General features: G+C 33.8%; 9 protein-coding genes and 2 long non-coding RNA genes across 26 annotated transcripts in view; 7 read left to right on the top strand and 4 right to left on the bottom strand.

The window, feature by feature from the left end:
• Positions 1–18310, bottom strand: part of LOC128179873 (muscleblind-like protein 2) — a 65479-nt gene extending 47169 nt beyond the window's left edge. For 10 of the 13 annotated variants that reach the window (XR_008243154.1, XM_052847541.1, XM_052847552.1 and 7 more), the window contains exon 1: positions 18154–18310. The gene's annotated coding sequence lies outside the window, so the exon portion shown is untranslated. Of the gene's footprint in view, positions 1–376; positions 401–14710; positions 14853–17218; positions 17533–18153 lie in introns of those variants that run through there. The other 3 variants (XM_052847542.1, XM_052847545.1, XM_052847549.1) reach the window with 3 other exon arrangements.
• Positions 18311–55931: 37621 nt separating this feature from the next.
• On the bottom strand, positions 55932–60398 carry LOC128179882 (uncharacterized). The gene is made up of 4 exons (XR_008243158.1): positions 60324–60398; positions 57479–57632; positions 57016–57079; positions 55932–56679 (listed from the first exon to the last, which is right to left on the bottom strand). It is a non-coding gene; the product is annotated as an uncharacterized LOC128179882 (long non-coding RNA).
• A 1049-nt stretch (positions 60399–61447) lies between these two features.
• LOC128179875 (zinc finger MYM-type protein 3-like) lies at positions 61448–63608 on the bottom strand. Its single transcript, XM_052847562.1, has 2 exons — positions 62504–63608; positions 61448–62233 (listed from the first exon to the last, which is right to left on the bottom strand). The coding sequence occupies exons 1-2, from the start codon at positions 63396–63398 to the stop codon at positions 61710–61712; spliced, it is 1419 nt and encodes a 472-aa protein (XP_052703522.1). The 5' UTR covers positions 63399–63608; the 3' UTR covers positions 61448–61709.
• A 3611-nt stretch (positions 63609–67219) lies between these two features.
• LOC128179877 (serine/threonine-protein kinase PknD-like) lies at positions 67220–69610 on the top strand. Of its 2 annotated transcripts, none has more exons than XM_052847565.1 (2): positions 67220–67336; positions 67574–69610. In XM_052847565.1, exon 2 carries the CDS (start codon positions 67612–67614, stop codon positions 68530–68532), a length of 921 nt encoding a protein of 306 aa, XP_052703525.1. In that variant the 5' UTR covers positions 67220–67336; positions 67574–67611; the 3' UTR covers positions 68533–69610. The 2 variants fall into 2 exon arrangements, with proteins under 2 accessions (XP_052703525.1, XP_052703526.1); XM_052847566.1 differs by having other exon boundaries at positions 67258–67336; positions 67580–69610.
• Positions 69611–74878: 5268 nt separating this feature from the next.
• On the top strand, positions 74879–76781 carry LOC128179874 (uncharacterized). Its single transcript, XM_052847560.1, has one exon. It carries the CDS (start codon positions 74879–74881, stop codon positions 76361–76363), a length of 1485 nt encoding a protein of 494 aa, XP_052703520.1. The 3' UTR covers positions 76364–76781.
• Positions 76782–77428: 647 nt separating this feature from the next.
• Positions 77429–80865, bottom strand: LOC128179880 (uncharacterized). 3 transcript variants are annotated; one of them, XR_008243157.1, is made up of 4 exons: positions 80710–80865; positions 80511–80583; positions 79558–79658; positions 77429–78587 (listed from the first exon to the last, which is right to left on the bottom strand). It is a non-coding gene; the product is annotated as an uncharacterized LOC128179880 (long non-coding RNA). The 3 variants fall into 3 exon arrangements; XR_008243155.1 differs by having other exon boundaries at positions 80511–80865; XR_008243156.1 differs by lacking the exon at positions 80511–80583.
• A 2780-nt stretch (positions 80866–83645) lies between these two features.
• On the top strand, positions 83646–84501 carry LOC128180593 (uncharacterized). The gene is made up of 2 exons (XM_052848715.1): positions 83646–83728; positions 84024–84501. The coding sequence occupies exons 1-2, from the start codon at positions 83646–83648 to the stop codon at positions 84499–84501; spliced, it is 561 nt and encodes a 186-aa protein (XP_052704675.1).
• A 3187-nt stretch (positions 84502–87688) lies between these two features.
• LOC128179879 (complement C1q subcomponent subunit B-like) lies at positions 87689–90255 on the top strand. Its single transcript, XM_052847568.1, has 2 exons — positions 87689–87930; positions 89758–90255. Exons 1-2 carry the CDS (start codon positions 87753–87755, stop codon positions 90165–90167), a joined length of 588 nt encoding a protein of 195 aa, XP_052703528.1. The 5' UTR covers positions 87689–87752; the 3' UTR covers positions 90168–90255.
• A 4236-nt stretch (positions 90256–94491) lies between these two features.
• On the top strand, positions 94492–113341 carry LOC128179878 (complement C1q-like protein 3). Its single transcript, XM_052847567.1, has 2 exons — positions 94492–94707; positions 112883–113341. Exons 1-2 carry the CDS (start codon positions 94524–94526, stop codon positions 113287–113289), a joined length of 591 nt encoding a protein of 196 aa, XP_052703527.1. The 5' UTR covers positions 94492–94523; the 3' UTR covers positions 113290–113341.
• A 10341-nt stretch (positions 113342–123682) lies between these two features.
• On the top strand, positions 123683–128259 carry LOC128179653 (uncharacterized). The gene is made up of 2 exons (XM_052847164.1): positions 123683–123770; positions 124013–128259. The coding sequence occupies exon 2, from the start codon at positions 124051–124053 to the stop codon at positions 125713–125715; it is 1665 nt and encodes a 554-aa protein (XP_052703124.1). The 5' UTR covers positions 123683–123770; positions 124013–124050; the 3' UTR covers positions 125716–128259.
• Positions 128260–134256: 5997 nt separating this feature from the next.
• Positions 134257–134969, top strand: LOC128180592 (keratin-associated protein 5-4-like). Its single transcript, XM_052848714.1, has 2 exons — positions 134257–134268; positions 134628–134969. The coding sequence occupies exons 1-2, from the start codon at positions 134257–134259 to the stop codon at positions 134967–134969; spliced, it is 354 nt and encodes a 117-aa protein (XP_052704674.1).
• The last annotated feature ends 9210 nt before the right edge of the window (positions 134970–144179 follow it).

The raw sequence follows: 144179 nt of genomic DNA, 5'->3' as shown, positions 1-144179 counted from the left end.
AACCCTCGTCAGCTCAAACAGGATGTGGAGAAGTGATTCAGAAAACCATTTCCTAAGTGAGGCAAATATATATTTTGTTTAATTCTAATTTTTACATAACTATAAGACGTCAAATCATCAAAAATCTACAGGGCCAACAAATGATCAGCCACCACCTAGCAAGCTCTAAAATAATTTGTTTCTAATTGAATAAATCTTTTTCACTATTTTTCCTTCAGTGAATAGTTAAATGATAGCTGAATTAAGTGATAAAAATCAACCATAAAAACCTTCAAATAAACAGGAGAATCTCTTTTATACTCATCTCCCCTTTTGACGCTTAACACTGCAAACTTCACCTTCACTCTCCATCTGTCCAAGTTCCCAAACAACCTACCTGAATGTTTCACCTGGCCATTCCTGAGAACACGCTTAACTCCGCTCACCTCAAAATCACAATTAATGGTATCTTAGACAATCAACAAGTCACATGTATAAGATGCATCTAAGATTAACCCACAAGCCAGCCCAAATCAATATTGCTCCACTGCAAAGTAATCAACATTTTAAAAGGGAAACAGTCAGATTGCCAAAGCGACATGGTCCAGGGGACTCACTAAGCTCCACAAAGGAAAACAAATTCCTGACTGATGTAGGGACCTTCATACTGGGTAATATGGATAGGGAAATTTGAGGGGGGGGGGGGGGGGGGCTTGAAATAAATCCAATTTGTAATGGAGATGTTTAGAGATTGGTATGAAAGTCTGATAATACAAGGGTTAAGAAAAGTTGAATTAGAGAGGGAAATGTGACAGTGAGGAATTAGCGAATTTCATACAGATCTTTTAATAGGATGTATTATTTGATATGCCTTAAGACATTGGGGATGGAATACTGTGGATTAAACAAGGGAGGCCACTCTTAATTTTAACAACATGATCAAAATAAAAGTTGAATTATGTTCATTAAATAATACTAACAAATTTTAGTTTCAAAGAGATATAGGATAAACTTAGATGTATTATAAAATTTAAGTCCCTGCAATGTAATTATTGCTTGTCACTACTTATTAATTAGTGGATTTAATTTTGATTTATAAATGAAAGGAAAGTCATTCAACTTCATTTAAGTGATTCAGCAGCCATTATCATTTGAAAATAATAAACAAACAATTCCATGATAATTAGAAAAACAGGGACAAATTCTAAATGAGAAAACAGTATAAAAAGGGTATGTGGCATAATCAATCACAATTTGCTTTATAACTTGATAGTTAATCATTTAAGCCTGACCATTTCAAATGTCATTAAAAACATTATCTAATCACTACACAAAAGTTGGTATAAATTGGGAGTCCTGATAATACTATGTTGGCTTGGACTTACTAGTTTATAAATAAGATATATTATTTAATTTAGCTATTCTATGTCCTAGCTATGAAATAAAATGAAATATACATCAAACTGAAAAACCGAAGTCAATACAAAATAGCAGCTTTCTCAGGGAAATATTCGCGACTATTTTATTTTTGCCCCTTTGTTTCCCCTCACTGTTGGCGGGTAAATTGAAAACTCACAGGGCAATATACATTGTCTCAAATTATCTCTCTTAAACACGTGTGTCTGGGCAAATTCAAGGTGCAAGTGTAGACGCTAAGGCAGGTATTACATAGGGCAAAAATATCTCTGTAATATACACTAAATCATAGCCTGGAATATTTTTTTCAGTGTTTATAGACAAGAATTTCAAAATCCTAACAAAATAATTTATTAAATTTATTAAATGTACAGTTTCCCATCAATAAAACTCCAATTAAGAACACAAACTCGGTAGTGTTGCATGGTATGGCCCCGTTTCTTGACAAGAAAGAATGTGAATCCCAAAAGTATTTCTATACTTTGGGTTTTTTTTTGGTATTTCAAACTTGTCAGATAATAAGCTTTACAACACACACAGAGTAAATTAAATTATGCAAATGAGGAGGAATGAATATTCATTTTTTTATAAACTGAAAGATGTATTATACTGTAGGTTAGTAATATCCGGTCTCCAAAAAACCTTCAATTCAAATTTCCATCCATTTGCATTAAATTGTGTTTTTTTAGACTAAGACATGCATAATGTTACTACTTGTACAATTAAAATCAATTCGCAAGTATACAAAATACTAGACTAATCTAAATCCGAAAAGAAAATACCTTAAAAAATCGGGTTTTTCAGTACAGATTTTTTTAAGACAACATCTGATCAATACATCCATGAATAGCACCAAGGATAGACCAAAAGCAAAACAAAACAAATTCTCTATTTGGTATCAATACATTAGAGAAACTCAACCTGTATCTCTTTGATGCTGGATATGCAAAAGCTACATCAAATGAGAATTTCTTCTTTTGATTTCTATCAGTCTTCTAAGTTTTAATACTGCGCCGGCAAGAACACCTTCTTGGTAATGATATCCCTGTGTCGTCAGGTTAGTCATTTCTGAAGCAGACGACAGCTAGCAGATGTGACGCTTGCCAATCCCCTGTTGCATTAAAATCACTCCATCATTTTTGTATATTGCTTTGAACAATGATTCATCTTTCAAACAATTTCACTGCTCTTTTTCTGCTCTTAAAAAACAATCATTACCCTTCAACTTCATTGACCCCCTGAGAGATGAAAGCAGAGCAAATTCAGATTGAAATTCATCATGCAAGGGAATCCCACAGTAGAGTTTATATTGCTCAAGGGAAAATTTCATCTTCACCATTTCATTTTACAAGAAACCAAAAAAAAATTTCTAATAATAATTTAAATACATTGTTTTAGAAGCACTTAAGCTTAGGATACAAAATGCAATGGCATCAGATTCTCATTAATTTCACAAGAATATACAACTGAACAAGTATTATAGTAATATTCCACGCTATATGTTCTTAGGAAAATTAAATACTCAATTCATCAAAGAGCAAAACAAAAAAACTTACAAATCCCATACTGAACACAAAATTTATGACTTTATCCATGTTTGGCTATATAAATTAACTTTTCAAAGGCAATTTCAATTCATAAGATATATACAATTTAGAAAGTTAATAATGAATAAAAAAGGTAAAATATTTATAACCTTAGAATATAAACATTAAGACCTGGATAGAAGGAGAAAATGGTTGAAAAATTCTCTCAGTTTTTCATAGTCATAGACAAAATAGACATGGCTGGTTAACTGAAGAAAAATATGCTGCTCGATTTCCAAACGAGTGAAAGTGTGACTAATTGACTGAACAACACAAAACCAGAAAAATATCATTTTTACTTCACCAATCACATTGTTTCTGTCTCAACTTTCAAAGACTAAAGGGGACCTGGAAATAGGATTAATTATGGTGAGCTTTTAGCAGGCCATAAACATGGAAACTACAGAGGAAAATCAAAGGCATTGTTCTGGCCCCCAATCAAATGTATGATTGGGTTACATAATCACCCTGCTTCTAACATGACGCAATAATCTTCGCTACTTTCAGTGATGAAATCATTTTACTGCATTGATTTGCCATCATATAATTTCTCCCCCATGAAAAGAAAATGTCAAATGTTCTTTACAATGGCACTTTTATTAAATTCTGACAAAGGAATACAAAGCAATCCCCGATAGGTTGAAAAAATTGATCAAGATCAATCACGGGCTTAATTTTTTCAGATCTGGGTTGATCAAATGCTTTTTCCTCCTCTTAACATGACCTGCAGAAACAAACACCAGACAGACATTGTCTGATCCGAATCACAAATTACCCCAGAATGTATTACCCATACTACAATAATCTCTTGATTTATTCTTTAATTTCAAAAATGAATCAGCATCAGCAATCTCCCGCATAATCCCCTGATTCACAGCCAAATCGTCTGTCCATTATACTAAGGTGCTAAGACTAATTAATTAGCATACCTATGCATAGGATTTGCCTTATCCCAAGAGGGCCTTCTCTGATTTTTTGATCGATACCAAGCTAACACACAACACAAAAGAAAAGCCCCCATAAAATATTGCTATCTTTTTTTTTTTTAAATTAATTGACATCAAACCTTGATTAAACAGGATACCGTCAAGATCTGATCAGAAAAGAGTGAACATCATTTTTACCAATCAAACACACAACTGCAGAGTCTGTGCCTTGTAAATCAAACATGAGACATTCTGGGTAAGTTAATGACTTCCCCATTTAGAAATTGCAGAAAGCAAACAATATGATTAATGGCCAAGATAACCCTACTTTTATTGTATTAATTAAAGTTTAAACTGACTTAAATTAATTTAATCCAATATGGTTGCCTTTGATGTCTGGAGCTAGTCTAAGAGTTATCTCCCCTTTGCTCTGTATTATAATGATGGAGAGAGAGAAGATTGAGAGAGAGAGAGGAACTGAGGTATAAAGTCTTGGAAAGGATACACAGAGAATCAGACAGAGATAGACAGATACTGGTATGTACCCAGTCAAACAGCTGGTTCCTTAAATTAATCAAACTAATAAACCACCCAAAAAACTTGGGAACTTCTTGGGCCCTGAAGTCCTAAGAATTCTCTTTGACCATACGTGTTTTAAGGAAGATTAAAGCAGGGAACACTGGGCACTTGTTGGGGTTCTGCATCAGAAGCGGTCCGCGTCTCATCAATGATTCAACAGGGCTCCCAGCTTCACTTGAATCACGACAGTTGAGTAACAATAGATTGAATCACCTAGACGCTTTAATTTTGCCCCTAAAACATGGTTCCAAGAGGTTAATTACGCGTAATGTATTTCTCTATCAATGCGCCCATCTGACATAAGGCTTGGTAGAGAATCTGTTTACATGGATGTAATTGTGACAGAGAATAGGAAAAAAATTTCAATAATCAGATTGCAAAACTAATTCCTTTTTCCCCCATGTAAGACTTGAAATTTCTCTTTAATTTGAATTGCACTGATTTCTACAAGAGCATTATTAACTCACTTAACAAGGAAGTTAAAATCTATTTCGAAACAAAAATTGTCAAATCCTGTGTGATGCTTTACTAGATATTACTGTAAAATAAAAAGTGTACGCCAAAGTTTTTTAAATAACCTTTCTAATGGAATATGAATAAGGCTGTTCTAGCATGAAAGAGTTCTTTCTGTCATAATCTCCAATTATCAAGAAGAATAAAAATATAAAAAATTAGTACACATTTTCACCTAAGGTTGTCAACACCTTTTGGATATTTATAGCAGGTAAAGTGAGTGATATGTGTCTAAGATTTGCAATAAAAAAGTCATAAAACAAATAAAATGAAAATCCTAGTGCGCAATTTTTCCAAGCAGTCCCAATCAGGATTAATTTATTTTGATGGATAATACATATCCAGCGAACAGACAACAGAATTGAAAATCAACCTGTCGGAATAGATTTCATAGTCGCTCCCTTTGATCTTATAAGACGATCTTTTAATCAGCCTTCTCATCCCAGATCTCACCTACACAGACCCACCAATGTCATGAATGGGCTCCCAGTTTCCATAGAGAAAAATATGGTCATCAATTTTAATATTTCATCAATGGTCATCAATTTTAATATTTCATCAAACACAGCCATAAATGTGATGTTAAATTGTACAAGCCTTACATCTACGAGGGTCAATACTACATAGTAGTACTACGATCTAACGCTGCATTTTATCACACATGTTGTGTACAAGGGACTGCCTTTTATAGTTGATCCATCTGAAATAAGATCACACATTGACTTTGATTTTATTCTACAATCATATTCAATATGAATTAATGAATAACTCCTTATCAACACATGTGCTCTTTTGAGGGATTGTGTTTTATATTATACAAGAGATCCATTCTACAGATATGTACATGTTCAGTATTCAATGATACCGGATAAGTATAATAATGAACCTCAAGCTGTCGCACTGTTCGATAACAATCTGATGATGTGTCCACGTACCGGTAGATAAATTGAGAAAAAAATATGAGACTTTGTACGATTTGTTTTAGTAACCATCAGGGACCTGTAGCAATGTGTGTGTTGTACTTTTATGAATATTTTATCAGATTAGAGAAGTTATTGAACAAGGGCTGCGCCGGATCAGCAAATCAGCATGTAAGGCGAGGTTCTGAGGATCGCAAGAAACACAACGCAAAAATAAAAGTTTAAAAAATCCCAGGGACATTTTGCTGGTGACTCCATTAATGCAGTACCTTATACCCTCGAAATGTATGAATAATTGAATAACGGATCAGGCTTGTAAACACATAGAAGAAACAAGAATATATGTAGAGAGAGCCAGTATGGCCCCGTAATGCTTTAATTCACTGATGGCCACCAAGCAATAAAGAGCCGACTAGCACTGCCCCTACATCACAGAAACGCAAAGGCATCGGCTAAAAATTGTTTATTAACAAAACATATCAGATAATAGAAATCAATAATATCCAGAGGTTTGAACAGAACTGATATGGTATACCATACATCTAATTAGTACAACAACATATGCTACCGAATCCTATGTTTCCCTATCATCAAACAAAAATGCTATTTTCAAGATATTCCAGCCAAGTGGTTGGGGAAATAATTAGCTATATTGAAATTTGAAGCCTATCTGAAACCTTCCGAAATAAAACACATCTGCTGTCTCGATTTTCACAAAATGTATCTAAAATAGATATAAAAAAATTCATGCTCCTTCTAAATTTTTTATTTTTCCTTGACACTCAAAATAAAAAGCCTTTTTCATTTTGTTTACACATTTAATCATGATATTTCATCTCTATGCCAAAACATACAGGGACTTATAAACAAGCCAAGAGAACTGTCGACTCTTTCTCGGAACAAATGCTGCATTCCTGCATTTGGCTGTAGGAATGCTGAACGGTACAATCACTCGCATAGCAAACATTTTGGCAGAGTAAGTAGGAAGAAGACACTGAAATCAAAATACCCTCCGCTTTATCAGTGAAAACCTGACAGCAAGATTCTTACTGCCATCATCAATTTAACTCAGGCAAAAATAATCGCTGTCTTTTGTATCTCTTTTCTCCAACAAGACAGGAATGTTAGAAAACACTGGAAAGTTTTCAGCATTTTTTATCTTCGGAAAACTATTACTGCTTTTTATTTGAAAAAAAAATATTTTGATCAACCATCAAAATCTTTTTCAAAGATAAAAAACTTTTAATAGTTATTCCACCTGCCTAGCTATCAGACAAACAAATACAGCAATGGAAAGTGATTTGACACGAACCTAAAAGTTACTACAGTTTTTAATATATTCCCTCCATTTTCAAAACATTTCACATGTTAAAGGCCCCTTCCGCTTTCTGATGGTCTCTTAACAAAACTACTTAGCTCTCTATGTGCTTCCGAAATATTCTGCATACTTGCTTGTAACCAAAGAGCGAGTGTAGCAGAAAAATGTCCTCAAACCTCATCGTGCCACACCTCTAATGCCAAAGTCAATTTTATGGCACAGTCTTAAGTTGCCACCGAAAAACATGTGACCACAATAAATCAAATAACGGTAACAATTTTCTGTAGCAGATATTTTTTTTTTCATTCTTACACCATACGGAAACCCGACGATGTGTTTCAAATTAGTGAAAAAATACAAAAAAGAGCCATTAACCCACAGGTCATAAAATACAAACTTTACACAAGTATGCACAACACTCTGTTATTTTGTTCCATGGGGAATTTCTCTCTTTCTCTCTTCAAAGTAGTTTTTTTAACTTCCGACAGCGAAGAGCAATTTATGAATATGTCACTGTGACAGTAAACTGAGACAGAGAGCAGACAGGCAGAAGAGGGGAATTAAATTTGCCAACTGAACGGCTACTTTCACCTTCAATGAAGCAGAGCTGCAAGATAATACACAGTTTAGGTAACGTTTCTCTTGTGCGAGCTCTGTCCATTTGCATCACCTAACTAAAAAAACACTGTCGTTACAGATAATGGAGTCATCTAAAAATGTCAAAGAAAATAAAAAAACCTTTTGCACCAAGTCAAGGCTTATCTCAACACATGTACATCAGAACTTCTTTCCTCAATATCAGCATGAAAATTGGAATGTTCGACATTCCGGCAATATTTTCATAAAGAGGTTGTCACTGCAGAGAAGGCATTCCCAGACGGTGACAACAACAATAAAACATCGACAACAACAACCATGCATCTTAAACAAGAGGGTAGCAAGGACATACGGCATCAAATCAATGTATTTACCAGAGCTACAATCTATTTCAAGCCTTGCTTATTTTAATTGTCTTTCCTCCCTGCTTCGTTTTACAATTTCATTTTTTGTCAAATTTCTCCGCAATGTCTCAGCTGAGGGGAAGTGACATGCTGGCAAATGCTTTTCCAAACCTCCAGTGCTAGCTGACAGTGAAATGTCTGCAGACTTATAACTAATGAGACAGAGATATTCCGTGTACCGAGGAAAAAAAAATTCATCATGCAGTCATAACTTACAAGTCAATCAGTTTTATTTTAAGGGATAGGTAAGATGGGTTTTTTTCATTTATAAATAATAATGGGGGACAACTCTCAAGAGTACAAATTATCTCCCTATAAAACAAAGCTATAACCAGGCTTTCATTTTCCAAAAATATCATTCATTTGATAGGTATTAGCTCAAAAGTTTTATAAATGTTGTACTTAAATATTAATAAAAGTTTCAATATTCAAAAAGACATTTTCATGATTACAAGCAGAACAGTGTCTCCAACATATTTCCCCAGAGGAAATCTCTAACTAACTCCAGAAATCAATACCAATTAATTAACATGGGATAATTAGCTATGAACCGTTCAACCACATAGATCTGTCTCCCGTAAAAAAAACTCTATGTGCATCAAAAACAGACCCGTGTTACATAACCTGTGCATGAAATATACACTCCCAGATGCACAAAACTGTTTATTTAAATGACAACAAGATAAAAAATTTTAAAACGAAAAAACTGGTTATAAGGGCAGTGAGGCATCTGTTTATGTCTTCTCTTGACAAAAACAGTTTTATGATAAACAAGCCCAATGATAAATATTTTGCATGCTCGAGCTCAGCTAAAAATTAAGAATTCATTAGCTTCTAAAACCTCCATGCATTTCAATTTGCGTCTAATGTCTACCCCCACTATACACTCTGCCATCTTCGAAATATTCAGTTAATGTATGTATAACAAAACGTTGCCAGAATCGTATTTCTTAAAAATTTAATGCTTTTTTTCTCGAGTGACTAAATGAGGGGCCGCCAAACAAAGGGCCGTTATTCATAGCTGCAGTACGTACACACGACGAAGAACACGCGCATTGTACCAAACTTCTTGAGAAAAAGACATTAAAACTGTTTACTTCTATTTAAAACTTCCTCACACATTTTACACAGTTTTTTAAATGGGTAAACAAAGCCGTTTAGTTCAATATGACACCGACTACTTGAGACATTTTATTGGACGTAAAAAAAATTAATCATATGCAGAAAAACGAATGATAAAACTTTTATGGCCTTCGGTTTCAAATGGGGCCCGAAATTACCCGTGCTAGTTTATCAAAACTCGTCCTGTCAAAAACAAATTTTATGGTCCATGAAAAAAAAAATTACTTGCAGACTAATTTTCCTGTCTGTAACTAAGGATAAAATTGTTAAATTCACAATTTCAAAAATTTGGTAATATAAAAATCTACATATGATAACCAAGTAGCTGATCATTAGTGCAAAAGTTATGGTGCATTTGAATTTTTGTTTAGTGTTTAATATCAAATTAATCATAATCCATTAAAATGATATAACAGAATATGATAATGAATTCAAACTTGACATCCTATTTTGTGCTAATGGCAAATCTATTACCGGCACTTTTTTTTTTCAAATCTTATTACACTTTAAGAATATTCGAATTTTTTTTTAAAGGAATCTAGAATTCATAATTGTAATGAAAAATCTTTTCAAGGTTTTTACAAACATGTCAAATAGGTTTCGAAAAAAAAAATCAAACAAAAACATCTGCATAGAGCAGGTAATAAAAAACCTGAACAAGAATGCCGTATTGAAATGCTTTATTTACTAATGCCGATTTAAAATTGATATTTAAAATGAATCTAATTCACACAGGATTTAAATATAAAGATTTAAAGTTCCAAAGTGTGAATCTTTTTACAAAGCAACAAAGACTCATATCCAACATTATAAGACCCTGTCGCATTGAACACGAAATCATTGGCCATGCTGCACTACCCATTCCGGGCGTCTAGAGGAAGAAGAAATAAAATCATTGTCAGCCTTGAACCTCTAATCTGGATCAGACTCTATCGCCGCTGATCAAGAATATGATTATTGAACATTTAAAACACTTCAGACTTTGGTCCGTGTACACACTGCGCAACACCTAACCATGACCCTGATGGAATAGATTTTTTTTTCCTCAAGTTGCGACCACTTAAGACACTGGTCAAATAGAAATAGGAGACTTCCTTCATTTAGATGGGCCCCTACAACAAACCCGATGTGGACAAATTAACACCGAAACCAAATAAACCTGAAGCAGACAAATCAAGGGAACAAGGTTTTAAATTACGACTTGAAAATGAGATTTAGTGAATAAGAGAAGTTTGGTGGTTAGGATTGAACCCTTGAACCAATGACAAAATATTAATCATTAAGGAGATTTTCATTTCTCGTCCAAGTTAGGAAATAAACCTTATCTCTTCACGGGACTCCATTTTTAGCTGGTCAAGGTTCAAAGGTTATCAACATGCTAACCAGACAAAGCATGTGGGATTATGTCACCATGACCCTTCACCCAACTCTTTAGAGTCAACGCGTCCATTTTCCCTGTGGCAATACACAACATGCAGATTCATAATGAATTTCAATTCCTCCAAACAGACCATTGATTGTTATAACTCTTATATGATATTGCCAAAAACCTCAGACAAAGAAAGGCCTCGGTAAACAATTGTACATTGTAATTGTAGATCATCTCATTGAAAACCAGACTTTAAAAATGACAGTTAGGTTTCCACAAAATAAGGTAAATGCTAGATTGCAAAACAGATAAATCTCCAGAAAACTTTTGATCATTGTTATGAAGTTGTATGAACAAAATGCAACATGTACCTTCTGCTTAAACGTTTAGCAAGAATCCTAAATGGTCGTTCACCATAGCTTTTGTACATCTCCACACAGAGATCTTCAATCTGATGTACATTATTACATACACTTAGAAGTCTTTACTTTTAGTATTTAAAGTTAATGACCTCTCCCCCCTCCCTTTTCAAATCAATATCCCTTTCGATCACCAAAACCATCCATCTGTACGAATCTGCAATCATCCCGATACTGGGGAGTGATAACAGAAGCTCCCATTAATGTCTATCTGTTGTATATGTCGTCCCCAAACCGATCGTCATACAACGGCCTAATGAGGTTTGATGTGTGTCAACTGTGTTGATTGATGAACACAAAACCATTACATGCTGCAAATTAGCATTTGATTAATACATATAAATTTGCTCAGCTCATTCGATTGACTACACAATGCGTGGAGAGGGCCCATGTCTAGACTCAACATCAACAATATCCCCAACCAAAGTTATCGGGGCAATAAATCTTAATTATGTTTTTACAAACAATATAATATCTCTCCCTCTCTTTCTCTTTCCTGCGGAATAGATGCATCACATGGAGTGGAGGGTGCATGAATCTCATTCTGGTTTTGGGTGCAGACGATATTATCATCCAATTTCCTCATTTCTCATCTGCTCAAAAACCGTATTTCATACTTTTAGGGACGTCCTGGACATATTATCTTTATTCCTGTAGCATAATTATACTATAATTAACACAGGTTGATTATCTATACATGTATTAATGGCTGCTTTGATGTATAATATTCCCTTGTCAGCAACTCTGATGTCCACGAACCAGCGTTGCTGGGGATGGGGGGGTCAAAGTTCAACCACTGGTCACCCGTTGGCTACATCTGTTGCTGGAGTGAACTCAACACAATAACAGCAGCAACCAAAAGGGGAAAAAAATCCAACATCTGCCGTCCGGGGTCTGTCCTCAAGTCCATAATAATCTGGCATAATTAATTTCTGCCGATTAATTTTCTCTACTGATCCCTGTCACAAAAGGTGAACGACATGCAAATCGGCTATACACACACTACAATATAGACCAGGAGACCTCATGCAAATCTTGTGCAGGTGCTTTTCTCAATGTACATAATTTATAACTCAGTGACGCAATGCGGTGCAGCATAAATTTTCAATCTCTGGGAACGTCTGAGATAAAACGAAAAAAAAAACCTACACAAACAATTGGACAGGGAGACAGAACAGAAAAAAAACAGAATACAGAGTAGAGGCCTACGTACAGACCAGACGCAAAATCCAAACAAACAATTAGTGCAGAAAAAGCTGCATCCGTTACTATGAAGCTTGATGCACCATTAATGTAGACAGCGGTTGGAAAATGTCTTCAAGAAAAACTCTGCACACACGAAACCTGACAGAGCGCTTCCTGTCGCGTCTCGAGGCTTTTTCTTTCCATACTTGCCCGGCAACCCATCCCGATTTTATGATTTGCTAGACTACAAGGGAATCCTTGGTTACCCTTCCTATGACAGAAAAGCCCAAAATCCAACTTCCGAGGTACACAACCGCATTATTACATAACCATTTTAAATATAAAAAATCCCCGAGTCAGGAAAATAAAAGGTGACTAATGACTTGAAATTGATTAACGATGTCAGGTTAAAAATGGCAGCCATTTATTTATGATTTCCATAAATCTTGACTAGTCGTATTACAAAACATAAACGGCTCAAGCATTTTCTTTTGTACCAACTGCAAAAGGAAATAAATTAGTAGGTGCGTTGGCCTCTTAAGTGTACAACAGAACTTTTCTCAACTGAGGAATATCGTTTTTATTTTTCCTAATGAGAAGATAGAATTTCCCCTTGATGACAGCCTTTAAAAAAGCAAAAAGGAATTCATAATCAACAGTGGCTATAATACAGAGGGCACTTCCATTGAGCGGGCTAGGTTGAATCATGTTACATCACAAGATACTGTGACATGGATCTCTGCATCATAAGTCATTAAAATCAAAATTTATAATGAAGTTTTCTTTCCCTTCAATCCCCTTTTTTCTTAAACTCATCCTGAAGCTAAAATCTTGTAATCTGCAACTGCATATTTAGTCATGGTTATAGCCTCCGCTGAAATTGGCCCTCTTATTTTCAATCTGATTATCTGACGGCAAATCTCGAAATGTCTTTCTCTGTCACTTTATAAAAATCTTCAAAGACGCTTCAAACAACCTCTTGGGGAAGGAAAACTAGCAGTAAAGTTAAATGGAATAAAGAAACTTTCTGGAGATCTATCAACAGTTCAACAGCTAGTGTTTCATTTCCTTGTTCAATTCAAAGACTCTCAATGTCTCAAAAAATTGCCGACAAGCAATCTCTGTGGCCTTAAGGTCGAAAACTGGCAAATACCTGATGTTCTTGATCGTTGCGAACAAAACACACGTCTGTAATAAATTTTAAAATTTCCTTTTTTCTTATTAAGTGCTGTTGTCAGAAAAGACCAGGAAACCTGAGAAAAATGTCCCAGGTGAGAGCCAGTGTTAGCAAGGACTTGGATTAAAAAAAGCTGGTACCAGTTCAACTAAAAAATCTCTGCAAACAGGATTCCCCGACGTCCATTTGTTCTCCATGCCATTGTCACATGATCAGCTCGCTCTGTTGACATAGACTAGTGCAGTCCAAACATCTTCGTCTTGTCTTCAAACACTGGGCCTCCTGTTTCTATCATCACATTGTGCCTAATCAATCGAGATAATTAAATATGACAGGGGATTAGCCAGCAACAAACATGGAGTACCCCTGTCTGGAAGAAAAAACGTTAACCACTGCTAAAGGAGGACAGACCCAGATCAAATCCTTAAAGTACACAATACCATAAAACTAGTTTTAAAAAAGAAGAGCGAAGGATTTTTATTTTTTCAAACTACCACTCCCAACTCCAGATTTAAGAAAATAAGAGAAATTATGGAAAAACCAATTCATTAAAACACTTTTGATAGACTAGTTTTTCATTTGCCATCCCCTCCACACAAATAATACTTAATGTTGTGGAACATCCTAGATAAAAAATTAAAACTCAAAATGCAACTACAACCTTACAGGAATTTCTATACATGTCTTCTTCTATTCAACTTTTGGTGACTTGCTTATGAAATATTCTTTCAACTAATATCTTTAATTCTATTTTGGATTTCTCATTGGAAAACATATTTCACATTTATAGTTAGACTGCCAAATATCAGTTAATATATTCTTGCCAAACAAAAATCACCGAGATTCATAGATTTTCCTTACATTAGACTTACATCTGACTCCATTTGACGCGCAATACTGTGTGTTCTGTAGTCTAATAAACACGCACAATCCCAACCTGACAATACTAGTCCAAAAATCAGTTCTCAACTTTCAACAAAAAATTCTCATAATATTCTATCCGGTTACACACCGTGCAAATTAATTCACCCTAAAAATTCAATTTGGTGAAAATTAATCAAATGGATACACGAAACTTATTTAACAACTATAAAACAGCACTAGCTAGCCCATTTTTCAATCATTTTCATAACTTTCTACAAATCTTTTATCATTTTTCAGAGTTTTTCAAAATTTGAAGTATAAATATTAATTAGTTACCATAGTTAGCTTTCCATAGTTACACAAATTCTCCTTCAAATTGTATCTTTACTTTTCAGCCAAATACCCATAATCCCTTTTCGTCGCAGTAATAGTCAGAGTAGGATCTGGCAAAATCCCCCGTTTTCTCTTAACAAAAATCTGATTTGTTATCTCAGTAAAATAGTCTCTATTCATACTTATGTTAAGTGCCCATTTCATTTCCTTGCCCAGGTCGGAGTGAATTAATAATTTGTGATTTTCATCGCAATACGAGCTATTCAGTTTTCTATGTCAATAGAAACTATTGTATACCACAAATAAATTGCAAGGCACATTTTAGATTTTATAGACCCGATATTAAATGTTTGGTGTATGCAGATCTGTTTTCTATTGACACAAAAAGTAAATATTTTCCTGCTAAACTTGCACAGTAATATCAAACATACATATATTTCCTGAATACCCGGATCTAAGATGTATACTTTGTCCAGATCAAGATTGGTTGGCTAAAACAAGATAAACACAATACCTAAATCTTCAAACACCTGTCTGTTTGTTAAACAGGAATTAAAATGAAATAATTTCCCTCTTCTGTCACTAAATTCTTCCTTCATTAAATTACAAATTCATGATTTAAAAGCAATTTTCACTTCCCAGTAACTGCGAGAGAGACATAGAGAGAGAGAGATAAGAAAAATATGAGACTAATTTATCAACCAATTAAATAAACTTCTCTTTTTCTCATGAAAATGAAACCGCTAGATATCTGATGATAAAAAATGCTGGAATCTAAGCAAGAGCGACCAAAGCTTTCCCCCCAGACAGAACAATTTTTTCGGCAGGGAACTCAAAATGCAGCGCTAGCTAAGTGATTCAATCTCAACTGGTCTCAGCAACTCAATAGAAGAGTTTCATCTGAAACTGATCATCTCAAGAATTTTTCTTCTGTTATAATTGATGCCTGGCAAACATATCTCTTCCAGAGTTTTAGTTGTTCCTTAAGAACTGGGTTTTTTTTTAATTCATTTGGAGTACAAGTATACACTTAAAATTTTTGCCTAATTAAGTGTTGTAGTTTGCTGGATGATAAAATATCAATACGATTGACTCACTAACGCTGCGGTAAATCTATGAGTGTATTTTCCTATGACCCGAGTTTCATACTATTCACTTTATTTCGACTTCCTTTAAAATGTCTTCAGCACCTCACAGCTTGTAAAGTGTCAAACAAAGTCAATATGCTTATCCTAAAAAGAATTTAATGTTTGTAGCTTTAAGTCTAGTGACGAAATATACCCCACAGTAGAAATATCACTGATAACGTTCCCTATCAACCATTAAATAATAACTAAATTCAGATTTATAACATAGATCAATACTCTGTCATAATGAAATGCACAGGTTTCTCAAATTTCTACTTAACATATCATTAATGAGATAGACTTACAATACCTAAGGCTGCACCGATCTCATATATACAACCATTTGAAAATTGTCATTTGAAAAAGTTGAAAAAATGAAAAATGAAAATCCTCGTAAAAACCCATTAACCTTTAAAAATCGATGAAACCTGGTATCAGTTTATCCTGGGGACTTATCAATACTTTTTGAACTGTGTATGTCAACAACTTGAAAAAAACCAAAAACTCAATAAAGCGTCAGGTCTCATTTACAAAATGAGCTTGAGAGAGAGAGGCTCAAATATATCACAGGTGAAAATGACGAGGCTCAGGTCTGAGGTGAATGTTTCTCTTTCGGATGTTTCAGGAGCTAGTATGAATAACAGATCAATGGGTAGGGTATTAGATTTCTGAATGATAGCACGACATCAAGGCTTTTGTTCCCAGAGTTTAAAAAAAGGGAGCTACATTGAAAAATACAGGAAAAAAGTCACAAAATTATTACGCAGGAACGCAAATAGTGCAGCCACAACAAGCAAGGTCTGTGTTACTCGTTGTAGTAAGGAGATTATCACCTAAATCTCTAAGTCTGATTTTTTAAAATGGGATTACCTGTTATATATTTTGGGGGCAAGGACTTTAATTGTGATTGTCCAGGAAATCCTCTTGTACAATTAAATCCAACAAAGAGTAGCATAAATATCCAATAAAGAGTCGTATAAATTATTGTTTTAATGGATTAGCCGATTATACTCCGAGTTTGTGTCACTTTAATTAATTGCTAACATTTCTAAAACTTCTACAGATGAAAAACACATATTAAGCGAATTGCTGCTATACTACCTAATGAAAAAGTTGTAAACCAGAGAGAGAGAGAGATAGAGGGAGAGAGAGGGAGAGAGAGAGAGAGAGAGAGAGAGAGAGAGAGATATTTTCAAATTGACAGTTCATCAATAAGATCAATTCATCTGAACATGAGAAAATTAAAACACAGAGAGTAATCTGACATAAAAGGACACCGGACTCTTGCCCTCCTGGTAGAATACACACATATTAATCAGCTGTTCCCCTGAATAAATATTTCCCTAGGGGCACTGACCCAAAGGATATCAGATGAAAGGCTTACCCGCATACCCGATCACCACATCTTTGTCCGAGCAAAAATACAGAAACCGCCACCACTTTTAAGGTTTTATTTTTCCTCTTCCAAATCCACTTCAGTGAAATGTTTCTGCTCCAGAAAAATCAAGCAGACTATGAAGATGAACAGTTTTTTTTTTTCTAATGTGAAGCGATTTTCTGACACATCTCAGCACTTTTACATAAGTAACGATAATACTTTCAAAATGGTGAATTCTGCCATTAAGCTTACAGCGACAAGGAAAGCATGCGGGATCAAATCATTACAACTCTAGTCAAATGTACGACTGCTTGCAGTGAAATGTTAATGCGCATGTATTCAACTATTTTTTTCTGCCTTTCAGTCACGTGTGCGTTTTACAATGAATTATCTACCTGTGGAAAAATTTTATTCTGATTGACAAAAAAACAACTCGATCTGGTTGACATTACATCCTCAACCTTCAATTTCCAAGAAACATACAAAAGACATCTGTGTCTCAACCACGATTCTCTTTAAAAGATTTGGTGCGTTTTATACCATAACAGAGAATATGACAAACATAAAACCTAGCCCCAAACGAAACCAACCACCGAACCCTTAAAGTACAGTCCCGACGACATGTTTCTTTTGTATTTCTTTTTACCCACAAATCAATGGGAGAGAGAGACACACACATCAGATCAAAACGAGCTTTCATTTTGTTACTGAAACCTGCAGCTGTCTTTCCTTTAATTCCCTCTCTGGTCAGTCGCCAAGTATAATACACCTGACCACAATAGTGAAACTAGGCCTCTCAATGGCTAGCCAATGTCCTCAGGTGACCCCAAATGACCACAAGATTCTCAGTGCTCCCGCCAATGTGTATCTAGGTCACACCTCCCCCAGCCTGCTGCTAGAGACCCCATACAGTCCCCGTCAATAAACATTGAATCTCTTACCTGTTTCTTTCATCGTCTGAAAATCTCAACAGATATCTGAGTCATTGTGGAATAGCACTGAATTATTATCTCTGGCTCACTGTCACTTCACAGACGCATGTCGTTCCTCTATATGTGTCTACCACACTGAAATTAACCTAGACACAACGTCAAGTGCTATAAATAACCCCAGCTTCTGATTGGTTTAAAAGGAAACAATATTTTTTTTTTTAAATGAGGCAGAGCATACAGAGAGAAGGGAAAGAGACTCATCAATCTCACTGGCAGATGTTTTGATGGCCCAATCTCCCCAAAACAGAATCATTGTGCATAGTTTCTTAAATCTAGTATAGATCTCAAATAAAACTTGCATTTCACATGTTCTCACTTTCTGATAAACTAGCCAGGAATAGAATCTCTAGGAGATAGGTACACAGGGAAAAAATCTGTGGCATTGGCTCCCATTAAAATAGTTGGGATGCCATCACATAAAGCCTACTCCTATCTCCGACTCAGCATCCTCTCCCGTATAAATTAGTATACCAAATCCCTCATAACTCACCCAAATTCACATTTTTTTTATAAAAATCAAGACTAAATGGGCAATATCTTTACGGTATAAAAAATTATTGTGTCTACGGCACTGTTTTTCTTTTTTATTCTTACAGCGAATTACTATTATATTTTTTTTTCCAAAAGCTATATAAAAATGCTTTAAATTTCTACTTATACCATTCCTTATAAATACCTTAATTTATATGTAAAATATTTAATAAAATTGTCCATTTTTTGGTCAGTAAATTCTATCCCCCTTGATACGCAACACGGACATTTTCCTATATTAAACAAATGATCTTATTCGTTACAAATTAATCAACTATAGGAGTGTTTGTCTATTTGATACTGAGGAAGAAAAAAGAGAATTTCATATCAGGGAAGAGAAAATCTGTTCTCCTTATTAATAGTCAAGGTTTTCTTTATTCTAGCTTAATAAAAAAAATCAGTAATTTGCAATAAATTAAATGATTACTTAAAAAAAAACAAGCATTTTTACATCTTAACAAGATCCAATCAGAAAGCAGAAATATTAATTGAACGTTGAAAATTAAAAACCTAAAATTACACCAGTGCTGCGGCAATTAAGAATGGCAGATCATTAGATGAGAAGTGAAGGGCTTTTCAGTGCAATATACCAGTATATATTTTATTAACCAGTTCTGTAAATGCACCTCCATCCTAATGAAATTTAATTTGATCTTCCATTCAACACAAACAACTAATCTTTTGAGTGCCAGTCCCTACTGCTCCTTTCTCGTTAATTAATCCTAAAAATTAAGTATTGAGAGGAATATTACAATGCCATTTATTTGTTTTCATTTACTAATACTTTAATGAGCAAACTTTATATTAAACCCAATGTAAAAATCATTCAACTTAATAAGTGTATATACCAATCAAGAATAGTCATTATTTTATCAGGAAATTGATTTGAAAAATTAAACAAAGCTCAACAAAAAAGTTTCAATTAGTAAATTTTCTTTCTACACTCTACATGACAAATATTTTATTTGTAGCAAAATAAAACATCCTAGAATTTTTTTTCATAATTGCAAGTGCATCAAGTTTTCAACAAGCAAAATTTAGCTGCCACTTATAGGACATTCTGCTACAATCATTATTTTTTATATATCAAAAAGATGTGGTGATTTTGTAATATTTATCATAACAATGACCGCTGCAAGCATTAAATATTAAATGTTCACTCTACAGAAAACTGCACTGTTGCATATTTTAATTTACCTTATATCCATTTTTAGTCACTAAATTTGCAAAAATTGGGAAACTGTATAACTTTATTTTTATTTGTCAGTCATTCTTTGCCAATTTATGAATTTTCTTACTACAAACAATACCGGATATAATTTCAGCATATCAAATATTTTGTGATGTAAAAGTGATTGCGAAAAAAGGGAAAATCAGATCATAGTGAAAATTACCAGATATATATATGGTATGATCCAAAAAATGTAAATCTTAATATGATAATTTCTCTACATTTTGGAAATTCTGTCTATGTCATTTCTATATATACCAAGTCACCAAACAAACAATAACTATCTGCATGCGTATCAATTTATTTTGGTTGTGAAAATAATACATATTCTTAATTCCTCTACCACATTTATTCCAATGATTCATATTCTTTCATGTATGCGTTTTCATGTATGCATAAATAATATCTCAATCTGCAGCAGATTTTTAACAAATTGATTAAGAATAGAATCAGTGATCAAGTAGAATCTACTGCGAAACACATGTACAACACAGCTTCGCAAAATCTATATATTTTATTCAATGAAAATGAATTTGTCATGAATAATCTATTGCTCATCAAATGCTCATATCTTCAGGAAATTATCTAATTTTTCACTAAAAATATCTATCGCCAATAGTTTTTCAAAATATTTCTTTGTGATATTTGAATTTTTCCAACAAATTAATTTTAGAATTTGTTACGTACCTTACTGTGTTACAGGGCAAGACAGTGGCTATACAAACACGTAACTGCAAGACATATGCCGTTTTGGAGACTTTTCAAGTCCATATGTCATCTACAAAAAATATATGCAATGAAAAATAAATAATTATTTAAAAAAGACACCCTTACACCAGACAAAACTGTAGAAGAAGGCAGATTTTCATTGTACGGTAAATATTTATACATGCATTGTTGACATGGAGATGTGCAACTTCAGATTTTAAAAACTCAAATTACCAAACTCTATCTAAATTTCAAATACTAAGCAAGACAAGGCCATACAAGAATATGCATGCCAATGGTGAGGCATTCTAAACATACATTCTGATTTATGTATTTCTGTTAAAATGGAAAAGGAAAAAATAAATTATGATGAGACCGCATGTACAACCATTTGTAGACCCATGCTGTATTTTAGAGAGAATGGGATGCTGTCAGATTTTTTTATATCTAAGGGTTACGGTAAATAGTCTATATTTTACAGTTTCTTTATAAATCTAACCCATTGTCTCACAGGTATATCCCAATTAATTAAGTTGATTGTCGCTTAAACCATTGTTCTGTCCAACACCTGTAGACAACAAACTTGTGGAAGATAAAAAAATAATAAATCAGGGTGATTCTATTTCTAATAAAATATATATGAACAAAATAGGTGCCTCATCTCTCTGTACCCTTTTCTAAATTCAATCTATGAACACAGGTTACAAGTTAGGTTACACATTTGATTTCTTGGTCGCTGGATCCGCGTGCACTTGCCTAAGGGCTTTCCAAAAATTAATATTAAAAAAAAAAAATCCCGCATCCGGAAATTTTTGTTCCATTTCTCGCTCAATTATTGGTTCTTATATATTTTTTATAAGTAGTGGTTGCGCTTTTTTATACATTTTTCATACCAAAAATTTCCCGGTAGATTGTCAGCAAGTTAAACAAGTAAATAATGCCTATACATGTGGATAGAATTAGCATTCAGGATGGGTCCGTTACAATGGCGAATACAGTCACCACCGTTTTACTGCTTTTTATTGTATTTCAATGGAAAAAATGACATTTTAAAATAAAATGTAATCGCTCGCCTCTTTTTTTTGGGATGTCGTCTCAAAATCTCAAAATCTTAAAATTTCACATTTTTATTTTAAAATAATTCGTTAGCTCGCCACATTATTTTTTTGCCTAGAATCCGAAGATCAAGCTTCAAATTGGTGTGGCTTTAGGTACAAAACTTAAAACTTATGCATAAAATCTCTCCTTAAAATTACATCCATGATGGGTTTTCATTATTATTAATTAGTACATATGTGTAATGCTAATTACACCAATTTTTTGTTGTAATACACAACTTGACATTTCTTAACTACACGTATTAGCCCCAGGACAAAATTAATTGTTCTCCTTTTGGAACATTATTTTGTTCCTAGTAATTTTTTACTTAAGAGGATGCTAGAAAATAGACGCAGTATTTATAAGACCATCCGAGGGCTGCTATAAAGGCAAAATTCAACATGAATGGAACGGAATCAAAAGGCAGAAAAATATGAGTTTTAATTTTGATTGATCATGAATTGGCATGAAATGATGAACTATACCCCAGTAATCGTATTGTCATGCAGCTGACACCCAATTGCCTCTATTCTCTCGAAAAAGTAAAATTTTGTTTTTTCTCATACATATTCCAATGATATATCATTGATAACGCACAAGAAATGGTTGGTACAGAAGTATTATACGTATCTGTATTCTGTTTTAATTTCGATCTCTCAAACTCTTGGTTTCCAAAAGTTTTATCAGTGTTGTCACCAACAAGGTTTGAGTTGTTGAGGTTCATCTGTTACAGTAAATATTTCAGTAACTGATGCAACAGATAAAGTAATCCAACCCCATGTAACCCCTGAAGTAAGCTCCCTTCTATGGCCAACAATATCTGTATACAATACATTGAGAAAGTTAACAGGGCTCAGTGGCCAGGGTCACTTTTAGACTGTATTGATCTCTTTTAAAAGGAGAGCTCTATATTAAAATTCAGGAAAGTACCCAAATATAAAAAATTAATTATTATCAATTTTTTCTTTACCAAATAATAGTTTACAGAGGAATCATTCATTAGATTTAGTGGAGGCTCAATTTTCGTGGAATTCATGGGTACCTCTCATCCACGAATTAACATCCTCCATGAATTAATAAATCAGGGTAATAGAATCATATTTCCTTTTGTAGGTATACGAAAATACACGAAATTACTTCGATCCCACGAACCTATAAAATTTAAGCAATCCATGAAAATTGGCCCCCACAAATTTTAATGATTCCACAGTATAGCTAACTACCGTTATATATATATCTTAAAGTTTAAGGTAGATCTGATGGTTAATTTCTTGACCATCCAGCCTCCTTAAGGAGGCTCGATGGAGGTGGCCATTTTTATACTATTTTGATCTCCTTAAAAAGAAGATCTCTATATAAAGATACAGGAAAATATTATTAAAGTTCAAAGCTAATATATATGGAAATCTTATTCACCAAATACAAGTTTTTAGCCTATTTAATACTTCATTTCTTAAAATTTTCGATATTTAATTTAAACAATATTTTATTTCAAAATGAAATAGAACCATTTTAACAAGACACTGGACTTTCGGTAGTTGTGTCAAACAACGGTTGGACGTAGCTATCTATTTCTTGCATCAAATCAAGTTAGCAATGACGCGGTTTCAAGCGAACTATGCACCGATTGTGTAGTCTTAGCTCAAAAGCCAGACAAATCTTGTTGATTTCAAAGAGCAATGGCTAAGTGGCCAGTAGTGAAATAGACAGGTCTACGTCACATTGCTGTTTGACACAACTACCCAAAGTCCATGCTCTTGATAAAATGGTTCTAGGATCAGACAGCAGGCACGGCCTATTTTTGTCCTCTCTGACTCCCTAACTTTTTGGTAGATCTGATGGTCAGTGAATTAGTTGATCACCCAGCCTCGTTAATAACAAATACTGATTCAGACCAATTGTGTCATAACAAAAGTGTTGATTGGCATACAAACAACTAACGCAGCTAGTATACCTCAGCATCTTTAAGTTAATTCTTTCTGTTGTCCACTTCATCTATCTAAAATCTGTATCAATTATTAATGGGTTTGGATGATTGTTTTAAACCAAGCATTTAGTTTTATTCCATGAGTAAAAGCATACACCCATTTATAATTTATGTCTTTATAGGCAATACATAAGGACAACACCCATTTAAAAAAAAAAGTTTATCTAAACCTGTTCAACATGGCTTTTATTCAAAATAAGGGCAATACAAAGGTCTTCAATAATTTTTTTAAGATGACGCGTCACATGTTAACTTTTTTTTCCAAATTAACATTGTGATTAGTTTATGTACCGCAGTAATATGGCTACGGTATGTCAAGGCCATTCATTATTGCGCTGTATAATCTTGACAGATTGTTCCCAACTTTACAAAATAAGTAAGTTTTAAGTACAAAATAAGTACGTTTTTAAGAAAAAATAGGTACGTTTAGCATGCTGATTTGATCAATTTGAAATGAGACTCTGAATCTCAGCAACTCTCTCTCTCTCTCTCTGTCTCTCTCTCTCAGATTTTTTTTTTCTACAGATAATATATATTTTTGCAATAAAGAAATTATTTAAAATATTTGTAAACATGATTCTTATTCACCGTAATGAACAGTAAATGCAAGGTCACCATACGAACTCCCGCTACCACCTCAAGGACATGGTTACTAACCCTGCAGTAATGTTCCTCAAGTGTTTTGTATCAATTCAAAAGAGGAAGAAATTAACGTTTATCAGGCCTAGTGGCTTTGTAATCTCGGAACACTCCAGGAATTCACTCCACAGGAAAAGGAAACACTCCATTTCACACCCAGGTCCGGAAACTCCCTACTACTTACTACTGCTTCATCAAATGGACACCTCTGTACAAAAACCAGTGTCTTAACCTTTATATCTGCTGCTTCATCACCCATTATGCATTATATTAATAAGGCTAGAGGTCCTACTTTTCTAAACTAATGTCATTGCTAATTCTATCTTCCGTTTCACACTTTATCAATTTTGAGTTTAAACTTTCTGAATTGAGATATAATAATTTTGCACAGATTAATGTTCAAGTACATCAGCGATCCTTGAAAATAATGGTGTTTTTGGCTGAGGTCATCATTGTTTTATGGAATGGAGAAATACTCCATGTGGACAGGCATTGAAGAAATATAACGGAGCATCATTATGATGTCACAAGTAGATTTTAACCACACCTAAGCAATTTGACATACAGCAAAAGGTCATACAAAGGAGCAGTCATATTTCAACAAATAAATACATATTCTAGACTACATCCTGGGATAAAAATGAGGAACATCCACCCCTCTCCTCCATCTGCTCTCAAATTGTACCCATAAAAACATTGCACAAGCTGTTAATGATTATTTTATAATCCCATTATTACCGGGCCACTTACTTTATTACATATTGATCTAATGTTGTTGTTTTTTTATCTCAAATTTTAATCAAGGCAAAGAATAATTTATTCCTGCTGAGACCTCTTCACCGTATATTAATGGTCTGGACAATAAAGGGAGGTCTGGTTCTCCTATTACGCTGCTTTAGCTGGTACCTCCCAACACTGCACCCCCATCAGAGAATAAACACACACACATACGTGATATATTGATCTACAACCACTCAGCCGCCTCATAATGTTTATTTGTTGTCAGACCACATACTTATCAATAATATTCTTGTTTATTTCTGCATTCCGCGACACAAAGGCAAGCATTGTTTGGGGAAATACAGTAGCTGTTTGTCTTGCCCTCAAGTGGCCGCATCCCCCCTAGCATCCTGTGGGCCTTCTGTAGTGTTGCCAGTTTGCACCAGTCATTGTTTAGAGCTATGCTAACAGCCGCTGACCTGAGAGGTTTATGATTTGAACATAATTACACTAATTGACTGCAGCTGTTCAAAGGTGTGTTTTTTTTCCTGAACAAGTACATGTCAAATCATTGCCTTTAAAATTCTACACTATCAGAAAAACCCTGTTGAAAAAAATTGACTTTTTTAGTAGCTTTTGCCACTTTGGTGTAATTGTGGAATTTAACACAGTCCGACAGTTAACATGAAAAAAGTGAGATTAATTGCACTTTTCACTTGCTCTCTCAAAAGCTCCCATAAAAAAATCAAAGTTATGGGAGGGAGAGAGAAGAAAAACAAGTCTACCTGAGCTTAATCCCTCTGCAAGCTGTCTGACAGGTGAGTGACCTTTGGCGGTGACCTTGGTAGGGGTCAGTGACCCAGGGGCAGTGGGGCGAGGACTTTTGCTGGGCTATTGACTGTGCATCAACAGTCACGGTTGATTACCTCTGTGCGCGTGAGTGACGGATGGTTATTGTGAACAACAATGGTATCAAAAATGTACATCTTGAAATTAATAATGAGAGGTTCTCTTCTCGAAGAATGGAATAATTGATGCAGCGATGGTTCATTAATGTAAATGTTATCCTTTTTATATATATATATCCTATAAATTTTTCATTGATGTACTTGGCTGAATTTCTTTACATTTTTTTTTTTACTTTAGACTCTAGCAAAAAAAAAAAATTAAAAAAAAAATTAATAAAAAATTAATCACAACATTCTTTTTTCTCCATGTTTTGTAAACACTTCAGCAGTTTTTAAGAATATATCTCATGCAATATGAATTTGACTTGGACAAGTAAATCAAGGAGTAAACATTTGTCTAGGGGCACTGAGAAAGTTAATAAACCGTGAGTAACATCAATGAGATAGTATCTTGTTAAGGTGTAAACAGGTCTCAAACACACCAGACGCCGCAATCTCTCTGGAAGATTCTAAGACATGGTCGTATCTAATCTCCCGAAATCAGACAGGAAAATTGACCAAAAATACATTGATTGAAAACTAACATAATTTTTGCATTCTCATCAAAGGAAGGAAAGCAAAATATGCCTTAAAAAAGATATAACAACTTTCACCAACCTTTTCCAAGAAGTAAGTTAATTATAATACATAATCATATCTAAAATTATTTTTTTAAAGCAATTTTTGATTTTATTTAGAAGAAATGGGGAAAAAGTAGATGAATCAACAAGTTTACTGCTTGCAAATGTTAAGTTACATATGTTAATGAGTAATAAATTGTGTGGAGTTCATGCTTCTGCTGTCAAACTAACCCCCTGTAAATGTATGTGCAAATTGTCTATAACAGGAAACTAAGGAGAGCCCTTGACTGACATTCTGAACAAATACTCTCTTTTTTTCGCAGGCAGTTATACACACAATTAAGCCTCAATCTTTGCAGTCATCAGCAGAAATTAAAATCAAGATTTCTTTATCAATGTCATTTACTGTTTTATGTGTTTTAATTTATTCCTCTTATTTCAGATATGGTGGGGGGGGGGGGTAAAGAATGGATACCAGGTTTGGACATTTAGCCTCGACTCACAGGTTACTTACACATGCAGTACAGATAAATGTATATTGAGTTTCGATATCTCGAACACTGATATCTCGAATACTATGGATATGTCAAAGTGATTTGTAAGTCCCAACCAATTTTTTTAAAAAAATTTTACGCTTGAATGTTTTTTTACGCTCAATATCTTGAATTCTCAGATATCTCAAAATTTTTAAACAGTCCATCTAGTTCAAGAAAACAAAGTTTGACTGTACATTTCTGGTATAGGGACAAGTTTACATTTCATATACTGTATGAGAAAACTGTATTAGAAGATGGCAGTATGGTAGCAAATATCACACAGTAACAATACGGTACTTATAGGGCATTGTGATCACAATTAAATATTTGGTAATCTACAACAGATGGGAGTTTATTATACTTTATATATATGCTACATATAGTCACAATTTATCCCTTAGAAGAATGGTCTGTGCCTATTAATGGTATTATATTGGCATACAACATTTAACTTTTACAGTTTTACTTTCAAATCGGTTTCATACATTTTACAGTGTGCCTTGAATGTACATATAATCCATGTTCTGACACCCTCTCTTACAAAATTTACGGAATTTTTACCCCTCTTGTGCTATCCTTAGATACAAGACATTGGTTTAAAAAAATTCACTCAGAAGAACTGAAATTCTTCATTATTCAACAAAAATCAGTAAATGACCGATTTTTTTTTCATAATAGTTGTATAATATCTTAAAACCAAGCCAGCTCCCTTACTCGGAAAACAAGCATGCCAAATGTCTTAGTTTTCTCAAGAAAATTGAGAGAAACATAAAAAATCAACTTTTAATGATGGCTGTCATTGGGCGAGTAATAAAGAAGTTTTAGGATCATATTCACAACAATGGATTCCTGCAACTGTATCCATACATACTCGGGTTTACAGGGGTGTTGCTAAAACGCGGAACGGAAAACGGAACGGAAAGCGGAACGGAAAGGAAAACGGAAAATATCATATCACGCTTATCCCTTTAAAAGGGTATAGACTGGCCAAGAACGATTTACTTTGTATCATTTATTCATACCTAATGAATGATTATCAACATGCTGCTGTCTTATTGATATTCTTATGAATGTCTATCAAATTCATTGTATTCATTTGGCTTTACTTGAGTACGAAACGAAAAAAATCAAATATATACGAATTGTGAAACATTAACATGATTTAACGAGCAAAATAACTACAATTTTTTACTTATTTTTCATATATGGTATTGCTGGCACATCAGCGTAACGTACGCAGTTAGTGAAAGAGTTTAATGAGTATTTTTACATTTATACTTACATATCAATATTGAATTTTCGGTGCTCTATACGATCTTAAATCATACAGACGATACAGTATCATTGAGATGGAAACAAGAGGCCCATGGGGCCACATCGCTCACCTGAGCAACAATGGGCGTTCAAAAGATATTGTGCCATATGGTCCCTCGGTAGAATAACAAAAAATAAATATTGTCAAGTATTCGAATTTTACACTTATTTTTGCATACACGTAATCTTTGACATTGTACCTTCATGAGATACTATTTTTTACCACAATAAGAAAATCCTACACAAGATATAAAACTAAACATTTGGTAGGTGTAGTCTGTTAAGTTGTTAACTTCCAATTCCCTGTATATATTCGTTCTGCCCCCCCCCCCCCCCCCCCCCTTTGTAAAGCGATCAAAATATATGAGAGCATATAGGTACATTTTTTTCATCAACTACTTACTAGTTATTGTATTTTAAAAAAATAAATATAATAGTAATTGTATTTTATTTAAAAAATACTACATGTATAGATGTGAAGAAGGAAATCGTACCTCAATGTGCTCAATTCCTCAAATTTAAAACATTCAAAAATTTAATTTGTCTTCTCCATTATAATTAAATGACTGTTATTTACCTCGCGTACAAACCAGGATAATTTTTTCGCTTTGATATTTTCTTAGGAATAGTGATAATTACTTTATCCCCGCAACAGAAATGTGTCAGAACTATGGAAACTGTTTTAAAGATGTTGTTTTTATTTACTCGTGTTTGAAAAGTATTTAACATACTCTAATTCATATAGAATTTCTAATAATCAACCAAAATTTCAGCGTCAATCGTAGAATTATAAGCAAGATACAGAGCTCACAGTTCGCCTGAGTTTGAGTCATATTTTGTTCACATGAGTTTTTACATTCAGCTTAAGATTTTTAACTTGGTATTTCCTATTCAGCATTTAAAATGGAAAAAAAAGAATGGTCTAAGATTTTCAATTCTTTTATTCACTCAAGACCAGTTCACTGGTATTTGAGGTTCAAAATCAGTTTATACAAATGTACATAAACACAGTCCAGGATCACATGTACAGTAGGAGTAATAATGACGAAAAAATGTTAAGTTTACAATACAATTAGTTGTTAAAGTTGGTTTCTGGAAGAACAGACTATGAAAATTTTCTTAATAAATTTTGACAAACTTTTTACTTTTTTAATCTTTAGTTTTTAAGATCTGTGTACAAACATAGAATTGTGAGCAAATCTCTGTATCTTGCTTATAATTCGAAGCTTAACACTCAAATATGGTTAGTAAATAGAAATTGTAAACAATTAAACACAAGAAACATGCACTATAACAAATAAAGAACACAATTTATTTTTTCGAAATGAATCATATATACACATGTATATACCTACATATTTCCGTCAGCGATATCAAACTCTATTTAAACTGAATAAACTCAAGAAAATGCCGAGCATCTCAACAAAACCTATTGCATTAATCTACTATTACGCAAAATATACTGCCGAATTACCGATAGAATGAATTGTATTTCAGTACTTTTTTTAACCATCAGATTTTGCTTAATTTGCGCAGGTAAACAGTTAACTGTTTGATTTACCGAAGTCTCTGATTTGATACGTAAAAATCACAAAATACAGACGATAGTTCCCAGGTTACAAAGCATAATGAAAACGAAACGAAAATCAGAACAAGCTAACACCAACGTCATGTGTGAAAACTGTCAACGCATTGAAATATTTAGCCTCAATTTACTTGACAAAATCGGCACCAATATATTTTGCTTGTTTCAAAAATTTCCCTTCATACGCAAACTGTTGCATAGCAAGCAAATTCATCATAGTCAGATCGACCCTTTTTCGTATAATGTCATGGCTGCTTTAAACAAAGAACCTCGTTTTAGAAGTATGGAATACGAGTCTTGGTAAAATGGGTATGCAAACCCGGGCCATGGCAAAATAAAAGCCGGGGCAGATCGACAATCGTCAATTCCAAATACGCATTATTTTGCACAATATTTACAGCGAATACAAATATACTGGTCCATCAATTATCCTGACATTTTAATGAGATTCGTAGATTAATAACTGCCAATCTTTTGTTTTGCCCAGACCAAGTCTTGCCTACCCATTTTACCGGATGCCGAACGCTAAGCTGAAACACGCCTTTCCTTTATTATTATTTTCGTTATAACTCAGATTTGAAACAGAATAAGCACTTAATTTTTGCAATTTATATTTTCCTTCCCATAAGGATAATTTAAGCTAAACTACGTTGAATTTGCCTCGGTAGTTCTTGAGAAGAAGATTTTTAAAAATGCACCCCCCTTTTTCTACAGTTTCAAGGTTTTCTCCGCTTTGAATACAGATCAGACTTTTATTTCTGCAATTTATATTCGCCCTCCCATAAGGATGCTTTGTGCCAAATTTGGTTGAAATTGGATCAGCGGTTTTAGAGAAGAAGTTCAAAATGTACAAAGTTTACAGACGGACGGACGGACGGACGGACGGACGGACAGACAGACGGACAGACGGACGACGGACAAAATGTGATCAGAATAGCTCACTTGAGCTTTCAGCTCAGGTGAGCTAAAAAACCCGAACGACTGACGACATTTAAAATACATTAAACATTAAAATACCCGGTACTTAGTGAAACTATTATCTTTAGCAATGTAATTTTGTGTACGTTTGCATTTCTTGGCAGTTGTTTTTTTCCTGCAGCTATATACATATGATCCGAATAGAGAGCTCTAGATGTTGCCTGGTTTGATTTTCCAATTATAAATTGGGACTATAGTCTGTCGATCCCTAAATATTCATGCAGCACATTTGGACGATTAAAAAAAATACACATACCTGTAAAAGATGCAATTGAAATAGATCAAACGGGAAATATCCAACAAAACTTTATTGACACATCATCATTTTTTTAATCGGAAAAAATTCACAGGATCGGAAACAAATTTCTTACGTAGTTTTACATGGTGTATAATGGAAAATGTTGACATGTTTTCTCCATTTGGGAGTTACTCAGAAGACCTTGCGCAATTTTTCAACGTTATCACCCGGGGCCGTTGAAATTCAAAACACCGTAGACTTCTTTATTTTTAGCCGTGTATTGAAATCAGCTGATAAGCTAGAAGAGGACGTTTTTAATCAAGAATAATTGTGAATGCTTCTGAAAGAGAATCGCTTGAACCCCCAACGTATATATGAATATCGAGTGAAATAATTATTCTTGAATAAATTGTTTCTCTTTCAAAAACATTTAAAAATTACATTATGTATATCGTTTTTAGCATGATTAACAAATCTATGAAGTAAATAACATTAGATAAGATTTTCCGTTTTCCGTTCCGTTCCGTTTTCCGTTCCGCGTTTTAGCAACACCCGGTTTACAGAAATGAACCATTGATGAGTACAGCTCAAGTACAGCGAGTTCATACAGTAGAAGGGGAGAAAAACTCAAAGCATAGGTCGGCTAAATTGACAAAGACAACAGATTTATAATACCACAATAATGTGAAAACCCTCAGAGGCAGTTAAAAAAAGACTGAAATTTACATGTCACAGATGGTGAAAAATCAATTCCCGACCTGAACTGTAGTCCCAGGTGTGTTATATACAGACTGTCAGCACTCGCTCTATTCCCAGCCATCAAAACCGAAAAACTGGAAACCAACTTGTTTTTGCATGCAAGAAATATTTGCATTTGTCAATATGCCCTCTACATTTTTTCTCATTTTTTGGGGACTGGAAATGGTCCCCAAATTCCCTCATAACTGGGAACAATAGCAAGAAAACAAGAAAACCTTTTTTTAATTGAATTTACATTAATGGTCATTACCTCTTTCTTTCACAGGTTATTGAAATTGTATTCTGAGCATTTAATACTTCGTCCTTTTTCTCTTCATTTTGCTTGAGGCATTTTAATTAGGAAACATATAAAGCTGAATTTTGACCCCAGAAATCTGGCTCCAAATCAGGTCCTTAGATGACATTGGCATCCGTCAACACAGCTATAGCAGTATACAGTAAATTCCTTATATTATGCGAGTACTTAATTCCGCCATCCCGCTGGTTTGTATCAAATCGCGAGAATATAAAATCGTGAACACCGAACTTTCTCCTTAATTTCTTTTAGTTTTCAACTCTCAGAAAATAATGGCGAGATTTTAAAATCTGCGAAGGATGCCTCTCGCTATTTTATGCGGATATTAATTCCTCGCATTTAATTAGGAATTTATTGTAACAGTAGATGCAAAATGCTGGAATCTAATGTTGGACTTGGTGACAATGGTAGTTCCAGAAATAAGTAGTCATCAAAAACGGTATGTTTACAGCAATGGACTGAATAATTCCAAAGCTGTCAGAACTCCATGTCTTGACCGCCAGACTGTCTTCTCATTACATGAAGATAATTAAGTCGCCAATAGAGTTGTGTTGTGTATCCAATACACTGTAGCCAAAAATGAGTGAAGTATTATTCTTAAAAAGATCGTGAAAATTACTTTTAGACCTGCGGTGCAAACAGATTTTGCGCTAAGAACTTGCAGCTAAAAATGACAGAAATGGTATAAATCACCAAAGTACATGCAGTATTATATATATTATATAACTGGAGGTTACCGCAGACCTAATCAAATCTTACATAGACTATCCATCAAAACTTCAATATACTTGGGGCACATCAGTTTTTATTGTCTTCTACCACTGCATGGGCTTTGTCAAATTTACTGAAATCACTCTTTTTACCATGCATAACTACAGGGAACTGAAACCTCTACTTTTATACACAACGACGCAACCAGAGGGGAATAAGAAATATATCTATATACCGGTATATATAATCCACTCAGGCGAATTAAAATTCCCATACATACAATGGTACAGGCCATTTTGATAACTGAACTAGCAACCATCTGCCACCTTATATTGTACCTAACTTCCTGGAACAGAATCCATGAAAATCCATCACATGCAAAACATACTTCACAAAGATGTACTTTAATAAAAAAAAAAAAATTCCTGCAACCCAAACATTATTCATCAGACAAAACAGCAGCCCATTGTTTGTAGATGCTATCATAGCAAATGATGTGTTTCACAGATAAGTTTGGAATTTCCTTACTTTATAGATTTCTAACTGTGCCATTTCTCACTGACTGAAAACAGTACATGATGTTGGAAGTAAAAAAAGTAGGACATGAATACAGCTTCTTTTTTCCATTTCTTTTAAATACTGGAGTATTCTAAACTCTTTTACAGATTCATCATCAGAAACCTTTAACTGCCAGTCTTACATTGAATTATTGACCAAAATGTGAAATGGTGATTCACAAATCTTTAATTCTTTAAATCTTCTTTACAATAATTCATCTACAGAATCATCTTTCACTTCCTTATTCTACACGATTCTTACTTCTGCCATTCTGCCATTTTGTGTCAAAATTAAGAGAACAAAAATTGTGAGCACCAAATTTTTAAAAATTCATACATATAGTTCACAACTACTAGGGGAAAAAAATCAAGATTTTAAAATCTGCGATTGGTGCTTCTCGATATTCTAATATTTGTCTTTGTCAACAATTCCTCACATCTACTATACAGTAGGGTCATATACTGACAATGGGTCGATCAATTAACTCACTAAACTTTCCTCTTTTTCATGAATAATTCATGCCCTTTTCCTATTGGCTCCTTCACACCTTCATGATGCCTATTCTACCAATCACAAAACACCAACACATTCACATAAATTAGTAGCAGTTTATCTTAACATCCTTGTTTTCGTACCTCTAAAAACTGCAGAGTTTCATCTACAAACTTGTAGTTGTGAAAATAATGAAATTAATTCATTGAACTGATGAAAATTTAGTGTTTTCGCCCCCTGATCAGCATTATATAAGCAAATATTTCACTTAGAAATATGAGACTTCACTAACTGCCCTTAGTTCTTGATAATTCTTGTTTTAAGAGTACATTATTCTATTTCCTCCTTTCTCTGCACGGAGTACAACCCTTCAAACACTTTAGGTCATTTCTTCTTGACAGCAAGTCTGCAATGGTGATTTGGACGATTTTTTTTTTTTTACCTTTAATATATTTACAATTATTGATTTACAAATCACCACTTTAACTGCCATGTATCTGATCCAAACTGCTTAAACACCAAAAAATCCACATCTATACATCTTGAGAAACCTCTAAACACTGACCATCACGTGACCTCTAAGCAATCTCATTGGTTCCTCAGTACAGTTGATTTGGTAAAAACTTTATCCAAACATTGGTCACAAACTAGCTAGAAAAACTGACTCTCACTATTGAATGCTACTTGCAGGAAGTCAATTAGATTCATGCTATAAATAAATAATTTCTTGCAGCCAATATTTCATAAAACTTAGGTACAGCTTCATTATAAATATATGTACAAGCTTTTTTTTATAAACACTAAGATATAGCTGTTAATTCTAGGAACAAAAAAATCCCAATTTATGGGATGTTTAATTAATACTGTGCAATCATTAGAATTCAATGTGGTTCAATTTTCATAGTATTGGTGGGTAAAGCCCTCATGATCACCCACAAATTTACATCCTTGATGATCCCAAATTTAGAAAGAATCATCTTTCTTACTGATATTACAAACCAATGCTTCCACAAAATAACATCCCCATAAATAAACAAAAAACGCACAATCCATGAAAATTGTAACCAAAATGGAAACAGAATCCTTTTACATGAGTACATAACATTCTATGGTGCTCTTTAATTTGTCAGTCATTGAGGAATGTTTGGGCAATAACAGGATATTATGCTATGTATATAATTTTGTAGATGAATTATCGCAGAAAAGAATGATAGAAAACACTTCAACAACTGCACATTTTCTTAGAGCATAAATAACGGAAATTCTCAGAAAGATTGTTTTCTATGCTCCTAGTCATTAGACAATCCATGTATTAGTGTTATTGTTATACATTAGAGGTACACTTTGATTACACAAACAATGTCAGGGCCTGTTTTTGGCTGACATTAATCACCAAAAAGACACCCTGAAAGGATTCGTGCAACACTTCGATTCAGTATATCATATTGCTGAATCCCCAGAGAGTTGAACCTGCATCCCGGCTTGCTTTTTGTATACCACTGCACATGCTAATAGAGAAAATGGAATAAACGTAAATGACTTTGTCTCTGAAAATTTTGTATAGAAATTTGAACCCGCAACATTTGCCTTTCATATAATATATTGTACATGATCAATGCGGAGATTGAAATAAAAGTGTCGATCTAATTGATCTGTTTCCCCAAAGATTTAAACTCACATTACTTGCCTTTTATTTACCGCTGCACAATAAAATGAATCAAATAAATGTGAATGTGTGTCTCTTAGTTATCTCTAGATCTGCATCCTAAAATGGCTCCCTAAGATTTTAACCTGCTACCCAAACCTTTCATAAACTTAGTACAGAATGAAATAAATTCTCCACTAGTCAACCGGAGCCATTTTAATATAAATGAGCATTTAATCAAAGTATAAAATCCAAGTGTTGATTACTTGACATGAAGTGATTTACAGTAGTTCTTCAGTGTAACTTACGATTTACTGCTGGCACTTCTTCAAGCTTCCTTAGGAAACCGTAAAACAATATTCAAAGTCCAAAGTTTAACTAGCTTATTTTTAAAAACTATGCTTTGAAATGCCACTCAAAATTATGTAGAAATGTTAATTATGTCGAAAACTGTGGGACAATATTTCGGAATATTTTTGAAAGAAGAATTTATGAAATGTAATCAATAATTATCATAGACAGTGGATCCAAGCCGTCATAAATTACTGCATTAGGAAAAAAAATTGATAAAAATGTTTGGTGTCACAAAATGTTATTCCTAAGATATAAAAGTTAATTAACTTATTAAATTAGAAGTTTCAACTTTCAAAAAATTGATTAAGGCCTGTATAGAGCACCCCATAACATTCAAACTCGTCTCCCTATTTACCGCAAACTACAGTTGGAAAGCTTGTACAAAAGCATGATTGATGGCCTTTCAAATCTCAAATTGCTTACACTACATGGAAAATAGTTTTTCTATGCGTTTTTATCAGTGAAAAGCCTCCATTTTGTGAGTCACCCTACTTCCTCTTTGTCTTCAGTTCCACGTGAAATTTCTGAAGCCCATGTCGGCAGCGCTTATTGTTTTAGAAAATTATCACAGACATGTTGCATAACTTCAGTTACAAGTTTTCATTAAAGGCGTTCCAAGACAAATATCGAAAAATATCTTTTCTTCAACAAATCACCAAAAAATCAGAACAGGATGTTCGTATTTGTGGAATAATCCCCCGAATGTGTACGATTTTCTTTTATTAGCTCACGACCAGGAAACCATTATCAAAGAACATTTAAATACAAGACGGAAAATTGGAATTGAATTTCTGTCAGGAATTTCAACAACAGACTAATATTGTTCTACAAGAGAAAGAATTCCACACAGTAGTTCCAACTGGGTATCCTACAAATTTGTTGTTATTTTGCATTTTTTGTAGCTATTTATATATATAAAAAATAAATTCGTTCAAAAATAATTTGTCCTAGCTGATATTCATTTAGTTAGTAAAACTATAATGGGGTGAATGATCTATAAGAAATTACAAACAAGACTAAAAAATAGTCAGAGTGTTTTAAAATACCTGTCCTATGATGCTCAGGAATTACAGAAGCAGGTGTCGGGGGGGGCTAGCTAGTCACAGGGAAGGAAATCTCTATTTATTTACCAGAAAAGCTAAGGAACCTGTCGTACAGAAGGTGCACTTACATTTCACACAAATCATTTTTGCATTCCTAATGAATTCATAATATTTGGAAGAAAATTACTTATCAAAGAAATCAGTGGATATTCTTGTAGTAATAATTCTGAAGTAGTAATTTTTGAATTGAACAGAAGATTTGAAATTTCCCCCTGCTAAAATATAACATTGTATAACTTTAATATACTGAGAACTTGACAGAACCATCATTCATTATAATATTCAGTCTTATAATTAAATCAGTAATCTGTAGTCTTATAATTAAATCAGTAATATCCAGACTTATAATTAAATTATACATCATATGGTCTGGCACCAAAAAGAAGTTACTTAAATCAGGCACTTGTAAATATTAGTTAGCACCATTTTTGGAGAGTTCCTCAGATTCTGAAATCCTACATCAGATACGTGTAATTTTGTTAGGCCCATTCTTGGTTTTTTGGCGAGTCCCTACCATATCTAATGCATGAACAGACACCTTAAAAAACCTGTCTGTCTGTTTCCTATGGTGAGTTATAACTGGCTAGACTTCGGCACTACATGTATATATGTATGTAAGGGGTGTAACAAAATTAGTCTCAACATTGGTACTACAATATGACCGAGGGGATTAAGAGTGAAAGCTATGGTGGCTGTCTCGAAGGATCAATATAGTGTAGTACTGTACACCTAACACACAGAGATACACAGATTGCCACATTACATATCATATAAAAATTATCACATTTGAGAGAGAGAGAGAGAGAGAGAGAGAGAGAGAGAGAGAGAGAGAGAGAGAGAGAGAGAGAGAGAGAGAGAGACTGGGGGGGGGACCAATTGATACACAGATTGCCACATTGCATATCATATAAAAATTATCACATTTGAGAGAGAGAGAGAGAGAGCAAATTAAACTTTCATATCACACTGTGAGAGAAATAAAGAAAAGTGACATGGAGCAAAATGGTTTCAAGGACACACACATAGACAGACAGACAGACAGAACAGTATACATAATGTCCGTTAACAATCAATCCAGGGAGTCACCCATCAATGATAAAAACCTCAAAATGTGGTTGTCTGTGTCATCATCATAAAAGGCCGATAATGAAGAACGAGTTCAACCCAAACAAAAGGAAAACAAAGCGCTGACAGGATAAGGCTGTCAGACTGCCGGTGACCGAACGTAAATCACCGGACCCACAATTCATTTCTGTGTACAGTGCAATAAAGATTAATACAGTTTTTCTTAAAATAGAAGTTTGAATGTAAAAGTTAAGGAAGATCTTGCGATAATTATGATTTATTGGTTACAGTTTCAAAGCTTGACTTCAATTTTTTGCTACCATATGACTGTCATCTTTACCAATTTTTCTATCTGAACTGCAGTTGATAAAACATTTAATTAAATCATAAATACATGGTAAAAGGACAGAGAGAGAGTGTGTATTACACATACGTTGACAGTTCTCAAACACTGGAGTGGCCACCTTTCTAGCAACCAACACTGAATAGAAACCTGCAATTTTTTTTGGGGGGTGCAATATCATTAAATGAAAAACTTTATTCGTCTTTACAAATAAAAGACGGATATTGGTTGACACGCCCTTAATACTTGGAAACTTCTTTATTCAGTAACCTGACACTCTGTGAGTCCAGCATAATCCTGTAGCACCCAAACTGAGAAGTGCAAAATACAGTGATTCATCCAACGCTTTATTATCGGCGGAGTAATTTCTCTGCGTAAAATGCCTGCAAGGCTCTTTGAACAAGCGATGCAACAAGTCGAAGCGCTGCAGATCCGCTTGCACACACATACACTTGAAGGCTATAAAGTTATCAAATTAATTTTAAATGAAGCTATTCGGATCTATCAAGGACATGGAGAGAGCGCATCATTAATATGACTCATATCACACGAAAAGAGCAAGTTTTTAGACCCTTAACACCCTAGGATTACATCACAACTTCTCTCTACAATGGCGTGGAATCTCTCCCCCCTGATTTCTCCATTGTTCATTGCCTAACAGTGATAATGGCTCATGTCTCAAACCAAAAAAAAAAAAGATGAACTTCCAAACAAGTCATTAATAATAAATTTCCAATAATAGCTCCTGTAGTAAATTGAAATTCTTCATTTGTTTTGACACTATCTATTAAATCTGTTTTAAATTTCTTCTGTAAAGCTCCCTGTTAGATTGTCTAGACCAACACTGCAGAATAATCAGAGTTGTTCCATGTTATAACAACTATTTAATTTTGCTAACAACATACATACTTTTGATACAACTTTCAATTATACTTGATTTCATTATTTATTTTGGTAGGAAGTATGTCACAATATAAAGGAGTTCCATACCACCTTAACGTAGAAAAGCAAAATTTTCTACACAATAATGAATGTTTAATATCATTTGACAGACAATTCTTTTTCAGATTCAATTATACTTTCCTTAAATGAAACTGTTGAAGTTAAAAAGTGATTTCAGTCAAATTTTGCCTTATTGAGCGTGCATGCATTTTAATTCTAAGAATTAAGATTTCTTTGAAAAATAACTATAAAGTAAAAACATATTTTTTTCTATTTTTAAGATGTATCAATGTATAACCTTGATATTTCTTGCTCTCCTGTGCTCAACATATCAGTTTGTGATAGTAAAATACCATATAACCGTTTTTTTCGTGTCTTACAAAATTTGCGAAAATGGTGAAAATGTGTAGCATTTATAATCTGCGTCAGTCATTTTTTGCAATTTAAAAAGTTTCTTATAGAAAATAATATAGAATATAATATCTGCGTATTCAATAATTTGCGATTTAACAGAGATCGTGAAAAAAGTGAAAATTAGATCATTGCGAAAAATTAGCGGAATTACGGTATTCTAAATTTGTTACCACCACAAGTCTTAGACAGAGTGTTGAAAGAGTGCTGATGTTCTTTGTCTCAGAAAGGACTTATCATTCCATCTCACAAATCTGTTTGGAAAAAGAGGAGGGAGTCTTGTGTACTATTACAGAAGAACATCACCAGAAGACGCTCAGAGCTGGATGGGAGGTGACATTGAAAGTCTTTCGCTTGAAGTTGCCAGATCAGACCCATGTTACTGTCCCATTTCCTTCCAGGGGTGATGCAAAGGTGAGCCAAATATACGGCCAAATCTTCTGTATCCCTGATCGGCCCTCTAGATAAAGTCTTGTTCAGTACGAGTTACACACAGTGAAGTCTGTATTTGACTGGGCCTTCTTTGTCAGACTACTTGTGATGAGCGGCCTGATACCGGTAGTTGATTCCACCAGAAAGTAATGCACTATGTCTAATAACAAGCCCGCAGACAAGTTTTGGTGCATCTACATCCAAGAGTTATGACTTCAGTATCCATCATTGTCTGCTTTTATAACTCAAATTTATGAGAAATTCGGATAAGAATGTCTGAATGTTGCATTTGCATGAGCTCAACTTTATATTCATTTCTTCTATGGACTTTATAAAGAATATATAGTATGGAACTCAATGATTTCCCTATCTATTGTTTCAGCTTGATATTGTGGTATCTTAATATGCTCAGTCTCCATACTTTAAATTCATATCTCATTCAAACTCCTCCATCCCTCCTCTTCATGAAAAGCTAATGCTAATAAGTTTTACATAAAAGGAGATTAGACAGACAGATGGAGGAATGAATGAAAAGATAGATTAGTAAAAAAAGAATTGGTCTTACAAAAAAAATGGCAACACAAGCTTAAAATCATTTGCAAGGCATAAACTACCTGAATACATGTATATACATGTATTACCAATTTCTAAGTCTACGAATGTTAATAACAATTTACATCAAATTAAGCTGTCTCTTGTCACCCCTATATTATTAACTTATAAGGTCTCTTCCAATTGAAGAGTTCCAAAGAGCTCTTGCCTATAGGTGCAGTGGATCAGACAGTTGTGCAAACAACAAACAGGTTTGTTTAGGCAATTTGCATACACTCTAGCAAACTTAGGCAGGTAAAAAGGTAAAACAGGGAAATAAATATTGATGATCCTCAGATGACTCACTTATCTGATCCTCAGTTGGTCGAGATTCATTTAATATCATCTTATTTCGTGTTGAGGAGGTGTCAAAGGCATTAAATGGATTAGTGGACGGTAACACAGACAGACACAGGAGCAAATCTGTCACCGTATTACCAACTTCTCTTACCATCGCATTTAAATTTGTACCTAAAAACACTTCAAAGATACCCCCCCCCCTTGCCAACCCCTTCGAAAACAGAACAGTGCAATTATTCAATGAACAGCATCTGTTATTTAAATTTTTCACAAGCACATTAATTTCTGTGATATTTTTACAGACTATCAATGTTTCTGTAATTTCAAAAACACCACAAAACAACTTACGCAGGATACTGTGTATGAGGTCTTTGATTTTGAAAACTGAGAAAGAGCCCTCGAAGGGGATAGAACTTATGGTACCAGTATATGCATGGATTTATGTCCCTCCCATATTCTATCAAATTTCAGCATAACAGTTCAATCTGTTCAAGATAAAACTTTCAAAATCAATTACCAAGATCAAGTCAACACTGAGCATATCTCTTCTAAAAAAAAGAAAAAAAAATTGAAAAAAGGGGGTGCAAAAAAAGTGAAAGAAACGATATGGCTCCCTCCGGCAAAACGAATTAACTGTGAAAGAGACGAGGGCATATTTTTCAGACTGTTGTACATGACAACTCCATGTATAAACCAGACCAAAAAGCACAGCTAACTATAAAAAACACCGAAACCAAAAACCACCAATATCCAATTTTCTTCTTGATCCAACATACAAGACAAATTTATTGGTGTCTGGTGACTGACAGAATAGAGAGTTATGTAATGCGAAGGCTAATTCTTCCGACTGAAAGCCCAGAGAATTATGGCGGGTGATATATATAATGACATTATTTACTTGGGTCTAACAAACACCATCAAATCAGACAAACCTTTATGTCTGCAGTCGTGAAAGAAAAAACAAATCCTTGTAAAAATAAATGCTGCTAAATTTACAGGCATCATTAGTTTGGTAAAAGGGTCCTTGTATAACTCTTATCAGTCAAATCTCTTAGGGGGGAGGTTCTATATAAAGTCTATTATGATGGAATTAGATGAAAGGTTTTTGCTTTGCCAATCTTATACACATTATAAAATGTAAAGTAATGGTTCAATACTCTCTCTCTCTATCACTTTATCTTTCTGTCTTTCCTCTGTCAGTCTCTCTTTCTCTGTCTATCTCACATCTCTTCTCTCTTTCAGTCTTTTTCTCTCTCTCCCCCTCTACACACTTGTACACTATCAACTTCATAATCAACAGGTTTAAAAGCCTTATAAAATATAAATGTACTGTGATTAAGACTTTGATATAAACTGCATCAAATAAAGGAGTAAGATGTATTCCTGCCTTATTATCACTACAGTACATACTCCTAAATGTTTAGCCTTGGAGTCAAAGGTTAAAGAGATAAGACCTTACAACTGCATGTTGAAAATCTTTTCAATTAGTTTTCAAAAAAGTTTCACATTTACATTCATTATCTTGACTTTTAGTTCAGTGAAAAGGGAGATAACTCTATCATTGTGTTCCCATCAATCTTATGCAATGCAATAGGTCAGTGCAATTGGTTACAAATTGGGTCTCCCTCTCTCCTCTCTGGAGTCGACATGCTGACTGTCTGATCAGTTTTATACCGTCCAATATTCCAATGATTAATGTTTCCTTACCCAGGAAAAAATTGCTAAAAAGTCAAGCGGAGAATAGGAAAGCAGCTGATAATCAGGGTTCAAGTCTATAAATCTGAAATCAACAACATGTCTTGACACATGTAACAAAGATAACCCCGGCCCATTATCCTCATCCTTTACTGGCGACCTCTCTGCTTCCAACTCATTCTCTTATTGATCCCACAATGAAGAGAGAGAGAGAGAGGGAGAGAAAAATAAACAGGTTTTTTTTTTCTCCCTCAAAGAGCACTAGCCTCTCTGTCACATTGATAAAGAAACCTGTTTTCTATATCGCGATGTCATTGTTCCCGTGAAACCAATACAGCATCATCGAGCCATGAGTCGAAGCGCCCTTGTCTCAGGGTTAATGAGCCGAGTGACCATTGTTTTAGCGAGATAAAGCTTGAGTATAGGTATGATTCACCTGCCAGTGAATCTCCACTGTCAATAATGACAAGCAAAAAAATACAGCAAAATTACTCATGACCCTGAGTCATTCTAAAAGACTATCTTTTGCATTAATCAAGATTATGCAACTGATGGAGAATTCTAATACACCAAGACCTGAAGACCTAGCTCTCTTGTCATCTTTTTTCTCCATCCTGTGATGCATTTGTCAGCTATTAATTGAACGGAGATATTTTGGGTCCCTCTTTCTCCCCTCGATCCCCGATTTCTTTCTCTGTGGTGATTACATTTTTTGTGTGATGCAATTTCCTCTGTCAACATGTGTCTGGATGACTGAACCTCAGGTAATAATAGTGATTACTTTGTACGATGACACATTCCATAGCGGTATTAAAACGCGACCTCTCGCATTACTCTCAGCCTCAGCTGATCCATGAAACACGGGGCCATTACCGTAATTAGAAAAAAACAAATCTCGGTCGGCAATTAATCTGAAAGGCCAATCAATTCCAGATTGTTCAAAGTCCAAGACCACATAGCTCCCCAAAACAGAAATTGATTCTATAATGTGTCTTTAACAATTCTAAAACTAAAACAAATTTTGGTTCAAAAAGAGTTTTATTATGAGTCGACCACCACCATTACTGAATGGTAATGTGACCTTTACAAGAGATAGGCATCCTGAATGGTGATCAGTCAGTTAGAAAATCGCTGGTTCAAATCCTATTTGTGCATACACTTTATTTCTGTGACTCGCAACTAAGTTCAATGTGAATTCAATATTTATCAGTCTGGCTGATATCGATGTTTTAAAATCATTTCTTAATTTGGTTTATAACTTAAAACACTACTACATGTATATAAGTTCTGCTGTCTAAAAGATAAAAGTATCAGTTGTTTTACATGAACACTGAAAAAAAAATGCTAATTTGATCGGTTTTGTATGTAAAGCCTAATGGTATACATCGATATTTTGTAAAAAAGTATATATATATCCTAATTTATCAATAATTCTGTGTTTTGCTCTGTGCAGTCAAAGTCTATCATTGCACATTCCTACAGCAAATCAATATCATCTCTGTCAATGAAAATAACAATACACTAAGCATAAAATAGGAAAGTTCAGGTACGTGTGCACTAAAGAATATTCATTTCGAAACCTATTGCATATAACTTATAGAAGATGATTGGTACCCTGTATATCAAAAAGTAAGGTAAAATAATTCTGCAATAAACTTACCAATCCCCAAGTCTGATAAATATTTTCCTTCAAGGATAAAACTTACAGTGCAATCGATATATATTCTTTCTCCTTTAATAAGCAGAATATTCTTTCCCCTTCAAGAAATGGAATTACTTTACCTAATAGATATTCAATTCTAAACTTTTTCTGTCAATTTAAACAATCTTCCATTTGAGGATAGAGTCCCCAAAATAATTTGATTTTAATATTTGAAATAAGTATTTTTTTTCCCCTAACAACAACCAGAGAAATGAGAAACGCTACCCCACAGAAAATTCAAAACAGAAGGCGAGACCGTTCTTAGTTTCCTTTTTTCATAAACAGATCTACAGAGCATGGGAACCACATCACCCTTGCATTGAAATATTTTGTTCGTCTTTTTTTTAAATGACTGTTTGACATGGTTTTAACCACAGCCTCTCTATCAAAGTTTCCTTTTTTAACACTGACATGTTTTAGGAATAAGCTTTCACAATCCACTTAAAATCTCACATAAATGCCCTGATGTCAAGCTTGAATTTCTGATTAGAAACTTAAATGAGGCTTTACATTCAAAGGATATCACTGTTTGTCTCAAAAAGTGGTTAATTTTACAGCCACATGTCAAGGCAGCTAAATCTTATAATGATCTCTCTCTCTCTCTCTCTCTCTCTCTCTCTCTCTCTCAAACATAAATATTCAATCTGATTCTAATAATAATAAATGTACTTCTTAAATTGGTATGTGCATTCAATTTTAATAAAAGTCATCAAAAAGTGATTGAAACAGGAATATGTAATGACCTATTCCATAAATATTATTTTTATGCTACACTTGTAGACACCCCACTTGTAAAGAATCTCCATATTAATCTTGTGAATACTCTACAATTTAAGTTATGTCCCTTATCTACATCAAGTAACTTTTAAAAACAGTTATGTCCCTTATCCACTGTAAAATCCCTTAAAAACACCAACAAACAAATACTCTTGTCTATTTCTTTGTCTCCTGAATACACTGATAACCTTTACTAATCAAAATGCCCATCGAGGGGTATTTACAAGTAGAATTGTATCCCATCTCAACAAAAAAAAAAGAGGAGCTTTATGCATTTCCTAACACAAACATTACCATTAAAGGTCTTTTCCAAATAATTGAGCCCAAATAATTCCAGCAATCTTTGGAGGAATCCCTGACTGAGCTGGCTCTTTATTGCACATTAATGGGACCTTGTGTTAATGTATTCCATATCAAACCCTGTCTGATGCTATCTACAACATGATTTATCGATGCAGCTTCTGAATTAATGAACTTCTCAATTCAATCTCTCCAATTCACATAATATTATTACAATGGTTTGAAAGAAGGGGATCTAGCTAAGCTTTTCTTGCTGCACACTGTTGACAGAGATAGCATCATATTTTGAATAATTTCACTCTCCTGCACAAAGCAATATCAAAATATAAATATGAAATTAATGCCTATTTAAATGTTTCCCACAAATCGTCATTTTGATTATCCATTAATATTTAACAAGTATTTCGGTTAATATTAAGAATATGCAATTTAGTATGCTAGAATTTCCTCATGAAATTGAAACTGAAGTATTTATAACTAGATTTATAAATTCAAAACTTTTTATCAGGCAATATTTGCTCTTGTTCATAAACAAATATGATTCAGAGACTAACAGTAGATCTCATTTAATTATGTTTACTCCAATGATTTTTTCAAATTCATTGATCAAAATAGCAGGTGCACAATTCTCTATATCATGAAATTTCTAGAAAAATCCAAGTCCTTTTTCTAACAATTTTGTAGATGTAAATAACCTGTCACCAAATTAACCATTAAATAATTTCTGGTAATACAGCATTATTTTTGTCTTATGAATTTTTCAACCTCATTCACTTGCAAATGGTGTCGCCCCATTTAATTCACCCTAGCTGACACAGTTGTGTGTAAAGGGAGATAATTCGAGACATTGGAATTTATCAAGTCTAAATTCATTCGCTGACAATAAGGGTGAAAGGGGCAAAAATAAAATGGGCAAATATTTTCTGGTATGGCAGATTCCTAATTAAACGCAGAGAATTAATATCCACGTACAATCGAGAGGAGCAAACCTTCTCAGATTTTATAATCTCGCTTTTTTTTTCAGACAGTTTTAACTATAGGAAATTATAACAAAAATTGCTCTTGCAATTTTATATTCTCGCTATTTCATACAAAACAGCAGAAGCGCAGAATTAAGTACTTGCATAATATAAGGAATTAACAGTGTACAATTTCTCTTTAACATACTTAACTTGATAATCCGTTCTATTACCCACAGCGTAAGCAACACACTAAGCAATGGGTAACACAACGAATTGTTACATGCGCGTAAATCATGCGCGTACGGTTCGCCGTAGAATTCATGTCATTTCTATATAAAAGTTATAAAAAATTCTCTAAAATTAAGACATTCAGTATAATATAATAAATAGTGCCTGTTTGGGAGGATAACAGTTGAAATTGACACCCCTCGAAAACCATTGTCAACCTCCGCTTCGCGTCGGTTGACAATGGTTTCCTCGGGGTGTCAATTTCAACTGTTACCCTCCCAAACAGGCACTATTTATATAATGACAGACTTTTCATTCAAAGTTACTGCCCCCCTTCAATTTATCACTAGTGAACCATAACATACTGCACCCAGCCCCCTCTGAAACAAGACCCTTGTAATTCTTGGTTAATTCAGACAACAGAATCAACAATCTCAATAAATTAGAGCATAAAGTGATCTGTAATATAATCAAACAACCAAATTACTTCCTATTTCTCCTCTGCTTCTGAAGATTATATCTGTAAAATGAGACCGCAGTCAAATCGCCTCATGTAGATTTGGAAACACAAAGAAAAACCGCTCGAACACACCAGACCAAATCTTTTTATGGAAATGCCAAGCATTTAGAAACGACACTCTATCTGGATCCACATCCCAATTCACACACTGTGTGGGGAGAGCTTAATCCATAAAGAGCCTGGCCCTGGTGCCAAGTGGTTCCTGACGGTGATAATTAAGACCGACAGTGGGACTGAGACTAGTCTAGGCAGCAGACCTGCAGTAGGGGATGGAGAGGGCTGTCTCCTTCAATTACACTCGATCACTCCAGCAATGCAGACGGCCATATCTGGCTGATAACTTGTGAACAGTTGGTCTTAAATTCCCTAAAATTCATCAGCTGGATCTGGAGAGGGAATATCAATGGATCAAGTATATTGTTTTTCATTCACAGAATTTGGCATGGGGATTTTTTTTATTCTTTCACTTTGTTACACTCTCTACTTTAAACAATTATTTTTGGAGTCTATTCCATTTTGCTATTCCATATGCCGATGTCATTGATATATAGTCTTTTGCAAAAATTTGCAAATAATCTAGGACTTCAATTGAAATTCTTTTAATAGACTGCCAATAATCTGTCTCAAACAAAAGTTCCGTTCATATGCACTGTGGTTTCATTTACATTGATTATGGACCTCAGTTTTTGTGTTTACAGTAAAAAAAAGAACATGTTTCAATGATAAGAAAATTTGTTGACCATGCATGGTCTTACCCCATAGAATGGTAGTCAAATTCTAATATTTGATTGCAGTTAACATTGTTGTTGGTCATCTGGCTCTTGAATTGGTTTTATTGAAAAATGAAAAACTACAGTATCATATTTTTCCTACACTCCACTTTCTGCTAATTTAAAACAATAAAATTAGAATGCATATCAAATAAATTTACATATAAAGATCACATATCAACTTCTATATTAGAGTCTTGCATTCTCAATTTTTTTGTCAGTGATAAGATTTATATACATCAATCTATTCTCTGGAGTTTACATATTGCATCTGAAGGATAAAATCACGATTACATTCATATTATTCAGAAACACAGCATTTTTTTTCATTAAGTAAAAGACAAATTAATTCTAAATCTAATAGAAACGGTAAGCAAAATGAACGTTCCTTAAGATTTCTAACAGTCAAAGCGGAGCCAAAAGTCGATTCTTTAGCGATTTCTATGATTCTTTCCCGCATTATTTCTCTCTTTACTATGGGCCTTTATGTACATTAATGATATAATACTTAGACTTGGTGTCTGAAATAAGACCAAAATTTTTGCTTGAAATTTGTTAAGATTCCAACTTATTTGGGAGAATCATAGCTATATTAATAGAAGTGCCATAGCTATATTACCACAAACTTAATTACTTAATTAGCCCTAATTATTTTTTTACAGCCCTTTCTGTTCATTTAAGAACATTGCAACTTGTACCATCACACGAGATTAGATTGAAACTGTTATCATTTACATTCGCTATTTTGCAAAGAATTAAAAATTAACAAACCCTAATTTTGAATTGGTTCATATTTTTTTTTAATTAAAGATGTTGGTTTAATTTAAACTTGACCTCGTTATTTTGATATTTATGCACAGCTCATACCTCTCATGGTGTGAGGAAAACGAAACAAGAGGCCCATGGACCACATTGCTCACCTGAACAACAATATATATAGTAAAATCTGAGCATTATGGAGTCATATACAAAATATCTGGACCACTTAGTACAATAGAACCTGTATAAAAAATCAATTTTTGTTCCCTTTGATATTTTTATGTTTATCATTGAACAAACTTGAATTTACCCTTCCTGAGGATGCTTCTACATAAGTTTCAGCTTCTCTGGAAAAACGGTTTCTGAGAAGAAGATTATTCTCTACATATTCCTAAGTAAAAATTTGACCCCCAGTTGTGGCCCCACCCTACCCCTGGGGTTCATGATTTCTACCCTACTTTGAGGATGATTCCCCACAAGTTACACCTTTTCTGCATGATCAGTTTTTAAGAAAAAAGATTTTTTAAAATTTTTCTCTATACATTTGAACCCCCCCCCCCCCCCATTGTGACACCACCCTGAGTTATATTCCATACACTGGGGCTGAGGCCCACAGGGTGTATGGAATACAACCCGCTGTAAATCCTGTACACCCTCGATTGAAGGGGATAACTAATAGCGTTCATACATCTCTGCAACTTTAGCCATATTAGACCATATAAGAATTTTCTTTAGATCATAAAGACCTTGACCCAATTGCCTTGATCCAAGGTTATTTCATATAATAAGGTAATGTGATTTTTTCAAACCTGCCAGTTTGTGTCTCTGCTACAGTACCCATCAGATGCAACCTGTTTGCTTAGATTTACCCATATATGTTTAGACTTCAGGTATATACATAATTTGTCATACTGAATTTGGAAATTGTGCAGAGAGATAAAAATTTAAAGATATAATTGTGTACATATGAGAGTATTATAGCAATAAGTGTCCTTGCATTAAGTTGTGATTTGAAAAAAAATGAAGAAAATTACAGTACAGTGTGTAATTGTACTAGCACTGGGAATGAATTTCGTTATATTTTGCAAATGATAAAAAAATGTTTTGTCTTTATACAGATACTGTGTCAATGAAAATCCAAGTATTAAAAAGTTTAACAAGCTGATGAATATTTCTACAGATGTAGGAAAACATTAAGCATTGTCAAAATTTATTAGGAATAATTTCAAAGTATTTTCTTCCTCAAAAAAACCAAAAAACTATACAACCTACTGTATTTCCACTTTTTTAAAATTCTTTATTACAATCATATACATATACTTCTGATCTTTGCCTGGTTTCCTATGTCTTAATACAGAGCTCTTCACCTAAAGGAGGTAAATGTAGCCTAAAAATGGCCACAACCATCCAGCCGTCTTAATTAATAAAGAAATTTTTTCAAATCTGTCAAACGAATATGAAATACATTGTGCACCAGGAACTCCATTATGCAGAATTTCTCTAAAAACCCTGTGCCTTTGGAATGTGTATTTATGCTGAATTAAACACCAAAATTAGAAGGAGGATGGTAGCCATGGTATAGATAAAACTTTCTTGAGGAAATTCTAAAACCTAAGACATTTGGGAATGCTCCTATCAGATCTTCTAAAAGCTCCATCTAATTGTGATTTAGTCTCAAGCGCTCATCAGATCAAGATAAAAAAAATCCTCCTTAAATAGAACAGGATTTTGCCTGCGAGCTGGGAGGAAACCAATCGGGAGTTTCCTTTCCGACTTGTGTTATTTTGTGCCATACAGTCGCATGTCATTTAAATGAACTCTTCAATCTAGATGACTTTGTCTTTGATGTAGATCTGCATTCAGCCACAAAAAAAATAAAACAAAGAAAAATGCAAATTGCCCAAGATTCTGGAGGATTATGGTACTCTGCCATTTGCGACTTTTATCAATTTTTACCTCACTTTTGCTCACTTCCTGTCATGGGTTTTAATGGCTTAACACAATTTACAAATATGGATATTCTTGACAAAGAGTGCATACAAGTATATAAAATCAAAGGAAACAATTCAAACCTGGATGAATCAAAAATTACTGGCACTCTGCAGGCAATTTAAGCAGCACTCTTTATTTCCTAATCTTTGAATAAGTTTCACTTGAAAGTTTTGACCTTAATGCTACAAGTAGCATGTCCTAACTTATGATATATCTATCAAATTAGCTAATTAATTATTTTTGCCATGTAGAAAAAATTGAAAAAAAAACCCAGTATATATAAATCTGAAACCTAATAATATTCAAAATCAATCCATCCATTTCAAGCTAAGTGAATTCCTTTTAGTTACTGGTCAAATCACTTTTATATAGTCTTTTACTTTCATTATTTAATCCACAAAAACTTATTCTTTATGAAAACAGTCTTTCATTTTTGGAGCTTAGCAATATATTATTGAACAATATTAAACATCAAGGCATCCTTAAAAAAAAGGTTTCATTGATCAGCAAAATGAAAGCTTTCTTATTTTGAAGCTCATTTTCAAAGAAACAAAATTGCTGTTTAGATCAAAAAGTATCAATATCTGGGGCAATATCAAGCAGGAAAAAAATGCCTAGTTAATCAAATTGACCTTTTACATACAGTCTGTCCTTGATGAAATAAATATGCTGCATATTGATCTAAGTCTTATAATCTCCACATTCATTGGGACAACTCTTCCATTCATTCTATTTTTAAATTAGTGATTTTTATAAAATAAGTAGAGTACAGTAAAACAGGCTTATAAAAAAATACCAGGGGCGAAGACTTTCCTCCAATAAGTGTTATTCGTTATATCCATCAGGTTTACAACATGTAATTAAGTCATGACGAATGAAAATCACTTCGCTGTAAGCGTCAATTCATTATTTATAAACGTGTTTGCTATAACTGTGTTTTACTGTAAGTACCTCATTATATAACTAATATAATATTGACCATAATACTGTATGTATGTGCTATAGTATATTACTATAAATGTGTTGAATATAATACTTCCATGTTCTGCAATAATGGTTTTTAATTAAACTGATTTGTGTTGTAATAATTCTATACATTATACGATTAGAATAAAATATTCAATCAATCTTTAGTTTGTAAAACTTCAAAGCCATTCCTCTTCACATAATAGAAAACAGTATCCTCTCCTACACTACAGAAAATTATGAAGGATAAATTAAGGGATAATTTTAGTCTTTCTGATAGCCTAGCCTCAATGAGTTGAAACCAATCAAACTGTTTATCAAATGACCTTGAACTTCACCAGAATTTCCATTTGACCTTGACCTCTGAGAATAAACAAATATGAAAATGTTGTAGGTAAAAAGTATGCAAATTTGAAAAAAGAAGACAGAAAAGCAAAAAGACAGACCATTAAAATCCCTCTAATCATCCCATCAGCTCCCATTATCTTCTATTTCTAAAATGGGGCATAATTAATTTAAAAGTTTTAAAAATGATTCTAAACTGCTTACAACAGTTCAAGCTTTTTTTTATGATGCCACAAATATAAATTTAAGTTCATTTAGTCCTTCAAATAACATTTTAAGACTCGTTCAACCCCCACACAGAGAGACCTATCTGCTCTATACAGGAAACCTTTTTGCATCAGCAGTATCTAGTATAATCACCGTGGGCAACTGAAAAGATTGTCAGCCATCAGATGTGGCTTTGAACGTTTGCATTGAAAGGTCCACGTTCTCAGATGGCACAGTTCTTCTGACAGATTATCATCAGAAAGAGACAGAGAGAGATGGAAATAAAAACTTGTGAAGTTTGGGTTATATCAATGATTAAACAATTTTTTGTTTCACTGCTTACATCATTGTTTCGGTGCCCCAAGTTAAGATTAACAGTACTCATTGGGATATACACATTGTGACACTTTTAACTGACAGATTTAAAGATTATTTTTCTTTAATGGAGAATTTTCAGTTGAGATTTTTATAATAATTTCCTAAGTTCTAATATCATATAGTCTATTTCATCAAACCACAAACTAATTATTCCCAAATTTGCAAATGATTAATTATAATAACATATAAATTTGATAATGCACTTCAAATTGTGAGTTCAATGACTTTTCCAATGTATTTTCATTCAAAATAAATTATCAAAAAGGGCAATGTTTTACTCAAATTAAAAACATAAACAATTACAAAAATTCAGTTGATAAAATATACTAAACTCTGCAGTGTTTCCACCTTGTACATATATTTTACATCAACTAATAAATTCTGTGTACAACTGATACTATCCTCAACTTTTTTACTTCAAAACTCTTTCAGAGGAAGCTAGCTAGCACAAAATTGTATCTATTCAATAGATCATTATTAACTTTATATAGGACTACTTTTTTTTTTATCAATTCAGTATTTCTCAATAAAGATCAATATTATACACTCTATGTATATAAACATAATCTTAGAGACTAAGACCACACCCAAAAATTAACAAAAATCTGAAGAGGGCACCAAAAAGTTACAAGGACTACAAAATTTGTGTCATATTGGTCTAGAAAAATTCTGTCGTGGGTTGTGGGGAAGCCATGAATCTTCTTTACAGAACCATGCAAGTTCATTCCCTTAAAAAGCCAGTATTCAGAGTGGGACTAAAGGTGTTAACTCGTCAACATCAATTCTTATCGCTTAACAGGCACCTTGACTGGTGTGACAGTTCTTTATACTGTCTGTATTATAACCAGAGATCGCGTACAGATCCCCGTTTAAAAGACTTTAATTCTGGCTTACCCTAGTCCACATTCAACTGTCATTTTTCATAATAAACAAATCTGAATTAACAGTGGAAGCGTGTTTAATGTCTGTTTCATTATGGCCAGACAAAAATTAGTCTGAAATGATACCAAATATTAAAAAAGATTTATCAAAATTTATAATTTTAACAACATTTAGCTAGAAATATTTCAATATTACATTTCATTTCTCCAAATAATGGATTCTACTTAATATAAAGTGATATTTTTCTTTAATTAATTTCCCAATTAAGTTAAATTGTGTCCTTTTAATGTTAAATGCCTAGAGAAGTCCCAATGTGCCAGTTGGTTTTGAGTCAAGTTGGAATTATACGTTTTGTTGAGGGATTTGTGAGCAATATAGAGAATTACTCAAACAAAACAGTCACAAACCAACTGTATGAGAAAGTAAAATGGAGATCCATTTTCCATTCAACCAAGCTTCATTAAGTTGTGTTTTTTTTTTTTAATTTTGTTCTATTAATTACAGAAATTCTTGACATTAATTTTTCTCACTTTCTAAAATCATTTTCTTGAGTTCCGAAACACTTTATAGCAAATATAGCCATGAAAAAGTTAGTTTTTCTGTTGTTTTCTGTGTTTATTCTGAGGGGAAAAAAAAAGTTAAAAAAATTCTGGATAATGAATTCTCCAATGAGATAATTTTCTGCCAATATTTCTAATTCCAAATGCTAAATAATCCAGCATGCTGGAACATGTATATGTATATAACTATAATTTTTAATAATACAATAGAATATACTGCTTATATATACAATTATATATACAATTGAACTAGCACTTTACACACTTTGTAAAATACAAGAAATGAAAATATTTGTTCAGAGTCAAAATATTTCATCACATGCAAGCCACTGCATGTTTACCGATACTAACAGTAAATCATACATTAGATGCCCCACCCGTTTCTATATGGTACCCACTGGCAAAATCTATCCCTCTCCTAGTCAAATGAGCTGGCTAAAGATATTGAAGAGATTATAGAGAAGCAGAAAGAAACACATCAAAAGCAATTTTTAGTTTTTTCAAAACACAAACAGTATAAGACTTGATCAGATTTTTTTTCCCATTTTTGTCTAAAATCCAACCTCATTCCCCTTTGTCCGAAAACTGCAAAGAGTAATGCTTATGACACATGATAGCTATTGTTTCGTTTAATTTGTCCTCAGAACAAATCTGAACTCAATCTGTGTGTATGTGGCTTTCATCTTATTACCATCAAGCAATCATACTTCCATTAACTGTCAAGGGAGACCACCGAATAAGTCTGCGAGTACAGCGCAATGGTCTCGGAACAATGCCCTCTCAGTCCATCAGAGGTTGCTAATGGCGCTCTACTCGCCTCTACTACCCTTTGATGTGATTTGTGTAACAGAAATAAAACGGGGAATTCTTTATTTCCGTAGATTTCTATTACACCCTAAACAAAAGGTGTACAGTTATAGTGTAGATTGCTTTCAATGCCAAAATAAATGTAGTATAAGTGCTGATTCAACCCTGTAAGGCTCTTCCTGAGCTTTTTTGTCTATCATATTTGTTAGATTATTCAGCCAAGTTTGGTATTCTGTTAACATTGCTTGCTGTTGTTATTCTGTGGTTATCTGGTATATGTGTACTTTATATAATCTACACATGTCAAACTAGCAACATTTTCCACCCAAATTAACAAAGAACCCTTTCTTTGATAGATAAAAAAACTAAATATATCAAATTGAACCATTTCTTCAATATTTTTTCCAATCCTATCACCTTCCCTAAAACAAATTCTCTTAAAAAGGTAAACTTCTGAGGCTCAGAAATTGATTTTTGAGCTGTACGTAGTTAATAGATGTATATATATAGCTTTTATAACATCTTTCTGTCTGGGGTAATAAAAGGAAGCTGTGTATCAGGGTTAAATTAGCAAATTTAAGTAACCTAAGCCCTGTAAAAAGCATCAGGGAATGGAAAATAGTGCACTGACCTGTACAGTGTGGGCCGGGTACCAGTCAGACCGAATTGTGAGGAACCAGACAGGATGATTCAGTCCATATCTAGGTATCACAGGAAAGCAGGCAATCCTTTAAATAATGAAGTAAAAAACCTTCAAATCAACAGAGAGCAAATAAAACGCGACAGTTCTATTTTTACTCCCAAAGTGACGCAACTGCTCAGAAGACAGTTAATTATGCAAGAAATAGTGAGTCAAAATCGTCAACATTCAATATATGCAGAAGGCGCAGACAGAGCTCGGAGATAATGTGAACGACTGCTGTTAAAATATACTACCTACCCCTTTCAATTTCTCACATAAGGCACAAACATCTTATCCAGAATCAACTTAAATTTTGAAAAAAAAAAAAAAAAAATGGCATTTCGATTCCTTATAAATTCTGCAAAAAAGAGAGCAAAATTGAGGGAAGGGGGATGGGGGCTTCAAGGAATTTTTGCATTTTCTGGATATGATTACTCCAAATGACTCATAATCCCAGACCTTGGGACATTTTTTCCCCTTCACTCAACTGTTATATAATTCATTATGATGTCATCGTGAAGAAAGAAAGAAAAAAGGCAGAAAATAATAAATTACTTTGGTATCAGTTCTATCTTCTTATTTTAAGCCCTGAGTGATCTAAATCAAAGACCTCCAAAAAATGATCTGAGTGCATTATTTATGCAATCCCTGATAATTAATACAGACAGATATGGCGCATTACGTTTTCTTAGGGATTAGATGGGGCTTTTTTTCTACTGCGCGATTAACTGCTTACGAAGGTGAGATTTTCTCATCCATTCTGACATTTATCATTCAAAGATCGTAGAATGAAGCGTAGAATATCTCATAAAATGGCCTTGGTCCCGAGATCAGTAAATAAGAATAGACCTATTAAGTAAAAAATTCATATTCTTTATTTTTTCTTTTCACTTTAAATAACATTAAAACTTTAAACAATTGCCTTCATATATATACATGTATACTTTAAGTATTTACATGCTTTGGGCATACACAGCCACAGTGAAATTTTCATCTAAAATTATTGAAATAATTTCAATTAAAAATCAACTATCCAGTTTATGGTCTTTAATGGGAATCTCTAAACATCCTGGATAAGTAGAAATCACTTCATACATCTCTCTATTTGTTAGAAATATGAAAGTGTAATGGCACAGTATACATTATAATTTCTAATAATCATGCACACACATTGCAATTACCGACCTTGACCTTTACACATGACCTTGGATCATTTTGCTGTAAACCTTTGTCAGACCAAGGAAAATGCCTGAAATAATAATTCAATAAATTAATATAAATGAGATGCTATAAATTTAAGTCACACTATTTTGCCAACTTCAAGATAAATCAGACATATTGTCTTATAGCTAAGAAGGGATTTTAGGCAGAGACAGACCAATATACTATATCTATACTGAGACTCAAATAGTTTGCATTGCATGGGTTTAAATCTATTCAAGTTTTATTTTGCGAAAGAATTTCTTTTATTTAACTTAAAGAGAAAAATGAACATAAATTTCCCAAATTGTTTATCCAAGCATTAATAAAACGATAAGACCGGTACCCAAGTTTTTTTCTTTTATTTGAGCCTATATATATACATTTAATTTCCAAAAGGATCTTTCAGATAATTTTCAAATAAAGTGTGTTTAACAATTCTATGTACCTTGTTTAATTACTGTATTCTACTGAGATTTTTTTTTCCGTTGGTATAAATCCTGACCCACCATCCCACACAACTCTACTGAGATATTTCCTGATTTCTGCAGGTACCAGAACTTTCCACATAGGCGAACCCCATAAAGTTTAGAACACATGTTCTGAAAAATGAAATATTTCATTATATTATACACTTATTCTGTTATCTCATTCAAATAAAGATTGTGTTAAAGTGTTCCACATTTCAGGATATCACAGAATGTTATTCATCATTTCATTTTTTAAATTAATTGCATAATATGACAAGCAGCAGATCTAAAACACGTACATAATTCTAGTTGATCTAGATTTTCTTGATATCAAAGATTTGCATCGTAAATATGATTTCTGCATGAATTCATTCTCAAGAGAAACAGAAGATTATGTTTCATACTGAGGACAAAACTTGTGAACAGCATAACAAGTCCTATAACTCTTATTAGTTCTAGGAAGTAGTTGCTCTCTCTCTCTCTCTTTCTCTCTCTCTCTCTCTCTCTCTCTCACACACACAATACACAAACTTCCTATTGCTACAATTACAAAGCCTGCCATGATGATGACATACCAACAAAGTTCATAAAATTAAAAAAAAAAAACACCATTTTTTACAATATCCTGTTTACTGTTAAAATTACTTAGGAATAACTTCCAAATTTTATCACAAAAACTTGTGTACTATGAATTAGAAAATGAAATCCATTACAAATATATTAATCACTCATACATGTAAATAAATCTTCAAAATAAACTTATATATATAAATCAACAATAATTTGCATGTAACTCATAGCAGCCTGGTTGAGCAATTCTATGACAATAATCACTCCATTCTTTATACCTGCATGGGCTGTGTTTTACAAAAGAACTTATGACAAAGTCGTTTTTTCAGTCTCATGGAACGGTCTTTAATGAACAAAATTTATATCAAACAAATATTTTAATTTACATTATATTATATTTTACAGACATTACAATAAAACATTGATTCGTTTGTGATAAATAAACATTCATTAATTTGGTCATAAGTCGTAAGTTCTTTAAATTTGTAAAACGCAGCCCTGAACTCTAGGTACTGGTACTGGGCAACAAATGGTCCGGGTCCAGAATATTTAATTGTAAATATTTGTATGGACTGGATTTGCCTCTATCAGAGACATAAATAACAGAGATTGGCAACTTTTCGAAATGTCGTGAAATCTCGCGGTCCCTATGGTAAAGTATTTCCACTTTAGATTAGTAAATCTTTCTAATAAACAATTATTTCGAAATATAAACATTATTACCAAAACATTTAAAATATTACATATTTTATGAGTCTATGTCTTATAAACAATATTAAATGATGAGTTTTGGGAGACAGTTGGCTACCCGTCATCCGAGATTTTGTCGATGTTTTATAGCTGTCCAATATACTTTCTATATAATCTTATTTTACATTAATTTTTTTCAAAAACGTCTAAAACCTATGCACATTTTCATAAAAACAATATACTAATAATATTAAGATCATTTTCTCAGTTTACCAATATGTAGTTCTCAAAGTAAGGTTAACTTTGTCCCGTAATAACAAAACTCGCTGGTGGCGGAGTTGCCAATCTCTGTTATTTACATGTATGTCTCTGCTTCTATTGATGACCTTGCATTTTAATCTTCAAGGTAATTTTTTTTAATGTTTACAAGGAATTCATATACAGATGCATTTCAACAAAAAAGAATCTGTGACAACACACTAAATTCACATACTGTGGTTTCATTAATTTTCGTGGATTTTATGAAAACCATAGTTTCAAGGATACGTAATTTAGTGGCCAATGATCCTATCAATACAAAATGTTATTTGAAATTGAACTACAATGAACATTTAATTTCGTGGATCAACTTAACAACGAAATCCACGAAAATTGGTATTCAACGAATATTGATGAAACCACAGTGGTAGGCCCTAAAATGTCTAGTAACAAAAGGAGCCCCCCCCCCTCCCCACCGCAAACAATTACTAACTCCCCCCTGAAAAAAATGGTTGGATCTGTGCATTTATATGTCACCACTTATAGTAAATAGATTCTTGTCATAGAGCATCTTACCAAATCACAGGTTTCTGATCCGTTTCAATTTGTAGAAAAACTAAGTTCACTCGGACTAAAAACCAGTCAACTACAGTGTCAAATGCAGCTCCGAAGGAACTGGCTAAGGAAGTGGACCCAACCCACCCACCCTCCATTTGAATGAAATTTCTGTCCTAGTTTTAAAAAAAAGCCATTGACCGTCCATCATGATCTATACATACATGTACATTGTTGGTTTTTAGATTTTCAGTGAAAAATTAACATTTTTTTGACGGTCAGACCAGTTTGAACACCGGCGCCAGATAGCTCAGTTGGTAGAGCACCTGACTAGAGATTTAGGGGGCCTGGGTTCGGATCCCAGTCTGGTACTTCATTATTTCTCCCATCCCGTTACATTTGGTGCCGTGACCAACCCGGCCTGGAACTGACAGGTTTACACCTGCCAGAGGGAGAGCCTGGTTGATCTTTGAGGGCGAAGATCATTCAGGAAGGGAGGAACGCCGGCGTCAGATATCTCAGTTAGTAGAGCAACTGACTAGAGAATCAGGGGCCCGGATTCGGATCCCGGTCTGGTCCGTCTTTTATTCTCCCATCCCGTTACAATTTAATGACAGCTCGAGCAGAGACAGTGGTGAAAGGGGGTTTGGGAAATTTAAGGGGTTGTGGTCGAAAAATGTTAGCCATTGTATTTTAACTCAGTATAATACTACATGTTATTTTTCCACATCCTGATTAACTGACACTCACAGAAAACGCTCAGACTGCCGTTCCTCGTTCTCTCCGTCATGATCAACTTCTCCGACTCAACCATGTGGTTTTCCCGTGATGCGCATGCGTGAAAAAAAGATGTTTGGACGACCCCCCCCCCCCCCCCCCCGGGATATATTCAGGCACGTAGCATCAGGGGGGGGGCCAGGGGGGGCCTGGCCCCCCCACTTTTTCTCGCAGCAACAATTTTTTTAAAATTTACATATTAAAAAATGAATTATAATGGACTTGGCCCCCCCACTTTTTTGGAAGTTACTAAAAAATTGATATGAAAATTAGTAGTCAAATTGAAGGTACCTACCCCCCCCCCCCCCCCCCCCCGGATTAGGAATTTCATGATTTAGAAGGAAAATTTTGGGAAACTTAAAATTTTTTTTTTCTTTTTCTTTTTTTTTTTTTTTTTGCTTGTCAAGATTTTTTGGATGGGTCTGGCCCCCCCCCCCCCCCACTTTCAAAAACGATGCTACGTGCCTGATATTTGCCTAATTGCTAGCAATGTATCGACACAGCTATTAATAAGTATAAGTACTTCAGAATTGTGTTCAAATTAGGCATCCCTATGCTATAAACCAAGGACTTTCTATAGTAATACTTCCAGTGGCATAGCTAGAACGTACTACAATGAAGAAGGCCAATATATATAGGCACAAAATAACTGAATAAGGCGAGGGGGGTCTTGGGCCGCTGAAGGCCCCCAGTGGGCCCAGTGCAGTGCGCTGATAGGGGGTTCAGGGGGAGGCGAAGCTCTCCGACAGAAAACGGATTTTGTTTTTTTAGAGATCACTCAAGAACAAATTTAAGGGCACTTTTCGTACAATTTTTCATGATAAAAAGCCAAAACACTTCTTAATACAATCCAATTTGTTTTTACCAACACTCTTAAGAGTAATCAAAGCTAGTGACAGAAAAATTATACTAAGGCTATTATCTTTCTCCAAAGTTTAGTTTACTATTTAAGGCATTAATATTAGGCATATTATTAGGACTTTGTTATACTGAATGTAATATAATTTAAAAACATTTTATTATATAGCATCATTGACGTCACGCACATATGCTTCCGCTGGGCATTTGATAAATAAAACGCAATGTACCATAGCTGCGGTAAATTTCTTTTGATCTTAACTGTGGGTATCTGTACATAACCACTGATACCCAGTAGGCGTGGTGAAACTTCACTAATAAAACCATGACGCAACACATCATTTGCATAATTTTTTTCATTGCAAATTGACATCAATTTTATTCAACAAAAAATGACAAAGAAATCTAGTGCGTTTTTCGCCTCTCAGGCTGTATGGGTAAACATAACTAGTTCACACACGGCATTTAACAAATAAAAAATACTCAACACTTAAGACTCTTTCAAAGGTTGAAATATACTTTACAGTTATTGAACATGTTTTTACAATCTCCACACTTCGGATTTTCAATTCCATCCAAGATTTTGGCCTTTTTGCTGACTGGTTCATTTGGCTCCAATGCATTGGAAATATCACGCAGCATCTCTTCACTCGGACGCTTATATTTACGGACACTCTCGATGGATCTATGTCCTGTGCGTTCCATGATTTCCTGTTCCGGAACCCCGGCTTGGTAAAGAGCGGTTGCACAGGTGCGCTTACCCGAATGATTAGAGAAGAATCCGGGAATTCCGGCTTTGTCACACATATTTTTCATAATTGTAGATAATTTGTTGACTCCAATAGGCTGTACACTGAAACGGACTTCGTTGTTTTCTCCGTTTGCCAGTGGTCGCCGGTAAAATCGGTTATTTTCTGAATTAACCACCACCAGATCGAAGTATTCCTTGTAGATATTGAAGACTTTTTCGCCCTGGAAATGATGCCTTATAGATTTTGCGCTCACGTGTCTTTGATACAATCCACCTGTAAAGATAGCAATAACCTTAAATACTCAAATATATATTTTTTTCTAAAACGAATTCTTTTCTTTTTGGGCAATATCACCTTTGTAATTATTATAATTTCCATATAAGCTTTATCAACCGTTGTAGACTAGTAAGAACAAAGCAACCGATAGATGCGCAGATGAACAGTTATTTTGTGTTAGAATAGCCTTGATAAAGATTTACAAAACCATTACACAGCTGTTAAATTATATGTATTAGATTTTAATTATTAGTAAATTTAATTTACCTTTATAGGTCTTGTTTGCCCTTCCTGTAAAATTTATAAACTTGCCCTTCTGGTCTTGACCCAGCTCAAACTGGTCTACGGATAATGTTTTGTGTTCGTCAACAGCTCTCAAACCAAAGAGCTTGCAATTGTAGAAAAACAGGGTGTTTAGCATTGATTCTCCTGTACTGTTACCGAGGAGACCCTTCTCCCACAGAATATTCTCTGCCTCTTCAGAAATTGGCTCGGCCTGCCTAGTAGATGTCCCCACGCCTTGTGCGGTAAGTTCTGCCATCCGCGCGCTTAGAGTTTTCCGGAATTCGTAAAACTGGGAATTCTTCTCATCAAGAAAATTAAAATGCACTCCGTTTTCTCGAAGATGTCTTAAAAGTCCAGTACAAAGCATGTAAAGTGTTTTAGGAGGGTAGGCCTTGCCATCCTTGCGTCGCGTTTCAACAACAAACCTTGATAGCCAAAAATTAAGCTCCTCTGCTGAGAAGGCCAGAATATCCGGGATCTGGTCCCCTGTCATCATCATCCGAGCGGAGCGCCAGTCGTTGAATGTAGTTACCGACCAATTTGTGTTCTTCCGCGTGTTTTTGTTTTCTGTCGAATTGAGCAAATCTTTCAAGTCTTTATCATTTACAAAATGTTCATAGCGACCCACCGGCATGCTAGATCCTCCCTCTTTTTTCGCAAGGAGGTCAAAATCCACAAAGTAGTCCGATTCCTTGTCGGCAGGTCCGGGATTGTACAAGTCGATCGCTTGAGACAACGTTATGTTCTCCAACAAATTTTCGCACTCAATCTCCTTCTCTATCTGCTCACTTGCTTGCGAAAGAGTAATATCGTCAATTGTGGTGTCCCATAGCCCACCCAAATCAAAAAAACCCTCGCATGTGTCGTCTACTTCCATTTCTTTTGATATGTCGTCCTTTCTTGTCGACTTCTAAGCGGGAAATGAAGATCCAAAATTTCTCTTTGCGCGTGCTATATGATTTTTGGTTGCTCTGATACATGTGACTTAAACAATAGGTTTTAATTGGTTATGTAAAGAAGGACGAAGGCGGGTCAAAAATGTCACTCGGACGCTGCGCGTCCTCGTGACATTTTTGCCCCACCTTCGTCCTTCTGTACATAACCAATTAAAACCTATTGTATAACTACTACATACCTAGCATCAATGAAACCTCAAAGAATCAGTCTTGAAAAAGAGAAAGGACAGATATGGTGAAGTTGCCAAAAATAGTGAGTTCTATTTTTGGTAACTTTACCGTGTGAATTTAATAGAAAATTGTTTTTACTTGGAGGGGGGGGGGGGGTCGGGACGTCCCTCCCCCTCTCTGGATCTGCACGAATGAATGCTCCGATGTGCTATATGAATGGATCAAATAAACCTTTGTTATGTTTATTTTTAGTCGCTCCGATGTGCTATATGAATGGATCAAATAAACCTTTGTTATGTTTATTTTAGTTTATACTGTAATTATTGGTTGTAACAACCCACTTGCTAGTTTAAAACATCCACGACAATGCGCTTAATCTTTAATTTTTTTCTACATCTACACATCCATACAACACATATTTGTTTTCTCTACCTGTTTATGCTGATGATGGGATTTGAACCCACTCTTCACTCTCAATAAAATGTGTGCACCATTACACCACACCAGCTTTTATAGAGAAATATAGGAATAGGAGGATCTCAAATCATAATTTCATTTTTTAAACAAAATAAATAACATACATTTTAAGCTGAATAAAATATGTTCACCAATTTCAATTTCAATTTCTTTATTAACCAATTAAGGGCCCTCAAGGGGCAACATGAAGACTGTTGACATACAACATCCAATGAACAAAAAACATTCAATAAACATATACAAGAGGGAAAGAGCTGGATGATTGAAAGAGCTAAGACAGACATGAACAATTAAATAGTATATATGTATATATATATGTATAATTATGGATGTTTCCATACATTCAATATAGTGTCTTCTATATATTTATGTTAAACACCATACATAAATATGTCAAGATACAAATGCACATACAAATTTGAAATAGTTTATCATATGATTGAAAAATAAAAAAACCAATATTTGAATAGGAAATACAAATTAAGGCAATGTCTTTTGTAAAAATTTACCAACAGAGTTTAATATATCTAATTCTTCACAGTTTAGAATCCAAAATAATTTTTGTTTATCTTCTAAACTAGTAAAATGTTTTGCTTTAGATGAAATTAAATCAAATAGTTCCTCTCTTTTTTTTTTTTGTAAATTTGCTGCATTGGATAAGAAAATGTTCTTCAGCTTCAATTTTATTAAGTGTACAATTTTTGCATATTCTTTCTGTTCTAGGTGTGTTATTATATCTGCCCGATTCAATAAAAAGTCTATGCGCTGATATCCGCAGTCTACAGATTGGCTTTCTGTAGTTAGGTCTTAATATAGTTAAATACTTTTCCAGTCTGAAGTTAGTTTTCAAAAATAAATAAGTAACAAGTTTGCCATCTTTAAGTGTTTCATTTGAGTACTGCCAATCCATCAAATATTTTTTAGTCTGAGATTGTTTTAAAGAAGTAACAAAGTCTTTTTTAGAATATGTCATAATGTTTTGAATATTAAGAATGTTTAGTAGCTTTTCAATAGAGGAATACCAAGTTGTATTTTGGGCGAAATGAAGTTCTTTACTACACACAAATGCATCTTTTAATAGAGGAAACTCTGTTGTTAAATTTTCTAATCTGTAGCAATATTTTAGTAATCTATTGACAATATCATAATGTAGAGGAAATCTTCCTAGTTCAGAAAGTGAAGCATGGTTCATACTTTTCTTATTCAACCCCAATATGGTTTTACAAAATTTTAGATGTAAAGTTTCAGCTATTAAGTTGTTATAACATTGTTGTATCAGTATATCATTAGACTGTTTTATTTTTATGTTATTGACGTTAAAGATTCCCAATATTTCAGAGCCATAAAGTAAAATTGGCTTTATAGTGTGGTTAAATACATTTAAGCTAGTCGATATCCCGGGGTTTAGACTCAGGAAGTCTTTTCGTACTTTGAAATAAGCTTTCAGTCCCTTTTTGTGTAATTCCACCTTAGCCAGTGAGAAAGTCCCTGAAGCTGCGAAATGAATGCCTAAGTATTTGTAATTTTGTACACATTCAATATTGAAATTTTTGTAACTAAATTTATGGTTTATTGTTCTCCCAGCTTTATTAAATATAATAATTTTTGTTTTATTGGAATTAACTTGCATACCCCAGTCATCACAATATTTCTCTAAAGCATTTAATTTTTGCTGAAGTCCTTCTGGTGATGATGAAAAGATTACTATGTCATCAGCATACATTAAACAGTCTATGTTTTTTGAGTATAATGATATAGAGTCAATACAGCCCTGTAAATATGATGGCAGGTCATTTATAAACATTTTAAATAATGTGGGGCTCAAATTGTCTCCTTGACGCACCCCTAATTTGATAGGAAATGAGGAGGTAAGAAAATTATCATATTTAACACATCCTTCACTTTTCATATACATATTATTAATGATACAATAAAATTTTGTTCCCACATTATGTTGTAGTAGTTTTAGTTTCAATCCATTGTGAACAACACTATCAAAAGCTTTATGAAAATCTATAAAGCAGGCATATAATCTACCTTCTTTTGTATTACAATATTTATCAATTAAACATTTAACAATAAAACAATGATCAGAGGTTCTGGCATGTTTTGTGAATCCAACCTGACAAGGGTGTATTAGATTATTTTCACTTAGGAAGTTATCTAATCTGGTGTTCAAAATAGTATTGAAAAGTTTGCCAAGATTACTTGTTATAGTTATTCCACGGTAATTGTTTGGGTCACAGGGATCATTTGATTTGAATATAGGAGTGATATATCCCTTAGCCCATTGCTCTGGGTAATAACTAAAGGAAAAGCATAAATTAAATAGTTTCAATAAACAAGGCATGAGAAATGTGTGTCCACTTTTCAACATTTCATTCGATATAAGATCTAACCCTTTTGCTTTTCCACATTTCAAAGAAGAAATTGCAGCAGATATTTCTTTGTTTGTTATTATGTTGTCTAGTTTATTAAATATGTTATGTTTACATTTTTTTTTTGCAAGTAGAAAATTTAATTCTCTAAATCTGTCTTCAAAGTTTTTGTCCACTGATGAATGTAAAGATTTAAAATGGTTTAACCATGCATTAGGTTCTACTGGATAATTAGTTGAATCAGCTTTTTCTGCCCTTAGATCATTTACAAGTTTCCAATATTGTTTTGGGTCATCTATCCGCAAAGAATCTAGCTTGTTAATAATGTCGCTTCTGAATTTTCTATATTTCATCTTCCTTAATTTGTTATATTCCCTGTATAATTTATAGTAGTGCCCTCTGATAATGGGGTCCTTGGGGGATTTACAATATAGTTTACCTTGAGCAACAACTCTTGCTCGCATTTTACCCAAGTCTGCGTCAAACCATTTTTTGTTTTTAACTTTATTTTTATTCTTAAAGTTTGGTTTTTTGAGCGACAGTTCAGCTGATGATAAAATAATATTTTCAAAGTTAGAAATTAATTCAGATATTTTCTCATGTGTACATTTATCTGCTCTGGACAGGAAATTATGTCAATTGTGGTTAATTCTCCCAATAATGAGTGACCTAGATTCTGGACCAACGCAAATCCGAGTACAAGTGTGTACCTGCAGGTATTTAAATCAAACACATGACCTCACACAGGTTGACGACCAGGAACAACAAACACCTGAAGCCCGCCATGTTGGATTGTAAAGATTTGTAGTTTACGTATGGGGTAATAACGTTAGGTAAATTTCATAATCCACTTAATGTCTATTCTTAACAATCAAAAAACAATGTGGACTAATTATTTTTTTATGGATAAATTCATACCTAATTCTAAATTCTGTCAAAATATCATGACCAAAAATGTACAGTTAATTAATGCATGAAATGGAATCCCTGATTCCTACATAAAGTAATGTAAATCAAACCAAAATAATTCTTGCATATGTCATAAATACATACTGACATTGACTTTGCAGGTTTAGTTCCCCCTAAATTTACTAAGGGTTCCCTGACCATGGACTCCAGGAACAGCGCCCAGGATGTTGTACGCTGCACCCTGTGTCAGGACTCTATGACCCTTAGTATGCCACCCCAAGGAGCCGAGTCCTCTCCCCTAGACCGGTCACTGTTGGATGTACCCCAGGTCATCACAGCTATAGACACAGGGCATACATATCTATACCGTGTGTCGTGTCTTAATGATACAGAAGTATGGACGCGTGGTAGTGACAGCAAGATGAAACTCTTCAACCTGCAGGGAGAACTAGTGGAGTCCATCCTTCCCAAGTCAGCCCGGAACAGTCCACGGGACATAGCAGTGACAAGGAGTGGGGATCTAGTTTATACTGATTACATGGATAGAACTGTGGAAATAGTGAAGAATACACAGATACAGACAGTGATCAGACTACAGGGGTGGAAACCTTGCAATGTCTGTAGTACCTCCTCTGGTGACCTCCTGGTTGTCATGGAAAGTGAGGATAATAAACAAACAAAAGTTGTGCGTTACTCTGGCTCTACAGAGAAACAAAGTATTCAGTACGATGACAAAGGACAACCTCTCTATTCATCGGTTGACATTAAATACATCACTGAGAACAGGAACCTAGATATCTGTGTGTCAAACTGTGGAACCCATGCAGTAGTGGTGGTCAATCAGGCCGGGAAACTCCGGTTTACCTACACTGGTCCTCCCTCTACTACCAAGGGATCATTTGATCCACGCGGCATCACAACAGACAGCCAGGGTCGGATCCTGACAGCAGACAATAACAATAGCTGTATTCACATCCTGGATCAGGACGGACAGTTCCTCCGCTACATTGACAACTGTCATTTACAGGCTCCATGGGGTTTATGCGTGGACACCAGAGACAACCTCTTTGTGGCTGAGTGGGACACAGGTATAGTGAAGAAAATACAATATTACATGTAAATCAATTAACTGCATGACTTAGATGTAAACAAAGCGTATGAAGTATATATTTTATATTGAAAGTAAGTATACCATGTAATGAAACTATTAACGTTGTATGTCATCACATGGTGTATATCAGATGTAAACATGTTGTGTGTTGATAATGTTTCACACATTAACTAACTTACCATGTCTATAAGATATTTACAGACTGCTTAACTGTCATAATAGTAAGTGTTTATGTGTTTAATCATTGCAAGGCATCAGTCTTCATTTGTTTCAATACAATAATTTTTATTTTTGTGTGTTAACAAAGTTCTCTCTGATAATATATAAGTAAACAAACATAGACCATGTTTATATATTATATGTAAACAAAGTGGCTGTGTATATGTGTCACATGCATATCAAAAGACTATATATTTACATCTATATTATAAAGAAACTCCTTTTTTTCTATTTACATGTATAAATGTACATTAAGTGACTGTGATTTTAATATGTGTATACGTTTGTGTATGTGTATATGTCTGATTTTTAACAATTACCACTTGTTACATGTGGTTATCACTCTATGTTACATGTAATAATATGACAGTATATCTATAACATGTATTTAAAATGGTCTTTATATGTTTAACTTACATGTGGTTATCTGAACACAATTTATGTTGCATGTTTTAATGACAAAGGTTAATGGACGTGTAGCACTCAATTCTTTACCAAAAAATGGAGCGAGGCCACAAAGGGACTGAGGCCCATTACTTATAAAGAGGAGTGGTACAGGTATATTGACCCAAGTAGAATCATATGACACTGAACTTATAGTTATTACTTACCTTTTAAATCTAAAGAATTGGAGTAGATGTTTGATTATTCGTCAACCCGTTCCTCTGTTCTATGTTTATAATATATTCTGTCCTGTGGTGTTTTTATTTCTATCTTGGATCGAGTTTTTGCAGAACTAACCAAAGGATTCTGAAATATGTAATTAGACAATCAGCATATTTACAGACATGTGTATGTATATATTATTGATACTGCATCTGAATGTGTTATAAGTTATTTTTATCTTTAAATAAATCTTTGAACTAAATATCAATGTATTGTTTTATATCAAAAAGAAACATTTAAAATTTTGGCATGGCCATACAATGGTGTGAGAATTGAAGTAAGAGGCAGCATTTGCAATCCAAATACATCGTTTAAAAAAAGAGAAGATTTTCTATTTAAACAAATGAAGTTACAAAAAAGTGTCCATACAAGCACCATGCATTTTCTCTTCATTGGAGCAGCAAATATAACGTCCATCTGTTGTCAGTAGAGCGGGGAAGTGTGTTAAATCGATTTGTGGTGCATGTACATGTATGGTAGGGTGCTTTTCAGTTTTCTCTGCAATATCTGTAATTCAAGCAAAAATTATCATTGGATATTTGATCTTTAATTTGAGATTCCCTTTTTTAGCTTCAAATCAAGATTGAAACAAATCTAAATCCTTCATCATTATTTCTAACTAGATGAAAGATAACATACTTTAACAAGTAAGCATTGGGCCACATTGTTAACCTTATTAAGCGTTATTGTATCTCTTTATTCAAGTCGTCGTTAATTAACGTCGTTAATTAAGTTAATGTCTGAGTGGTTCTGTGTGGCATGTATAAACAAAAGGTTTGTCATATTTTCAAGCAAATGTGATTTATTTAATAATTGCTGAGAAATCTGTGACGAAAAATTGTTAAAAAATTTAGGCTAAAAAACTAGTCATTATTTAACAGAAAGTTGACGTCCGACTGGTCCAAAAATGAATCGGACAATATGCCTAAACAAAGAGTGTAATAAAATATCAAGCAAATGCGGTTAATCGTTGCATAGAAAAAAAAATGTTAAAAAATTTAAGCTTAAAATGAAAAAAAGAAGTATTTTATCAGGATGTTGACGTCTGATTTGTACAAAAATAAATTCTATCATGTGTCATACCAAAACAAAGAGTGTTTTAAATTTCAAGCATCTGCCATTAATAGTTGCAGAGAAATCTTTAACGAGAATCTGTTACGGACAGACAGACAAACACAGAGACAAATGTGTAAAACACTAAACCTCTCTCATTTGGAGCTGGGTTATAAAATATATCGTTGAAATCTTCTTTTAGGACATCATATTTTAAGTTCTAAAATGCAACAACTGACTATAAGTATAATTTTCCTAGGCCAAAACATAACAAAGATAACAAAAATGGAAAATGAATGATGACTTAAAGCAAAAAGCAGGTTGTGATATACACCAACTAACAAAGTCTGATGACCATATGCTACAAAATATGAAAGATTTGATAAAAAAAATTGTTATTCAATATTGATAAATATCAAAAGTAGGTCACCGTGACCTTGGTGTGAGGATATGAAGATATGGGGATGCTTGCATATTAATATCACAAAATGTAGCATTGTAGTTCTTAAGAAGATATTTGAACATTTTTCCTTACACATGTATATGTCTCTATGTTTAATTTTGAACTTCTACTGAGGCCAAGTATCTGCCCGGGAGTCACGGTTTGCACAATGAAAAATATTCACTATCTAAGAGTGATTGCATAGTAATATAAAAAATTGTACCATTGTAGTTCTTGAGAAGAATTTTTTTAACTTTCCCTTCTCCATAGTTCTTTATTTAAAATTTAAACACCTAATGGGCCCCAGTATTTCTACAAGAAACTGGACTCTGATCCTACTGAAGAGTTTTAGCTCTCATCACTGACACCCTGGACAAAATGTATGAAAATGATGAAATTGGTGTTAATGTTTATGAAACGCTTCGCCCAACCAACTGTAGACCGGGTCAATTTTATCTGCTTCCAAAAATCCACAAGAAAGGAATGCCTAGGCACCCTATAGTTAATGCCATCGGACACCCCACGGAGAAAATATCTGAATTTATAGATTTACATCTCCGTCCACATGTAGAAGATTTGCCATCATACCTCAAGGACACTACAGATTACCTGAATAAAACACCTTCCTCTGGCCTGCCAGACCATAATCTTCTCGTTACAATGGACGTCACGTCCTTGTACACGAATATTCCTCACGAGGAAGGTATCGAAGCCTGCAGGGAGGTATGGGACAGTAGAACGATTCAGCAGCCGTCAACCGAATCTCTACTCAAGCTCCTTGAACATGTTCTCAAGCTGTACAATTTCATGTTTAATGGCGAACATTACATACAAATAAGTGGTACAGCTATGGGCACCAAAATGGCTCCCTCTTACGCCAATATATTTATGGGGAGGTTGGAACGCAACCTGCTTCTCAGAGCTCCTTTCAAACCTCTGAGCTGGTTGCGGTTCATTGATGATATTGAGATGAAATGGGTCGAAAACCGAGACTGCCTTAATGACTTCATTACCTTCGCCAACTCCTTCCACAATTCGATCAAATTCACAGTGGACATATCTAGTTACAAAAATATTTTTTTGGATACTACATCCACCTTGGAAGATAGTGAAATAAAATTCAGTCTCCATACCAAACCCACTGATTCTCACCTCTACCTCAAGCCTTCGAGTTGCCACCCTCCCCATACTTTTAGAGGAATTCCCAAAGGATTAACAACCAGAATCAGACGATTCTGTTCTTCTAATGAAATCTTTGAAGAACAGAGCAGGATATTAAAATCCCATCTGTGTAATCGAGGCTATAAAGCCCACACAGTTCAATCTGCAATTGATGAGATTATTACAAAAGACAGGAAAACCCTTTTACAATACAAAGAGAAAACAGACAAAAGCAGGGTTCCACTTGTCACTTCATATCACCCCGCCCTTAAGAACCTCAACAGCATCCTTAGAAATAATTTGCCCATTCTTTACACTAACGAAAGAATGGCTGATCTTTTCAAGGATCCACCAATGGCTGCGTTTAAACGCCCGAGGAACTTTAAGAACATGGTAGTAAGGGCAAGATTAGACAACCCGTTGCCAAATGGTGGTTTTAAAACATGTTCCGATGCCAGATGCCTTTTGTGCAAACACAGCACCAACGCGAACAGTTTAAAAAAGCCCCATCACGGGTCGCACCTACAAGATATTTCGCAACACTTCTTGCCGCCGGACAACTGCATCTATCTCATCAGTTGCAAAGTCTGCTCTAAGCAATACGTTGGTGAAACGGGTGACCTCCGCAGAAGGATCAACAACCACCGCTCTACCATAAAGACCAAAAAAGTCAAGAAGCCCGTCGGAGAACATTTTAATACAAGTGGCCACAAATGGGAAGACATGACAGTATTGGTTATTGACCATAATCCTAATTGGACAGACGCGGAGAGGAAAAGCAAGGAAAAGTTCTGGATGCACAGACTCAAATTATTCAGACCTGATGGCATGGACAAACAAATGGAATTCACTAAAATGAACGTCTCATAGCCATACATCACCTGGCACCCACATAGTAATTTCATCAAATCTGTCAAATGCGCCTCTTTCATTTATTAGTTCCTTTACTACCTTTTATTTGTAAATCATTTTTTTCTTAATTTTATTTATTTATTTATTTTCTTTTTAATTGTATCTCTCTCTAATCAAAAATTCGAGTCTATATCATAAGTACCGTACGAGTTAACAACGGGATTCAAATTTTCATTTATTAACTCGGACATCAATTTTAATTAGCTAATTAACTTAATCAGGCGTGAAGTTGGCAGTCGATTGATTACTTTAGAGCAATGGGCGACAGTATCAACACCTTCTTTACGAATGTGAACAAATGATGTGTATAATGTAGCTGTTCTTTTTTTTTTTTATAGTTTCTTAAGTAGTTAAGTAGTAGCTTTAGATTTTGTTTTCTTTAGTTTTTACTTATGTAATTTATTTTTTGGTCCTGAAGAAGGGACGGGTTGTCCCGAAAATTTGACAGTTTCTATTGTTCATGTCGTTAGCCATTTTTAGTGCTTTATATATTCAGTTTACTGGCTTAGTATCTATATATTAGATCCGACACTTTAAAGATGCCTAGTGTTGTTGATTCTATTCAGTGCTTTATATATATATATATATATATATATATATATATATATATATATATATATATATATATATATATATATATATATATATATATATATATATATATTTACCGGTTTATCCGCATACAGTTTGTTTAATATCTTCGATTATTAAAACTATAGCTTAAATGCGAAAGATACTGAATAGCGTTTTCCTCCACAGATATCAGCGAATACTTGATTTATTAAATAGCAATTTAACGAGGCCGAGTACAGTACGAGTACGCACGCTTTCGCGCAGCGTTTCATTTGTATTGTGACGTCATCTTTTTTGCTGTGTTGACGCCATGGCGTAATAGTTTCAACTGCAGATATTCAGCGAAATTTGTTGAAAATAGCTCGTTTGATGCGTAAAATTGATATCATATTGTGGAATAAACATAAATGTCTCGAAGTATAAGCTATATTTAGGCTCGGGTCGAAAACGTGAAGAGGGTTCAGCAAGCCTAGCCCTCTGTCACGTTTTCTTAACCCGCCTAAATATCGCTTAATTCATTTATTTCAAGACATTAACCATGTATTTTATATTTAATGACCCTTAATATGTGATGTTATATTTTTATTTATTACTTAAATATGTCTGAATGTTTTACTAATACAATAAAGATCACAATTTCCGTCTCTGACGAATAAAAAATACTCATTTATCTGACAAACTGGGAAATTGGGCATACATAAAATAACTGTGATAAGACCCCTAGAACAAACCAGGAGGTAAAAGGTTTTTTTTTATTTGACCATTTGATGCCTTTTAGCAATAACTTTAATATGTAGAACAAAAAAAGAAATCCCTAGGGCAGAAGTTTAAAAAATCTGCAAAATTGGTACATTTCAAGCAAAATCCCATAGGGTCCTATGTTAAAAATTAACAAACTTTGAGATGGCCCCTTAAAAAACGGTGTGGTAAATGTCTTATTTTTTTTTTATCTTAAAATAATAATTATATCAGTAGAAATTCTTGTCAAAAATTCATTAAAAAATCTAGGGCAGAAAAAATTAGACCCGGCCTCGTTAAATCATCTTACTGATGAATGATATTTCCTTTTTACAATTTATAGACACCATATAATGCTGATGACGACGACTGACTGCTGGTGCTTATGCTGATGTTTTGTACATTGCATAACTACACGAAATGCGATATCAATTCAAATACCCAAACTGATTGTACATGTACGATTAGTCGATCAAATCTTTAGTCTAAAGGATTGGTCTAAGTTACCAAGGCATGCAAGCCTGTAGCACGTCTTTTAAATCTACCTGGAATATTTTTTTTTTTAAATCAAATTTAGGTCAAAACAGAAACATGGCGGCCATATCTTCCATATACCCGCTCGGATCTCCTCAAGAACACATCCCAAAGTGTGAGAAACACGATTTGATAATAGACTTGACATGTGAGGACTGTGATGAATTTATTTGTTCACAGTGTGCCAGAACAGACCACAAGGAACACGACTGGAAAACTATATCCACAGCAGGAAGTCTAAGGAGACGAGAGCTAAAGAAGACTCTGGTAAAGGTTAAGGAGGGAGATATGACAGAGATAGATGAGAATATAACAATGGCATCAAAACAAATGGAAGACAACAAAAAATGTTGTGATTCTGAGGTCTTTAAGCTTCAGAAACATTATGATGCGATTGTGTCAAAACTTGATGTAATCAAGGAGAATTTGGAGACTAAACTGAAAGAAAATCTAGAAAGAAAAAATGCTGAAGTGAGTAAGAAAAAAATAGAATTAGAAAAGAAAAGAGAACAAATCAATGATCTTGTGAAATTTCTTGAAGACAAACACGGTACCATGTCTGACTTAAGTTTGATAGACAACCTCAGAGACTTAACTATCTTCGTGTATAACACAGACAATTATATAGAGAATGGGGGTCATTCTGTGAGGTACAGAAGAGGGGACATTAGAGAGGCATTATTAGAGTCCATGATGGGGCAAACTTTTGATTTGGATGATATCAGTGTTACAGAGACAGATTCATTTCAATATGGAGATAAAGTTTTAAGTGTGTTGGAGGCAATCGATAAAAATACATGTTTTGTGAATGATATTGAATCAGAATATTTCCAACGAATTAATATAAAAAATAAGAAAAAAGAAAAATTCAATGTAGATGTGAATGATGTATGTGTAACAGACAATGGTGATGTGTATGTCTCTGATAGTGCGAACGACTTCATTGTCCGTCTGTCCCCGTCAGGCTCAATCTCTACAGTATTCAGTACAGCTCCACTGGAACCAGAGGGAATCTGTCAATCCACACAAGGAGGACTGCTGGTCACTTTGAGAGATACTGAGTCAGAACTTTATCAACCGGACTCACACAGCAGACGTCTGGTCAGACACGTGACATTGACTGGTGACGTCATCCGTGAGTACGAGTACCAGGAGGACGGTCAGACCAGGCTGTTTACTGAACCATACATAGTCAGACAGAATGGTAACACTGATATATGTGTGGTGAACTGTACAAGTGAATATACTGGTGAACTGGTGATTCTATCTTTAACTGGATCTCTAAAGTTAGTTTACAGTGGAAAGAAACTGACAAGCCCATTCAATCCAACTGATGTAGTATGTGACTCTCACAACAACATCATTGTGAATGACATGTCTAACAGCCAGATACATCTCCTGAGTCCTGATGGGGAGTTTAAGAAGTTCCTACTGACAGAAACTGATATAAAAAACCCATATTCTATATCTCTTTATAAATCCACATTGTGGGTAGGTGACTACCACGGACTCATCAAAGTGTTTCAGTTGAAAAACATTTAAAATCACGATGTACTTGATTTTATGTTGATCTCATATTTGTACACTTTATATTACGAACTCAGAGATATAGATCAAGCATATTATAAATAATGTGTAAATACTGTAAAACAATTAGTGTAGCTTTAAGGTTGTCACTGAAAGGAGAGTATCAACAGAAATTATGTTTGATTTGGATTACTAGCTCTAACAGTCTTGGTTGGCAATGCTTAACTTCAAAGGGGGTTATAAGGTTAATTTTAAGGTTATGAGGTTTTTTTATGTTACTAAATTTTACAAAGAAGCATGACCAAACGACAATAAACAGCCATGTTTCAGAAAACGAGCTACTCGATCCATGTTTGAGTTGATGTTAAAGTTTTTTGGGACAACATTTGTTTTAGATCGTTATATTTACATCTACCGAGTATGATTCACTTTATTTCTTACGGAAACACACCTCACAGCCTACTCAATATTCAGGGTCATGAACCCTGGGGAGCATTCATTATTGTCCCCAAGAGAGACAACTCTTGAAAACATGCATTAACTATAGTCCGTTTCTTAAAGGGGCATGGTCACGATTTTGGTCAAAAATTATTTTGTCGATTTTCATGTTTACAATGCTTCAGTAAGGCATTTTTAATAGGCAACCAAAATTTGAGTGTCATTTAATGAGTTATAAGCGAGTTACAAAGCTTACAATTCTTCGCTATGTAAACAAAGCGTTTGTTTACATTTTGAATGTTGAAGTAAAAATTCCAGTTTTAGACCCAAAATAAAGGTATTAATCGTTAGGGACTGTTTATTTATGCTTTAAATGAATAATAAGATAGACAAACCAGCTTTAAAAAGATTTTTTACTGGTATATTGAATCTAGGTAAACAAAAACAGGGCACGATCCTTGTTTACATGGCGAAGAATTGCGAGTTCTGTATCTTGCTTAAAGCTCAATGACTGGCACCCAAATTTATTTGGTAATTAGAAATGCATTCCTAAAGCATTGCAAATAATAAAAACAGAAAAATAAAATTTGACCAAAATCGTGACCATGCCCATTTAATCTTATTAAAATAAATAAATTGATAAAAGTTTTCAAAGTATTTTAATTATAAATAAATTAATACATATAACAATGAGTAAAAGGCATGAAAAAGGCATGAAAGAAGTACATTTATTCATCAAATATAGTAGGCGGTACATGTACCTGGTGAATATTAAATGTATATTGCTTGTAGGTACATGTACATAAATCTTCACAACTACATTCAATTAATACACTGTGTTATGTAAACTGAAAAAAAATACACAGGTTGTAAGTCTAGAGATCTTTTTTAAAATGAATTTTCTTAAAATGAAAAATAAATTAATGAAATTGCATATATCATTCTAAAAATATCATTATACTAATAGACACGAAGTTCAACATAAATAAAGTGATACATTAGATGAATAGGATATAATGTACAGCAATTTAAGATTTAGATGTCATTTTTCATATGAAAGGTAATTAAAACTCCATACCATTTAAACAATGAAAAGAATGTGTTTTATTGGTGTAAGTTTCATTCAAATGTTGCTTTTTTTTTTTATTAATGATATCATTTATGATCACATCGAATCAGTTTACCTTCTTTTCTATGAATCATTTTCTCAAAGAAGTGTTATTTTCATACTTTATATTATTTTTAAACAAACATAAGACTCGAGCTTTGTTTACATAACAATAAATTCTTACCCCTGTATCTCTTTCATAACTTGACTTCTAACATTCAAATTATGGTCAATTATTCAAAATGTGCAAGTATATCATTTTATGCATAAAGAAATTGAAATCAAAATTTTGATCTAAAATCGTGTCCAAGTCCCTATAAAAAAAACTTGTATAAAATAGTAAGGCTAAATTCCAATTTAAAAAAAATAGCTGTTTCCAAAAATATTACATGTATATGAATATGTTATATAAAAACATATGTTAGATGGATGGGTAGGAAAAATACAAATTAAGTGCACTCGATAAAAAGTTTGCTGGTATTCATTATGTGACCACAATTCATCCAGTAACATGTAAAGTTATGCAACATAAATAAGAATGTTATGAATGATGTGTATAGAACAAATTCTTCTGTGGTTGGCTCCATAAATCTTGAAAAGATGGTGTGAGTTGGTAAAAAGGCAGAATAAGGTTCCATTCTAATCCTCATGCATTCCATTCAAGAAATATTCATTAATGTCATGGTCTGGAAACTAAAATAGAATAAACATAAAGTGTTAAGAGAATTACATGTAATTTTGCAATCATTGTGCATGCACTCATCAAATACTTACATGTATATATTCAATGACGTTTTTTATGGAATATGCAATTACTAACAATGTAATCTTTTCTAATATTGTACATACATGTATTACATCATTTTGCCACTAATTTTAAACCCAGCTGACAGTTCCTTTTTGTTATATATAGAGCGTCAATAGATAGTTGCATCATGTGCATGTACTTTCAGTAATTTTAAAAGCCGTAAAAACATTTCAGTACTACAAAACACTTTAAATTTGTCAAATGATTTTACAAATGTAATATGTACTAATACACCAGTAAGTCACAAGTGATATATACTTTTTAAAGCAGTACAATGTATCACTTATAAGACAACATCAGGAAACCTGGCTCAATCAATTCTGCACACAAATGATAAATGTAATGAATGTGTAACTTCAATGGTGTAACTTCAAAGATATTTAGATATCCAGTGGACAGAAAGATATTAAATATATTAAACAAAGATCAAAGTCACAAACACTTATGTAACACATATGTAACATATGATTGTCTGGATGAGTTTCAACTACATGTATCAACATTCTATGTACACCAAAATATGATTGCGTCAATAACAAAAACTAATCTGAAAAACATATTTCCAGCATAAGAAATTCATGGGATTTCTGCAAATCCCATTTTCTCAGAGAGTGTAAAACACATCTCTTAAAGTTTATAATATTTTCAAACTCCTGGTATTCCTTTCAGAGGTTCCCACCCTTTAAAATACAGATAATCAAGCATATTTGCAACAAGATGCCCATATAAACCTTTCCCTTTTACACAAGACATTGTAGCTATTTAGATGACCTTGCTTAGCTTTCAATCATCTTAAACCAAATATATCTACATATGGAAGACAAGTTGTAAGTTTATTACATGACAAAGAAGTACCTTCTGGGCTTCAGCAGACATGACTGGGTCATTAGCAATATGAAATTGACAATATTTTCTATATTCCCGATCTTCAGATCATCTGGAAGCCGCAGGTAAATCTGTAGATTAGAAGAAAAAAGATAAACCAGCTATCATTACAAAGCTAAATGCTGTCATTATCAAACAAAAGGGTGTGTCCTAGATTACACTTTTTTATGGGCACATGCAGTATCTGAGACATGGTCAAAACATTACCATGATAACAGCTATAACAACTCATTAAGTGGGAAATGACATAGAACTATAAAATTTGTTATGGCTTTTCATACTCTCTCTCTCTCTCTCTCTCTCTCTCTCTCTCTCCATGATCTCTCTCAACATCTTTGTCAGCAATATTTCTAGTGCAATGTGGCATTATTGAAATATAAATATGGTTCAATCATGGAAGCAAGACAATCAATAACAATTACATGTACATGTACACTGTAAATACTCTCTCTCTCTCTCTCTGAGTCTATCTCTCTCTCTCATACTCTTAATCGTATAATGTTATATTTACATAACAAATGCAGACCCTTGATCCATAAACACTCTCATCGTTAATAGATAAATAAGACATAGAGTTAACAGTTTGAATGAGATACAGATATCAAAACCACATGTACAGTGTATACATTGTACGTGTCGAGGAAATTCTGTATGGAAATGACTGAAAGCATGATTGATACAAACTCAATATTCTAGGAAAAGCATACAATATTTTTTAACGTATGCTACATAACAATATGTGTAAAAACTGACTATAATACACCTGCATACACATTTCACACTCAAACATGTCTTTCAAGTCACATTTCATCAACGACCATTAATTATCGACATTTTTGTAACATGTGTACTAGACTTAATGCATTGTAGGCTTTTAAAAGAGTTTTTGAGTAGTTTAACAATGTAAGTAAGTATGTTCTTACCGACGAATGACTACTCCTTAGCACGTTTTAGATTGTTGACAAAATCGAGGATTGCTGTTCAGACTGTTTCATGCTGAACAAAATTTAACGAGATAAGGCTAATCACCCCAAACTTCGACTTCACATTAATAAAAAATTCTTCTGCAACTTTAAATAATTTAAAAGCTTGCCAATATAAGAAACAAAAACTTTTACTTACTTTTTCCATTTAAACTCCTCTCTCGATTTTCACGAGTATGAGACTGGTCTCGTTAAAATCCCGAGATATACGAAGTTTTGACTTTCTCGGGTTTTTTCATTCTTTCGTGAATATAAAAACCAGAAAGGTTCCGATTATGCTAATAAGGCTGTGAGGTGTGGGAAACCTAGCCCTTTAAAAACAGCCAGACTGAAATCTACACGCACTGTTTATCGATTGATCGAAACCTTCTACGACCTAAGAAAACTCATAGATTGCACTGAATAATCATGATGATGTCAGATTCAAACTCCCATAGGAGACGATACTGGCGTGCAACCAGTTCTCGCCGAGTACCATTTCTCGCCAGTACATTGTGACATCATTTTATCAACACATAAAATTATATACGAAAAATGACGTCACAATGTACTGGCGAGAAATGGTACTCGGCGAGAACTGGTCGCACGCCAGTATGGTTGTTTCTGTTAGCTAACGTAATGATGTACATTACCAATAATTTGTTTTGTTTTGTTTTTTTACTTTTTTACGATGAATTTATTAATTTGTTAAAAGAAAGATGTTGATATAAATAATAACATGCTTTCTTTGATGATTCAAGCGGGTTATAAAGGTAGCGATCATTGCAGTAAAATTCACATATCCCGCTAACGCGGATTATGCATTTTTTTTCTGCAATATCGAAACCTTCATATCCCTCATGAATCACCGAAGAAAGCATTTCATTGTTTAAATAGACCCCTATATTGAAGTTTTATTTTTATAGTATTTCAAACATTTCAATATTCACGATAACTACAAGGCATTGACAATCAAGAGCGATAACTTAAGGTCAGACGACACGTTCCTCGAAAAAAATTTTTGTATCTCCTCGTAATAAAGAGTTCCAACAAAAAATTTTAATTTTATAATTACTTTGAAAATGATCAAAATTTACTTGTATTTGGTTATATGCCTAGATGGTCGAGTGATTAGAACCGTGGGTTCACTGTCAGAAGCATATATGTTCTAGAGGTCGTGAGTTCAAAGCCCCGCCCCGGCGGAGATATAGTTATATTATAGTAAATTTAGCTGTCTTGGAGATGTATTTATTTTTATATCAGTAATTCAAGTGTATTTTCAAGAAGATTATATAGTAAATTGCATACTCTAGTATTTTACAGAAATGCCTGGTAAGGTACCCTAATTTTTTGCAAGAAAGCTTGTCAAAGTAGTTGTAAACCATTAACAAATTCCTGGAAAAAGTTATCTAAAATTGAGGAACGTGTCGTCTGACTTTTAAAAAAACCCCATCGATATCATGAAGTGTATATTCTGATTTCATGACCAAACACTTTTGGTGTTCCCGCGATGCTTGATTTGTTCTTTTACTTAATGTTGAGTCAGGTTGGTACTGATATCTTATGCTTGATTCATGTTTATTTCAGTTAGTGTGATATTTACATACGTACATGTCTACAAAAAAAATGTTAAAATGTATAAATGTTTATTTTTTTTATTAACATAAACGTACAATCATGTCGTTGTCCTTTGAAAGCCCTTAATTTGCCAATCATATACATTTTTTTTTTACCAAGTTCTTCAATAACACTATTTATCGCTCTCCATACTATCAAAATTAATAAATTGTTAATTGAAAAATATGAATGTACAGATATGACATTTTCCAAGAATGCTGTAGTTTTGTAATCAAATGCAAATAATATATCCACGTAAAATCACATAAAGTTTATATTTTTCTGACAGCTGTGAACTACATGAAATTATAACAAGAGGCTCACAGGCCGTGACTTGATCGACTGTTATTCACAATCATGGTATTTTGGACATCATTTCCTACACTTCTTACAAACATATTCAATTTTTTTCAAGTGATCAGTCAGCTAGAGAATCAGGACAAAACGGAAATCTTGATTTTCTTGTCCTTAGTTTTTCTACCAATGTAAAAAACCTAAATGGTGAACTTTATTTCCCTAATCTTGAATTTTTCACTGTAAAGGGCTTTATCTCTGCAAAACCAGTTCCTCGTCAAATATCTGCTGTCCAGATAAACAAACAATTTTGAACATATCATACGGCACATTAATGAAATGATTCAAAGCGGTTGTACGGTGCGTATAAGTTTACTAGGAATTGAAATATGTCAGTTTTGGTTAAATTTCGCAACAATGAGTGACCTAGTTTCTGGATCAATAAACTTTGTTCCAGGCATTCAAATTATCACATGATTTTGCACTGCAAATAAACATCTGAAGCTCGCCATAATGGATTGTTAAGCTTTGTAGTTTATCTATAGGGTAATGACATTAGGTATGTTTCATAACTCACTTTATGTCTTATTGTGTATCCCTCATTAGCATAAAATCTGGACTGTTTTTTATGGATAAATTTATATCTTATTCTAAATTCAGTCAAAGAAATTAAATATATAATAATCACAAATTTTACAGTTAATGCATGAAATGGAATCTATACATCCTACATTTGGTATGTTAATCAAACCAAGATTATACACGTACACATCATAAAACATACGGTTTCTGACTTTTCAGGTTTGGTTAAACCTAAAGTTACCATGGACCCCTGAAACAGTGCACAGGATGTTGTACGCTGCACCCTGTGTAAAACATCTATGGCCCCAATGTACTGTGAAGTTTGTCATATACATCTGTGTAAAGACTGTGTAGAGAAACATTTATCTGATTCCTCTAAAGTCCATAAAGTGGTGCAACAATAATTAACAACTCTTAACTATCTTAAATGTATCAAACACCCCCCAAACAATGTGAACTCCACTGTGAATTCCTATTTGTAGATTGTGTATTTCTTGGGAACATTTTAGACATAAACCAGTTGACATTTTCCAAAACTTTGAAGACAGAAAAGGAGTTTCTCTGTCAGCACTATCTCTTACTACAGAGGAACAATAATACAGCATGGCCACCCAGGGAGGCGAGTCCTCTCCCCCAGACCGGTCACTGATGGATGTTTCCCGGGTCATCACAGCTATAGCCACAGGGTATAGAAGTGTATACGGTGTGTCCTGTCGTAATGATACATAAATCTGGATGTATGGTGAAGACAGTAGAATCACCTGCGGGGTGAAAAAATGAGTCCATCTAAACAAAGTCAGGGAAGAATCCATGGGACATAGCAGTGACAATAAGTGGGGATCTAGTTTATACTGATTACAGAAATAGAACTGTGAACATAGTGAAGAATACACAGATACAGACAGTGATCAGACTACGTGGCTGGTGACCTCGCAGTGTCTGTAGTACCTCCTCTGGTGACCTACTGGTTGTCATGGACAGTGATGATAATCCCACAAAAGTTGTGTGTTTCTCTGGCTCCACCGAAAAACAAAGTATTCAGTACGACGACAAAGGACAACCCCTCTATTCATCTGGTGTATATCGCAAAAATAAACATATCAGTGAGAACAGAAACCTAGATATCTGTGTGTCAGACTATAAAGCCGATGCAGTAGTGGTGGTCAATCAGTTGGGGAAACTCCGATTTACCTACACTGGTCCTCCCTCTACTAACAAGGGATCATTTGGTCCACGTGGCTTCACAACAGACAGCGAAGGTCGTATCCTGACAGCAGATTATAATAACGACTGTATTCATATCCTGAATCAGGACGGACAGTTCCTCCGCTACATTGACAACAGTGACTTACACCGTCCATGTGGTTTATGTATGGACAATGACAGACACAGACCCCTTGTGTCTGAAAACATCACAGGCAAAATGAAGAAAATCCAATATTTTATGCAACTCAACTAACTGTAAACATGAAATGTAAACAAAGAGTTTCTAGTTTATAATTATATTAACATCCTGTGTTTCAATATATGACATATATACATTGTACAAATTGTAATCATGTTTGTGATAGAGTCATTGTGTGTTGGTAATGTTTCACAGATTTACTACTGACCATGTTGAATAGCTATAAACATTCTGTTTCACAATACATTCTTTTTATTCATTTTAGGCATAAAGAAACAGGTCTAAAACTGGAATTTTCACTTCAACATTCAAAATGTAAACAAAAGCTTTGTTTACATAGCGAAGAATTGTAAGCTCTGTAACTCGCTTATTACTCAACAAATGGCAAATTTGGTTGCCTATTAAAAATGACCTACTGAAGCATTGTAAACATTAAAATCGAAAAAATAATGTTTCACCAAAATTCTCTTCGTATTCAACAAATCTTTAGGGCCAAATAGTTTTTCAGAAGAAGATTTTAAAAGAAAAAACGTTTCAAATTTTTTTTTCAACATAGAGACGGACAACTCCGGAATGAATATTTTTCCGGCGTTGCGCACCCCTTTCCATTCACACTATCGACCAAAGTTTAGTATCAAATGATGGTTTTTTTTTAATCTAAATAAATTTATTGAAAAAATTCAAACATTTTTAGATAGTCTTTTTTAGATATTTAAACTAAAACATTTCAACCCCCTGGGATTTTAGGTTGAAAAAAATACCCCACAGAAAACCCCAAGAAACCCCATGAAATTATATATTGGGAAAAAACCACCATTCCCGAAAAAAATCAGATGGGGTTTTTATTCCCATATTTATTGCTGGTGTTGGTTTTTTTCCCATATTTACTTAAGTAATGATAATGGGGTAAAAAAACCCATAAAATATTAATCTGAAGTGAAGTAATAGAATCTGTTAAAATGTGTGATAAAAGGCCGATTGAATAGTTGATATAGCTTGCAAATTATTACTAGACAATTTACAAATAAAGTTTAATTTACAAATCAAAATTAAGGTAGTACTCGGCACTAAATGGGCTCAATCATTAAAAGCTTAGCTTTAAATGATAAATATACATTCTAGCAATACATATACAAAAGAAAATATATATGTTTACATGCTAGTTTGTTTGTTATCACCTCTCAGACGGGTGTACCCCCTTGCGAAAATTATTGACAATTATGAATTTTGCCAGACGTCCGTTTTTCCTAAAAATAATTACCAATTTTGGGAAAATTAGAACTGAACATACAAAATAGAATATAACTATTTATTTAAGCCATATCTCATCAATAATTTTGCGCAAATTTTTGTAAGTAAGTACGCTTTATGGACCTGATGTATCAAAATAGAATACAAAAAATGCAATGCTAGTACGCGTTTGGTAAGTTTTTTACTATTTTATGGACTCAAACTTAAATTCATGGTGTTTATTCTAAAGATTGACATCTTAGAAAAAAGATTTAGTAAAATAAATTATATGTTGACGGAATACTTTTCACGCTATAAGCTCTAAACAAAGTAGACCCTGACGAAAAAATCCGTAAAAATCACATTTTGCTACAGTTTTCTGCCTAAATCTGTCAACAATGTTAGATATCATTTAAACATTAATTAATTGAAGATTGATTAAATTCGAAATAGCTTCTGTCTCTAAATTTAAACTGGTTTTAGTAAAAGAAAAAGAAAAATTCGGGGGGGGGGGGTCAAAACAAAGAAAATATAAGAATACCTGAGATCCTGGTTAATCAGAAACTTCGTTTTTCATTTTACTTTAACAGAATCGAGTTTCTCAACATTAATCATTTCTATCTCTCATAGAATACATATATTACCGTTCTAATTGCGTATTATTGCCATTGTTTACAACAGCGATGTAGAGCAAAATTAATACCGGGTATCAAAAACGCTTTGTAAAAGTCGAACCAATATTGTAAAATCCGTATTATGACGTAGTGCGATACTCGGACTACTTTAATGTATGATTGATCTCTAAAGCTAGTTTTATTATTCATGCTTAAAATTAGCATTAATTTTAAAAATCAAGGAATATATATAGCAGCCCAGATAAAAACTAAACTAACCTAATGTCAACTGTTGGAGAGTATCTGTTCATGTATTCTCACAACTACTTCTTAATTAATTTCATAAGTTATCCTAAATTGATTGTGACTTTCACATTGCGATGGCAAGATGTGGTATTTATCAAGATTTGGTCAGCTAGGACAGTATTACATGTATTACATGTAGTCTGTAATATTGCAATCAAAAATTTTGCTGGCAATGAAGTATTAAAACAGTAAAAATATTTCAACAGCAAAACGATTAGGAAAAATCCCAAACAGCAAATATTTTATGAAAGAATTCCAGCCCAATTGTGGCACAACCCTTTTGTCATATAATGATCATTATTCATTCGAATTTATTTTGTTCTAAACTCAAAAACACAACCCCACAATACATTTAAAAACCCAAACAACTCCGGCATATCAAAGAACATTTGCACTTAAACGATAGAGAATGGGCCCTTTTTCAGTGCCGTTTTTATGTAAAAAAAAAATAAAAAAAAAAAAATAAATATATATATATATATATATATATATATATATATATATATATATATATATATATATATATATATATATATATATATATATATATATATATATATATTTATATATATTAAAAATGCCTTTTCCGTAATATTTAGGCACTGTTGGACACTTCTGATTTATATCTACGTTTATCTTCACCAAAATTAGCATACATTTTAAACAATTGACGAATTTAAATCATGACTATAGACTATCTTAATCCGGGAAAATTATACAAACCTATTTGAAATGTGTCTATTTAAATAAGAGGATGGAGACATTCAAATCAGCATTGGTGGATCAACTGGCGCGTTTGCTGAATTATATTTCATGCGTTACTTTATGTCTGAAAAAAAAAACGAATAAAGCTTTGAAGTTGCATATTAGCATAGTGATCAACCAAACATTCTTGATCATATAAAGTCGATAGAAAACGATTTAAAACGTGTCAGTGTTTAACAGTGAGCACATTTTACAAACGTCAATTACGATTGTAGGCTGACCCCTAAATTATTAAATATTATATGCATAGCCTTTTGTAATTCCTAATTTTTTGGTAATACGATACAATAATGTGGTATTAGCATGATGAAGAAGGTGTGGCAGATGTTGTTTCAGTATACATAAATATAACAGAGAGAAAGGCCTACTTATCATTTATACGATCAAAGGATGTTGTTGACTTTGTTATTTGTGGCTTCGTTCAGTTTACTTTGTCTAGCTGGAAACAACGAACAAACCAACATGATGACAAAGGTTGACTTGTTAAAGTCGATTATTTACGACAACACCAAAGCTACGGTAACTCTGGATTCTACAGCACTAAAACAACTCATTCAACTGTTTGCAGGTAATTGAATGTTTACATTTCTGTCAAAACCTTATTTTCTGAGTAATAGAATCAATGTTAATCTGGCTCTGTCCTTTTCAAATACAAATGTAAAGAATAATGACCCCCGTAGAACAATGACTGGGCCTCATTTTTCGACGTAGAATAATGAACACCCAGCTGTAGAATATTTGAATTATTTTGAAAAAACAAACAATGGTCATTTTTCTTTATGTTAAACATTAAGAGAAATGCCCTCGAGTCGTAGAAAAAAATGACCCCTGCATTACCAAGAAAAGATTTGGGTTACCCCATACCCACGCGATTCCTCTTTTAAATAACTTGAAGTTGAAGTTTCAAAAATAACATTAATATGTAGTTCACATCAAAAATTTTATTGTTTACGTACAACGTTTCCATTGCAATTTTCTGTTACAGTAGATAAGGTGCATCTGTGATTACAGTGTAGGGACGGACGGAAGTATAGTCCTCTACATTACACAGAGTTCTTAAAGAGGCTAGGTGGTCAATAAATTAACCATTATAATAGATCTGCCTTAAACTTTAACTTAGAATATTCTGTCCACATACTAACATATAGTGAAGAAAAATACACAAAAGCTTAGCTTTAAGAAACATTAGTTTCTGATATCTTTTTACAGAGCTCTTCTTCATTGGAGATTTAAATAGTCTAAAAATGACCACGACCATCGTGCCCTTTTAATATTTCGATTTTTGGTTCCTCGACACATTGATATTTTATCTGATTAATCGATAAACATTCTTTTTTGAAATATGATTTCACAAAACAGATACCAATATCGCTTTCAATTATATTATGTGAATTTTTAAATGTTTAAATGAAACGAAAATAAAACTGTTTTGTCTGCGAACAGGGTATTTTAGAGCTTAAGATTTTATAGGTAGATCATTTGAGTGAGAATTTCTAACAGTGGAGTAAACTTTTCATAATTTTGGTTTAATCATTAAATCTGGGTACTGCATGTGCATACCCAGTAGTTAGTTGAAAGGAAAATTATAAACGCCATTTATAATTCATAACCAATATAGACCCTACTCTTTCATCAATACTTTGTTGTGATGTAAACTATACTTTGATACAATATGTCAGAATCTTTATACCAATAATATATTAAAAGTTATATTTACATCCACCAAGTACTATTACCTCTATTTATTACGAAAAGTGATTGAAATTTATAGCTCGGTAAAAGCTGACAGAATTAAAATCTACACTCACCGTTTATCGATTGGTCAAAACATTGATCGACCTAAGAAAATCAGACTGTACAAATAAACCATGATGATATCAGCCTCAAATTCCCGTTGGAGAAGATTTTCTTGTTTGTTTTTACTAACGTACTGATGTGCATTAATAGTAATTAAGTTGATTTTACTTAAATTAAATTAAGCAATAAAATGCAGTTTTTTGTGACATGCGGGTTATGAATGTAACAATCGCTGGAAATAAATTTAAATGACACGCAAGCACGGATTATGTACTTTTCGGCAACGTCGCCACCTTCATATCCCACATGAATCATTAACGAAAGCAGTTTGAATAACAAAAAGATTTTTATTTACTAAAATATATCCCCTCCTTTAGTTTAAATTTTAGAGATTCTTTTATAAACAAAAAAAAAAAAATATTTAAGAAAAACTTATGTTTGTAAAGTGTCAATATTCTACAGGAGTCACTTTTCTTCACGTACAATTTTTAAAGAAAATGACACTAATTAAGGCAGAGGGTCATTTTTCTACGTAAAGTGATGAACGGGGTACCCGTTATATGTACAATTTAAATAATGTTTTTTCATATCTCTACAGATTCGTCTAATTCTGCTCAACGCATCAGCTTTTCTGTCTTCTTAAATTCCCGCCATGTTATCACGCTCGGTGCGAGGCAAACCGTAAAATATGATAGAATTCTAACAAACGACGGGAACGGATATGACGACAGAACGGGAGTGTTCACGTGTCCTTTGGCAGGAACCTACATGTTTGTTGTCGATTCTTTATCTTTCCCTGGAACCTGCCTGGATCTGAAAGTCAACAAGAACAAAGTTGGGAGACTCCATGTGTCTTCTGCGCACAAAGGAAACCCAATCATCCAAATAAGCAGAACAATCATTGTAAAGCTAAAGACTGGGGACCATGTCAAAGTTGAAAATGAGCATAACAGGGGTACGATACACCCTACGATGTATTCAGGATTTACAGGAGTCCGCATGTATTGACCAAGGATTCTATTATTAAACGATGCAACCTGTTCATTTTGATTGAAATTAACACGCTCTCTAATAACCGTACAGAAATAAATGAAATATTGAAGTGAGTATTTTGTCATTTTTTATTTGAAGCTTATATAAAATAAATAACATATTATATGGTATATATTTGATAAATTGATATTTAATTAATTCAATCACTTCACTGACTGTTTTTGGCTGAAGTAACTTATCAACGAATTACCGGCTAAGTGGAGAACGTTTATATATATATATATATATATATATAATAAAAAACTTTTAAAACACTGTTTCAAAATATTTCGACCGTGTTACCGGTCTTCATCAGTCGGTGTTTATTGTCTATAGCAACACAACGTAGAACATATACTATGACGTCACAATATGAATACAGTCTGGCAAGTGACGTCATACAACAATATTGCGCCAAAAACATATGAAATAAAGGTGAGAATCTATAGAAAGCACAGTGATAGCCGTAATTAGTACATAAACAAGTAATAAATGAAAAATGTATAGATAACGGGACATAAAATAAAGGAAATGTCTATACAAACCAGTAATAATGTAGTCTAAAGACAATAATGTTCCCTTTTGTTTAAACCAAAAGGTATATAAGTATTTAATTTTTTCTTCCACAAATTTTCTCTGAATTTTCTGTAAGTTTCATCTTTGTACAATTTTTCGATACCTATTACAGAATAATCCTCAACTGTGTGTTCGTCAGTATAAAAATGCATTGCTACAGGGTCGTTAGTTTCTCTCCTGATCAGTGACAAATTTAAAACATGTCTTTGATATAAAGTCACCCCCGTTTCCCCAACATATACAATTTTGTTACACTTTTTACAAAACACCCCATAAACAACATTACTTGACTTGCAATCGATATGATTTTTAACTTGATACGTTTTGCCCTTAGCATCTTGAAATTGGCCAGAACAAATAATATATTTACACATAACACATTTTTTTGCACCACACGGCTCGGATAAGTGTTGTTTTTTAAAAAAGAGGTTATTATGTTTCTTATGGACCAATATGTCTTTCAAGTTTTTGTCTCTCCTGAATGCAACTATAGGTGTGTTATGAAACGCAAGTTTTAGGCGGTCGGAATTTTCGAGAATTTTTTGACGTTTCTTTAGTATTTGATGAATATTTGGTAGTCCTCTGGAATAGTTTAACACAAACGGAACACGGTTACACTTTTTGTTGTTTTTTCTGTAGTTCAATAAATCCGAGCGGTTGAGTTTATCCACCTTCGCCAGCTGATCCTCGACATCCTTGTTGGAATATCCACATTTGCGTAGATTAGTTTTAATTTTCTCCCGTTGTTTGAAATATCCCTCATCTGTTGAGCAGATTCGGCGCGCACGGATACCCAGTCCAAATGGTATAGATTTTTTTGTAGATTCAGGATGGCTGGATTTTTTATTTAAGTACATGTGTTTGTCAGTGGGTTTACTGTACAGGTCGGTAAAAAGATATCCTTTTTCAATAGTAACATTTACATCTAGGAACTCTATGCTAGATTTAGAAAAGCGTAGATCAAGCTGAATATTTGGATGTATACCATTTGCCATTTCATGGAAATGTAGGAGATCGGCTTCTGTCCCTGACCAGATTCCAAATATGTCATCGATATATCTAACATAAAAAAGAGGTTGTACGTTACACTGTTCCAAAAGAATACGTTCCCAATCCCCCATATATATACACGCATAGTTTCTGCCAAGTTTGGATCCAATAGCAGTTCCTTCTGTTTGAATATACTGTTTGTTGTTAAAACTAAAATTGTTATTTTCCAGGACAGCATCCATCATCTGTAAAATGGTATTTGTGTCAACTTCTTTTTTCTGTCGTTGATTTAAAACTTTTGCTATTACTTCCCGCGCTTCTTGTCTGGGTATACTGGGATACAGCGCTTTCACGTCCATACAAAATAATATTGAGGAATTGGATAATGGTTGATTTACGGTAGAAAGTTTTCTTAAAAAATCCGTAGTGTCTTGTACATAACTTTTTAACGATTGGTTTGCCTCCTCCAATTGCGATTCTACATATTCTGCAAGCTTCTCTGTTGGATGTTGGCGGCCATTTACTATTGTTCTCAATGGATGGTTTTCCTTATGAATTTTTGGATTTGCCTGTAGTTTTCCTGAAGATATTTCTGTAGGTAAAAGATAATGTCGTAATTCAGACGTGATGGATCCTCTTTTATACATATTGTTAATTAGCTTCTTAATTTTGTTGGTGATTTGTTTGCTTTTATCTACTTTAACTTGATCATATGACGCACTGCTAATCATTTCGTTCTCCAACTGATCGACGTACTTATTGGTGTCCATCACTACTATCCCAGATCCCTTGTCTGCTGCTCTAATAATAATGCTTTGATCATGTAATAATTCCCTCATTGCTTTGTCTTCTGAAACAGTTATGTTACTTGAAAATTTTCTATTTAACCCCCGGATAACGTCTTCTTTCACTTGTCTGATGTATTCATCCAACCACTTGTCTCTTCCCTCTTCTGGTGTCCAATTACTTTTAGAGTTTTTATGATTAACAGTACCTACATCTTGTGAAGAAATGCCATTTTCTTCGTCAATGAAATACTCCCGAAGCCGCATCCTACGTTCCCAAGTTTGCAGATCTGTTAGTAACTGTGTGAAATCAATATTTTTTCTAGTTGGTACAAATTTTAATCCTTTTTTCAATAAACTCATTTGATCTGCAGTAAGTTTTTTTGATGATAAGTTAATAACTTCCATTTCACATGTTTCAGCTACTGTTTTTGGTGAACATACTTCTTGTTCGTTGGCCTGAGTAGTTATTTCGTCAATATTAGCGTGCATTGATGGTTGGTAATTCTCTTCTTCAGGAGAGGGTGATAAGTTGCAAATACATGGGCGATGTGAGGTCTTAATTAAGTTAAAATGATTTGACGAATAATTAAGACAAATAAAATCTTTCTTATGATTACATTCACCAAGCGGATATTTCTGCCACTGCAATTGTCCTTTGAAATATGTTTTAACAAAAATGTCTTTATCAAAACGATATTGAATTTTGGTAATTCGTTGATAAGTTACTTCAGCCAAAAACAGTCAGTGAAGTGATTGAATTAATTAAATATCAATTTATCAAATTGTGCAATGTTCATTTAAAATATAATAAAATAACTTTGGACATGCGGTAATACATCGACAGATTGAATAAATTTTTAACCCTTATTCATGTTTTCATTTAGTTGCAATGTATCGTGATATGTATCGTATAGCATCTCATGTATCGTGATATAGATAAAGATATATAGATATATATATCTATATCTATATCTATATACTAAGAACTAGGATTTTCCCAGCAATCTGCTGGATTGTGGTTTCTTTCTATCAGAATCAGTTGTTGAATTTTGTTGAAACTTGTATGTTATGACGCAGAAAAGTTGATTAAGTTTCCTGATGAGAGAACCTTTATACATTTTGATGAAGGTTTAAATGTTTTTACAGGAAGAAGCTCCTCCAATTTTTAAAAGAAAGCATTGATAAGATAATGTTAACCCAAAGATGAGTCGAGTGATAAGAACATTTACTTTGATATATCAATCATTATTAATTTAATTAGCTGTCTTATTTGAATAAAACCTTCCCTTCTATTATTACTTATTGCAAAACATAATAATATGTTGACTAAAGATGGTACATCTGCTGGAAAAGTGAACGAACTTTCATAACTGGATATCGTGGTTTCCTTTTTGTCGGCTGTGTTTTTGGTTGTCTTGTTTCAGGGTTTGTTATATATCATGGTAGTGTTTATCACAATTTATTACCTCAAGGCAAAAGAATTGCACAAAATCAGCACAAAAAGAGACCGATAGAAAAAGGCTTTCGTTATACGATTACAATCAATAACTGTTACATTTATACTATAGGAATTTCGCAATATCAAACAACCTTTGGAGCTCTTACCGAGCTTAATATGTACAGTGAAAATGGTTTTCAATATGCAATATTCTAAAGATACGTGTGGTTCGGGCATTTTCATACTGACTTTTAAATCTGACTTTTTGTCATTGTATGTTCCTGTTACACGTTATTTCATTATATAATTAGAATCAATTCAATGAATCTTTTAAAAGACTGCATTGTACAGAAAAGATCGTTAAACCCACACAATGTACAACAAATGAAACATTGCATGTTATCAACATTTTTCTAATGACCAGTAATATGATATATGAATAGTGTATATTAGCATGATAACAGTGGTGTAACAGGTGTTGTATCAGTACTTATATACACCAGGAAAGCTTCACCACTGTCTAATTAGAATATCAAGACGATGTTGCTGTATTTGCTATTTCCATTGTTGTTTAGTGTATTAGGAGTGTCGTGCGGCGAAAACAATCTACAATCCGACGTACAGACAAAGATGGGTTTGTTGAAGTCCTTAATTTACAACAACACCAAGGCCACGGTGACCTTGGATTCATCAGCCCTAAAACAACTGATTCAACTGCTGTCAGGTATTTCTTTTACAAATATATAATACTTAAAACATAATACTTATACAACTTATATTACAAGAATACGATTTCATAATAGATTTAGAGTGTTGTTGTGAGAATGAATATTACTACAGTTATATATAGAATGAAAAAGTTTACTTTTATTCCAAAGAGCACATTAGAGGAAACAAAAAGTAAATGCAAACTATGCTATATTTATGATCGAAGAAAATAACTATTTTTTTACTGTTACAATTGAACGTGAGTATGTAAAGAAAAAAAATCCTTCAAATGAATACATAAAGTCGATAGCACTTCACCAATTCCTGTTCCAGGTATTACACTTAATACATTTTTAAAATAACAGTGCGACATTTAAGTCCGGACATGACAAAGTCCGGGCTTTTAGCTACCATTTCCGTTGGACATAGCTTACTTTTGTTTATATATCTTGGTGGGACATTTTACTTTGATCCTATCATGTCAGCATGAATGTACACATTGCTCTAGTTTTCTTGTAATTGTCTCTCAAATATCAAAATCCCATGGGATTTTGGTGGGATTTTTCATCCCATCTCAAACCCCACCAAAATCCCATGGGAGAAAAAGTATTGTGGGATAAATTGTCCCATGTGGGAGAAAAAATCCCATCATTCATAAAAGATGGGATTAATTCTCCCATATAGGACAAAAAATCCCACATAATAAAGAAAATAGGATATATCCCATGATTTTTCACATAGGATAAATTTTCCCATATATCACAGATATCTTTCTCATGATTTCTCATAATAAATTATTTTCTTTTGTTATTTCACCTTAATTTGCACATAACATTAAACTCTGTCTCATGGCAATTGATTGGATCAACAACTGTACAGACATTTCATATTTTCATCTGATATTAATCTTTTAAAGACATGTGAGATTGTATTGTGTTGATTTTTCAAAATACTGTAGGTGCATGTTTGCTATAAAATGCAGATTCTAATCCTAAATAAATAGTTATTTGGTTCTTCATTTTTAATCCATCTAATTAGACTTTCTTGTTATCTATTTCTTAGGAACTGTCTTCCCACAAATGTTTATTTAAAAATAAAATTTGGTGTTATGACTAGTCATAACACCAAATTTTATTTTTAAATAAACATTTGTGGGAAGACAGAACTAATAATTTCATTACATATTATATAGCTCTTTCTGGTAATTACCATAGGCGCTTCCCACCTAAAATCAGTGTATTAAAAATCCATCCGAAAAGAGATGAAGATTTCGCACAATGATGTATAGATAGTGAGCGTCTAACAGGTGCAGTTCTTTACCTCAGCAGATAAGAATGACCATTGTAAATGTTGCTGTGCAGTACTAATGCAACGCTAAAAAAATACCTTATGCAGATTGTAAACAACGAAATGTTTACCCAATGATGACGTTTTTTTCATATCTAATGCTCATAAACTTCTCATATTTCTCATGTACTCATTTCTCAATGTTCCCAGTTTCCATCTTGGAGTGTAATAATTATGTTGAATTGCGAACCCGATTGTTAAATACACCCCCCCCCTCCCCCCCCCCCCCCTTTTAAAAGAATTCGGAATACTAGGACAATCTCATATCATGTTTCATGGAGTCAGGTGCACAGAACAAGAACCACATCGTCAATAACGGCGATTGTCTACGCCGCATTGTTACCCATTGTACGGATTTTTTTTAATAAAAGAGAGTAAAATATAACCTTTGAAAAAAAATGTTTTATATTGAGTTCAAAATCATGCTTAAATAACTGTATCAAGTTTTGTAGTTTGATTAAGTCATTATAGTGAGACTGTTTGGGGTTTTTTTTCAATGTGATTGTTGTTGTTTTGATACATGTAAGAAGGTAACAAGACTTCAAACTGTCGCTAAGTTTAATAAATTTCACAAACGCTATTTCTATTGGTTGGTTGCACCGAGCTCAGCTTGAGCGAGTTTCTGTACTTGTGTACATTACCTGCATACGTGTAAGTAACAGTATATCAAATAAGTGTATTTTAAAAATACATGCACATACATAGTACAGAAGATCAAAGGTGGCAATGTTGCATACATCAACCCGTTAATTGCCAGACTGTCACCTTGATTAAAATTCTTATCCCTCGGTGGTTCGTTTTATATATACATGTAATTATATCCCCGACTGTTTAAGACTTGTTACCTGTAATTAAATCCGAGATGTACGGTTCTAGGATAACACAAAAGTGAAATTTTTGTTTCAAATTCAATTAACGGGTTACAATATTATTTCCCTATAAAAGAAATTATATATGAATTAACCATTAACCATTTACCAAATGTTTCATTTTATTTTTTGAAATCTCTCTCTCTCTCTCTCTCTCTCTCTCTCCCTCTCTCTCTCTCTCCTCATTATTTGCTTGCTTAAGTACTGCTTTAAAGTACACCAGGGACAAACGGTATCTAGACTACCTACATGTAAAGTGCGGTCAATTTTTGATATGATGGAGATTTATATGTGAAAACATCCTGAAAATTTAACTGCGGTCGCATGAGTACTTTTCGAGATATTTGGGGGAAACCCGATTTCACACCTTCAGAACGATTTTTAATCAAGCCGATTTGGCGCGGGATGAACTGTGGCGTCACTGGGTCAGCTACTATAATATGAGAAACAAGAATATCGTATGAAAACTGTTTGTTTTCTTGCATTGCATTTTCTATATATGAACATTTTTTTTTATCGACCCTGAATGACTAAATATACTGTTGTTTGAGTTTAAACCCATATTTTATTGAACAAAAATGCCGAATTTGGAAACTTGTTAGCGTTTGCTTCATGAATTTAGTCAAATGTGTGACACATTTTGCATCACATGTGTATCCTATGTAGCAAATTGACAATCAATCAAGGCACTGTTGTTATAAGAAATATTTTTTGAAATATTTTTTTGTAAAAGGTAACGTGGGGGGGGGGGGGGTCTATTCCTCGTATGAGACATAAAATTCAGGCACGTAGCATCGGGGGGGGGGGGGGGGGGGGAACTTGCATTTACCATGTTTACATATAAAAAATTGAATTATCATGGAGCCTCCCCCCCCCCACTTTTTGGGGGAGTATGTAAGTATTAATTAAGGAAATTAAGAGTGAAATCGAAGTTACAGATATATACCACGCCAGCTCCCCCCCCCCCTTCCCCCCACGAATAAGGATATTTAAGATTTCAATTTCCCCTTTATTTTTTATTTTTTTGCTTGCTTGTCAAGATTTTTTGGATGAGTCTGAGATGTAATTTCAGGCAGGTAGCATCCTTTTTGAATTGTGGGGGGGGGGGGGGGGGGGCAATCAAAAACGATGCTACCTGCCCGATATTACATCAATATTGCCCGATTATTCATTTTAATATTGATTTCGGACTATTAACAATCAAAATAGCATGCACATTTTAACAAACAATCGAGGGATTATTAATGGATCAAGGCGAAATTTAAGTCCAAGATGGCCGCATGATGAAGTTTGTCTCGTAACTTCTTTGAAAATACGATAATGGAATTTTATTTTACACTTATTTACATCTTTCAGTTTTAATAATGATTCGGTGTTAGTATAACAATTTAATTTAAGCTATTTGGAGTTAAATTGCTGACTATAGCGCTCGGAAGAAAGGTGTTCTTTATTGGACAAGAAATTAAGACCAGGGACGTAATTACTTCCGAAATTATTACTTCATTATTACTTGATTGCATTTTTTAAACAAGGTTTAAATTGCTGAATTGTGAGTTTTGTCATTTTTTAAATGATAAGATAAGTAACAACTAGAGCACAGCTCGTGGCAAAGCCACGAGTAGGTCTTCCGTTGTTGCTGCGGGTTAAAAATATATGTAATATGGTGTCAAACGATTATATGACTAAACTTTCAGTTCTGCTTTTGTTATAAAAACGTGTTGTGATTGAAAGCCTGTATATAAAATGTGTTTTGAACAAGACAGGAAGAAAATGTTTTAGGAAAACTATTTGTCGAACACAGTCTGTGTAATCGTTTCAAAAATTCTATAAAATGTGAGATGTTTAATGGCGAGTTAAATTTTAAAAAGGGTAGCAAGCATTGTTATAAACAGTATGTACTCATGATTCATGTCAGGAATTGCATTTTTTTTTAAAACAAAAACTAACCCGCCTACAAAACACGTAACCTTTTCTCTAAGATAACTTGTTTATTTAAATCTTTCTAAATTTTTTAAGACTATTTGCAAGTTTAAAATTGTTACGGGCTGACAAAATTTAGTAATTAGTCAAAATTGATGGCATCTTTAAGATTTTCTTCAGGGAAATGTGTGTCGTCTGATATTATTTAATGATACGAGTAGATTTGGACATTCAAAATAATATATAATCAGCTAATAAAAAAGATGAGCGGGAGAATTTATGCGAAGGCGAGCATCTAACTTTTACACCAGATGGTGCTGTTTCATAGAGACACCGCTATGTAATGTGAATTAAACCTTATTTACAGAAATGAATATTACTTCTCTCGACGATGTAATAATATGCAAAATCCTTATTTTTATGTCAGTGGGATGACTAATTAAATTAAAAAAAAAACAACTTCAATTGCGCTTGCGTAAATTGGAATTCTGGGAAGGAATTAGACAGTCCGTGTTAGATAAATTCGAAGAAGTTATGAAACTGGTCAGTTTCTAGATCAAACTGCGCATTGATGTATTAAAAGACTATCATTGGTATCGTCTGTAGCCATGGTCCGGAATCCGTATGTGCAGTCATACATTGTATGTACATCGATACACCTATACCTCCTCACCTACAGCCATACAAATGAGGGTGCAACCTTCATATACACAAGCATATTAGTATTATAATTCTGGAAACTATTTATCTTGTATTTAATATATTGGGTATTCATTGTTCACATAAAAGCCACCTATATTCCACTGGCTGTAGCTTACCTTGTAAGTAAATTAAGTTGCATTACAACCTCATAATACACAACTTCAATTAAAAGTTGTTTTTTTTTAATCAATTTCCATACAATTAGCAATAAATAAAATTCCCAATAACGCACATCTATCTCACTTAAGTGTAACTTTGAGAAGCGCATATATTTTTGGGAGGCAGATATATCGCTATATTATAGCCTGCAAGTCAAGTGAATTATCATGGTCTTTCAAAGAAATAAGATATCCGTCGACAGTTGCAGTACTTTGATGATTTCTATGGCGATCGACTGCATTGCATAATGTAGTCGTATTTCCCAAGAAAAAAATTGTCTTTGTCTTCAAACTTTTAATTATAATATATCATGAATTATTATGTTCATAACTATAAAAGTTTAGCGTGATCAACAGGTTAATTTATTAGCCACATTCTTGGGTTACGATTTCACATCTTTAATGTGAAGATGATTGACTTAGAATAATAGTCTTATTGTTTATAAAAGCACCCTTCCAGTTGTTACTCAATTACATATGTTCTGAGTTGTGTGCGCTGAAGCGACACAAGATCTTCGGTCGCACGTGGCGATTGAATTAACACAGACTGACCGAATAAACATACGGGTGGGAAAATTAAACACGTTGAGGAGAAAAGAAGTCACCAAAAATGATTTTCGACAGATCTGGATATCTTTTCGCCAATTTAAAAAAATCCAGCGCGAGCACTTGTCAGAGGGGCAGGAGGAGGGGGGACACAGCACTGAGTTCGCTTCCACACTGAAACGAACAACCATGTAGAAAAACTACAGAGTGATTAATATGTGACTGATAGAATCTATTAATCTTAAGTTGTTTAAAACTCACGTGAATATTCTTTTAAATAATCATCAAATGCCTCAATTCAGGACAATTCAGGATTCTTTTATCGTGCTAGCACCTACCGCAAACATGTACATGTAACATGGAACTTTGATTATAATTTGATTTGATTTTTAAACTACCTTGTACGCTATCGTATAATAAAATCAATGCTTAATCAACTGTACAAGTAAAATAAATTTATTTATTTTCGTCTTAAATCTATATAATAGTTGAAAACATAATAAAATATAGTTCTGTCCGTGCAAAATATGAAACATGAACGCGTGATAAGGTACATATAGAAGAACACGAGCCGACCGCAGATCACTTGTCCACTCGCGCTGGATCTCCTCGGCCATGTGCGAGGGATGATCATCATTTAATATTGGGGGGGGGGGGGGTTAAAATTTTTTAGATATACAAACCAACCATTAATTTATGTCTGACTATGTTTCCGATTTGGAGTAATATCTTTCATTAATATTCAGTTTCACTCAAATGTTTAATTAAATAAATACAAGATGGACAAACTTTTATAATATAAAATTGAAACAGTTCTTGTATTTACGGCTATATAAACTCAAACACGTTCATCTTCATCTAAGTGTGCGAATCCTGTGTATTAGATAACCGCTTACCGCTAGTAGTGCAGCCGTGGCTGATCGGCCGTGGACGAAGGATAGATTACGTAAAGGTACAACGCACAGACACGCACATCTCAGAACCCAGGAAGATTTGAAAAGTTTGCCGTATAATGACCATGTTCTATCAAATAGACGTTCTTTATTTTAAACCTAAAACCCACAATTGATCTATGTCTGATATTGCTTTAGATTGAGAATGACATTACTTTTATTAATTAACTGAACGATTTCTTAATTGACACCCAATCGTTTAGTCCATAAAACTTTTATGTGTAATCAAAACTATAACAATTTTTGAGTTCGCGACTAAATAAACTCATTTGTGAGAGACGCAACTCTCGTGTATTAGATAACCGCTGACCGCTAGGTAGCCCAGCCGCGACCATGGTGACCGATTTTCTCGGCCGCGGGCGAGGAAGCTTGGCCAAATGCCGCGAGTACTGGTCAACACGTATTACTTTTTACCCGAATATTATGCACTACCCGAACACAAAAACAGTTTTATGAGATCAATAAAGTCACAAACAACATTTTTTGCAGCGACGCCCATATCGAAAAATTTACCGTTTGAGAGCTATGAAGCAAAGACTTTTAAGGGATCTAGACCCCTCATTTTAGGGGCTAGCCCCTTTTTTATGGTATCAAATGAAAGCTCTTGATATTCTGCACAACTTTTATTCTATATGTGTCTAGAAAAAATTTACAACTAAAAAGTTATTGAGCAAAGATATAAGCAAAATTTAACATTTTTTGAAACATAAATTTCGATGTAATTTTTTAAGCAGTATACGTGTGTTAATCAAACATGTAAAACTAGGAGGACAACGTTCAAGATGTCTACATTAAAGATTTGTAAATTAAAACTACTTGCTACGGATCTACTCGGAGCCTTTGCAGGTACACGAGACCCACTAAAAAAAATTCAAAGGGGAATAACTCAAAACCGGAAGTAGCGATTTCACCATATTTTTTGCTATAGTAAGCTATTGTCATTTCCAATAAACCCTGAAAATTTGAATAAAATCTAATGACAAACAAGCGAGATATTACAGTTTAAAGAAACGTCTAGAAGAAAAAGAAGAAGAAAAACTAGAGCAAAGCTCGTTGCAAAGCAACGAGTGGGTCTTCCGTTAATGTCGGAAGTAAAGCTGGAAGTTTCTGTAAGAAGCAGAGCTCTTAAACCATTAACAAGAGTAACTAAAATAAAAAGATGAAAAAATCGAATTATTCCTGGTACGACTTAACAAAATCCGAATGATTTTAAGTACGACTTAACAAACACCTTTCCGATTTCAAGAACGACTTAACAAAAAAAATCCGAATTGTTCAAGTACGACTTAACAATTATTTTTGGTACGAGTTAATTTTACTTTTAACATTTCGCTATTTTTTAAACCAAGGACGCGGAATAAAAATTTCCGGAAAAATCAATTTTTAAACCCCGATATCTCTGTAATGCATCGTCCGATTTTAAAACGACTTTCAGTGTTAGATTCAGCTTAATAAGCTCTATAAAACACATATTCATTTTTGATTTGATCAGAAAATTCATTTTTTCGAAAAATTTGTTTCACTTCCGGTTTCGACCGGAAGTGACAGATTTTCATTTCGAGCCTTATTACAGACGTAAATCGATCAAATCATAATCATTGAAAATTTCAATCCTCTATCTTAAAGCGTTTTTGAGAAAAGTCCGGGACAAAATGACTTTTTGAAATTTTTAAAAATGACGTCACGTCAAAACGGGGGTGACGTTCTCTTTAGAACTTTTACATTTTTGAGGGACGCCAACTTGCAACAATCTCTGAAAATTTCATCAAAATCGGTTAAAAACCTTTTGAGTTATGAGGCAAAAAAGGAGTCAGAAGAAAAGAAAAAGAATAATAATAATAACTAGAGCAAAGCTCGTTGCAAAGCAACGAGTGGGTCTTCCGTTAATGTTGGAAGTAAAGCTGGAAGTTCTTGTAAGAAGCAGAACCCTTAAACCAATAACAAGAGTAACTAAAATAAAAAGATGAAAAAAATCAAATTATTCCTGGTACGACTTAACAAAATCCGAATGATTTTAAGAACGACTTAACAAAAACCTTTCTGATTTCAAGAACGACTTAACCAAAAAAAATCCGAATGTGTCCAAGTACGACTTAACAATTATTTTTGGAACGAGTTAATATTACTTTGAACATTACGCTATTTTTTAAACCAAGGACGCGGAATCAAAATTTCCGGAAAAATCAATTTTTAAACCCCGATATCTCTGTAATGCATCGTCCGATTTTAAAACGGCTTTCAGTGTTAGATTCAGCTTAATAAGCTCTAAAAAACACATATACATTTTTGATTAAATCAGAAAATTCATTTTTTCAAAAAATTTGTTTTACTTCCGGTTTCGACCGGAAATGATAGATTTTCATTTCCAGCCTTATTACAGAGGTAAATCGATCAAATCATAACCAATCAAAATTTCAAGCCTCTATCTAAAAGCGTTTTTGAGAAAAGTCCGGGACAAAATGACTTTTTGAAATTTTTAAAAATGACGTCACGTCAAAACGGAGGTGACGTTCTCTTTAAATCTTTCACATTTTTGAGGGACGTTAACTTGCAAAAATCTCTGAAAATTTCATCAAAATCGGTTAAAAATCTTTTGAGTTATGAGGCAAAAAAGGAGTCAGAAGAAAAGAAAAAGAATAATAATAATAATAATAAAAAGAAACCGAAGAATAACAAGAGGGTCTTCCGTTGAAAACGGAAGACCCTAATAATAAATAGAAACCGAAGAATAACAAGAGGGTCTTCCGTTGAAAACGGAAGACCCTAATAATAATGAAGAATTTCCAACAGAATCAGTACAAGGTCTTCCGTTGGAAACGGAAGACCTTAATTAAGGCATATTTTGAACATTAGTTTCTTTTTGATAGTCTCATGCATGATTCTTTAACCACTGATTGACGGACTATACCCGTGTATTAGCTAATGAATGCTTATTTTACACAGTCTAATTTAATTTATGTTTTAGCTGATAATAATTGAGTAGCTAATTATACACAAATCAATTTACCAGTCTAGAGGTGTGAAACCTCCTCTTTGTTCTCCAGACTCGTGTACCATGTGTATACATACCCCAGACACACACGTGTCTTGAGCAGTAGCTTCGTTAGTTTACCGGTGACATCGTCTCGGGTCATTCGTGTGTGAAGGGAGATTATGTAATCAGCAACTGAATAATGAACATCAATCTGTCCATGCAAGCATTCAAAATAACTAGATACGTCAAAACATCAGAGCTCTATCAATTTTTTGTAATTTTTTACTGCAAAATGGTATTTATTTTGTAAAGCTTTTTAAGGTAATTCCCTTCCTGTTGATCTCGTAACCTCTTTTCCGCATGTTGAATAAGCAAATTAATCAAATAATGTTAAATATGTCGCCTTAACTATAATTATATTATGTAAGTAGAACAAATAATTTTCAATAATATCAAACTGATAGCATTCATGCCGTAAATACTCCATTTCATAGATCTTTATTTGTGATGCTGAATTAGTAAATATATTATTCACCAATTCCTATATATTTGCTTTGTATATCTGTTTGTATTTTTTGTATTCATGTCGTTTTGTATGTACATGTATATCGAGAAGGTCATTGTGTACACATCACAAGTCAATCACAAGTCAGTGGATTTTGTCTAGATTTTTGTTTTCTCTCATCTTGATTAGCTAGTGATTAATTTTGCTCTAAATTATAAAGTATTAATTATGAAGAAATTTTGGGGAAAAATCACCGCCGCGAACGTGGTTTGATCCCACGCTAGTACAATAGTGCTACTTACACCGCCCTCCGCGCAGCCACTGCGCCACTCAAGCTTTTGTTGTAAAGGCTTTTATTTTAAATATAAGGTAAGGCTATCTTATTAAAAAGGAAATAAACTGAAATATCAAGCTAATTTTTTCTTCGGAATAATATATTCTTAAAAATATAGAGTATTTCACCCCTTGTTATGATTCTTTATTCAAAACTTGAATAATTACATTTCGATGTTTTATAGTACATGTACTACCAAGGACATTTATGTATATATATGTATCACCGATGCTATGGACACGGAATGCACCGATCCAGCTTTTTTTCCTTAGGGAGGGGGGGGGGGGGTGGGTTCGGAGTGACAATTTAGTTTGCCAGGGGGTCAGAGGCATATTTTCGATATTTCTTTATGTATATTTAAATTTTCAAGGGGGTCCGTCCTGTCAATGATACGCGTTTTGTCACTGCCGGTTTAGATTTACTTTTGATACTCAGCTTAGCATTAGCTTTGAAATTCATGATCATTTATACGTTCTAATTAGAAACCAATGATATTTTTTCATTATAGCCGAAGCACTTGTTCATGTCTTGAAAATGATGCTCAAAATCACGCATGTATTGCATTTAACTTGGATTTACACGAAATAATTTAATTGAATGATCAGCCCATGTTTGTGGGATCCCGTTTAATACAGGTTAAGAAGCCCGATAATTAACAGTGTTTTAAAACTTACGCACACTTTTATTGATTGGCAAAATGTGAATATAATAATCTTCGTTTCGGGATAGCATTGTAACGGGATTAGCAAAACCAGGCACGTTGGTGTCTCAATGGCAAAACAACTACCATTTACTTAAAATGATATATGTCGCATTGATCCACGTAAATATCTTATGCCAAAAGCTATCTGATTAATTAATTAATTCATTAATATTGCTAGTAACGATTAAAGTTAACAAAATTGGTTAATAATGTTTACATTCACGTAATAAAAACTGTGTTTGTTTCGTGGAGACGGAAGACCTTAATGATAAGACAGTGTTCGGTGAAAACTTTCTCGCTTCTGAACTTCCAGTAAAAAAAAAATAAGAACCTTAAAAATGGATGAAAAACACTCCAAAATTAATCTAAAGATTCACAATTCACTCCTTGTATGTGCCAAATTTCCATTTTATCATGCAACTTGATAAACTGGTTCACAGTTTCCAAAACTCGGAAGTGGAGTGAGGAAAAACGAGGGGAATAATTTTGTTATCATGAGCAGTAAGTACATGTTTGTTCTTATTTATTTTCTTCACCCAATTTTAGCCCCAAGCGAGTTCACCTGTGTCACGTGTTTCTGTTCAATCTGGTTTCTGCTCGCACGTGTCTTACACGTGTATATCTCCATTCTTTGTAGAACAATAGGGTGCTAATTAATATACACAGACTGACACCTGTAGATACTGCCATGTAAATTGGTAGATGCTTTAGGACAATAGGATAGTTATTAGGTATACACAGAATGTGTCTCCTTGGTCAGTTGACTTATCTATAAGGAATTCATAATGAACACAACAAAGACTTTTGATGCTACATGTAAAGCTTATTTGTAATTGACATCAACACAATATTTAAAAGTTATTAAAAAGATATTATAAATGAAATGAATGTGCAAGTAATAAAATGTTGAAAAAGTATATTATCATATATAGTCAATGTAATACAAACCATTGCATTCCTAAAACTATATGCATTGATCTAAATTGATAACGTTTAAATACAGTTTTGTTACTATACTTGTATTGTTTTCATTTTAAGGAAATATTTATAAGTAATATGAACAGAACCATATTTTAATTTTGCATTAGTACAATTGGCAACATTTTAAAAAACATTATATAGTCTGGCATCATGTCTATTATGGACTGTGCACTGTTGTATTCTCTCATGGGGGGGGGGGGGGGGGAGTGAAGACTTTTGTTAGGAACCGTTTCTATTGTTATAGTCAAATTATTTTACTACTCCTATTTCAAAGTAAACTCATATATCAACTTAGGAGTGAAGACTTTTGTCAGGAACCGTTTCTATTGTTATAGTCAAATTATTTTACTACTCCTATTACAAAGTAAACTCATATATCAACTTATATTCTTCGAATAATATTAATTATACATGTGTATAAAATTTTTCTTTTTCTTTTTAAAATAAAAGTTTTCTTCTGAGACTGTAATCTAAGTTCATTTCAGAAGAAATTGGAATGTGTCCTCTACATGTATTTCATCTACAGAGTTTTCATGTGCACTCAGTCTAGACAAGTTCACCCTGAAATGGTGCAGTCTCTATTTTCAGGGGTAGTACCCCACATCGAAACTGTGCTATTGTTGATCTAGCTAACAATATGTTTAGGAATGTTCATTGAGATGTATAATTTTCTAGGCAAGAATTTTCCTTTGATAGTTTTTATGTTCTTAATTTAGGAGTATTTAATGGGGATATCCATTTGCCATCTTAGTTCATGTTCTAACTGCTGTTTACTGATATGAGTTAATATATACATGAAGTACATGGGGGCATATTTCCATAGGCTGCCAGTATATCTACATCATCTAGAATAGACATTGTGGTTTTATGAATAGTCCTTGTTACACTACTACATGTACATTTTAATAAGTGTATTGTCAAACAACAATATTCATGTACATGATATACCATATGACTGCCCAGAAAGACAACAACTTCAGTAAATAATGAGTAACATAAATACAAGGCTTTTAGTTACTAAAACATCTTGTCAATGAATAGAAGAAGTCGATCAGAAATAATTAAGTACTACATGTAGGTAACTGCAAGTTAAAAATCAGAATTAATCATTTAAAACCTATGGCCAAAAATTTTCAGAGAATCGAGAGAAAGAAAACAAACCCGGTATATATAATCATGTTCATATTAATTAACTTTGAAACAAACCGAAATCATTCATTAGGGGAGAGAGAGAGAGTTGTTGAACATTAGGGTTCACTGGTTAAAAATACATGTATGTATTCAGAGCTTTATTTAAGCTCATTGAGCAGAGTATTAGGACTAATATTCTATGTCTGTGTGTCGGTATGAATGAATGAGGTGATGGGTTTATAAATGTAGGAATGAATGTGTTCATGTATATGCTAAACAACAAGTTAATTTATCATCATATGACAAAAGTCAAGCTTATTATTTATTATCCAATTATCCTTTGTTTTGTATACAAATATATCAATAACATATCACTCTGTAAACTGGTAAATTATACTACATACTATATTATACTATATTCTATGATTATTTTATAACACCACTTCTTGACTTTTTATTTTGGAGAGGGTTTATATAGGCTTTGCCTGTTGCCTAATCCATTTGATTACTCAATAAAATATGCTTAAATTAGAGTATTAGGAAAAATTTAATATGAAACATAACTATTGAATAAACATTAAGTGTTTATAGTATAACCTCACAATATCCATAAAAGTACCACTGAGACCAACATAATACAACTGCATAATAAATAAATGTTATTTAAGAAATTAATGGGTTCCAGCTTCTGATCCGCCATTCAGTAGATATTTTAAAACAATCTTGACTAATAAATGTCAGTCATATAATAATGATTCCAATATAAGTCGATCAGATGAGCAAATCTAATGTTTTGAGGCTGTATGATCGAGCTATAATTTTTGAGAACCTTAAATTTATCACTATTATGGGACCCAGTTCATTTAACAGGCATGGGACAATTACTTTTTCATAAAGGAAAAGCATGGGACAAAAACTTCCTTAGGTACCCGTGGGATGAACACTTCTTTAAAAATGAGTTACAATTCTCAACTCAAGAGGAACAATTAATATCTTTAAACATATTTCATTTTAAAAAAAATAATCATTTAGGAGGGAGTTACTCTCATTATTATCCAAAACTGTGTGACTTGCTCTCTTTAACTTACACTAAAATTCTATGAAAAGATGAAATTAGAAAGCTTATGCAATTCTGAGAAAAAATATGCATCATATTGCCAATTCCATTGAGGTCTAAGAAAAATATAGCCATTTAAGTGAACCTACCATTTCCCCACTCCTCTATTTAACACAGATTCATGGGGCTCTCCTTTAGTAAAACATATTAACTTAATCTTTTAGACATCAATTGTTGTTCTACCTCCTTGAATAAGAAACCTTATTCAGTACTACATACATCTACATAATATTACCATGATAAAAGCATCAAATCACTTAGAAATACTCTTACATGTATTACACTCCCCCTATTTTGATTGTCATAAAAAGCATTTATAGTTTGAAATATTTTACCTAATATTATGAAATTTGTGGCAATTTTCTAGGGTCATTTCTTACACATATTTGAAATAATCATCACTGATGCTCAGAAATTGCCCTTTTTTTGGTAAATGGATGATTTGTAGCATTTTTATTCACAACTAGACATGCCATCCTGCATGTGTTTTTTGTTTTTTTCATGAAAATGGAAGTTTAACAATCATATTTAGTGAATATCTTATCTATTCTGGTTTCTAGTCTCCTTTTGATAAACCATATGCATGCTAAAACAGTAGGACCTGCAAGTATGATATGCCTACCTTTAATTTAAATAAAATTCAAACACACCAGGGTAGCTGGAGATGGATAAGAATTTCATGAAAAATGTTCAATTTTTACATGTATTTCTACATTTTTGACGCATATATACAATAAAAGGGTAAAAATATGTTGATTCTTGTTCGATTCAATAGAAGTACGTACCATAAATATAGTAGCTAGATGTTATTTGAAGGTCAAGTGTACCTTTACATATCATACATGTATATGCGTAATAAAAGAAGAGAGATGATTTTTTAACTAATGTAAAACCATCTTAAATATTACTTTTGCACAGGATACATACACTTGGGTTTTTAAGGTTGATACTATGATAACTACATTTGTTTACATGTAATTACTACATTTGAAAGAGACATATTCTTATAAAAAAAAAAATGGGTAACTATTTATAATTAGTCAGGTTTCTTAATGTTATTTCATAAAACCAGAGAGCAACTTCACTGCAGATTTATAAATTTAATGATTAAATTGATAAAAACTGTTTTTATCGCTTATCTCAGTAATTAACTTAAGCCTATAAATTGTCATCAGGATAGGAAATGCCAACTTTCTGGGTAGGCCAAATTTTACTCAAGTGGTGGCCATTCTACACATGTAACCGAAGAGGGAGTATTTATGAAGTCTCCTTCTGTATGCATATAAAAATAATTGTTTACATTGTACCTTTTGTAATTAAGTCTCCCAAAAGAAGTTTGGAGACATTGTTTTTGAAAGCGGTTTCTTCTTTTTCTTCTTTCTTGCCTTTGAACTTGTCCATCGCGTTTCTCAGAGATGGTTGAACAGAGTTGTACACAACTCAAGGATATGATAGGCCTGCATACCCTGTTTTAAATTTTGAATTTATTGTTTTTAAATTGGGGTTGGGCAACCATAGTTTTGGGGGGTCAAATAGGGGTGGGGTCTAACATTGAATCCTTAGGGAAAAATTATACACTATATTGTAAATGGTTATAACTTGAAAACCGTTAAAGATATTGACATGGATTTTTCAAATGCTAAATATATTGAGTGTTAATTATGGTCAATACATGGTACATTATAGATATGATCTCTGGGGACTATATATATTCCCCAACCCCCAGGTTAATGGGAAATTACTTAATATTTGAAAAACCGTGACTCCTCACCCTTAAACCATAAATATTCTTGTTCCTTGTGTAATGGGGCATCATATGGTATATACCGGTAGGTTATGGCCATATGGGGGTGGTTCCGTCTACCCCTGACACAGGAAGTGCCCTAATTCAAATATCTCATTAAATTCCTATGAGATCCCCAACCCCAGACTACTTATATTCTTGTCATTTGTGTTAAGGGGCATCAAATGGTATGTAGGTTATGGGCCCTGGGGGTTTTCCTGACCCCCATTGAACAGGAAGTGCCCAAATATCTCAAAAATGGTTGAGATCCCCACCCCTAAACTAAATATATTCTTGTTCCTTGTGTCAAGGAGCATCAAATAGTATATAGGTCATGGGCCCCAAGGGTGGTCATGACCCCCCTCCCCCCCCCCCTTTGAACAGGAAGTGCCCAAATATCTTGAAAATAGTCGAGATCCCCGCCCATTAATCATATATTTTCTTGTTCCTTGGGTCATGCCGGTTCACCTGATATACAGTATCAAATCAAATCATATCAATCAATCAAAATTTTAAACAAAAATGAGTCTCCTTGCAGCAGTGAAAAGTAAGAGTTTATGGGTTTACATAAACAGAAATATTTTCATTAATATTCAATAGAATTGGTAATTTTTGGTATTTATTTTCTCAGAATTTGTTAAATCTTATTGTTATAAGCTCTATTAAGTCATTTCAAGAATATGTTATCGATAGTAAATATAATTTAGCACATGTAATTCATTAGATGGATATAATGACATTATCTAATGAATTAATACATTGGTTTTTTGAATACTAGTATTGCTTTTACTAGACTATATGATCAGACAATTGAATCATAAGAGTTCGTGGGTTTACATAAACAGAAATACTTTTATTAATATTCAATAGAATTGGTAATTCTTGGTATTTATTTTCTCAGAATTTGTTAGATCTTATTGTTATAAGCTCTATTAAGTCATTTCAAGAAGAATATGTTATTGATGGTACATATAATTTAGCACGTGTAATTTATTAGATGGATATAATGACATTATCTAAGAAATTAATACATTGGTTGTTTGAATATTGCTTTTACTAGACTATATGATCAGACAATTGAATCATAAGTGTTTAGTTAACCCCAACATACAATCAATCAAGATGATATATTTAGAGGACTTTTTATCCTCTGGGATAAAATATCCCAACATGGTGATTCATAGGATTTTAAATCCTATAAAAGCCTTTTAGAGGATTATTTATCCTATAAACACCAATGATGGGAGAAAAAATCCCACGGGAGTTTATATCCCACAAAGATTTTTTTCTCCCATGGGATTTTAGTGGGGTTTGAGATGGGATGAAAAATCCCACCAAAATCCCATGGGATTTTGATATTTGAGAGACAATTACAAGAAAACTAGAGCAATGTGTACATTCATGCTGACATGATAGGATCAAAGGAAAATGTCCCACCAAGATATATAAACAAAAGTAAGCTATGTCCAATGGAAATGGTAGCTAAAAGCCCGGACTTTGTCATGTCCGGACTTAAATGTCGCACTGTTAAATACAAAGGCCTTGAAACAGCCCAGGTCAGGTAAAGTTGTCAGATTTCAAAAACATTATAGACGACCTATGAAGCGATAAGGGACACAAGCCTCAAGATGATAAATATAATTTAAAAAGAAATATCGCAAAAACAAATATAATTGAACATGCAAAAGATAAATTCGAGCTTTGCCGTCAACAACTTTCCTGAAGTCAATACACAGCCTCGTCATAATCTTTACCTCAGTTATACAGTGTATGCACCTTTCTGTCAAAGATTCAAGATGAGAACTGAGTTGATAACTGTTATTGCTGACGGCGAGGGTAGATTTTAGTTTCTTCCAACACTCATAAGTGTTAGTGTTAAAAGATCACGTTATATTCAAATCCGCCATTTAAGCGCTAAAACTACACATTTGATACATGTATATCAGTCGATAGGTCAGTTTACGTAAACACAGCAAGGTTAATTTTAATTTCAACAAGAAGTTAAAATAAAAACAAGCAACGAACTTTCGCCGTGATGTCATGTATTCATGAGCTTTGTTTTCATTTTTCAGCATTGCTTAGTTTGATCGACCCCCTCCCTCAATAAAGGGAAAATATACATGTATCATTATGTTTTTGATCACAATATACTTTTTTTTTATTTACAGAGTCTTCAAATCATTCTCGAAGAATCAGTTTTTCCGTTTATGTTAAATCAAATGTTCTGACGCTTGGCTCTGGTCAAACAGTAAAGTATGATACAATCCTAACAAATGATGGAAACGGATATGACGACAGAACGGGGGTATTCACGTGTCCAGTGGCGGGAACCTACATGTTTGTTGTCGATTCATTATCCAAACCTGGGATCTGGTTGTTCCTGAAAGTCAACAACAATGCGGTAGGCAAACTACACGTGTCTGTTGCACATAAAGATAAACCATTTGTCCAAATAAGCAGGACAGTCATCGTGAGACTGAAATCCGGGGACCATGTCAGAGTTGAAAATTATTCAAACAACGGTATAATACACGACGGACATTACTCAGGATTCACAGGAGTCCGCTTGTATTGACCATGGATTGTATAAATCTTTTTAAGTCGAATAAAAATTTCAAAAACTTTCTTCATTAATGGATAATTATATAATAAATATCAATAAAAAACAAATAATATTATCTTGTATATAATTCTGCCAAAAAAAACCTCTACAACTATTTGCTAAATTAGGCTGCAGAAATATTTCGATGCCAAAAAGTCTTGAAAGAACGAAAATCCTGGATTTTTTGTACATCGAAACTTAAATAGCAATTTTCCGTGCATTTGATAAAAATAATCAGAAACAGACAGACTTTATTGCTCACAAAAGAATTTAAATATTTATGAAAAAAATCTATGAAAATTAAATCTGCACCAAAGACTTGTTTTGCACATTTACATGTAATAAGAGAAATAGGAAAGATCAATATAAATGAGATGCTTTAGTCACACTATTTTGCCATATTTCAGATAAATCAGACAATTGTCTAATCTAAGAATGCATTTCAAAAACAGACAGACCAATATACTTTATCTATACCAAGACTGAAAAACTGTTTGCATATGCATGGTTTATATCAATTCATTATTTATTTTCCAAGAGAATTTCTTTCATTTTACTGAGAGAGAAAAATGTGCATAGATTTGCCAAAATGTTTATCTAAGCATTAATAAAACAATAAGACCTCAATTATTTATTTTTCAATTTAAGCCTACATTTAATTTTCAAAAGGATCTTTCTGATAATATACAAAAACAAGAGGCCCATGGGGCCACATCGCTCACCTGAGCAACAATGGGCGTTCAAAAGATATTGTGCCATATGGTCCCTCGGTAGAATAACAAAAATAAATATTGTCAAGTATTCGAATTTTACACTTAATTTAGCATACACGTAATCTTTGACATTGCACCTTCATGAGATACTATTTTTTACCAGAATAAGAAAATCCTACGCAAGATATAAAACTAAACATTTGGTAGGTGTACACTGTTAAGTTGTTAACTTCCAATTCCCTATATATATTCGTTCTGCCCCCCCCCCCCCCCTTGTAAAGCGATCAAAATAAATGAGAGCATATAGGTACATTTTTTTCATCAACTAATTACTGGTTATTGTATTTTTAAAAAAAATATAATAGTTATTGTATTTTATTTAAAAAATACTACATGTATAGATGTGAAGAAGAAAATTGTACCTTAATGTGCTCAATTCCTCAAATTTAAAACATTCAAAAATTTAATTTGTCTTCTCCATTATAATAAAATGACTGTTATTTACCTCGCGAACAAACCAGGATAATTTTCCGCTGTGATATTTTCTTAGGAATAGCGATGATTACTTATCCCCGCAACAGAAATGTGTCAGAACTATGGAAACTGTTTTAAAGATACTCGTGTTTGAAAAACTATCAAAATTGATGTAAATTTCACATTATTTATTGTATCAAGAGGGGGCTCCAGAGAGTAGGTATATACAGAATATCATTCTTTTATTTTGTTTTTACAAGTATTTAACATACTCTAATTCATATAGAATTTCTAATGTTCAACCAAAATTTCAGCGTCAATCGTAGAATTATAAGCAAGATACAGAGCTCACAGTTCGCCTTAGTTTGAGTCATATTTTGTTCACATGAGTTCATTACATTCAGCTTAAGATTTTTAACTTGGTATTTTCTATTCAGCATTTAAAATGGAAAAAAAGAATTGTCTAAGATTTTCAATTTTTTTTATTCACTCAAGACCGGTTTACTGGTATTTGAGGTTCAAAATCAGTTTATACAAATGTACATAAACACAGTCCAGGATCACATGTACAGTAGGAGTAATAATGACGAAAAAAGGTTAAGTTTACAATACAATTAGTTGTTAAAGTTGGTTTCTGGAAGAACAGAGTATGAAAATGTTCTTAATAAATATTGACAAACTTTTTACTTTTTTAATCTTTAGTTTTTAAGATCTGTGTACAAACATAGAATTGTGAGCAAATCTCTGTATCTTGCTTATAATTCGAAGCTTAACACTCAAATATGGTTAGTAAATAGAAATTGTAAACAATTAAACACAAGAAACATGCACTTTAATAAATAAGGAACACAATTTATTTTTTCGAAATGAATTATATATACATGTATACATGTACATACCTACATATTTCCGTCAGCGATATCAAACTCTATTTAAACTGAATAAACTCGAGAAAATGCCGAGCATCTCAACAAAACCTATTGCATTAATCTACCATTACGCAAAAGATACTGCCGAATTACCGATAGAATAAATTGTATTTCAGTACTTTTTTATACATCAGATTTTTCTTAATTTGCGCAGGTAAACAGCTAACTGTTTGATTTACCGAAGTGTCTGTTTGATTTGATACGTAAAAATCACGAAATACAGACGATAGTTCCCAGGTTACAAAGCATAAATAATGAAAACGAAACGAAAATCAGAACAAGCTAACACCAACGTCATGTGTGAAAACTGTCAACGCATTGAAATATTTAGCCTCAATTTACTTCACAAAATCGGCATTAATATATTTTGCATGTTTCAAAAATTTCCCTATTTCATACGCAAACTGTTGCACAACAAGCAAATTCATCAGTCAGATCGACCCTTTTTCGTATAATGTCATGGCTGCTTTAAACAAAGAACCTCGTTTTCGAAGTATGGAATACGAGTCTTGGTAAAATGAGTATGCAAACACGGGCCGTGGCAAAATAAAAGCCGGGGCAGATCGACAATCGTCAATTCCAAATACGCATTATTTTGCACAATATTTACAGAGAATACAAATATACTGGTCCATCAAATATCCTGAAATTTTAATGAGATTGGCAGATTAATAACTGCCAATCTTTTGTTTTGCCCAGACCAAGTCTTGCCCACCCATTTTACCGGATGCCGAACGCGAAGCTGAAACACGCCTTTCCTTTATTATTATTTTCGTAATAACTCAGACTTGAAACAGAATTAGCACTTAATTTTTGCAATTTATATTTTCCTTCCCATAATGATAATTTATGCTAAACTACGTTGAATTTGCCTCGGTAGTTCTTGAGAAGAAGCTTTTTAAAAATGCACCCCCCTTTTTCTACAGTTTCATGGTTTTCTCCGCTTTGAATACAGATCGGACTTTTATTTCTGCAATTTATATTCGCCCTCCCATAAGGATGATTTGTGCCAAATTTGGTTGAAATTGGATAAGCGGTTTTAGAGAAGAAGTTCAAAATGTAAAAAGTTTACAGACGGACGGACGGACGGACGGACGGACGGACAGACAGACGGACAGACGGACGACGGACAAAATGTGATCAGAATAGCTCACTTGAGCTTTCAGCTCAGGTGAGCTAAAAAATGATTTGTGTTTAACAATTCAGCATATCTTTCATTAATTTACCTTCTGCTTTTGAGATTTGTTTGTGGGTGGCATAAATCTTGACCTACCAACCCACACAATGCTATCGAGATATTTCCTGATTTATGCAGGTACGTTCCACATACGCAAATATCATTAAGTGTAACGTATAAGCTCAAGCGGGGCCTCTTTCTCTTCAAACATTATGTATCCAAGATCTTATTTTACTACGTATATAATACATGCATGTATTGTAGTTTTAAGTGGTCCAGAACATTTAATTATAGTTATTTATTTGTAAGGACTGGGTGTGTCTCACTTGATGACCTTGAATTGTTGTTCCCCTTAAACAAAATTTTCTGGTATTTTTTATTTCACGTTTACAAGAAATTCATTATCAGAGTTGTTTATACAGACACATTTTGACAAAAAATAATTAAATTCACATGGTATAATGAAATTTACGACCCCCCCCCCCCCCCATCCCCTCAAAAGAAAATGTCTTGATCCGCGCAAGAAAGATAAGTATACTCGTAAACAGAGAGGTTCTGTGTGTTCATGAGCAATGAAAGTTAAACAGTCTTACCAAATTGCATGGCAAACTAAATATTAGAAGTACAATTCATTAAAAGTATAAATTCTAATTAAGCCGCAAAGAATAGCAACCTTTTTTCACGTCTCGGGTACTGAAAAATCTAAAAGACGACATTCTTAGTATTACACTAGGAGACATAAAAGAGAAATATGAAATTAATGTTACAAGTTATTTCCCTTGCGATACACCCTCATTTCTGTTGATCGAATATGGATCAGTTCAAAACTTGCAACTTGTCGGTGAAACGTTGTTGGTTAACGATTTTGAGTGAAATGTTTAATGGTGATAGGATTTGGAAAATTTCTACGGGGTTGGGGTCGAAGAATTTCCCGTGATGTTAGCCATTATATTTTAACTCAATACACTACAGCATATAATTTTTCATCCTGTTAAACTTACACAATCAGAGAAAACGTTCAGATTCATTTGCCGTTCCTCGCTCTCTCAGTCATCATCATTCATGATCAATTTCCCCGACTCAACCATGTGGTTTTCCGTGATGCACATGCGTCAGAAAGATTCTTAATACTTTGAACCCCCCTTCCCCCAAAACGTATAGATCAGTGATTTGCCCAATTGTATCGACATCCACCTACTAAGTGAAAACTGCATAAGTACTGCAAAATTTTGTTTAAATGACGCATTCCTAAACTATTAAACCAAAGGAATTGGTTTTTTGTTGTTGTTGTTGTTTTTTTTTTTTTTTTTTTTTTTTTTTTTTTTTACATCGAATTAGATTTAGATGAGGAGCGAACATGCTGAAAAGGGGGAGGGGGGCAGAGTGAAACCGTTTAGTGAGAATTGGTAACATCATATAGTAACTGATATGTATTGTTGTATATTTTAATACAGATGTACAAAAAAGAGTCAAAATCAGATCAGCTATATTAAGAGAGTTGAATGGTCGTGGCCAGTTTAGACTCTATGCTAGTACATATCACATAAGAAGAGCTCAATATAATGATATAGATTAAGGAATCACATTTTTCTTTAATTATTAATAGTTTTAGCTAAACAAATATTTTCTTTAAATTAAGTACAATCATGTAGATCTTATAGGTAACTTGTTGACCACCTAGCCCTCATAAGTACTTTAAGTAATTAAATATACTTATGTTCTAATTCACTAGTTCAATCCAACATAAATTATTTATAAAATAAAACCTAAACACTTAATATTTATAGGATGAGCTCGCATTGGCAACAGACTTTTAATAGCAATGATTATACAATGTATATGAATCTCTTTACTTACATATACTCATTCTACAGAAGAAATATCAGTATTAAACAAAACTGACAAAAGTTCAATGAATGTTATAATTGGAGAGGGGTGGGTGGGGATAGTCTGTTGCAAAGTGGCATCGAATTTATAATAACTTAAAAAAAAAGAATTCTGCTTTAGAGTCCAAGTCATGCGTAGCACGAATTATATTACCCTATTCACCCGTAAACAGAGATAACAACCAATCGATATGTAATATCGACACGTCTACTTATTTCATAACAAACACATGAATTTTCCGTATCGTTTAAAGTAAAAAGATTGATAACGATATATTTCTAACATTTATTTTTATTCATTTATTTGAATTTGAAGCTGTATGTGAAAAAATCAAATAATTTATTTTTTTCAGATTATACATGTATATGAGGCATCATTCACGAATAATTAAATTCTCTGACAAAAATTGTTATTTAAGTAGGCCACTTACAACAAATATAACATTGAATTTTTTTTATTACACATACAAATATTTGATTATATATTGGTTTTGGCTTTTAGGTATTTTGGTGGTGGTGGTGATGGTTCTTTTTTGTTTATGTTTTTTTTTAAGAGAGGGGGTTCCTTACAAACTAGTCTGTATGTATATGGCTTTGGGTAGTCCAATTCAACCAGCGTTTCTTGAGAAACTATCGCATTTGCAAACTACTGTACGAAATATCAACACCTACTCAGCGAAACTACCCGGTTATATAACTGTCATCGCCGCACGCCCTTCGGGCTGTATTGGTTTTGATCACGCCCCGACAGAAATTATCACCTCATAATACTTGAAGGATTATTCCTTATTCCTTAAATACATGACTAATAGGTAAACTTGTAACTAGTTACAAGACTTGCAAAAAAAAAAAAAACAAGCTGTAGTAACCGGCTAAGAGTTGATAGTTAGCTTCGAGTAACTATAGCAACTAGTACAGGTAACTGGTTACAAGATGGAGAAAGTCTTTGTTACTTGTGGCTGGCTATAATATCTATCTATCTATCTATCTATCTATCTATCTATCTATCTATCTATCTATCTATCTATCTATCTATCTATCTATCTATCTATCTATCTATCTATCTATCTATCTATCTATCTATCTATCTAATGATATTAGCTGTCAAAATCGTAAATCTACGACAAAACTAAAGCCACGGTTTCCCTGCATTCAACTCATTCAACAGTCATTTAATAATTGTTTGAGAAGGTTTTCAAAAGATATCAATTATAATATATTGACGAATCTGTAGCGAAATACAGTCTTATTAATTAATATTGTATTCTATTCAATATTAATTAAAGCTATTTATATTGCTATACAATATTACTTAACAGGTACGTACACATGTAGCATGGGGGAGGGGGGGGGGGGGGGGGGCATGCAAAATATTTGATTGAAAATAAGGAAATTACGAGTGAAATTGAAGTTAGATATACTACGCTACCCCCTCTTTGAAAACTTTGAGAAGTTTTTATTTTTTTACTTGTCAAGATTTTTTGGATGAGTCTGCCCCCCCCCCCCCTTCCCTTTCAAAAATGATGCTACGTGCCTGCTTAAGGCTATTTATAGCGTCTACAGATTCGTCGAATTCTGCAAAAAGAATCAGCTTTTCAGTCGCTTTAAATTCAAGTCAAGTTCTCACACTCGGGGCTTGACAAATAATAAAATACATGTATGACACAGTCTTGACAAATAACGGGAGGATACCTGCAAAATGTGAAACAAAATAGAAACGAAACAAATCGGACTAAAAATTAAAATTAATTATGACTACATAAAAGTGAAAATAAATTCATTGAAAATTTTTTTAAACCATAAATATAAAAGCATGTTTGTTTCAGAATGCCGTTGTAATGTAAATAACTGATGTATATCAAATTGGTTTTATTATGGGGAGAGAGATGATGATGATACTTACGGAGACATATTAACCACACATTGTTTTTATATTGATATGAAATGAAAAAATGTATTTAAAAATGATTGAAATACAATGTGTGTGTGTGTGTGTGTGTGTGTGTGTGTGTGTGTGTGTGTGTGCGTGCGTGCGTGCGTGCGTGCGTGCGTGCGTGCGTGCGTGCGTGTGTGTGTGTGTGTGTGTGTGTGTGTGTGTGTGTGTGTGTGTGTGTGTGTGTGTGCGAAAGATAGAGGAAGAGGGGAATATGTACATGTATATGTTAAGGTAATAAAGGGTATAATAACTCTTTATAAAGCAAGTAAACATTCTATATCAATATCCATGCTTTAGACATTGAAACAATTCTGAATGTATGTTAGAAACTGGTAACTACGCAATTGGTGATGAGGACACATTTGCTAGATTAGAAACATTCATAACAACAATGCCATTAATATTTACCATAAATATGTTTCTACATCTACATATCCACAAAAAACACATGCATTTTTTCTCTACCTGTTTTGGCTGATGATGGGATTTGAACCCATTCTTCATTCTCAATTGAATGTGTGCACCATTACACCACACCAGCTTTTATAGAGAAATACTAGATGATACCCCGCGCAAGCGTAGGAATAAACACTTTACAGATTATTATAATATAATGTTTAATATGTTGAACCATATTCTTTTCATTTAGGTATACACTTTGTCCAATTATCTTAATCCTTTAAAATTGAAATAAAAAACAAACAGCATTGTTGGATAATTAGATGAGCGGACATGGATGAACAATCTAAACAGAAATGGATAATATGCACATGTACATGTACGTGGCCTTAATCCGGTTTGTTGCAGCTAACTTGAAAAATATTATAACTTTTTTATTCTACATGTGTTTATTTCAAACCAGTGAATAGTTAGTTAGTGTATCTCTAAATTTGGTTCTTTAGGTCAATTTTCAACATAATTTCTTTTACTGTCGCAAATAAGAATTTTATTTAAAAAAAACAATATGGAGGGGGAGGCATCCACATTTAACTTTCCTGTTTTATGCATACATTATTCATCCATACAGTTTAGCAATCCCTACTTCTCTAGAAGTTGCGATTGACAGTATATAGACGTAGAATACAAAAATGAATTATCTGTTCATTAATGTTTAAGGTGTACAACCAATCTGTCGTGATATAAAAATGTATGAAAGAAAAACACGCTAGGCTATGCATTATTGGGAGTTGATTTTTATCAACTCTCCTATGCAGTTACTCTGGCAAACCGAAACTGAAACAGTGTTTGGACCTTAGCACAAATCATCACCACTGACAAGAGTTAGTTATTGAAAACAATCGATAAATTCGATGTAATGTACGCTGAAACATTTTTTTTAAAGGAAACTTATTTATAAATACCTAAGAAATAATAAGATTTTAAATAGTTCGAACAATATAGAAGTTTTTTTTGCAGTCGTATGTATTCCGACGCCAGAGTTCAATATAGGGCGAGTTCGATCATTAAGTAGAGTTCAACCACGGTAGTAAGGAAAACTTATGGTCCGCATTTCTATGTTCGAACGCACATTGGTCGATGTCTGGTTAAAAAGGGAGAAATATGTTAATTGCTACTCATAATATCATTGTTCATGAAAAAAGAAGGAAAAGAACTTGTAAGCACATTGAATTATATGTGTGTGCGCTAAAATTTAACACAGTGCAGGATGTGCTGCTCAAAATAAGCAAAATTTGGAGGTTTCGCTTTCCGCCGCTATCTTTAAACTACCTGACTAGAGACAGACCAGAGTCTATCCGTTGGTTGGACCACGGTTCCATTTTAGTCAGACTAAAGTGAGTTCGATCTCATTTTAGTTGAACTACGGCGACCGTAGTTTGTGATCGAACTCACTCACAGTCTCGTTCAACCATCGGCTGTCTCCGTACATCTCCGACAAGCAGAGAGTCGGTCGCATCATCAAGCTATCACGTGACCTGGTATCTCTTATTTGTCGGAGATTAACGGAGACAGCCGAGCATCTGGTTGAACGAGACTAGAGTTCATTATTGGTTGGATCCATACACTTTTTGAAATATTTGTAATACCGACACATAGTTTGATGAAATTAATTTTATTTTTAAATATTACAAATCATGATTCATAAGAGGTTTTCTCGAGATTCTTGTCAGAAAAGTCCGAGAATCCATATTATAAAAATGTGTGTAATTCAAATAGAGATTATAAACTACATGCCAAGCAAAATAACATATCGTTGATTTTAAGATAAATAATAATCGATAAAATCAACTCCCGTTAGTACTTCAGTACTTTGATTTTTTTATTTGCATACATATTTTAATCCAAAGTTGTCAGATTCAAAGTAGCTGGTCAAAGCCAATGGTTAACTCGCTCTACACTTTTCGCCATGATTTCAATTAGTCAACCCGTTTCTAGGCACCCCGTTCTGGAATGTTCTTTCCATTAATACTAAAATTGTATTAATTTTTCCGTTTTATTTATTAACTTTTTTGTATTAATCGAAGTCCGATTCAAGGTATCAGCCCACAATGCATTATAAACTCGTCCTACACTATTCGTTAACTAGTCAATCCGCGTTTTTGGTTACCCCTTCTGGAAAGTCCTATCCAATTATCTCCCCAGAGGTCGTGAGAAGCAAAAGGGTATCAAAACTAAAAACCAATGAAGAAACGAATTAACCTATTTATTTATTCAAAATTTGTCATAGCTTAACATTTACATATTCTCTAAATAGGCTCACAGTAAATATATCAACTCTATACGTAATCATTTATATTATTTCATTGCAAGAATATATTTTGATCGAGACTATCCTTGACTTGGATCCGCCAAAGCGTGTCCACCACCTTACTCTCATTTTTTGCTATTTCGGGCTTGTTTATCGAAATGAAAGTATGTTTCTGATTAATTTCACAATTAAAACTTTTCAGTTAAAATTCAATTTACCATTCGGATATCATCTCACACGTGTTGAAAAATCAATTAAAGGTGTATGCAAGTACTCTGATGCAGACATTTTGTAGTTAATTTGCAAGATCCCTAAATTTATAAGTATAGATAGGAATAGGAGGATCTCAAATCATAAAACACAATTTCATTTTTTAAACAAAATAAATAGCATACATTTTAAGCTGAATTTGATATGTTCACAAGTGATAAAAAAAGTCAGTTGTGGTAAATTCTCCCAATAATGAGTGACCTAGATTCTGGATCAGCGCAAATCCGAGTACAGGTGTGTATCTGGTATTTAAATCAGTCACATGATCTTGCACAGGTAGCCGACCAGGAACAATAAACACCTGAAGCTCGCCATGTTGGATTGTAAAGATTTGTAGTTTACCAATGGGGTAATAACGTTAGGTAAGTTTCATAATCCACTTAATTTCTTATTGTCTATTCTAAACAATCAAAAAACAATTTTGGACTAATAATTTTTTAACGTATTAATTCACGCCTAATTCTAAATTCAGACAAAATATTATGACCAAAAATGTACAGTTAATGCATGAAATGGAATCTCTGATTCCTACATATAGTCATGTAGATCAAACCAAAAAAATTCCTGCAAAGATCATAAATACATACTGACTTTCACTTTGCAGGTGCAATTCCCCCTAAATTTACTAAGGGCTCCCTGACCATGGACCCCTGGAAGAGCGCCCAGGATGTTGTACGCTGCACCCTGTGTCGAACATCTATGGCCTTCATGTACTGTGAAATTTGTCATATACATCTATGTAAAGACTGTGTAGAGACACATTTATCAGATTCCTCTAAAGTCCACAATGTAGTGTCACTTAAACAATACTTAACCACTCTGAACTATCCCAAGTGTAGGAAACACCCCACCAAACAATGTGAACTCCACTGTGAACAATGTGACATTCCTGTCTGTGCACAGTGTATTTCTGGGGAACATTTAGGACATAAACCAGTTGACATTTTCCAAAACTTTGATATCAAAAAAGAAGTTTTACAAAGAGAGTTGGAAGAATTGGAGAAATCCATTTATCCTAAATACAAAGAGATTGCATCCAACATCCCAGTGCAGAAAGCTGATCTGAGTAAAAACTCCCAGAAATTGACAACAGTAATTGACAAACAAGGAGAAGTCTGGCACAGAGAAATAGACACCATTATCTCAAACCTGAAATCTATTGTGGAGGAAATGGAATCCAAACATCTGGTCATCCTGAAAAAACAAGAAGATGAAATCACACGCACCATTTCTGAAATCACACAGACCATTGCTGAACTGAAGAAGATACTGAACTCTAAAGATGTCTGCCTTGTCTCTGAGTACAAATCTAGGAACGCTGAATTCAGAAGATTGCCTCCTAAACTCAAAGTGTCCTTACCAAACTTTAGGTCAGAGAAAATCCATACAGATCAGCTGATTAAACAGTTTGGTTCGCTGTCAGCATTATCTTTCACAATAGAGGAACAAGACTACAGCATGTCGCCCCAGGGAGCCAAGTCCTCTCCCCCAGACCGGTCACTGATGGATGTACCCCAGGTCATCACAGCTATAGACACAGGGTATGAATATCTATACGGTGTGACGTGTCTGAATGATACAGAAGTATGGACGCGTGGTAATGAAGACATGATGAAACTCTTCAACCAGCAGGGAAAACAAGTAAAGTCCATCAAAACCAAGTCAGGGTACGTTCCAACAGACATATCAGTAACAAGGAGTGGGGATCTAGTTTATACTGATTACAATGATAGAACTGTGAACATAGTGAAGAATACACAGGTACAGACAGTGATCAGACTACGGGGGTGGAGTCCTCGTGGTGTCTGTAGTACCGCCTCTGGTGACCTCCTGGTTGTCATGGACAGTGATGGTGATAAGCAATCAAAAGTTGTGTGTTACTCTGGCTCCACAGAGAAACAAAGTATTCAGTACAATGACAAAGGACAACCTCTCTTTTCATCTGGTCACTATAAATACATCAGTGAGAACAGGAACCTAGATATCTGTTTTTCAGACTGTGGAGCCCGTGTAGTAGTGGTGGTCAATCAGGCCGGGAAACTCCGGTTTACCTACACTGGTCATCCCTCTACTACCAAGGGATCATTTGATCCACGCGGCATCACAACAGACAGCCATGGTCGGATCCTGACAGCAGACTATGACAACGACTGTATCCACATCCTCGATCAGGGCGGACAGTTCCTCCGCTACATTGACAATCGTCATTTACAGTTTCCACGGGGTTTATGTGTGGACACCAGAGACAACCTCTTTGTTGCTGAGAGAGGCACAGGTAAAGTGAAGAAAATACAATATTATAAGTAAATCAATTAACTGCAATATTTGTATGTTAACAAAGCGTATGAAGTAAATATTACATACTGTATGTATAACATGCACTCAAACTATTAACATTATATAAATAGTGGCTGTGTGGGAGGGTAACAGTTGTTATCTTCCCATACAGACACTATTCATTTTATTTTGATATATTCAGTGGTATATTCTCTCTGTATAACTCTATATAGACAAATAGTCAATAATTGTAATATTAGCTCGTCCGAAAAATATTGACCGGTCAATATTTTTTTAATATTGACCGGCTAGGAATAATACCTTGAGACTATTCCCTCTATTTCAATTAATTGCTTCTGATTTGTTGATTCTTAAACGATGACGTAAATAAATCTTCGCGACTCCAAAACAAGGTGACGTCATAATAAACAGTCAGTCAAGGCAAACAAACAACGGACGTGCAATGCAACGGTTTGCTATTATAACGGATATAAGGATTTCTGATTTACTGTGAATTAAAATCAGGTAGAACATCTGTATGTTAATTCTAACGCACGGCAGAATATCACTTGTGACGATGAGCTTAACACAAAATTCATTTGGTAAATTCTTTGTTGAGCTGAGAAAATCACGGCGATCTGTTTTTAATCACTTTCTTAAAATTTGGTTTGTGTCTTCATATAACAAAACAAATGTTGACTGTGTTTTCGGGCAACATTGATTATATTAGTCCCCTTGGGACGAAAATATTGCCCTCCGCTTCGCGTCGGGCAATATTTCGTCCCTCGGGTCTAATATAATCAATGTTGCCCTCAACCCCAGTCAATATTTGTATAATACTGAATGTCTTAATTTTAAGGAAAACTTTACTGCTTTATATAGGAATAACGTGAACTCCACAACAAACCGTACGCGCATGTAACAATTTGTAATGTTACCAGTTGCTAAGTGCGTGCTAACGCTGAGGGTAATAGAACGGATTATGAACTGCGTCTTAACCAATCAGATTTCAGTATTTAACATGAAAGTACCGTATATCAGGTTTTTTCCGCGTGTATACAATTTCCGCTTTGTTCGCGACGATATCCGAATCGCGGAAAATAAATCAGCGTAAATTTGATACAAAGTTTCCTTTTTGTAATAGAGTTCTCTCTTTCCTGATGAAATGTACAGGTAAATAAAAGTACGGTGAACTGTGTTCAGTTAGTTTACTTAGAGGTACAAATTGCGGGATCGGAGGACAAGCGCCAAATAATAGATTTGTATGCCTCGTTGTTTATTCAATAATCCATTGACAAGCTTATTAAAACGTTCGCTTTCCTTGCATAAACCGATGTCTAATTATACCTGAGTTACTGGTAAATGTAACGGTACATGATCTGTTTATTTATGACTGTTTGCGTCTCCGAAATTAATTGTTGGTAATTATTTCACATTAAGGAAAACGTGTAAATGGATTCATTGTCCGAATTTTTCATTACAAAGAGCGACAATTCATATACTTTTCGCCACTTTCCTCACAGGTTTAGACAATCGTAATAAATTCTAACAATGTGACTTTGAAATAGTGAAAATAAGATTCGCGTAAATTTTATATAACGTTCTGATTCGCGGAAAAAACATGACGCGGAAAAAACCGGTATAACAATGCATGTTATCATATGGTGTATATCAGATGTTACAAATGTAACATGTTGTGTGTTGATAATGGTTCACACATTAACTAACTTACCATGTCTATACGATATAAACAAACTGTTTAACTGTCATAATATTAAGTGTTTATGTGTTTAATCATTGCAAGGCATCAGTCTTCATTTGTTTCAATAAGCTAATTTTTAGTTTTGTGTGTAAACTAAGTTCTCTCTTATAACATATAAGTAAACAAATATAGCTAGACCATGTTTATATATTATATGTAAACAATGTGGCTGTGTATATGTGTCACATGTATGTCAAAAGACAATATATTTACATGAAACTACTTTTTTTATTTACATGTATAAATGTACAGTGACTCAGTGATTTAAGTATGTTTATACAATGTTTGATTTTTAAAAATGATATACTTTCAATGGACTGTACTTGTTACCTGTGCTTATCACTCTATGTTACATGTAATGAGTAACAGTTTATCTATAACATGTCAACAGTCTTTGTCTTTAACATGACACAAGGTATGGTCTCTGTATTATCAACTTACATGTGGTTATCTGAACAAACTTTTTGTTACATGTATTAATGACGAAGGTTTATGAATGTGTAGCACTCAATTCTTTACCAGCAATGGAGCGAATGCCTGAAAGGGACTGAGACCCATTACTTATAAAGAGGAGTGGTACAGGTATATTAACCCAAGCAAAATCACTTTGATACTGAACTAATTGTTATTACTTACCTTTTTAATTTTAAGAATTGGAGTAGATGTTTGATTTTTCGTCAACCTGTTCCTCTGTTCTAACTTTATGAAATTTTCATCTGAAATATTCTGTCCCGTGGTGTTTTTATTTCTATCTTGCGAGTTTGTGCAAAACTAACCAAAGGATTCTGAAAAATGTAATCAGACAATCAGCATATTACAGATATATATATATATATATATATATATATATATATATATATATATATATATATATATATATATATATATAAAATTGATACTGCTTCTGAATGTTTTATGAGTTGTTTTATCTTTAAATAAATCTTTAAACTAAATATCAATGTATTGTATTGTATCAAAAAATGCCTTTAAATTTTGGCAATGGCCATACGATGACATCAGAACTTTTGAGGAAGGGGCAGCATTTGCCATCTCAATACATAGTTTTTAAAAAGAGAAGATTCTGTGGTCAGTGGAGTAGCGAAGTGTAAAACCGACTTTCTGCACAAGCCCAAAGTGTGTTGCATGTATATGTACGGTTGGGTGCTATTTAGTCTTCTTTGCAGTATCAGTAATTCAAACAAAAATAATCTTATCTGGATAAGTTATCTGTAGATTGAAATTCCCTTTTTAGCTCACCTGAGCTGAAAGCTCAAGTGAGCTTTTATGATCATTCTCTGTCATCCGTCTGTCCGTTAATTTAAATTTTCACATTTTCAAAATTTCCTTAAGAACCACTGTGCCAATTTCAACCAAAGATGGCACAAAAGACCCTTAGGCAATGGCAATTTAAAGTTGTGAAAATTAAGGACCACACCCTTTTTCAAGGGGAGATGATTAGAAATTATTTTAAAAAATCAGAAATTTTCAAAAATCTTTTTTACAAGAACCATTTGGCCAGGAATGCTGAAACTTATGTCGAAGCATCCTAGTTGTGAAAATCATGATCCCCGGGGGTAGGGTTGCGCCACAATGGGAGGGGGTCAAATTTTACATAGAAATAATATAGAGAATATTTTTAAAAATCTTCTTTTGAAAAACCATTTGGTCAGGAAAGGTGAACCCGATGTGGAATCATCCCTAGGTAGTGTACATTAAATTTTGTTCAAATCTTGGTCCCCAGGGTTGGATGGGGTCACACTTGGGGTCGAATTTTCACAAAGCAATATAGAGGGAAAATTTTCTAAAAATGTTCTTCTATAAAACTGTTTAACCCAAAAAGCTGTAACTTGTGTGGAGGTAGCCTAAGGAAGTGTAGAATTAAGTTTGTTCAAGTCATGATTCTCAAGGATATGTTGGAATCATAATGGGGGCAAATTTTTACATAGTTATATATAGAGCAAAAACTTTAAAATCTTCCTCTAAATATGTATTTGCTTAAAAAGAGCTGTAACTTTAGTGAAAGAAATTGTAGATAGTGTAGATTCATTTTCTTTTTCAAAATCTTAAGGAGTACGGTGAGGCCCTTTTGAAGGGTGTGGATTTCAATTTTACATGTGTGAAAATTTTTAATTAATAAAAATAACTCAAATGTTTAAATATGCGGTTTTACTTATATTCAAGCATTTTGACAAATTGTTAATTCTTTAAAATTGTCTAGACTTTGGTCTCTTCGACAATTCCTTGACCTCACAAAGGGTTCAAAGTTTGATTTTTAGGTTTATAACTTGTACATAAACAGTTGTTTAAAATCTTTTTTAAAAACTGCAATGCTCAATATGTAATATGGCTATAAAATCACCAAGCCTTAGGGTTTTAAGTCAACTTCGGTCCCTATGATGGGGAGCGGAGTGGACCGAAACACTTGGCTAGCGAACATGACTGGAAAATTTTGTTATAAATTAGATATCAATTACTGCAATATTCAATGTTTGATATGACTATTAAATCGCCAAGCCTTCGGGTTTTAAGTCCACTTCGGTCACTATAATGGGCAGCGGAGTGGACCGAAATCCCTGGGCTAACGAACATGACTGGCAAATTTTGTCATAAATTTGATAAAAACATAGACATAACCATTTGCATCCTCCAGTATAAACGACTGGTTTCTGTATTTCAAACCGACTTAAAATGACTTTTGCTTTTGAGATTTGGAGTGATATCAAAAAATAATAAAATATTTTGACAAACCGGCATTTAAAAAAAAGTTAAAAAATTATCTTGAAAGACATTTCAGGGGTTCCTAATAAAGCTTCTGATTCTATTCAGTTAGAATAGAGTTTTTTTTCCATTCTTTTCAGAACGATATCGCAAAGAAAACATCGGTGACTTTACATTATCTACGAATTATAATAAATTTATTATTACTACAGATTGCAGAAAATTGTTTCAAATCGAGAGAACTTATGGACGTTGGATCCTGCGATCAAAAGTCTTCAAGTTTTTTTCTAAAGTTTTTTTTAAAAATCTACACACATAGTCAAAATTCAAAACAAAATTGTGGGGTCTATGTGCTTCATTTGGCGCTAGGGTATATTTGATATGACCTTTCTGCACTGAATGTGCAGATTGCGCATAAATCGCTTTTCTCTCTATATTTTATTATCGAAATGAACTATGGCATCAAATACAAATTTAAACTATTTAAAATAAATAAAATTAAAATTATCATAAAGAAATATGTTAAAATTTCTTCGCCTTATTGATATTTTGACCTTTTTGCACTGATAAAACGCTGTTTTTATCCGTTACCCATTCAACATGAAATAAAATTGTTTAAAAGTCTCAAAATTTTTCTTAAATTATGATAAACTTGTCAGAAAAATCTTCAAATTTCAGAAAAAAAGCCAAAAGTGTGGGTCTATTATGTAAAAATTGAGATATGACATGAAATAAGCTAATTTCAGCCAACAATTGGGATTCATTGTTCCTTGACCTTTATGAAATATAAGTTAAATTATCCAATATGTGTCTAAAGAAATATCGAAAAATTGTAAAAATGTTTTTCAAAACGAAAATAAATTTTGTTTGCACTGAAAATAAGGAAGTTAAAGTTACGGTATTCTAAAACAACCGAGTTATGAAAAATGTTCATTTTCTTCTTAAAAACCTTCCGCCACAAAATATAGTCCCATACTAAACTCTGTAAATATGCAATGTTTCCTTTACTATTTTATTTAAAATAGTTTAATTGGCATTATGAAATATGAATTTATGAGTAGAATCAATCAATGATGCATAATTTCCAGAATAGAGGTGACCCAAAATGGCTACCCAAAAACAGAGGAACGAACCTCTTTAAACTTGTTTTTACAACATGCATATTTAGAGGATGTTAAATTCGCAGGAAATGGGGAAAAAGACTTGTTGGCAAAACTGTATACAAAGAATACTGGATGATATTATTGGAAAGTTTACATGCTAATACAGTATCTATGAGTAATTTTGAAAATAATTTGAAAAATTATTTTGAAAATATAGTTTTCAGAGACATTAAAAATATTAAAAAACATGTACAAAAAGTGCGACTGGCGAATTTGAAGGGGACATAGTGGGAATATTATACATTTATTGCATGATAGTGAAGGAAATATGAAGGTTTATTTCCCCAGGAAAAATCAATTTTAAAAGAAATTATATATATATATAAATATGAAATATAAATCTTCATATCTCCTGAACCTTCATGCAATAAATTGTTTATTATACCGAACGACAGGTGGTTATATATAAAACATCAGGTTTTAATTTTTTTTTAAATCTTGTAAAGCAAAAACATGGTGAACGTTTCTGATACGACAGGGAATTAAAGTGCTGATAGAATCCGATATTTTCTTTAATCATTTAAGGTGGAATGCTAAACCAAAATTTTATTTTGTGGATCGTTAGAGTCTCATTTCTGAAGCAAGATTGTGTTGTTCAAAGAGGAATATAAGCCCTAAATTTTCTATACGATTTTTTTGTATTTTTTACGAAAATGTAGAAATCTATTTTGGTTGCAAGTAACGCACTGTAGAGTTTAAAATTTGATGTGAATAAAAGCATAATATAAATATCTAAAAAGAAAAATCACATCCGGTAATGTCAATAAGACGTTTTATTTTTCTAATAAAAAAAAACTTCTTTTGATATAAACATTTTTCAAACCTATGGAGCAAGATTTCTGATAAGTCTAGCCCCCCCCCCCCCCCACCCACACACACACACACACACACATATATGCTATGATATACTTCCGACGCCACTGCATTTATTTGTCCTTGGACCTTTATAAATGTTTATGGTTTATAAAGTATCCTGTTATATAATTATACATTATATAACAGATGTCATTTAACAACCTTCGATTGAATACCTCATTGTATTGTGTAGTATGATTATAATTTCTGTACAACTAACTGTACCAATATATTATTGAAAAAGGAAAAATGCTTTTGTTTGGTGGGGGGGGGGGGGGGGGGGTGCAACAAACGTTTTCACCGAAAAATATCAACATTAACCAAAGTCGTAGTAGGGGTGTGTGTGTTTGGGGGGGGGGGGGGGGTGACAAAGTCTCTAATAAAAGTAAGTGTATTGAATCTGCTACTGTTAGGTTCCAATACATCGGATTTTGATACGATTGCAGAATATTTAATTTGGATGAATCAGGTTGTGAGGTGCACCCTCTTGGCTATGTTATTGTCAACAAAATATCAGAACTGTTCCACTGGATAAGTCCAGTGCAGTACAAACTAGGAGGTGTGTAACCTAACCAAGACCGGATCCTCGGGGCTACGGGTGTCCCTTGACGGAATCCAGTCTCAAGAGGGGCGATATATGCACCTATTTCTGAGTTGACCCTATTATACAGGTTCAATACATTAGGATAGGGTCTCTATACACGGCGCCTAGCGCCCAAAGTAGGAGATGTGCCATCTAGCCGATTCTCGGGGGTACTGGTGTCCCCGGACGGAATCCGTCAATAGTACATTCAACGCGGGAAGATGAAACGAACAAATTACAATTAAGGTGCTATGGGACATCTGTCGATATTTATAGCAGGATTCGAACTCGTGACTTACAGATTCATAGTGAACCGTCTCACCCACTATGATTAATGGTATGCTCTTAGTAAACAAATTTGAGAGAAAAACTATTTATAAAATTACATTTGATTTAAATTGTTTCTTTCGATAAATAGTACGTCACAAAATGGAGGTGTCGAATGCCACCTTAATTAGAATTTATATTTAGCGTTTATCAGAGTTCACCATTGAACTGTAAAATAATCTTATCAGTAACAATAAAATGAAATGCTTTAAAAAGAACATGCATGGTGCGACTAATTTATTTTTTAAATTACAAAGATGACCAGAGGCCATTTCGCTCTCCAGAACAGTTCACAATAGCCATGATAGCTCTCATCAACCCAGCTTTATGGTATCAAATAATAATATCTAGACAATTTATTAGAGTAGATCTGGTTTTAATTCAAAATTTTCTCCAGATATTCTTATTTTAAACATTGAGTCACTTTTGTTTTTTCAGGTTTTGAGATTAAATATTTTTAAAAATTTCTATCTTTGATATATTCCCCTGTAAAAATTCCACCCCAAAAACCATTGGCTCCACCCTTTCCCATTGAATCATGATTTGAACAATGAAGATGTTGCAAAAAGTCGCCCGGGATTGTTCGCTATACCGGCTAAACGCGAAAGGACCTTAAATCTAAATATCCATAACACACGATGAGGCATTTCTAAATATTTACATTCACTGAATATGATTCCATGTATTTCGTACGTAAATTATAATTAATTGTAATTCAAAACTATATAAAAAAAAACCTGTCAGGACTGAACTTTACACGATCCAGTTCTAACCAGTTTGAGGATCGGTCGAAGCCTTCAGCAATCAAAGAAAAATCACGGACTGCATGAAATAATCAGAATATCTAAAGCATCGGAAGCCAATTGAAAGGGAGGGGGGGGGGGGACTAGACTAGTCATCAGAAATCTGCACAAGCCAAAAAAAAAAAAAGGCTAATTCCCAAAATCATGAAAATCCTAATCTGTGGGGGGGGGGGGGGGGGGGGGGGGGGGAAATCTGACCTTCCCAAAAGCGTAGTATCCAATCTAGTAGGGAGATAGTATCTATGACTCCAATTGTCATTATCACTATTATTATTTCAATTTTTTTAAAGGTCAATTTAGTAACAGTTATGTTGGCTGATATAAAAAGTTGGGGGGGGGGGGTGACCCCTCCTTGTTGCTATGTGCCTGAAGGTTAGGTCTAACTTTGTAAAAGTGGGGGGGTGCTAAGCCCCCCGTAGCCCCCCCCCCCCCCCGGTTCCGACGCCTATCAATCTAACATACTGGTGTACAATTAACAATAATAGACTGACACCCTGGTTTTTTTATGTTTGAACAACACCCATTCATGAAAATGGGGCGGTGAGGCCTACCTGCCAGCCGGAGAGTGTGTGTGAAGACCGTGAAGAAGACCCGATCCCAACCGACTACCGAGATGCGCTTCTCCGAACAATCCAGCCGACTGTCATCCCGGAATTCACCGCAGATCTCAACGACGAAATAATCTGGCCATCCTTGCCTAGTGTAAGTGTACCCATTGTGTCTCGTGTAAGTTCTCCGGTTCCCAGTGTCCGTACAAGTGTGTCCCGTGTAAGTGCTCCTGTGCCGCCCAGTGTGTCCCGTGTAAGTGTTCCTGTGCCCAGTGTGTCCCGTGTAAGTGTTCCTGTGCCCAGTGTGTCCCGTGTAAGTGTTCCTGTGCCCAGCGTGTCCTGTGTAAGTGTTCCTGTGCCCAGTGTGTCCTGTGTAAGTGCTTCTGTGCCCAGTGTGTCCCGTGTAAGTGTTCCTGTGCCCAGTGTGTCCTGTGTAAGTGCTCCTGTGCCCAGTGTGTCCCGTGTAAGTGCTCCTGTTCCCAGTGTGCGTACAAGTGTGCCCCGTGTAAGTGCTCCAGTACCTAATGTGCGTACAAGTGTTCATCCTTGGACCAAAGTTACAGCTTCAATGAAGAAAAGGTGCCTGCGGAAATCCAGAGTTGAAGATGTGCTGACACGTGTGCCTTTATTCACAAGTGTTTGTCGTGTAAGTGCTCCCATTCCCAGTGTGTCCCGTGTAAGTGCTCCCGTTCCCAGTGTGCGTACAAGTGTGTCCCGTGTAAGTGCTCCCGTTCCCAGTGTCCGTACAAGAGTGTCTCCTGTAAGTGCTCCCGTTCCCAGTGTGCGTACAAGTGTGTCCCGTGTAAGTGCTCCCGTTCCCAGTGTCCGTACAAAAGTGTCTCCTGTAAGTGCTCCAGTTCCCAGTGTGCGTACAAGTGTGCCCCGTGTAAGTGCTGCCGTTCCCAATGTGCGTACAAGTGTGTCCCGTGTAAGTGCTCCAATTCCAAGTGTGCGTACAAGTGTGTCCCGTGTAAGTGCTCCTACTACTGTGCGTACGAGTGTGTCTTGTGATAGTGTGCTCAGTGGTGGTGGTGTAATTCTGTATGGCACGGAAGAGGTAATGGAACAGCAAGAGATCGTCCAGATACTTCAGGATCCAGAGCCCAGCAAAGTTTCCGAAAAAACTACATTAGAGATCAAAACAGCCGTTAAAGAAGAATTCGAACAAAAAATTGAAACCAAAACAAACGAATATGAAAGCCATGTCAAAGATATTTCCGACGGTTTCAATCTCGACTTCGAAACTCTTGGGGAAAAGTTCAGCAACCAGGCACGAGAGCTGAGAAGCATGATGGACAATCTGAAATACATTCAACATACATCAGAAAATGCACTAACTTTAGCTAACCAAAATCAACAATACTCACAAAAAAATAATATCAAATTTCTGAAATGGGAAGAAAAGCAGACCGAAAACCTGCGAGATGACTTATGTCACATACTGAAATCAACCATCAACATTGATCTCGCACCTGCAGACGTCATTGCGATTCATAGGGTCCCAGGAGGTGCCAGGGACGGTCCAAGGCCAGTGATAGCGAAATTCCGCGACACGGAAACAAAGGTCAAGGTGATAAAGAACCGTTCGCAGGACAAGCTCAAAAAACATTTTATAATGTTTGATCATTTAACCCCGATGAACGCTAAGCTTATGCGCGACCTCAAAGACGACCCCAGGATCCACTCAGCATGGCACTTCAATGGTAAAGTGTTCGCTCTCGATAATGACGGCAAGAGACATAAATTCGACATCCTAGATAATGTCAGCGAGAAACTTAAGCACCGGCGCTAACCATGCTAACTTTTCAGTTTTGAACGCGGACCCTATCGTATCAAAATGATTCTTATAACCTGTTACTGGGCAAGTTATTGTTGATTTTATCATTTTTTATCATTCATGTGATACATGTTTTTTACATTCAGAATCCGGGTATATTTTTATTAGTACATATTCACGAATACTCTCCATTTAATTATTCTAGATGTCCTTAATAAAATAATGTTATAGAACTTTACTGATGTTGTCATCTAAAACATGCTTGTACATAATGCTAGAAGTATTGCGTTTTGCGAATGTATTCCTTTTTTTGATTTGTTAAATAGAAGTTTTGTTCAGTTTACTTGATCATACAACTTTCACATGGCCCAAACACCATGGACCTTCCACACTCCAAACTCAACCAATGAACGGAAAACACCATAAATATGAATGAAATGTACGTGTCAAATGATCTGTAATTCACTATGTTTATAGACGATGATGAGAATGATATATGAATATTAGTACATTATATATCAATATATCAAAATTAATACGCAGGACAGTTAAGGCAACATTTTGCTTTTAAACAGCAGTAAAAGGAGGTCGTTTTGCTTTTGTTTATTCATTTCTGCATAATGAATAGTTTTACACTATTTTGGATGTTTTTGTAAAGATATGGGTCACATTAACTTGGCCATGTCTAAATTTGACGGTCACGTGACTTTTTAGGGTAACGCGGGCTTCTTTTAGACAAAAAACGTCAATGCTAAATTGAGACAAAAAGTTCAAGGGCAAGGCAAAGAAAGTTTAGAGTAAATAATATGGCAACATATTCAAAATTATCCATACATCAGAGAAATCAATGCTCATTCAGTTGTAAATGTGGGGCAGGCAATGATAATTAGGATCGGATGATGATTTTAATTTTTTACATCAAAGGGAGTAAAAATGTACAAGAGCTAAATACATAGAAGCTTGTCCATGGAAGCTGTGATATATAAAATTGAAGGATAATTAAAAAGGATTCCGAAATCGGTATGTTGCCATCACAGATATTCGATAAATAAATGCCGCTAAAAGAGTTCAAAGTGTGAATACATCGGGGTGATGAACGCTCGCGACGTCAAACAAGTGAAAAACATTTAAACTAGTGTTAAAAGTGCAAAGCAGTTGACAAAAGACGAAATTTACAATTTAGTTTTATTGTCTAAGAGTAGTTTGAAACGTAACGATAACGATAAAAAATCCGGTAGGAAAAAACCGCGACCGAATGATTGCGACAAGGCTTTGATTGTGGATTATTTGCAATTGCTAACCTTGTAGAATTTTGTTTTAATCCCGATAATTCATTTCAAACTAAAACCTCTTTTAAATCAGAACGTATTAGGAGCCATCTTGTAGAATGTTTAGAAAATGGTTTATTTACGCAATTTCCGCAAAATTCATCACAAACTCCTGACATTACAGTTTTAAAACATAAGATTTTAACAATTCATTGCTGTTGTTCTTGTGGATTTCCAGATTGGGTGGATGAAATGGTAGGCTGTGATTTTGGGAAAAAGCTTTGTAATGTTTGGAAACATTCAAAATGTGCAGATGTAAATAGTGATTGTACAGATCTAGATTGGCTATGTATTGACCATTGTCGTGATTAAATTTGTTGTTCTATTGAAATTTGTTGTTTTAATAAACTCCCTATGTTTTTATTACTTGTGTTGTTCACAACTTCTTGTAGTACGGCTTCTTTACCTGAGCGATACCTGAGTGCATCTAATAAAATTTGTAAATTTTGAGTGAAAAATTTTCATTCCGGTCAAGGTTTTGAGCATTTAAATCCAGTTTGATATATAAAACTATATATTGTCTGAAAGGTGTATACCCAAGGATGAAAAAAATCTTGACCGAATGGAAATATAATCAATGGTTTTTATGATACAGGTGATTATTTAGAGATGACTGCACGATTTCAGCATTCTTTTTAAACGAAAAATTTCCATTCCGGTCAAGGTTTTGCATACTAAATCTAAAGATATCGATTTAATTTTTTTTTACATTTTATAGGCCTGGTCGTTGTGATTAAAAAAATCGTTTCCGAATGAAAAAATATGAAAAACTTTCTGAGATATTAGATGTTTTATGAAGTCGACTTCGTCATTCCGGCAGCTAATTTTTGCGATCATAGCTCATTCCGGTCAAGGTTTTATGTATCAAACATGTACCTATCAAAAATGCTTTTACATATATCGATAGCCCTATATCCACAGATTGAAAAACTGAAAACCGAATGGTGATAGCTTATACCTAACACAAGTTATCGACCTTTTTATACATGTCACTACGTCTATTCCGTCGCCATTCCGGCGATTAGTCCTCACCAGGTCACACCCACTTTGAGCGATAACTCTTCTGATATAGGCGCGATGTCTTGTTATCACCCATTCCGAATTAATTAAGGTCTTCCGTTTCCAACGGAAGACCTTACTATTATTCTGAAAAATTTTCAAATTTCTTATTATTTTTTTTTTTCTTCTAGACGCCAACTTTGATCCTTAATATCTCGCTCGTTTGTTCACCGATTGTTTTGAAATTTTCAGGACTGATAACATGCCGCGTGATGTTGTCGTTGCATATTTTAGTTGAGAAAAATCCCCATTCGGTTTTGAGTTATTCCCCTTTTAGTAAAATTTAACGACTTCTTTTGTCCAGGGGGGTTTAGCTATAACGATGACTGGCAGAGTCTCAAAGATGGGCTGGTTTGGAAGCTAATACATTGAATTTGTGCGAGATATATTTTATTTATTATTTAAATGCAAATAAAAGGGGTGGTATAGATGTTGAAACAAAGGCAAGAAAAAAATTCAAAAAAATTCGCGTATTTTCCGTGTTAGTTTCCTACCTGATAAAAATTTGTTATAACATGTATTTTAAAAGATCTTGGTCTTACCAAGACCTTTCATTCGGTATACAGAAAAAGGAGCTGGCCCCTATAATTAAGGAGTTAGATGCGTCAAAAGTTTCTTGTCAATTACTTGTAAAGGAATAAAAATTTCTAATGCATTATTGAAGCAAAGTTGTAAAGAAATTAATTTTGAATCCTTCCGTGGTATTCAATTTAATGTTTTCGTAATTTATAGCCAGTATTTGCAGAAACAATTGTTGTCAGTTCGGTCGATTTTTGTGGGGGTGCGCACGTTTAGGAGGTTATGAAAGGGCTTTTTGTAATGCACTAACTGATACATGCAGCGCGCAAAAATAATTCTACATAAAATTCCCAAATGTTTTTATTCATATGTACATATTCATTTCATAAAGATGAACGTCTTTGACCTTATTTTTGATGTTTGTTTCATAACTGTGCCCCTTTCTATATTTAGATGCATTACGAGACTCAGGTAACCGATCGATAGAAGAGTCGCTAGCTGTATTCAGGCCGTCGCCTTGACGACAGTGCATATGCTTGTAGAGCTGGACGTACGCATGTTTAACGCCCCGCTGTGTTACTGTAACAGAGACATTTTGAATTGTTTCAGTACTGGGAGATGTGTTAATTAAATGGTTCGAATGCATGGTAATTAAACTCAACTTTTCTACAGTACGTATACACGGCCGTCATATAAAGCACAATGTGTATTACTGACATGACAAATGTACGCTGGCAATTTAAACGAACGCGGGATTGCTCCCGATAGAACATTTCTTTTAAAGCAAAACAAAATACTGATTTCCGATGGATATAATATTATCATCGTGGAGATGATTTTAAAAAGTGAACTTAATATTCGTATACGATAATATTTGAATCCAAAGCCGCTATTTTTAAGTAACGGTTATTAGGGATATTAATTATGACTTGCCCCGCGTTTCACGTTTTTTACTTGCAATGCATCTACAAACGAAAATACCAAACAACCTTCGGCAGCAATTTATAAATAATTTATTACATACTAGTACACAATATTAAAGAGATAATTAAATAAATTGTGCTTTATAATTGTACTCGCTATCTTCCGTGGAAATAATGGCATGGAAAAAATGTTGTTCAATGTTCATCAAAAACGATGTAGCCTTAGCAATCGAAAATAATTAACAAACTGTATATTGATAGATTGACACATTAACCAACATTCAGACCCGCAATGTATTTTTTGCAAATTCTATAAAATGTAGACTCAATAAGTGAATTTTTCCGTTTGGGGTATTTTGAATCACATGTGTACGCTATGTGTACATGTACATATAGATTAATAGCCATATAGATAAACACTTTCAGTGTTGAATTTTTAAAAGATATTTTGTACATGCAAAGCAATCCAATGCAAGGGCTATTAAATTCGAACAATGTACATACGGTAGGGATCGAACTGATACTGGTTCTGCTTGTTCTACAAACAGCGAATGAAATGCGAAGTATTAGGGTGTTATTTTTAAACAAATAAGTATTGCTCTCTTAAAACCTTGCATTACTAAACAAAGTATTTCATCGGAAGCATTATTAGTTACCTTAGCTGCATATATGTAGCTCTCCGTCTGGAAAAATTAAGTACCATCCGAAATTTTGCATACAAGTGCTATACAGACTTGCAGCTAACATTAACTTAGAATTGCCGCTGTTCATAATTTCATTAAAAGACGCGCAGATTCAAGTGGTTATATGTCGTTTGATATGGGATTTATGATGTCTATTTATATTATTTTAATTAAGGACAGACGAAACGTTCCTCAATTTTATATAATTTTCCTTGATATTTCATTCCTTATTTATTAACATTTAAACCTGTTAATTCCAAAAAAATTAGAGTACATTACCAGGCTCGTTTTGGAGCTAGAATATTTCGAACTTCCCTTAAAATAGCACGCAAAATGCATTTGAATGCTTATAAGTAAAGTCATACTATATATTTTAATTTGAACACTTTATATTCAAACCAAAAAAATCATATTACATAAAAATTTAATTATGAAATAACAAAGTGGAAATCTTAATTCACATTGTGGAGATAGGAAAAAATGGAAGACACATGAAGGTCGCGTTTGACCTTAATATTATACAAGCAATAGCTTTCCAAAAAGCTTGCCTGACTACCCAAATTTATTCAATGGAAGCATGCATGTATCAATTAGGCTATCTTATAAGAAATGAAATTTAATTTTCGCTGCGGGTCATAAATTATTAAACTGAACGCGCAGAGTTTAGAAGCAATTTCAATCTTTTTCTTCGATCGAGTGCATGTACCTGTATATCACTGGAAATTAAATCATTTCATTATTTTAAATCATTTTAGGAATGTACATGTATCGAATAATCTCAAACAGCCAAATTGAAAATTGAATTTGTTATATATTAGATGCAAAATCAAAGACATTTTGTTATTTCTAACCATATAGGAAAGGATATTCAAACACGTACATGTAGCATCGTTATTTGAAAGTGTGTGTGTGTGGGGGGGGGGGGGGGGGGTTTAGGTGGGCAGCTTCATCAAAAAAAATCTTGACAAGGAATTTAAAAAATGGGGAATTTTGAAAATCCTAATCCGTAGGTGGGAGGGGGTATTTACATTTAAACTTCAATTTAATTCAATTAGAATTACTTTATTTTTTGGTTCCATTTATTACATGCTCCGACAAAAGTGAAAGATCCATGATATCTCTATTTATTATATGACCAGTTAAGAAAATAGAGTGGGTAAGACCATCTACACATCATGTGCTCTGGCCTAACTTGGACTCGCCCACTAATCGGCGAGCCAAAATTATGAATGAGACGTATTATGGCGCGAAGTCTTTCTTTACCATTCACGCAACAGCTGAGATCTCAGATAGATCCATCGGCATAGATCCACTGAGAGGGTGTCAACTAATAACTACATATATTATACTTTGGATTGAATGTTTTAGAAGAAATCTATCGAATTAACATACACACTTAATTGACTAGCAATTGTTAGATGTACATTTACATTTGTACACGCGAGTGAAACCCTTTTCCAGATGAATGAAATCGCCCAATTGATCGAAAATCGGGTCACACGTACCCCACTTCGGCGAATTACTTGTACGTAGCCCCTCCAGTAAATATTCCAATTATATGAATTTATATTTGTTTTAATTAATCCAAACTGATCATTCTTTGTTAATGATGATAATCCAACACCAACTATTACTTACATTGTACTACTTAGACAATGTGTATCATCTTGTTGCGATGACACCTCCCTCTTTTTTTTTTTTTGCCTTTCAAATATGGCAATCTATTTTTAAATCAGGATTACACACGTGCAATGTGAAATGCCCTTTTAATTGAACACTCTTGCTCATTGTGCTTATTACATCCCATATACCGTTTTCATCAATTATGAATATAAATGTTGACACATTAAAGATGCATCCTCAGGCAATTATTAATTCAAGCTTGTGGGTGCCCCCCCCCCCCCCCCCCCCCCACTTTTTCTCACAGCAACTAATTTTTTTAAAATTTACTTATAAAAAATTGAATTATCAAGGATGTAAAAAATTTATATAAAAATAAGGAAATTAGGATTGAAATTGAAGTTATATACATACTACGCCAGACCCCCCCCCCCCCCCCCCCCCCGGATTAGCATTTTGAAGATTTTGGGAGTCTTTTTTTTTTTTTTTTTTTGGCTTGTCAAGATTTTTTGGATGAGTCTGCCCCCCCCCCCCCCTCACTTACAAAAAGGATGCTACGTGCCTGCATAAAGATAACAACATTCAAGGGCCTTCCGTCATTTTCAAGCCATGATAAACATGATAAAAAGGACTCTCAAAATAAGAAAATAGACGCAAAGTAAACTGCATTCATGGCATATGTTCACATTGTATGATGTGTCTCAAAATTCCTATTTTGGACTCGTCCACTATAACTACGAAAAAATTAATGAATGAGACATTCTGATTCTGGCGCGGAGTCTTGTAAATGAAATTTCCATTGATCTGAATGGATTTTTCCGTGAGGGTCGGGGTACTAGGTATAAAAACAAATTTAATCGTTCAAAGTTTTGAATTGTTAACAACGATATATCAGATCGAATGTTTTAGAACGATTTATAAATCCAAAATACAGTCATTTTTAATCTGTTGACGCGTGAGCATATGTATTAAGTAGGCGGGCATCCCTACACTCTATTAATTGAAGACAAATGAAATCGCGTCCAGCAGAACTCCCTGGCATTTTAGTGTTTGTAATTATAAATTTATGATTTTGTTTGTTAATAACAATTCAACATCAATTATTAATTAACAATGTACACTCTAGTACGCTTATACACAATTTTGTTGCGATGACCCCCCCCCCCCTCCCCGGACATTATACCTATTTTTAAATCAGGATTACACACGTGCTTGCATGTGCAGAAGACAATCTGGAACTTAACTGATAACTATATCATCTCTTTGGAAATTTATTTCTCCGTAAGCAAATACGTGTAGTAACTGATACATGCAATTGTGAAAACCATAGAGGAATGCATGATCTGCGCATAATAACTAACTGCTTGATGCAATATTTCTTTTTTCCAACATGTTTTAAGTCAATGATAATATGAAAATATATGCTTGACTTCATATCGGAAATTACTCATTTTCTTTATTCCCCTTTTCAATAAACAAAACAAACCAACAGACCAAATTGATCCAGATAAATATAATTATCAAAAATAAACCTAAAAAACAAACTACACTTTCATCCTTCACCCACAATATTGCCTTTTCGATATTTGTCATCGTGGTAGATCCGTGTAACAATCTATTAAGTAGGTGCTTGCACGACATAGAACCGGCCCTTGCTGATCAACGTTTTCATTAACACATATAAAGGAAAAAAAAATATTTAGATTTTTTCTTGGATTTATTTTGATGTAAATAAAAAAGAGAAGAAATTAGTACTATAATATATATGCGATGTAAATCTTTTTTCCACGCAATATTTCGTATTAAACAACAAAGAGTAGTATCTT

This window comes from Crassostrea angulata, chromosome 4 (genome assembly GCF_025612915.1).
Source record: "Crassostrea angulata isolate pt1a10 chromosome 4, ASM2561291v2, whole genome shotgun sequence".
NCBI classification, from domain to species: Eukaryota; Metazoa; Mollusca; class Bivalvia; order Ostreida; family Ostreidae; genus Magallana; species Magallana angulata.
Note: the sequence above shows the minus strand (reverse complement) of the source record. Positions and strands in the feature narration are given on the sequence as shown.

Bases quoted from the DNA above. Each gene is read 5' to 3' on its own strand.
- LOC128180593 (XM_052848715.1), top strand. From the start codon at position 83,646: ATGGCCACCCAGGGAGGCGAGTCCTCTCCCCCAGACCGGTCACTGATG. The intron at 83,729-84,023 runs GTATAGAAGTGT...TGTCATGGACAG, and splicing joins ATCACAGCTATAGCCACAGG to TGATGATAATCCCACAAAAG.
- LOC128179879 (XM_052847568.1), top strand. From the start codon at position 87,753: ATGTTGTTGACTTTGTTATTTGTGGCTTCGTTCAGTTTACTTTGTCTA. The intron at 87,931-89,757 runs GTAATTGAATGT...ATATCTCTACAG, and splicing joins ACTCATTCAACTGTTTGCAG to ATTCGTCTAATTCTGCTCAA.
- LOC128179877 (XM_052847565.1), top strand. From the start codon at position 67,612: ATGGACTCCAGGAACAGCGCCCAGGATGTTGTACGCTGCACCCTGTGT.
- LOC128179875 (XM_052847562.1), bottom strand. From the start codon at position 63,398: ATGGAAGTAGACGACACATGCGAGGGTTTTTTTGATTTGGGTGGGCTA. The intron at 62,234-62,503 runs GTAAATTAAATT...CTATCTTTACAG, and splicing joins GGCAAACAAGACCTATAAAG to GTGGATTGTATCAAAGACAC.
- LOC128179874 (XM_052847560.1), top strand. From the start codon at position 74,879: ATGGCGGCCATATCTTCCATATACCCGCTCGGATCTCCTCAAGAACAC.
- LOC128179878 (XM_052847567.1), top strand. From the start codon at position 94,524: ATGTTGCTGTATTTGCTATTTCCATTGTTGTTTAGTGTATTAGGAGTG. The intron at 94,708-112,882 runs GTATTTCTTTTA...TTTTATTTACAG, and splicing joins ACTGATTCAACTGCTGTCAG to AGTCTTCAAATCATTCTCGA.
- LOC128179653 (XM_052847164.1), top strand. From the start codon at position 124,051: ATGGACCCCTGGAAGAGCGCCCAGGATGTTGTACGCTGCACCCTGTGT.